Source organism: Nuphar pumila, chromosome 17 (assembly GCF_984573655.1).
Source record: "Nuphar pumila chromosome 17, dmNupPumi1.hap1.1, whole genome shotgun sequence".
NCBI lineage: Eukaryota > Viridiplantae > Streptophyta > Magnoliopsida > Nymphaeales > Nymphaeaceae > Nuphar > Nuphar pumila.
This window is the reverse complement of record NC_143265.1, coordinates 63,351,440-63,495,618: the sequence shown is the minus strand read 5'-3', so window position 1 is coordinate 63,495,618 and position 144,179 is coordinate 63,351,440. Positions and strand designations below refer to the sequence as shown.

Sequence of the window (144,179 nt, the reverse complement as noted above, 5' to 3'; positions counted from 1 at the left end):
TTTCCTTTTCTTTCTCCTTTCTCTCTTTCCTTCTTCTCTTCTTTCCTTCTTCCCTTCCTTCCCTTCCTTCCTCCCTTCCTTTTCCTAACCTTCCAGCCCATCCACGTCTGTTGAGGGATTCACGCACTTCTTTTTCCTAATTAAACTCCTTCCCTCTTAGAAAACATAGGTCTTGATGATTTCTACCTAGGTTATTAGACAAAAAAGCTAAAAAAAAAAAAGAAACCTACGGCTGAACACAGCTCCCATTCAACGCCTCTTCTCTACCCATTCTCACGTCTCTCCCTCTCTCTCTCCTTCCCTCCCCTTGGCTGCTGCAGCCACAACAGCCACAGCAGCTCTCCCCTTGGCTGCAACTTCCAGCCATTGAAACTCCACCAAGCATCTTCAGCCAGCACCTACCACCACAGCCCACCTTGCCATCTTCAGCCAACACCTACCATCACAGCCCACCTTGCTGCATCTTCAGCTAGCTTCCCCTTTGAAGCTCCATGCCCAGCAGCAAGACCTTCACAGCCATCTCCTTTGAAGCAGACCCTCTTCAGGTCACATCTTCAACAAGAACCTCCAAGGAAGCTCCCTCTTTCATCGGTGCAGCAGCCTCCCTCAAGCCATAGCTCCAGCCGGTGCCACCTCTTCCAAAGGCTCCCACAGCAGCCATTGCTGCCATCGCTCCAGCTCACCAACAGTGCCGCCCTATTGCCATTCTCACGCCCAGATCCCTCTTGCAGGCCCTTCAAGTCCAAGATTTCAAATCTTCATCAGCAAAAGTTTCAGCACCCGTTCCAACACTTGCAGACGCCAACCAGCGTTCCAGGTCTCCATAGCTGCAACTGCTCCCAAGGAATATTCAAGAAGAAGACTTAGCCATTTTATTTCTTTTATTTCAATTCAATGTAAAAAATCAATGTAATATTTGGAATAAGAGTTACATTTCTGCTTAGAATAGGGTTGCATTGCATATAGTTTAATTTCTGCAAAATTTTAATATGTGATGTATGATTCATGCACATTATTTCAAATTCACTATGGTTTACACGAATGGCACGTGCACAAGCTTTTATGGAGTTTATAAACTCGGTGGGATTCGTATTTATGGCCATAGTCAGAATACGAAGAAAACCAAGATTTATGATCTTTATATCAGCCACATCCAGCCTACACTCTTAGGCTAACTTCAAAAATGCACTGCATTTCTCAAAGTTTCAAAAGGATTTCCCAATTCCTCAATGAAATTCCCTTTTCAAATTCATATTCATTCATTCATATCATTCAAATTGCATTATTTTCAAACTCATTTTCCAATTTCAATTTCAGAAATTCAGTTTTCTCAAGAATTTCCAAGTCTTTCTCAGGATCTGATTTTCTCAAAATTCTAAGTTTTCAAATGACATTTAAAAGCATTTCCCAGGCTCAAATTAAGATTTTCCAATGTTTTAAAATTCTCAAATTTCAAAATCCCAAGTTTTTAAAAATCGATTTTCTCAGATTTCCTATTTTCTTGAGAACCCAGTTTCATGAGAATCCATTTTCCATTTCAACAATCCTTTTCCAATGAACTTCCCAATTTTCTCAGAATTTTCAAATCCATTTCCTCAGAAAAGCAATTCCAAATTTCAAAATCAATTTTCTAAAGTTCAAATTTTCTTGAGAAATCACTTTCCAATGCAAATTTCTGATTTCCAATGAACTTTAATGATTTTCCCAGGAATTCCATTTTCAAGCATTTTCCAGTCCTTTTCTAAATGCATTTCAATTTTCCAAAGCAAACATCATATTTTCTCAAACTTGCATTTTTCAAAATTCCATAGCACAAGCCTGATTCTTTGTGCATTCTAGGAAAAATAGAGCATAATTTAGCTATTTGAGTCAAATTAAAGCACGTAATTGATCCTTGGTTCAATTACCCCTGGTAAAGGCGCCAGGAACGGTTGAACCTCGTACTGACAGGCGGATCCCATTCCACGGAATTTTCTCGCAAATTTTAAAAACGGAGGCGAGTAAATTTTCAAAATCATTTTCAAAACTTTGGTCGAGTTTGACTCGCAAATTCGTTTCTCTCTCGCAAGGGAGGGGAAAAATTTTGCGATGATAACAGGTTTGGCGACCGTGATGGGATCTGTCTTCGTCTGATCAAGTATGTGCTTTAACTTAGCTCAATTATCAAAATTAGGCTCTATGGAATGTCAGCTTTTAATTTCTGATATCATGTGAACCTAGGAGCCTAGACTTGAACCCAGCTGACATGGATTGCATGTAGACTAGGCATGGTTTGGTAGGACCATATTGAGGAGAATTATGCATGCTCACTTAGACTTAGGTCTGAAATACAACACTCCTCAATCTAGGACTGATATGAAAACAATGCTTGCTTCTTCAAAAAATTTCAAAATTCTATCTCTTTAGGATTTAGAGCCCTCTGTTTGTCTGCATGTGATCATATTTCAGAAACCACCCCACCTATGTCTACCCGGTCTTCACGTTGCTGGGCTCTCTTCCAAAACCATAGTTCGGGACAGAGCCTCACAACTGGGCCACTTATTTGGGCTAACGCCCCCCTGCCACGTACCAAGGGCCATAGTCCAACGTATATCGGCAGGCGCTCAAGGATGTTGGGAAAACACAAGCATAGAACTGGAGATAAATTTTTATGCCACGTACATCGAGCCTCTGTTCGAGTATATCGGCATAGCATGGTTGGACACAGATGATCTGAGCCTAGAGTCAGGATTAGGGTCCTACAGATCTTTCAAAATTGATGCATTTAGAGTCAGCTTCTTAGGGAATGTTGTATGTGCATAATTGTTTGTGTAGGATGTGATTAAATGCATTCTTCTTTTGTTTCTCAATTCTCTTTTATTTTCCTTTTACAAATTTCATCTATTTTTCTTCAACAATTTTATCAAAAACCCTGGACGATTTTCAAAACCTCATATTTTTTCTCAAAAGTCCAGGCGATTTTCCTTTTCCTACCTTTCCTCTGGACTTCGAATTTCTAACCTTATTTTGATCCTGCCTGCAATTTTTCAAATGTTCAAATCTTGTCAAACTTCTCTTCTTTATATATGTCTTCCAAATTCTATTCAGAATTTTTGTCTCTTTCCAAGTCCTTAGACATCTCCTTCATCATCTCTATTTTTCCCAAAAATCCTTCAGTCTAAACTATTCCTTTATTCTGCAGAAAGTATTGGCATTTCACTATAGTTCAAACAAGGTCGGGAAAGAGAACAACATCAAGCAGTATCGAAGAGATGAGTTCTTCGAGGCCAGTCAAGAAGCAGGACAAGACAAGTGAAGATGAGATTGATCCAGTCATGTACAAAATGTTTCAAAAAAATGATGACAAAGATGCTATTAGAGCTACCCGAGTCAAGCACCAGAAAGGAACCAGCCAAGCGGAATGATCAACCTCTCCAGTCCAGTACCCAGCATAAAGGGAAGGAGAAAGAAAAACCAAAACACAAAGACTGGAGCGCTGATCGAAAGTTCACCCCTCTGGATCAGAAGCTCGAGACTATTTTAGAAAATTTGCTTGCAAAAGGCATGGTCCATTTACCAAAAGTCGTTGATCCTCCGTCAATCATGGGCAGATTCAAAGAGCAATTTTGCAAGTTTCACCGTGCAATAGGACACGATACAGAAAAGTGTTTTGTCTTCAAGAATATCGTTCAGGATCATGTTGATAAGAATATTTTACGAGAAAGCAAAATAGTAGACCAGCCGACTGTCCTAGCCAAACCCCTTCAATCCCGCTCCCAGCAGAAAGCAAGCAGTCAAAAGAAGCCAAAACATGACGGTTGGGGTTACGATCGCGAATTTACCCCTCTAGATCAGCCCCTCGAAGAGGTCCTTGAATACATGCTGAGCAAAGGAATGGTTAAACTTCCAAGAATTGCTAATCCTCCGGTCGCCCTAGGGAAATGGAAAGATCGCTTCTGCAAATTCCACCGAGCTACAGGGCATGATACTGAGCGATGTTTCGTCTTCAAAAATATCGTTCAAGACTGCGTTGACAAGAATTTCCCTATTAAAGAGGAAGACCAGTCGGCCGTTCTGACCGAGCCTTTCCTTGATCATTCATGAAGACGACAAATGCCAATGCTTTCTCATTTCCATCATTTCTGCTTTTTGCTTCTCTGAATAAATGTAGTCTCCAGTTGCTTTCTTTAAATTTGTCATCCTTCCTCCAAGACATCAATAAAATCATCAGTTTTCCTTATATTTGGAGGTCATTTTCTTCATAATGTTATTTTCTGAACTCTCCTGCAATATGCCCTTTGGGATGAATGCTTTTCCCTGAAAAAATTCTTCCTTCTCAGATAACCTCCCAAGTTCGTAGGGAAGCTCATTACCAATTATGCATTACTTTGTTATATTCCTTTAAAAATGTCTTTTTCTTCATGGTTGACGGCCTCGCCTAGGTAACAAGACATATCTCGGTTGTTTATTTCCTCTCATGGAATAACAATGCAATTGTCGCAATCCCAGCAATAATCCCATCCCTGGTAAAGGGATATCCTTCAAACTGTCCACCCAATTTCAGATCTTCATCCATTATTTTCATTCTATTCTCCAAGTCATTGCCTTCAAGAATTTTCTATCATTCTAATCATCCTATTTGTCTTACAGAGAGTTTCAGCATCGTGGAATGGTTCAGACCAAATCCAAGAAGAAAATAGTGTTGCTTCAGTACCCTAACAGTAGCAGCGAGCAAGAGATGGATTCTCCGCAATCTGCTAGGAACCAAAGTCAACAAGCCAATGATAATATCGATCCTCAGATGTATGCCATGTTTCGAAAGATGTTGAATAAGATAATGGCAGATCAAACAGGGGACAGTTCCGACAAGATTCCTACCAAGAAAAAGATCAAGGGCCGAACATTAGAGAAACAACTGAAGATATCCAAGAAGTGTATCCAACATGAGGATACATCTGATGAAGCAGAATCAGGAGGTGGCACCAATGAAGAGTGTGAGGCTCAGCAAGCTTTTCAGAAGATGACACAGGGGCAGGGGTCAGACAATAAGCTAAAAGATCATTCTGCTAATAACTCTGACCAGTCGTAACTCAGAGATGTGGTCAAAATGGTTAAGGATCTGCAAGCCCGCGACAAGGGCAAAAGGATTTTTACAAGCAAAGATTTCTATGATGGTTTAGATGGGGATGACAGCCTAGAAGATCTCCCCCGTAAATTTGTCAAATTTGATGGGACTGGCGATCCCAAGGCTCACCTGTCTATGTTCTTTGCCGAGTGCAATCGATTCAAGAGAGACAATCGTGCTTTGTTCAGATGTTTTCCTCACAGTCTGGAGGGCACCGCCGCCAAGTGGTACTCAGAGCATATCAATCCCATCGAATTGAAGGAATTTGATAAAGTGGTTAATCTGTTTATTGAACGATTCCTTTTAAACACCAAAGCGCCGCCAACGCTAAACCATCTCTATAATACAAAGCAAAGAGATAATGCGAAAGCCAGAAACTTCATCCGCAAATGGAGGGTGACTTGCAATAAAATGAGAAATCCCATCTTAGAGGAGCACGCACTCCAGATTATTCTAAACAATTTCTCACAACCTTTGAGAGGTCTTATCTCCACCTCACCCTCCAAATCTTTTATTGAGCTTACTGAACGGGCCGAGTGGCTCGAGATGGGAATAGAGAATGGGGTCTATGATGGCATCACCCTTGTCAAGAATAATCAAGATTCAAAGAAGAAGGAAAATTTTATCTTCTCTGCCAATGTCGGCCGCAGTGGCCACAAAAATAGCAAGAGCAATCATGCAGGTCAGAAAGAAAAGTCTTCAAAGAAGAATGAAAAATTGAGTCAGCAGAAAGAAAAGATAAAACGGGATGGTTGGGGTGACGATCGTCAGTTTACTCCTCTTGAGCAACCTCTCGATGAAATCCTTGAATATATGTTGACCAAAGAAATGGTAAAGCTTCCAAGAGCCACAGATCCTCCCATGATCATGGGAAGGTTCATGGACTAATTCTGCAAATTCCATCGGGCAGTAGGACACGATACTGACCATTGTTTTGTCTTCAAGAACATTATTCAAGATTGCATTGATAAGAATATCCTCGTTGAAGATAAAAAGAAGGACTAGCCAGCTTTCCTCGATTACTCAAAAAGCCGACGATGCTAGCATTTTCCCATTTCTCATTTTGCCTTCAAAGGATGATGTAATCCTGTCTATCTTTCCTTGATTTGTCATTTTCCTTCAATGCATCAATAAAATTATCAATTTCTCCTTCTTTGCACCATGTCCTTCTGCGAGAAGTGATATTTTTCAGAGTCTCTCCTGAATCAATCAAAAGTCAGAAAGTATTCTTCAAATATCAATTACTTATCCTTTCATCCAACTTCTCACTCCCCAGTTATACTGGGGCATTATTTTGAAAATTGTCTTCAAAACATCCTGTATGCAGGCAGGGTCAAATAAATCTCTCATTTTGCATGCATTTGCATTCATTTACATACATTTGCATTCATTTGCATTTTCATGCATTCATTCGCATTCATTTGCATCCATATGTACTATTTTCATTTTCCCCTTCAGGTTAAGGGATAAACCTGAACTTCCCCTTCAGGTTAAGGGATAAACCTGAACTTCCCCTTCAGGTTAAGGGATAAACCTGAGTTACCCCTTCAGGATAAGGGATAAACCTGAGTTTCCCCTTCAGGTTAAGGGATAAACCTGAACTACCCATTCAGGATAAGGGATAAATCCTGAGACCCCGACAGTTGTGTAAGTCATCGTGAGGATGAAGATTGAAAATCTCTCATCAGAATCAGTTGGGTAAATTTTAAAAAATCCAGTGTTCGTGCTGGTAAAATTTTCAAAAAACCAGTGTTTGTGCTGATAAAATTTTCTAAATCTAGTGTTCGTGCTGGTAAAATTTCAAAATCCAATGTTCGTGCTGGTAAGATTTTCAAAAACCAGTGTTCGTGCTGGTAAAATTTTCTAAATCCAGTGTTTGTGCTGGTAAATCTTCAAAATCCAGTGTTTGTGCTGGTAATTCTTCCAAAAACAGTATTCGTACTGATCCATTTTCAAAATCCAGTACTTATACTGGTTCATTTCCAAAATCCAGTATTCACGCTGGTACATCTTTCAAAATCCAATTGTTATTGGTCGGACTTTCAAAATCCAATTTTTATTGGTCAAACTTTCAAAATCTGGTTTACTGGTTAATGTTTTCAAACCTAATCCACGCTAGTCTAGTTTTCCTTCAGGATTCGAGTTCCGACTCGAATTTCCTTTCCTTCTAACCGGTCTAGTTTTCCTTTGGGATTCGAGTTCCGACTTGAATTTTCTTTCCTTCTAATTAGTCTAGTTTTCCTTTGGGATTCGAGTTCCGACTCGAATTTCCTTTTCTTCTGACCAGTCTAGTTTTCCTTCAGGATTCGAGTTCCGACTCAAATTTTCTTTCCTTCCGATGGATCTAGTTTTCCTTCGAAGATTCGAGTTCCGACCCAAGTTTTCTTTTCCTAAAATTGGTCTAGAAGATTAGAGTTCCGACTCGATTTTTCTTCCAAATTCCAATTACCAGTTTCGGCCCTTGGGCCATCCAATTTCCAATTTTGGCTTTCGGACCATTGAATTACCAATTTCGGCCCTTAGGCCACCCAATTTCGACCTTTAGATTAATCAATTTCCAAATTTTCAATCTTGATCTTCGGGTCAATCAATTTCCCAATTTCCAATTTTCAAATTCCAAATTTCTAATTTCGGCTTTTGAGTCAACCAATTTCAATTTCGGCTTTTGGGTCAATTAATTCCAATTTCGACCTTCGGGTCAATCAATTTTCAATTTCCAAATTTCTAATTTCAAATATCAAATTTCAAATTTCAAAATTTCAAATTTTCCAAATTCCAATTTTGACCTTTTGGTCATTCAATACCAATTTCAGTCATTTCCTCTTGCGAGAGACTCTTTTTATAGGGAGAGTTCAAGGGAGCTTGTTCTTTTCGCATGCTATCCTTTGTTCACCTAGCCCCTTTTCAGGGAGAGTTTGAAGGGACTCGTGTTTATGTGAACCGTTTGCAAAAAAAAAATTCCAATTTCATACAAGGAACCCTTAGTTCAGGGAGAGCTTCGATGGAAGTTCGCTTTCCTTGTGACCATAATTTCATACTAGGCCATTTCATCATGAAGGACCCTCTTTTTGGGGAGAGTGTGATGGACTCGTTCCTTCATGACCAATTCACCGACCTCACCATTACCGGCCCCCTTTCTATAAGAGAAGCCTAATGTTAGGAAGTTTTGACGAAAGCTTAATTTCTCTTCGAAAGTTCGTTTTGCAAACACCTCCTCTTTAGGGAAGAGAGGAGTAATTTCTATTCCCAAATTCTGAATCTTCTCCTTTAGGGAAAGGAGAAGAAAATTTCTGTCATGGATGCGTTGCGTTGTGCTTCAGATGCTCGCTCTCACCAAGGATTTCAAGAAAATTTTGCCGATTTGTCATTAAATATTTGCTGATTTCAAAATCTTTATTGCACAAAAACATTACCTCAGAATACCTTCAGTATTACTTCCAAAAGGACAAAGCTTTCGCAAAAAAGGATTTAAAATTCAGAATCTTTCTATTGGCCGACCAAAAGGATGAAGAATAAATCCTCGATATGGCCAGCAAAAGGAAATTCAATGTTGTTGCAAAGCCATAAGTGATCGGTATTGATCGCAGTCAATGACACATTTTTAAAGATCATTCTTGGAAAATAAAGCAGTCGAAATATCCTGGGTGATACAGAAAAATCCATTCAATCTCTATATCTCCTCAATCACCTAAAGCTGCAATTAAATATCTGCAAAAGGGATCTCTCAACTGTCGTCAAGATGAAGGCGAATTAGGCGAGTAGACCCCCGGGGCCAAAGAAGATTTGGATCATCTCCAAGATGAAGGAGTTTGTGACGTATCCTTCCAGGGAAAGTTCAGAGCACCGTCAAGATGAAGGCGACTGCGATGAGCCTCCCGACAAACCCTAAAGGATATTTAATTTCCGCTATCATCACGAGATTTCCAACCAATGAGCCAATAGCCGTCGATATAATCCCTCAGAGAAAAAGAAGGATCGAAACATCTCCAAGATGAAGGAGTTTGTGACGTACCCTTCCAAAAAAAAAAGAAGAGAGAAAAGTCAGGACATCTCCAAAATGAAGGATGATGTAATAAAATCCCCAAAAGCCCAAGAGAGCTCTAATTCTGCCAATAAAGAAAAAAAGTGGGCAGAAAGATCATCATGAGAAAAGAATCCCAGGATATCAGACTGTCAAATTTGCCAAAGAATCTTCTTTAATTTTGTGAAATTCTATTATCAATATTTTTTCACCAATTGCTCTTACAATATCAAGAATACTCTCTTTTCCGCTCATGTCAAGGAAATTGATAGCTTCCTTGAAAGAAAGCCAATTGCAAGCAATTTGAATTCGAATCTTGATTCTACGAAGTTAAGCCTAGTCGGAGGTAATACTTCAGGTAGAAAAGAGGAAAGATTTTCATACCAATATACATCAATTTCAAGCATTTTGAATCAACAAACAATTTTTAACATTTTGGCAATATTTTCTTACTATCTTGACATGAAGTGAAGAGCTTGATGTCTATCTTGACACATCCTGATATCACCTTTTACCTCCTTGAGAGAGTAACCTTTATCATCTTTCGCGTTGTTGAAAGAATTCATCTTTTGCGTTGTCAAAAGAATCGCCTTGCTCCTTTGGATCGCCTTATCATCTTTCGCGTTGTTGAAAGAATCGCCTTGTTCCTTTGGATCGCCTTTCCCATCTTTCGCGTTGTCGAAAGAATTCATCTTTTGCGTTGACAAAAGAATCGCCTTGCTCCTTTTGATCGCCTTGTCGTCTTTCGCGTTGTTGAAAGAATCGCCTTGTTCCTTTGGATCGCCTTGTTATCTTTCGCGTTGTCGAAAGAATTCATCTTTTGCGTTGTCAAAAGAATCGCCTTACTCCTTTGGATTGCCTTATCATCTTTCGCGTTGTTGAAAGAATCGCCTTGCTCCTTTGGATCACCTTTTTCCATCTTTCGCGTTGTCGAAAGAATTCATCTTTTGCGTTGTCAAAAGAATCGCCTTACTCCTTTGGATCGCCTTGTCATCTTTCGCGTTGTTGAAAGAATCGCCTTGTTCCTTTGGATCGCCTTTTTCCATCTTTCGCGTTGTCGAAAGAATTCATCTTTTGCGTTGTCAAAAGAATCGCCTTACTCCTTTGGATCGCCTTATCATCTTTCGCGTTGTTGAAAGAATCGCCTTGCTCCTTTGGATCGCCTTTTTCCATCTTTCGCGTTGTCGAAAGAATTCATCTTTTGCGTTGTCAAAAGAATCACCTTACTCCTTTGGATCGCCTTGTCATCTTTCGCGTTGTTGAAAGAATCGCCTTGATCCTCTGGATCGCCTTGTCATCTTTTGCGTTGTCGAAAGAATTCATCTTTTGCGTTGTTAAAAGGATCGCCTTACTCCTTTAGATCGCCTTATCATCTTTCGCGTTGTTGAAAGAATCGCCTTGTTCCTTTGGATCGCCTTTTTCCATCTTTCGCGTTGTCGAAAGAATTCATCTTTTGCGTTGTCAAAAGAATCGCCTTACTCCTTTGGATCACCTTGTCATCTTTTGCGTTGTTGAAAGAATCGCCTTGTTCCTTTGGATCGCCTTTTCCCATCTTTCACGTTGTCGAAAGAATTCATCTTTTGCGTTGTCAAAAGAATCGCCTTACTCCTTTGGATCGCCTTATCATCTTTCGCGTTGTTGAAAGAATCGCCTTGCTCCTTTGGATCGCCTTTTTCTATCTTTCGCGTTGTCGAAAGAATTCATCTTTTGCGTTGTCAAAAGAATCGCCTTACTCCTTTGGATCGCCTTGTCATCTTTCGCGTTGTTGAAAGAATCGCCTTGATCCTCTGGATCGCCTTGTCATCTTTCGCGTTGTTGAAAGAATTCATCTTTTGCGTTGTCAAAAGGATCGCCTTGCTCCTCTGGATCGCCTTGTCATCTTTCGCTTTGTTGAAAGAATCGCCTTGTTCCTTTGGATCGCCTTGTTATCTTTCGCGTTGTCGAAAGAATTCATCTTTCGTGTTGTTGAAAGAGTCACCTTATTCCTCTTCAAGGAAATTGTCTTATTCACCATCCAACTTACCATTTTCATTTTCTTCCCAATCAGGATAAGGGTACAAACCTGAGCCTCCTTTGATGAGGTATTTCATTTTCTTCCCAATCAGGATAAGGGTACAAACCTGAGCCTCCTTTGATGAGGTATTTCATTTTCTGCCCAATCAGGATAAGGGTATAAACCTGAGCCTCCTTTGATGAGGTATTTCATTTTCTGCCCAATCAGGATAAGGGTACAAACCTGAGCCTCCTTTGATGAGGTATTTCATTTTCTGCCCAATCAGGATAAGGGTACAAACCTGAGCCTCCTTTGATGAGGTATTTCATTTTCTGCCCAATCAGGATAAGGGTACAAACCTGAGCCTCCTTTGATGAGGTATTTCATTTTTCTTCCCAATCAGGATAAGGATACAAACCTGAGCCTCCTTTGATGAGGTATTTCATTTTCTTCCCAATCAGGATAAGGGTACAAACCTGAGCCTCATTTTGATGAGGTATTTCATTTCCCGGTCAGGTTAAGGGTTAAACCTGAGCTTCGTTTTTACACGAGGTATTTCCCGTCCCATCCAGGTTAAGGGCAAAAACCTGAATCTCACTTCTTTTAAAGTAAATTTTTCCTCTCTATTCTCCATTTCATATCTACCATTTTCATCAGGCTTAATATTTTCATATCCAGTCAGATCCTTCAAACTGGGGCATTTTTAAAGCCAAAATTTGGTGTGTTTTTCTTTGCCACTAAGCTCGTCCTCAAGACGGCTTAGTAGCAAAGAGGGGCATCTGTAAACACCCCAAATTTTCCACATCCATTCTCAAACAATCCTCCTCAGGCAGTGCCAACCCTGTTAGGTCAATGTAGGAGTCAAACCCCGAGTCAGTTTCAGAAAATCACCATTTTACCCATTTTCATTAGGAAAATTACCATTTTACCCCTAGGTCATCCCAGACCCCAGTCAGTCAGAGTCAACCAAGCTCATTGGTCAGTTCAGGACAGTTAAAATATCAGTCATCTCAAGCTCATCTGAGCTCACAATGAACAGACCATTTTCATTTCTGACCATTCATGCCAAAATGGGATCATTTCTTCAAAAATGAGCTCATTTCTCACTCGAATCCAAGCCAATTGTCTCCAAGTCAGTCATTCCCAGTCAGTCATGTTCCCCAGAGTCTAACTTGAGCTCACCAGGAGTTCAAGTGCTCCAGTTTCAGTTCAAAACCATTTCCAAGTGTCTAGGAGCCCATTTTAGTCCATTTTAGCTCTTTCAACTGAAATTGAGTTGAGTTCAGTCAATTGAGCTAGTATTCAAGCTTCAATTTTAGTTCATGTCAGTATTAGTAACCTTTGTTTCAGCTCAAACCCAGCTCAGATTCGTAATTCACTTCGCTTCAGTGACCATTCTGTACTATTTCTCTAAAAATGGTAGCTTTTCTTAAAAATTTAGCCGGAAAGGTCAGTGAGTCAATGTCTGGTTAGTTCACTTGAGTTCTGAAACTCTAAAACCCAGCTGAATCCAGCTCATTTCAGTTTAATTCAGCTCGAACCCCAAATTTCAGTGTCACTCTAACCCAGTAGAGTCTCGAAAACCATTTCTTGAGCTATTTTGCAAATTTTATCAATTTTAATGCTTTTTGAACTGATACAAGTGTCAATCAGGGTCTAACATCCAAAAATTTTCATTCAGGGTCTGCATTTCGCATGTCATTTCTCATCATTTCATATCATTTCTCAGCATTTCATAACATTTCATCACATTTCATTCCATTTTCGAAGTCCAGAACTCCAGTTTTATAAATTTCAATCCAGATCGAGTTTTAAAAGTTTTCAGGAAACAATTTCAAACCCCGGGTTTCCAAAATTGACATTTTTACCCCCGAGATTCTAAATTTGGAAATATTTTCTCGAGAAAAACAATCTGGATTCATTTCAAACTCAAATTTTCAAATTCTACACTGGATTTGCTTTGCAACGAGCTATTAAACTTCAAAATTCAAGCTCATTTCAAAAACTGCCAAAAATAGCTCATTTTGTTTGGAAATATTTTCTCGAGAAAAACAACCTGGATTTCTTTCAAAATCAAATTTTTAAATTCTACACTGGATTTGCTTCGCGATGGGGTATTGAACTTCAAAATCCGAGCTCGTTTTAAAAACTGCCAAAAATAGCTTGTTTCGCGTGGAAATTTTCTGAAAAGACTATTTTACCCCTCTAATCATCAAAATAAATTTCAAAAGTAGAATTTGGACCCGCTCTGAGATGGCCCACTCATTTACATTTCTGTTTTATTAAAAAATATATATATATATTCTTTGATTCCTTTCAATTTTCTTTTATTTGTTCATTTTTTTTTAATTTAATTTATTTATTTTGCATTTTAGAGAGGTGGGACCCACAAGGGGGTCACCCAAACCTCCAGCCCATTTCCTTTATTTCTTCCTCCATTTTCTTATTCTTTTTTTTATTATTATTTTTTTTATTTCTTTTTTTTTCTTTCCTTCTTTCTTTCTTCTTCCTTTTTCTTTTTTTCTTTCTTTCTTTCCTCCTTTCTTTCCTATCCCTCCACTCACGTATGGTAGTCCAGCCCCCCTTTTCCTTCCTCTTTTCCTCTCCTTTTTTTTCCCCTTTCTTTCCTTTTCTTTCTCCTTTCTCTCTTTCCTTCTTCTCTTCTTTCCTTCTTCCCTTCCTTCCCTTCCTTCCTCCCTTCCTTTTCCTAACCTTCCAGCCCATCCACGTCTGTTGAGGGATTCACGCACTTCTTTTTCCTAATTAAACTCCTTCCCTCTTAGAAAACATAGGTCTTGATGATTTCTACCTAGGTTATTAGACAAAAAAGCTAAAAAAAAAAAGAAACCTACGGCTGAACACAGCTCCCATTCAACGCCTCTTCTCTACCCATTCTCACGTCTCTCCCTCTCTCTCTCCTTCCCTCCCCTTGGCTGCTGCAGCCACAACAGCCACAGCAGCTCTCCCCTTGGCTGCAACTTCCAGCCATTGAAACTCCACCAAGCATCTTCAGCCAGCACCTACCACCACAGCCCACCTTGCCATCTTCAGCCAACACCTACCATCACAGCCCACCTTGCTGCATCTTCAGCTAGCTTCCCCTTTGAAGCTCCATGCCCAGCAGCAAGACCTTCACAGCCATCTCCTTTGAAGCAGACCCTCTTCAGGTCACATCTTCAACAAGAACCTCCAAGGAAGCTCCCTCTTTCATCGGTGCAGCAGCCTCCCTCAAGCCATAGCTCCAGCCGGTGCCACCTCTTCCAAAGGCTCCCACAGCAGCCATTGCTGCCATCGCTCCAGCTCACCAACAGTGCCGCCCTATTGCCATTCTCACGCCCAGATCCCTCTTGCAGGCCCTTCAAGTCCAAGATTTCAAATCTTCATCAGCAAAAGTTTCAGCACCCGTTCCAACACTTGCAGACGCCAACCAGCGTTCCAGGTCTCCATAGCTGCAACTGCTCCCAAGGAATATTCAAGAAGAAGACTTAGCCATTTTATTTCTTTTATTTCAATTCAATGTAAAAAATCAATGTAATATTTGGAATAAGAGTTACATTTCTGCTTAGAATAGGGTTGCATTGCATATAGTTTAATTTCTGCAAAATTTTAATATGTGATGTATGATTCATGCACATTATTTCAAATTCACTATGGTTTACACGAATGACACGTGCACAAGCTTTTATGGAGTTTATAAACTTGGTGGGATTCGTATTTATGGCCATAGTCAGAATACGAAGAAAACCAAGATTTATGATCTTTATATCAGCCACATTCAGCCTACACTCTTAGGCTTACTTCAAAAATGCACTGCATTTCTCAAAGTTTCAAAAGGATTTCCCAATTCCTCAATGAAATTCCCTTTTCAAATTCATATTCATTCATTCATATCATTCAAATTGCATTATTTTCAAACTCATTTTCCAATTTCAATTTCAGAAAATTCAGTTTTCTCAAGAATTTCCAAGTCTTTCTCAGGATCTGATTTTCTCAAAATTCTAAGTTTTCAAATGACATTTAAAAGCATTTCCCAGGCTCAAATTAAGATTTTCCAATGTTTTAAAATTCTCAAATTTCAAAATCCCAAGTTTTCAAAAATCGATTTTCTCAGATTTCCTATTTTCTTGAGAACCCAGTTTCATGAGAATCCATTTTCCATTTCAACAATCCTTTTCCAATGAACTTCCCAATTTTCTCAGAATTTTCAAATCCATTTCCTCAGAAAAGCAATTCCAAATTTCAAAATCAATTTTCTAAAGTTCAAATTTTCTTGAGAAATCACTTTCCAATGCAAATTTCTGATTTCCAATGAACTTTAATGATTTTCCCAGGAATTCCATTTTCAAGCATTTTCCAGTCCTTTTCTAAATGCATTTCAATTTTCCAAAGCAAACATCATATTTTCTCAAACTTGCATTTTTCAAAATTCCATAGCACAAGCCTGATTCTTTGTGCATTCTAGGAAAAATAGAGCATAATTTAGCTATTTGAGTCAAATTAAAGCACGTAATTGATCCTTGGTTCAATTACCTATGGTAAAGGCGCCAGGAACGGTTGAACCTCGTACTGACAGGCGGATCCCATTCCACGGAATTTTCTCGCAAATTTTAAAAACGGAGGCGAGTAAATTTTCAAAATCATTTTCAAAACTTTGGTCGAGTTTGACTCGCAAATTCGTTTCTCTCTCGCAAGGGAGGGGAAAAATTTTGCGATGATAACAGTGGGCCCCACTTGAATTTTCAAAAACGATTTTAAAGATTGAAATTGAGAGAATTTTCAAAAGATCTTCAAAAGTAAACTTGAAATTAAAAGTTTTGAAATGGCATAGAGTTCGAACTGAGTTAGAACTCCTCTGGATATGGCGCCAACTGAGTGAGCCCACATCAGGTTTTGAAAATTTTGAAATAAACACTGAAAATAGCTTTAAAAAGGGGTTAAAATCAATAGTTGAAATTCAAAGTTTTGAAAGTAGAGTCTCAAGCGAACTGGAACTCCGGGTTAGAGTCCTGAATTTTTAGGACTATGATTTTGGTTTTTAAAAGCCAAATGAAGGAGTTTTTGAAAAAATTTCATCAAAAATGGTGAAACAAGTCAGAAAATATAGTTAGGGTTAGACTCCTAACTCAATCAGAACTCTGAAATAGGGTCCTGAATTAACTAGTCTCTACAAAATTACCTAATTTTTGAAAAATGAATGAAAATAAATGAAAATAGAAGTAAAAACAGACTCTAGAACAGACTCCTGACTGGATTAGGACTCTGGGACAGAGTCTTGATCGGACTGAAACTCTAGATTTTTTTTGGTATTTTCTGAAAAACAGATGAAAGAACTTGTAAAAATAGTGAAAACAATAACAAATATTGGAATAAAATAGAGTTCTGATTCAACTAAGACTCTGGGGACAGAGTCCTAATTGAACTAGGACTCTCAGATTTTTGGATTTTCTGAGAAAACAAATAAGAGAATTTTGAAAAAACAATTGAAAATAGTATAAAATTAAAGTTTTGGTTCAGAGTCTTGATCTAATTAGGACTCTGAGAAAGAGTCCTGATTCAATCAGAACTCTAAGAATTTTGGTTTTTCTGGTAAGCAAATGATGAATTTTAAGCAAAGCTTTTGAAAACCAGTGAAAATGAAGTGAGAAAATGAACTTTGGATAGAGTCTTGATTCGATCAGGACTCTTAGAGTCCTGATTTGATCAGAACTCTGGGCTAAAAGCTCAAAATTTTGAAATTCTTTGATAAAAGTATAATAGTTTTGGTAGATGGAAAGATTTTTGAAAGATTCTTTCAAAATTGAAATCAGGATCAGAGTCCTGATCCAACTAGGACTCTCTGAACAGAGTCCTGTTTTGACTAAAACTCTGAGTTTTTGACTCATTTTGAAAGATTTGGTTAAAAATAGGTAAAAATAGTGACAAAAGACAGAGTCCTAGTCCGACTGGAGCTATGAAGAAGAGTCCTAATCCGATTGGGATTCTTGAAGAGGAGTCCTAATCTAACTAGGACTCTAGGATTTTGGCCAAAATGGTAGATTTTGAAAGATTTTCTCCAAAACATGTAGCAAAGGTAGTAAAAAGTAGAGTTCTGATCCGACTGGACTCTGGAAAAAGAATCCTGATCCAACTAGGACTCTGAAATTTTTGGAGATTTTTGACAAATAAAGGAATCCAGAAGCGACACCACCTAAATGGGTCTCATCTGAGAATTGAAATCGGTTGAAAATTGAGTTTAAAACAAATCCAGATTGTTTTCTGAGAAAACATTTTAAAATATAAGGTCCTGGGGGTTGGCAAATGACAGAATGCTGATTAAAAACCTAGGTTTTAAAATTGATTTTGAAAGAAAAGTTTTAAAACCCGAATCTGGATTAAATATTTTGAAAACAAGAGTGCTGGATCTAAAAAATGAGATGTAATGACATGCAATGCCATGCAATATAATGAAATGGTATGCCGAATGCATGCAATGATATGCAATGACACATGAAATATATAAACACTGGATAAGGGTGAAAATTTGGGGTGTTTACAGATGCCCCTCTTTGCTACTAAGTCGGTTGTAAGCCGAGCTTAGTGGCAAAGAAAATACACCAAATTTAGACTTTATATAAAAAAAATGCCCCAGTTAGGAGAATCTAACTGGGTGTGAAGGAATTAATTCAGACGATGATGGTAGATATGGAATGGAGAATAAAGAAGAAGATTCACCTCATCGAAATGAGGCTCAGGCTTAGCCCTTAACCTAGATGGGGCGAGAAATGAAATACCTCATAAGAATGAGGCTCAGGTTTAACCCCCTTGACCTGATCGGGGACGATACCTCATGGAAAAATGAGGCTCAGGCTTAACCCTTAACCTGAAAGAGGACAATACCTCGTGGAAAAACGAGGTTCAGGTTTAACCCTTAACCTGAAAGGGGACAATAAACAGAATCCTCAAATAAAGAAACCATGATGGGACCTTCAAATTTTGCACAATAAATCCGAGAGGAGTTTGCAAAAGGAAGAAAGGGAGTTCTCTAAAGCTCGAAAAGGGATTGATCTTGGGCGTCTCATCGTTGAGACTGAATGGCTTTTAAGATAGATGACCTTTTTGCAGAAAATTTCAGGTTTAACCCTTAACCTGAACGGGAATGAAAATAGTAAGTTGGATGACAAATAAGATGACTTTCTTGAAGAGGAATAAGGCAACTCTTTCGACAGCGCGAAAGATGAATAAGGCGATCCAAAAGAGCAAGGCAATTCTTTCGACAATGCGAAAGATGAATAAGGCGATGGAAGGTAATTCTTTTGACAATGCGAAAGATAAATAAGGCTATCCTTTTGGAGAAAAGGCTAATCTTTTAACAACGCGGAAGATGAATAAGGCGATCCAAAGGAACAAGGTGATTCTTTCGACAACGCGAAAGATGAATAAGGTGATCCAAAGGAACAAGGCGATTCTTTCGACAATGCAAAAGATGAATAAGGTGATCCAAAGGAACAAGGTGATTCTTTCGACAATGCAAAAGATGAATAAGGTGATCCAAAGGAACAAGGTGATTCTTTCGACAACGCGAAAGATGAATAAGGTGATCCATAGGAACAAGGTGATTCTTTCGACAACGCGAAAGATGAATAAGGTGATCCATAGGAACAAGGCGATTCTTTCAACAACGCGAAAGATGAATAAGGTGATTCATAGAAACAAGGCGATTCTTTCGACAACGCGAAAGATGAATAAGGTGATCCATAGGAACAAGGCGATTCTTTCGACAACGCGAAAGATGAATAAGGTGATTCATAGGAACAAGGTGATTCTTTCGACAACGTGAAAGATGAATAAGGTGATCCATAGAAACAAGGCGATTCTTTCGACAACGCGAAAGATGAATAAGGTGATTCATAGGAACAATCGGCAACGCAAAAGATGAATAAGGTGATCCATAGGAACAAGGCGATTCTTTCGACAACGCGAAAGATGAATAAGGTGATCCATAGGAACAAGGTGATTCTTTCGACAACGCAAAAGATGAATAAGGTGATCCAAAGGAACAAGGCAATTCTTTCGACAATGCGAAAGATGAATAAGGTTATCCTTTTGGAGAGAAGGCTAATCTTTCAACAACGCGAAAGACGACAAAGGCTATCCTTTTGGAGAGAAGGCTAATCTTTCAATAACGCGAAAGATGATAAAGGTTACTCTCAAGGAGGCAAAAGGTGATGCCAGAATGTGTCAAGATGGACATTGAGCTCTTCACTTCATGTCAAGATAGTAAGAAAATATTGCCAAAATGTTAAAAATTGTTTGTTGATTCAAAATACTAAACAATGATGTATATTGCTACGAAAATATTTTCTCTTTTCTACCTAAAGTATTACCTCCAATTGGGCTAACTCCGTAAAATCAAGATTCAAATTCAAATTTCTTACAATTGGCTTTCTTTCAAGAAAGCTATCAATTTCCTTGATAGGGACGAAAAAGAAAGTATTTTTTATATTGCGAGAGCTATTGGTGAAAGAATATTGATAAAAGAATTTCACAAAATTAAAGAAGATTCTTGATAGATTTGGCAGTCTGATATCCTGGGATTCTTTTCTCATGATGATCTTTTTGCACTCTCTTTTTGACAGAATTGGAGCTTTCTTGGGTATTCGGGGATTACATCATCCTTCATTCTGGAGATGTCCTGACTTTTCTCTCTTTCTTTTTTTTTTGGAAGGGTATGTCGCAAACTCCTTCATCTCAGAGATGTTTTGATCCTTCTTTTCTCTCAGGGATTATATTGACGATTATTGGCTTTTTGGTTGGAAATCTCTTGATGATAGCAGAAATTAAATATCTTTTAGGGTTTGTCGGGAGGCTCATCGCATCTGCCTTCATCTCGACAATGCTTTGGACTTTCTCTGGAAGGATCCGTCACAAACTCCGTCATCTTGGAGATGATTCAAATCTTCTTTGGCCCCGGGGGTCGACTCGCCTAATTCGCCTTCATCTTGACGACAATTGAGAGATCCCTTTTGCAGATATTTAATTGCATCTTAAGTGATTGAGGAGATTGAGTGGATCACCCAAGATATTTCGACTGCTTTATTTTCCAAGAATGATCTTTAAAAGTGTGCCATTGACTGCAATCAATATCAATCACTTATGACTTTGCAACAACATTGAATTTTCTTTGCTGACCATATCGCAGATTTATTCTTCATCATTTTGGTTGGCCAATAGAAAGATTTTGAATTTTGAATCCTTCTTTGCAAAAGCTTTGTCCTTTTGGAAGTAATACTGAAGGTAATTTTGAGGTAATTCTTTTATGCAATAAAGGTTTTGAAATCAACAAATATTTAATGATAAATTGGCAAAATATTCTTGAAATCTTTGGTGAAAGAAATTCATTGATATTCGAGTTGACACATTAGTGGGATTTTGGATGAAGGCCCAACACGAACCTAAAATCTAAAGGTAAATCCAATACGAAATTGAATTCTAAAAGTAAGTCTTAGCACAATGCTGAATTTTGAAGGTAAGTCCAATTCAGGAGTTGGTTTTGAAAGAACATCTGAATCAGTACTCGGGTTCTACAAGAAAAATAGGAAAATGCGAGTCGAAACTCAAGCCTTTGAAGGAAAGCTAGGAAGTTTGGTTTTTAAGGAGAGAAAATTCGGGTCGAAACCCAAATCTTCAAAGGAAAACTCGAGTTTAAAACTCAAAATTTTCAAAGGAAAACTGGAAGGTTCGAGTCGGAGCTCGAATCTCAAAGGAAAACTTGAAAGTTCAGATCTTTTTGAAGGAAAAGAAGACTCGAGTTAAAACTCAAATTTTCAAAGGAAGGCTGGAAAATTTGAGTCGAGGCTCGAATCTCAAAGGGAAACTTGAAAGTTCATTTATTTTTGAAGGAAAAGAAGGCTCGAGTTAAAACTCAAATCTTCAAAGGAAAGCTGAAAAGTTCGAGTCAGGGCTCGAATCTTAAAGGAAAATTGGAAAATTTGAGTCAAGACTCGCATCTCAAAGAAAATTTAGAGATTCGAGTAGAAATTCGAATCTCAAAGGAGAATTGGAAGTTCGAGTCGAGTTCGAATCTTAAAGGAAAATCTTTAATCAGAAGATTGAATTTTGAAAATCGACAGTGCGAGGACTGGGATTGAAAGTTTTGAGAATGGCTAGTTTGAGGACTAGATTATTGGACTTGCAATGAAAAAGACCATCATATTTAGATGTATGTGGTCTAATTTTCAGGATTAACCCCTTATCTTGAACGGGGATATGAATAGAAATTGGAGAATTTTGGAGAAATCATGGAAAATGATTCAGGTTTATCCCTTAATCTGAAGGGAAAGAAAATGGATGCAGAATTAGTGCAAAATAAAATGCAAATGAATGCAAAATTAATGCAAGTGGGTGCATATACATGCAAAAAGAGAGATTGGTTTATCCTGCCTGCATACAAAATGTTTTAAGGTAAAGATAGATTTTTCAAAAAAAAAATGCCCCAGTGTAACTAGGGAGGAAGATTTTGAATACAAAGAAGGATAATCGAGGAATAAGGTGACAGGCTTCTTGATTGAGAGACATCCTCAAGGTCATTCCTCACAAGAGACATATTGTGAAAAGGAAAGAGACACATATAAATTGGTGCCAAATTATTGGCAAATTTAATAATTTTATTGATGCTTAAAAATCGAGGAAAGGAAACAGAATTATATTATCCCTTTGAAATGATAAAAGCAAAATGAGAAGTGAGAAAGTGCTTGCGCATGGGATCTTTAAAGTAAAAGGAGAATGTTATTTTGAAAGTGAGAAATCATTTCGGGAAGAAAATCAACTGCAAGGTTGATTTTGAAAAATGATCAGTGTGAGAGCTGATCTTTGAAAGGGGAATCAACACGGGGGTTGATTTTGAAGAGAGATCATCATGAGGGTTGATTTTTAAAACGAATTGGTTTTAACAACAATTTTGGAAAAGAAAATCAACACAAGGGTTGATTTTTAAAGATAGTGGTTCGAAACCAGTTTAAGAAAAGAAGATTACCGCGATGGTTGATTTTTGAAAAAGATTGGACCGAAGTATTAAACTTTTGGGTGATCATAATGAAGATGTTCATAAATTTTTTTTAAAATTTCATGATTTTTTAAAAACCCTCATAGATAATTTCATTTCTCTCATGAATGATGTTGGGATTGCCCCTCATCTCGAAAAGAAAGGGAATTTAATGTGGCTTAATAGAAGCCGATGACAAAGAAGATTCTTTAAAACGAAAATGTTATATTTATTTATTTATTTATTTATTTATTTTTATTTTTGAAAAGGTGCCCTAATGGGACAAAAGAAAGAAGTATTGGATGAAGAAAATGGACATTTTATTGATAAGCAGAACTGATAACAAAAAGACTGCATATATATAAGTACTCGACCAAAAGGTTGAAAAAACAGGGCGGACTTGCCCCTACGAGGTGATTGGCAAAACGAAAGGAAGAAAGCAGGAAACTTTGACATCATCAATTTTCTTAATGATCTGGGAAAGGCTTGGTCAGGATGGCCAGCTCGTCTTCTTCTTCTTCAGCAAGGAGGCTCTTGTCAATGCAGTCCTGAACAATATTTTTGAAGACAAAACAATGATCGATGTCATGCCCTACTGCCCGATGGAACTTGCAGAACTGATTCATGAACCTTCCCATGATGGTGGGATGAGTTGTGGCCTTTGGGAGCTTCACTAATCCCTTGGTCATCATGAATTCAAGGGATTCTTTGAGTGTTTGTTTGAGAGGAGTGAACACACTATCATTACTCCAACCTTCTTGCTTTATCTTTTCCTTTTGCAGAAAGTTGGGCTGAGATAGCTTGCTATTCTGTTTTTCCTCTTGATCCGCATGGTTACCCTTACTACTTTTGTTATCATTGCGGCTGATGTTGGAAGAGAAGGTGAAATTGATTTTATTTTTCGATTCTTGTTGATTGCTATTCTTGGTGAAGATGAAACTCTCGTAAGATCTATTTTCCATGCTCAACTCGAGCCACTCAGCTCGTTCTGTCAATTCTATAAAGGTCTTGGATGGAGAGGTGGAAATCAGTCCCCTTAGGGGTTGCAAGAAGTTATTCAAGATCAAAGATAGTGCATGCCCCTCCGATATCGGATCACGCATCTTGTTACAAGCAGATCTCCACCTATGAATAAAATCCCTGGCTTTTTCGTTTTCCTTCTGCTTTAGACTGCAGAGATGATTGAGAGTCGGGGGTGCCTCAGCATTGAATAAAAAGCACTCAATGAATAGATTGACCACTTTGTCAAACTCTTTCAGCTCTATAGGGTTAATATATTTTGAATATCACTTTGCTGCAATACCCTCCAAACTGCGAGGGAAACAAAGAAATAAGGCTCGGTTGTTCTTCCTGAATTTGGAACACTCTGCAAAGAACAGGGCAAGATGTGCTTTCGGATCGCCTGAACCATCAAACTTGATGAATTTCTTGGAGAGATTGTCGAGATCATCATCCCCATCCAGTCCGTCATAAAAATCTTCACTTGTGAAGACCCTTTTGCCCTTGTTACGAGCTTGAAGATCTTTGACCATTTTAACCACATCTCGGAGTTGTGACTGAGTAGGATGGTCAACGGACTGATTCCTGGACTTATAAGCCAACCTCTGCCCTTGAGTCGACTTTCTGAATTCTTGTTGAGTCTCATATTCTTTATCAGTATCATCTGATGATTCTGCTTCATCAGATGTTTCTTCACGATGACTCTGCTTTTTAGTGATCTTTATATTCTTGGTTGTATGACCTTTAGCCTTCTGTTTGACCTGAGTCTGCTCTGTACTGGCTTCAGCTTGTTCTGCCAGCATCTTGCTCATAATTTTATTGAACATGGCATACATTTGAGGATCAATGTCGTCCTCAACCTGCTGCCCTTGATTTCCGTCGGAATGCGGGGAGTCCATCTCTTCTTCTGATGCTGCTGAGTGTGTCATGCCTTCGACTGGTGCAGTTTTCTTTCCGGACCTTGTCTGAACCATTGAGTGTCACAAAAGCTTTCTTGAATGTTACTAACACTCTCTGCAGAGCAGAATTGATGATTAGGCTTTTGAAAGAAATTTTGATTGGAGAAAAATATTTACTGAGAATTTTGGTAGACAATTGAAAGAGTATCCCATTACTAGGGATTGAGTCGTCGCTGAGATTACGACAATTGCGTTGTCATTCCTTTGCAAAAATAAACAACTAAAAAAATATGCCTTGTTACCTAGGCGAGGTCGTCAAACCAAGATAGGATGAAAATGAAAGGAATTTTGATTTTATTAATAATAAACTTGACAAAGGGGAGGGGGACGAACAATTTTCCACCACTCCTGATAATCAGAGGACACTCGAGGACCAGAAAAAATAGTGAGAGTAACAAAAGAATCTCAGCCATGTCTAGCAGAATGGTATGCTCTGGACCACTGATCTGATGTGAGATCGAATTCTGGCAAGATCCCTGATAGTAGACGAATTTCTATGCGCTTCTGTCTCTGAGAGAACTGCCTGACACACCGCTATGGATGATAGTATGCACAGAAGAATGAGCCAAGTAGCCTAAACCGCATGTCGTATGCGTAAGTATATCTGGGAGGTGACTCCTGACGATCAAAGTAGTCCCACATGACCTCTTCCTTTTGAAGGTTATCGATCAAGAACCTGTATCGAGCAACTGGAAGAAGCTTTTCACCATTGTATCTGAATGAACTGGCTCGGGCTGGCACATGCCAGAGGAACCAAGATTGCAATGCATAGGTGCACCCTTCAACTAGAATTGATTCTCTGAGTGCGAAATGGGTCAACCCTCGGTACAAAAAAGTGAGTGTGGCCATAGCTATAGAGAGGCGGGCTGGTCTGTCGACTTCCCCACCTTCGTAGAAGTTGAACTATCCTGATATCCATGTAGTTCTGTCCATCTGGAAAGAGAGCTAATCCCACAGTGCATAAGACCATCACATGCTGCATTCTTTCTCGAGTTGTTCGAGATAAGAAACTGACTTCCATAAATGTCCCATACTGTCTGTAAATTTCGAGCAGGTCCACATATTCGTTTCCATTCTCCTCGATCAATGGCCAAGACTTGTGTCCTGTCATGCAAGCTAAAGCATCTCGGGGATCCAGACCCTTGACATTGATCAAAAATTGCTTCTCCAATGGGTCTCCAGGCTGACCAACTGGTTCAGGTAATCCTATAATCTCTGAGAATTCGTTCATCAATAAAGTCATTTTCCCCCATGGGAACCAGAAGGTACTAGTACTTGGGTTCCACCGCTCTGCCAGTGCGTGGATCAAATTGTCGTTGATTGTCTGTTTTCCCACTGCAGATGCCAGTTCCAATCCAAAATTGTTCAAATGGTCCGGAAATATACGAGAGAGGTTCTTGAGTCATGAATAATACCACCGGGGAAAGAAGGATCCGATGCTGAGGACTCAATGTTCAGGAAGACCTTGTCGCACCTCGTAGGAGATGTGACCCTTAGGGAAGACTGAATCGAGTTGACTGGATGCCATCAGACTGGAAGACATGGAGAACTGGAATAAGACTTGAGAAACTATAGGAACTTTGAAAAGATGCAGGCAGGATAAAAATGAAGTTGGAAATTCAAGATCTAGAAGAACGAAAGGATGGAAAATCACCTAGAGTTTTGAAGAAAATAGAGGGGAATTTGTAAAATCTTCCAAGGTTTGAATAAAACAGGAATTTTAGATAGTATATGGAAACATGTGGAAAAATTGGATATTTTTTGGAAATCGTCCAGTATTTTAGAAAACTTATGGAAAAATGTAATAAAAAAAACTGACATTCAATCACATCCTGTACAAACAAGTATGCACATACAGTATTCCCTAAAAGCTGACTCTAGATGCACAAGTTTTGAAATAGCTGTAGGATCTTAATCCTAACTCTAAGGTTCAGATCATCTGTGTCCAATCATGCTATGCCTATATACTCGAGCCGAGGCTCGATGTACGTGGCATAAAATCAATTTTTCCGGTTCTAGGTTCAAGTTTTTCGACATCCTTGAGCGTCTGCCGATATACGTTGGACTATGGCCCTTGGTACGTGGCAGAGGGGCGTTAGCCCAAATAAGTGGCCCAGTTGTGAGGCTTTATCCCGAACTATGGTTTTGGAAGAAAGCCCAGCAACGTGAAGACCGGGTAAAGATAGGTGGGTGGTTTTTTAAAACATGAACACATGCAAAAAAATTAGAAGGCTCTAAAAGCTAAAGAGATAGAGATTTTAATATTTTTGAAGAAGCAAACATTGTTTTTATACAATTCCTAGATTGAGGAGTGTTGTATTAGACCTAAGTCTATGTGAGCATGAATAATTCTCCTCAATATAGTCCTACCAAACCATGTCTAGTCTACATACAATCCATGTCAGCTGGGTTCAAGTCTAGGCTCCTAGGTTCACATGATATCATGAAATAAAAGCTGACATTTCATGGAACACGATTTTGACAATTTGAACAAAGTTAAGCACACAATTGATCAGGCGAAGACAGGTCCCATCACGGTCGCCAAACCTGTTATCATCGCAAAATTTTTACTTTTGCGAGTCAAACTGACCTTTGAAAAAGTTTTTTGAAAATAACTCGCCTCTGTTTTAAAATGCGGGATAATTCCGAGAAATGGGACTCGCCTGTCGGTACGAGGTTCAACCGTTCCTAGTGCCTTTACCAGGGGTAATTGAACCAAGGATCAATTGTGTGCTTAGCTTTGCTCAACTTGTCTAAATCATATTTTATTTCCTAAATGCACAAAGAATTAGGCATGTGCTATGAATTTCTGAAAATGCATATTTGAAAACATGATGTTTGATTTGAATATTGGAAAATATTTGGAGATTCTTGAAAAAGATAACACTTGGAAAATCATGGGCTTAGTGAGAGAATATTTCTGAGGAAAGTGAAAATCGATTTTTTTAAGAAATCTTGAAGTTTTGTGAAAATCGATTCTGAGGAATTTCAAATAACTTTGAAAAACTTGATTTCTTTGAATTAGAACTTGGAAATTGAAGTTATAACTTGGAAAATCGAATTTTGAACTTTGAAAAATACTTGAAATATCATTTAAAAACTTAGAGTTTTGAGAAAATCGATTTTAGAATAAGACTTAGAAATTTTGAGAAAATTGATTTCTCTGAATTGAAATTGAAATTTGTAAATGAATGAATTGAATGAATATGGATTTGAAAGACTTGATTTTGAAGAATTGAGGAAATCCTTTTTATATTTTTGAGAAATGCAGTGCATTTTTGAAGTTAGCCTAAGAGTGTAGGCTGAATGTGGCTAATACGAAGATTACAAATCTAGGTATCATTCGTATTCTGACTATGGCCATAAATGCAAATTCCACCAAGTTTGTCAACTCCATAAGAGCTTGTTTACGTGTCATTCGTGTAGACCATGGTGAATTTGAAATATATGCACATGAATGACAAGCATAACAGTTATATATCAAAGTTCAAAACTATATGCAATGCAAATTCTAATCTAAGCATAAATTGAAATTCTTATTCCAAATTTAATTACAATTTACATCACTAATTGAATTTAAATGACTGAAAATTAAAGTCTTCAATGTCTCTGCAAAACTAGAAAACTGGTTAGTGAAGATATGTTGGCTTTTCTAGATTTATCCAGTAATATCTAGAAATTACTGGATTTTGCTAGATATAAGCTATTTTCCATATGATTCCCTTATATAAACTTAATAAAATATGAAATAAGATGGAATAAATATGAAAATAGAATTTGGAATTTCGAAATTGGGGTCAAAATGACCAAAATACCTCTGATAGCAAGACTATGGCCTTGAAATCAGGGTTTTTAGAAAGATATTTTGTAAAAATGCAAGTTTTAAAGTTCAAATGAGGATAAATTAAACCAAATATGATATGACATGATTAAAAACATGAAAATTAGGGTTTTGAATTTCAAAATTGAGGTCAAATGACCAGATTACCCCTGATAGCAAGACTATGGCCTTGAAATCAGAGTTTTTTGAAATAAATTTTGGTAAAAACTTTGGGTTTAGGGTTTAAATGATGTCAAATAAGTACAAAACTGAGCATGAAACATCCTAATATGATTTTAAATATGAACAAACCCTAAAACTATGAACTTTCAAATGAAAATCAAGAAATATCACCAATATCATGATTTTGGCATTGTTTTTGGATCTTTCAGTGACCCTATTTTGCAATTTGATCTATTCCAGCATCAAATGAATTCCAAATTTAATAAAAATCGACACATATACTTATTATCACCCTAAAATCAGGTTAGAGTCATAAAAATATATTTTTGACATTATTTTAATTCAAAAATTGCATAAAAACCCTAAAATAAGCTATTTTCACTCATGTTCACAGACCAGTTTCAGTGTTAGACCAGAATCAGGGGGCAATCACCATGCAAATTTTTGAAATTTTACAGAGGTAAACTAGATAAAAAATAGAGATTTTCCTTTTTACAGAACGGAAAAATCATCTCCGGAAAGGGAGAAACCCTTCTGGCAATCTGGAGCCACAAGCGGCGTTGGCTGAAGAGGCACCCTGTCTCGACAAGAGGATTCCGGCGATGAGGAGTTCGTCTGGCACTTCGAGAGATTTTCGGAAGAGAGAGGAGAGAGAGAGAGGGTTTCTTTTATGAAAAGGGGAAAAATATAAGGGCATAAAAAAAATGGTACATTAAAAAAAATGGGTGTTAAAAAACAAAAAAAAAAAATCCAAGGGGTATCGGGTCCCTTCAGTTGAAAATTTAAAAATCATCAGTCGTTATTTTATCTGTCGACTAATAAGGTGTGATTCCTTCAGTAAAAAAATTTTAAATCATCATTCGACTAGAAGTTTATCGGTCGACTAATAAGGTGCAATTTTAAAATTTTGTTCAAAAAAATAGCATTTTATAAATCTAAAAATGAGCAAATGCCTAGTTCTATCCTAATTTTCATAAAATCTTCATTTTTAAGTGGTTTAATGAAGATATTGGCATGTTGTTCATTAGTGGATATAAAATTTAACGAAATATCTCCTTTTAACACATGATCTCTTAAGAAATGCTGTCTAACTTCAATATGTTTAGTTCTTGAGTGCTGAACAGGATTTTTTGAAAGATTTATAGCACTAGTGTTATCACAATAAATAGTTGTTGTGAAGTAATTCAAACTAAAATCTTTTAAGGACTGTTTCATCCATAGTACTTGTGAACACGCTAAACTAGCCGCTATATATTCTGCTTCAGTTGTTGAGAGTGACACTGAATTTTGCTTTTTACTAAACCAAGAGACTGAGGAATTTCCTAAGAAATGACAAGTTCTGCTAGTACTCTTGCGATCAGATTTACTGCAAAATCTGCATCACTATATGAAACTAAATCAAAGGAAGATGATTTTGGGTAAAACAAACCAAAATCTGAAGTATCTTTCAAGTAACGAAGAATTTGTTTTACTGTAGTTAAATGAGATTCATTTGGATTAGCTTAAAATCTAGCACACATACAAACACTAAACATTATATCAGGTCGACTAGCAGTTAAGTATAATAGAGATCCGATCATACCTTTGTAGAGCTTAGTATCTACATTTTTACCATTTTCATCTTTATCAAGAGAAGTAGTTGTGCTTATAGGATTTCTTCTTGATTTTGATGACTCCATCCCAAATCTCTTGAGAAGTTCTTTTGTATACTTAGCCTGGTTGATGAAGATTTCTTCTTCAGTTTGCTTTATTTGAAGTCCAAGGAAGTAGTTTAATTCGCCCATCAAGCTCATTTCAAACTCTTTCTGCATAGCTTTAGCAAATTCTTTACAAAGAGAATCATTAGTAGAACCAAATATTATGTCATCAGCATAAATTTGCACAATAAGAATATCTGAATTAAGATCTTTAATAAATAAAGTGGAGTCTACCCGACCAATGAAAAAACCAGATTGTTCTAAAAAATTTTGTAGTCTTTCATACCATGCTCTTGGTGCTTGTTTAAGTCCATACAAAGCTCTTTTTAACTTGTAGACTTTTTCTGGATATTTCTCATTTTCAAAGCCTGGAGGTTGCTCTACATAAACTTCTTCATTGATGTGTCCATTTAAGAATGCACTCTTAACATCAATTTGATATGACTTAAAATTCATGTAACTAGCAAAAGCAAACATCATTTGAATTGACTCCAATCGAGCCATTGGTGCATAGGTTTCATCAAAATCTATGCCTTCTTCTTGATTATAGCCTTGTGCTACTAGTCTTGCTTTGTTTGGAATGACTTTGCCATTTTCATCCAGCTTATTTCGGAAGACCCATCTTGTTTCAATTACTGGATGATCCTTTGGTCTATCAACTAGATCTCATACATCATTCCTAGTAAATTGGTTAAGTTCTTCAGACATGGCCAAAAGCCAAAATTCATCATCACAAGCCTTATTGATATTCTTTAGTTCTATTTTAGATATGAAAGCAATATTTGCAATATATTGCAATTGCCTTCTAGTTTGGACACCACTCTTAATTTCTCCAATAACTTGTTCATGTGGATGATTGGGAACTTCTTTCCAAACCCGTTGAAGAGGAACATTTTCTTGAGAAGTACTATTTATCAAAGGTTCTTCTTGAAGTATGACTTCTTCTCCTTCACTTAGAGGTATAACCTGCTCATAATTCTCATCAAATGCAACATGTAAAGATTTTTCAATGCAAGATGTTCTTTTATTAAAAACACGGTAAGCTTTACTTCTAGAAGAATATCCAAGAAATATTGATTCATCTGATTTTGAGTCAAACTTATCAAGATTATCTTTGGTATTTAACAAGAAGCATTTACTATAAAAAAAATTGAAATATGCGATCTTTGGTATACGATTATAATACAATTCAAAACATGTTTTATGTAAGATTGGATGAATAAGAACACGGTTTAAAACATAACATGTTATATTTATTGCTTCAGCCCAAAAGTATTTTGGTAAATCTTTATCTTGAAGCATGGTTCTAGCACATTCTTGCAAAGTTCTATTTTTTCTTTCAACAACTCCATCTTGTGGAGCCACTCTAGGAAAAGCAAAGTTGTGAGATATACCATGTAAATCACAATACTTTAGAAAAAATTCATTTTCAAATTCACCACCATGATCACTACGAATTTTAATAATAGATATAGATTTTTCATTTGTAATTCTTCTACAAAGTTTGGAAAATTCAGAAAAAAACATCATTTTTGCTTTTTAGAAAAATCACCTATGTAAATCGAGAATAATCATCTACTATAACAAAATCATACTTGCTACCATTCAAACTTTGAATTCTAGATGGTCCAAATAGATCTAAATGTAAAAGTTCAAGTTGTCGTTTTGTTGAAACTATATCTTTTGCTTTAAAAGAACTCTTGATTTGTTTACCCATTTGGCAAGCATCACATAAGTGATCCTTCTTATATGGTATTCTAGGTCGGCCTCTAACAAGATCATTCTTGGATAACTTGAAAATAATTTTAAAGTTAACATGTCCAAGTCTCTTGTGCCATAACCATTGAATTTCATTTGAAACAATAAGACATTTTCATTAAAAGTGGGTAACTCATCTAGATATAGTTCATACACATTGTTCCTTCTTTTACCTTTAAAAATGATTTTTTTAGATTGAAAATCAGAAATTAAGCATAAATCATGATCAAAAGAAACAAGAAAACCTTTATCACATAATTGACTAATGGATAATAAATTATGCATTAAACCATCTACTAAAAAGACATTTTCTATCAAGGAAAATTTTGGATTACCAATGTTACCGATACCGATTACTTTTCCCTTGTTATTGTCACCAAAGGTGACAATTCCTCCATCCTTACTTTGAAGGGTGGAAAATAACTCCGGCCTTCCAGTCATATGTTTGGAACAACCGTTGTCCAATATCCATTTGCTCCTTTCTTTGTGTACTTACAACAAAATTAGAAGACAAAGCATTTGACCAATTTCTATTTTTGGGTCCATGAGAGTTAGTCTTAGGAACCCATATCCATTTGGATTTTGGTTTCCTTTGATAAAAATATTTAGCATTTCTAGAATAATCATGTCTAGGCTTATAAGCATTATAAGTTCCATGATTAAATGCATTTCTATTATAACTAGAAAATTTAGTTCTTTGAACAAATGGTTGAAAATATTGTCTTTGATTCTTCACCACATAGTTTGGTCTATTTTGAGTATCAAAGAAGCAATATCCCAATCCGGTTTTATTAACTGAGCATCTTTGAGAACCAAGAAGTCTTTCTAGATTCTCTTGTCCATTTGTGAATTTGGTCACTATAGAAAGAAGATCATTTGATTTTTCTTTTAGACTAGTTATTTCTTTTTGTAAGAGATTGGTTCTAATTCTAATTTCTTTTATCTTAAATGCTTGACAAAAGGTTTTCTTCTTGAGATCTTTTATCTCTTGAAGTAACACTTTGTTTTAAGAGTCAAGAGTTGAATTTTCAGTTTTTAACTCTTTGTTTTTAGAACTTAGACTCTTAAATTTAGCATATAAATTATTAAATGCTTCTAATAAATCATCATACTCAAATTGACTTACCGAGTCTTATTGAGCTACAAAACACATGTTGGTGACTTCTTCATTTGATTCTTCATCGGAAGAGGAGTCACTATCATCCCAACATGCTTGAAATGTCTTTTTCTTCTTGAATTGGTCCTTGAACTTGATTTTGAGAAGAGGACAATCTTTCTTGATGTGTTCTGCCTTTTTGTAGTTAAAGCACTTGACTTCATTAGGATTGGAAGAATCCACTTTCTTTACCTTTCTTTGAAATCTTTCCTTTTTGATGAATCTTTTGAATTGCCTTGTGATGAGGGCAATTGAGCCTTAAGACATAGGGTTCACAAGGATTGAGAATTTGATAGTATCCTTCCACATATTGTCGGAGAAGGAATTTGTTTCTTACTGCTGCATAATGTTTCATTGTGCACTTGTTTAGGTTGCAAATATGATAAGGTTTCTTGTCGACCGCTACAAGCCATTTACTGCAATCTTGGTGATTCCTTCAAAGGACCATCCATATGATCCCTCACACGATTCCATCCTTTCACGAGTGAGATATTTATTCTCTGTTGAATCAGTGGCATCAAGCTGGCGTTAAAATTTTTGCAAATGTGACTTTATTTTTTTGTACTTAAGGTGAGTTAAAAGTGCATTTTATTTTTTCTCTAAAAAGGACAATCATTTCTTCTTTTAAATGGTGTTGGTGAATATTCATACGCAGATCATGGTTTGCATAAAAATGGGATCCTTTCTGATACAATTAAATTGAAAAGTATCAAGAATGCAAAAAGAAATAGACGTAGAGAATGAAAAGTGAATAAGGCAAAGCCACACGTCTTTTGTATTACATACACTCCTTATATAACAATGTATTTTAGTGAAAACTAATAGCTTTCCTATACAGTTACAACAGAATATAGTAAACATATATGGTGTTGCTATAATCATGCTACTTGATATACAAATGGATCAAAATGCCAACCAAAATGCCAATCATGCATTCTTATCCATGTGTATCTTGACACTCCCCCTCAAGTTGGTGCTCCTATATCAATAAGTGCCAACTTGCTTCTGAGATGAGTGAACTGCTCTCGCCCAAGGGATTTAGTAAATATGTCAAGAATTTGATCTTTTGACCACACAAAACTGGTACTGATTTCCTTTGTCTGTATTTTTTTCTTAATGAGATGACAATCTATTTCAATATGTTTGGTTCTCTCATGGAAAAGTGGATTTGCTGCTATGTGCATTGCAGCTTGATTGTCACAACATAATGTCATGGGACTTTCATATTCAATACCCAAATCCTTAAATAAATATCAGATCCATATTAATTCGCAACATGTCAATGCCATTGCTCTATACTCAGCTTCAACTGATGATTTTGACATTGTTGTTTGCTTCTTTGTCTTCCATGAAATAGGGATTTTGTTGATCATGATGCAATATCTTGTGGTAGACTGTCAGGTTATTGGACAAGAAGCCCAATCAGAATCACAAAACTATGTTATATTGACCTTGCTTTGAGATGACATCAGGATTCCATGTGATGTGGTTTCCTTCAAATATCTGAGAAGTTTGTACATAGAATCTCGGTGAGGGATCCTAGGTTCATTCATGATTTGACTTAAGATATGCACTGAATAAACTATGTTTGGCCGTGTGATGGTCAAATAAATGAGTTTACAGACTATTTTCTGATATGACGTTGGGTCTTTAAGAGTCTCTACTTTTATGGTCAAGCTTCAAATTTTGTTCCATGGGAAACTTGCTTGGTTTTTCTCCTGTATATCCTGCATCATGGAGAATGTCAAGAGTGTATTTTCTTTGGAAAAGAAATATACCGCCCTTTGATCTGGTAACTTCAATTCCTAAGAAATATTTGAGTTTGCCCAAATTCTTCAAGCAAAATGATCATTGATCAATTTTTTCAGACAAGATATAACCTTTGAATCATTTTCTGCAATGATGATGTCATCAACATATATAACTAACAATATTTTGCCATTGACCATAGCTTTTGAAAATAAGGAATAGTTGGCTTTGGATTGGGAGAAGCCTAAACTGAAGAGAAAGTCTGAAAGCTTGGCGAACCAGTTTCGTGACGACTGCTTGAGCCCATATATGGATTTATTTAGGCGACATACAAGATTCTCCCTCTGTCGACTAAAATCGGGTGGTAAGGCCATGTAAACTTCTTCGTGAAGATCACCATGAAGGATGGCATTGTTGACATCAACCTGATAAAGGTTCCAGTTGAAGATGGCCGCAAGGGCAAGTATGCACCGGATGGTAGTAATCTTGGTGATTGAAGCAAAGGTTTCATTATAGTCGACGCCCTCAGTTTGAGTATATCCTTTGGCAACGAGTCGGGCCTTGTATAGTTCAACGAAACCATCAGAATTATATTTGATTTTGAATACTCACTTGCATCTAATATGAGTTTTGCCCAAAGGTAGTTGGGTGAGAGTCCAAGTGTCATTTTTCTCTAATGCATGAATCTCAACTTGCATGGCTTTTTGCCATCTATCATTTTGTACAACTTGGGAAAAGGTAGAGGGCTCAATATCGTGGAGTAGGTTGGTAAAAAAACATCGGTGGGCGAGAGAGTATCTGTGATCATCCAAATGTGAAATAATGGGATAACGAGTTCTTTTTTTGCTTGTCAGGAGCCACACTCATATGATCCGGATCAGAGTCGGGTAAAATGGCAAGACAGTGATAATCCTTGAGATGGGTAGGAGGGTGATGAGGTCGCATGGACCTACGAGCAGATTTAGATGCTGTTGAATGAAATTCAGGCTCTGGATTGGTAGTGTTAGGTGATGGTGCTGGAGGTGAGTTGGTTGGGGTAATATTGAAATTTTGACTATGGGAAAGATCGGAACTGAGTGGATCATCGAAAGGTAAGGGAAGGACAATACCACTCTCATCCTTTTGGGACCCATTATTTGCTTGAAAAAGAAACTCATTTTCACAAAAGTGAACATCTTGACTAGTAAAAACTATATGGTTTTCTAAATCATACAATTTGTATGCACTTTTCCCATATGGGTAACCTATAAAAATGCACCTTTTGCCCTACTATCAAATTTGTGACTTTTATGGATATTATAAGCATAACAAAGACATCCAAAAATACAAATATGTTCATACTTAGAGGTATGGTTATATAATACTTCATAAGGAACTTTGCTAGAAATGGCACTAGTTGGTAATCGGTTTAAAAGACAAGCTGCAGTCAAGATGATCTCTACCCAAAACTTTATGGGTAATCCACTTTGAAAGAATAGAGCACAGGCTGTATTCAAAAGATCATGGCGTTTGCGTTCCACTACGCCATTTTGTTGGGGTGTGGCAACACAACTATGCTGGCGTTCTATCCCTATTTCTCTTAAATATGATTGCATTTCATTGGAAAAAAATTTGGTCTCATTGTCACTTCATAATTTTTGTATTCTTTCACCAAATTGGTTTTCAATGAGAGTCACAAAACTCTTGATAATGGAAAAGCTTTCATCTTTGTACTTCATTAGATAAATCCAAATAACTCTAGAAAAATCAACAATAGTCAAGAAATAATGAGCACCATTAAGAGATGGAGTTTTATATCCTCCCCACACATCACAATAAATCAAATCAAAGGGTTTATGAGTAGAAATAGTACTACTAGGAAATGGAAGTCTAGAGTCTTTAGCTAGATGACATGCATGACAATTAACTATAGGTTTGCAATGTTCAATGAAATTGGTACCGATGAGGGAAACAAATCTAGAATTAGATGGGTGTCCGAGCCGACAATGCCATAATTTTGACTTGTCAATGATGGAGAAATTAATGACTTTGTCGGCTTTCTCAAGAATGTATAACCCGCCTTGCAATTTACCTGTTCTAATCATAGTCGTCAAGTGTCAGTCTTGCAAGGTACAAGAAACATCGTTAAATATCGCATTACATTTAGAATCAGCACATAGCTTAGGAATCAAAATAAGATTGAATTGAAACTCGGGTACACATAGGACATCTTTGAGTATGAGATTAGAAGAGAAGGTCACAGTCCCTGTGTGGGTGACCATGACATGAGTTCCATTAGAAATGTCGACTGATGGGTGTTGTGATTTCTTGGGTGAATCCAAACATATCAGATTATTGCATATATGGTCGGTGGCTCCGGTATTTAAAATCCATACTTTGTTTGAAACGAGACAGCAAGATAAGTTCAAGGTCGTACCTGATAGATTTGCAAGTGATTCGGTTTTACCTTGATTGGCTTTATTCACAAGTTCAATGATTTGTTTAACGAGTTCAGGGTTAACCTGATTGGTATCAGGTTCACCCATTGTGTGGGCTGATGTAGCGGCATTGGCCTTAAGTTTTGAATATGCATTAGATAAATTCAGTCTGCTTGGAAAGCCAACTAGAAAACAGCATTTTGCCTTGACATGCCCCAGTTTACCACAATGTTTACATTTGATTCAGGGCTTTCCTCATCTGCGTCCTTGATACTCTCTTGAATTGAAGTTGTTTGGCTGGACAATATTTGCAGCTATTGATTTGGCTATGGGCGCAACAACATTCAGTTTATTGCATCTCTCTTCTTGTATTAAGAGGGAATAAGCCTTGGCGGTAGTAGGCAATGGGTGCATGAGCAATATTTGACTATGGACTTGATTGTAGCTTTCATTAAGCTCTATTAGAAACTGGATCAGTTGATCACGTTGTTGTTCATAAACTTTTTTTATAGCGCCACACTCACAAGTGGGCAGCGACGTGTAGGACGTGAGCTCATCCCACAATGCTTTAATCTTGCTGTAATACACAACAATAGAAGGCTGCTCCTGTTTAGAGCTCATGATTTGATGTTGGATTTGGTACACTCTTGGTGCATCAGTTTGAGAAAAATGTTCACTCAACTCAGCCCATACTTTGGCTGCTGAACGTGCATAAATAACTGTGGCAGAAAGATCTTTGTGTATGGCGTTCAAAATCTAGGATTGAACAAGATTATTACATTGATTCCAAGCAGCAACAAGAGAAGGTGGAGAATTGGGTTTTGAGACTGAATCGTCCACAAAACCCATTTTGTTTTTGGCATTCAACGCCATGACCATGGCTATCCGCCATGTGGGATAATTATCTCCCATCAAGCAATGAGACACAAGCATAGTACCTGGGCTATCGGAGTGGTGAATGTAATAAGGACTATCCTCCTTGACTTCCTTGCGCTGATTGGCTTGTAGTTGCTGCCTTAATTCAGTATCGTTGCTCGCCATTTTCTTTCTTTGACCTCTACTCTGATACCATATCAAGAATGCAGAAAGAAATAGACGTAGAGAATGAAAAGTGAATAAGGCAAAGCCACACGTCTTTTGCATTACATACAGTCCTTATATAACAATATATTTTAGTGGAAACTAACAACTTTCCTATACAGTTACAACAGAATATAGTAAACATATATGGTGTTGCTATAATCATGCTACTTGATATACAAATGGATCAGAATGCCAACCAAAATGTCAATCATGCATTCTTATCCATGCTTATCTTGACAAATAGTTTTTGACAGTGCTCTCTCTCTCTCTCTCTTTCTCTCTCTCTCTCTCTCTATATATATATATATATTATATATTATATATATCTGAAAGATAAGATATTAGACGTGGTAACAGTGAGAGCTAGTCTGATCATCTCAGGTTGCCAGTTTTTATGTTTGCGCAAAAATAACCCGATTTGGTTCTGCTTGGCATTGTAGCATTTGTCAGTTGGTTTGTAGGTGAGGTCATGGTCGATCTTAATCTTCTGCAAAAAAGTTGGGCTTGGTTTTGGATCAAACCAAATCCATCGACAGCTTTACACCTATTATCTCATGGAGATGGACATCATCTAATGCCATGCTGATCAGTCACCTGATCATGGTCACAACTTTGTTTACCTTTTATGCAGTGAAAAACCCTCCCCATTGTCTTCCCCAGTGTTGGTAATATGGAACTGTCGGCTTCGAATATCATGTAGTGATCTACTAATTGGCGTCTTGCAGCCAAGAGAGAGAGAGAGAACTCATTACCACATATGCTATGGGGAGGGTGCTACTTATATTGCCCAACCTTAGGGCCTTTTTTCTACCAATCGAAGCCCTCCATTCACTACCTTTGACCTTAATGGATGGTTCATAGCTGCTACTCTTATAATTTATAATGCTTTCTTAGTCAACATCTAGATCTTATTGTTCTCACTTTGCCAAAACTTTTTTGGGTTCATCGCAACATTACCCACTTTTCCCAACTTGTTATTTATTTATTTATTACTTAAAGAAACCACATCTAAGGATCCAAGACCTGGTTATGTTGGTTCAGCTTGCTATGCCTATAGTTGTCATCCCAAAGGTATAAAACTCTGAGGCTAGAGCGGTCACTCTCAGGCTTATACTAGACATCAGTTTGCGCGAGGAGGAGATGCCTGCAGGAATCTAACCTTGACCGCCCGTGTGACAGTCAAGGCTCAACTGCCCTCGGAGTCAGAGTTGTCAGTTGGGAAAACCCAAGCGAAGAACGATTCAAAAAGTAGAAGTGAGACATTTTCAAAATTTTAAGAAGAGGAAGCACGAGAAGATTTAGAAGCAAACAAAGAATCGTCTCGAAAGCGAACTAAGAACTGAACCGAAAATGAACTGAAAGCATTCTAGGAAGCGAGAGGAAAGCAAAAAAATAAAATAAAAATAAAAATAAAAATAAAAAGAAATAAAAAGAAAAAGCAAAAGGGAGCTTCTCAAAATCTTTTTGGCGCTTTCCAGGACATTTCAGAAGTGCCATGTTTCACGCTCCGAAACATGCTTCGAGGAAGCGCATTTCCCCATGCCCTATGGCGTTTCCAGTAACTCTGCTCAGAGCCACTTTTTTTTGACAAATAATGCTAGGATTAGGCAGACCCCCTACCAGTTATACAACCATACATCGGGATTCGAACTTGGGATCAAAAGAAACTCTCATACCGCCAATCTTGATGTGGCACGACCCAAATGTGTTGGGTTGGGTTAGAGTCCTGATGCATATGGAAAGGCCACCTCGTTGCTAGAATATTCACAAGCCACTCTATTGTCATGTAAAGATAAGCAAACACTAGAGACTGTGCATGACTGATCTTAAATTCCTAATATACAACAAGAACTTGAAAACTTTTAGAGTTCATGAACTCGGTCACATTCCATGTGGGGTCTAAACTAAAAGTAGAGTTCACGAACTGGGCTTACTTTCCCAATTGAAAAGAGGTTTTAGATCCCAGCCTATGTCACGGATATCAGGTTAAAAACATGATATTTTCAAATTAAGGTGTTTTATAGTGTTAAATATCACGTTAAAAACATGATATTTTCAAATTAAGTAGCAAAATCTCTCTTTTTGGCAACGTATTGGCTTTTGAAAATACCATTCTACAATCACAGTATTTCCAAAATGTCGATGATATTTGTTACATAGCAGAAGGACTCCCCTTAGAATGGGCCTCGCCGGCAAGTAGCTCATTTGAATGAGTTTTGGATCTATACCAAATCGGTCAATATCATAACCCAACTATTTAGTATACGGCATTAGTTACCAAATTACCATGTATTTGCCTAATTCATCTTTAGTTTTCATATTATTAAAGCAATTAATTAGCTAGCTCAATCCAATAGTCTATGAGGTGCTCAAACCTAACCTTTTTACAAGTTGATTGTATTTCGGTCTAAAACCTTAACACAAACCCTGCCCACAATACCCAATTTTCTTTACAATGCACACGTCCTAATCCAAGAAAAGAAGTCAAAATCCTAATATAACTTGAATTCCTTGGTCAAGATCTATTTTAAATAGAACTCAAACACAAACCTGTGATCCTACCGTAGAAACCAAATCCTAAAGGTGGTAGCTGTCAATTCCATGCTTTAGTGTAAATAGAACGCCACTTCTCATCTCAACTCAAATGCATTAACTCCCATCCCAGCTATCAGATTCCAAACAGCCACCAGGTGGAAGTTCGACCAACTTTTTTGTCCAATGCATTAACTCCTGTCCCAGTTCCTAGATTCCAAACAGGCCTTAAACTTCAAATATGAACCCAGTCTTATACGGTAAAACACGTGTCCAAAAACCGAACCTATTTGGGAGCAGATAAAATCTGATCCGTTCGCTCTTATGTAGATCCTCTCTGAGAAAATTATACGTGTCTTTATATATATATATCGCGTCTTTTTGACGTGTCCATGTGACACACGAAGAAGGCCCCACCATATCAGGCGGTGAAAGTGTAGGCGAGGGAGAAGACATTAATTTTACTGCGCCAAATTCCCCAGAACCGAAGCACCGACCAGAAGGCCTTCAATCGCTTCAGCGTACGGCAACCTCTCCTCTCCTCTCTCTCTCTCTCTCTCCGCCATGACTCTGGCTTTGAAGCAAGAACTCCCAGAGCCTCTTTCCGCCATGACTCTGGCTTTGAAGCAAGAACTCCCGGAGCCTCTCGCCGCCATGACTCTGGCTTTGAAGCAAGAACTCCCGGTCTCCGACGACTTTTCGGCGTATCTCCGGCGCCCCGACGGCGTCTCCTTCATAGATCTTGATACCAGCAGCGACAGCGACGATGGCGACGGTTTCGCCGACGGCAAGCGATCTCTGTTTCCCGATGGCTCCGGTGCCCGGAAGAGGATGAAGCCCGACGTCGTCCTCCCCACAGGGTTCTTGGATCCTCTGCCGCAGGTGGGCGCGGGTTCGAGCCCTTCGGCCGCGGAGATGAGCGGCCCCGTGGTTGCGGCGGTGCCGATATCGCGGGTTCTTGCGGCGAAGCCGGCGCCCTTCCGGCAGTTCTGGAAGTCCGGCGATTATGAGGGGGGCTCGATGGTGCAGAGCGGTCCGTCTTCGGGTGAGTCGGTGACTGGCTTTTTGTGATCCCTCTTTTCTGTCTTTGTATTGGATGTTTGGATTGGTAATATCGTTTATCTTTTCCATGTTGTTATGATTTGGTTTCTGTTTGGGTTTCGAGGGTTTCTGTTGCTTTCAATCGTCTGCAATGGCGCTTGCTTTAAAATTGATGGCAAGAAGGAAAAAAAAGCTGTTTGATTTGGATAAACACAATGATAGTGATGGTAAGAAAGAAGGAAAACGATCTTATTGGTTTTCTTTTAAAAGTGATGGTAAGGAAAAAAAAAACAGCAGTTGGATTTGGATAATCGAAAGGACGGGGGATATCTTGTTGGTTGGTTTACTTGTATTATTCCAAAAGTAAGAACGGTGTTCAGAATTTACAGAGATTAAACCACTCTGAATATATGCACAAGGTAGGAGTGTGGCAATTGGCGAATTCGCGCATATATGCATCCCTTATGTTGTTTATTCTTCTTGCCTGCTTCATTGTTTATATTATTCACTGTGAAGCTCCATTATTAACTTAGTAAACAAGGAGAGATCCCTTAAATAAGATTCTGTCTCTGACCTTCAGGCTGCTGCTTCCAACCACCAATCACTACCTGTTTCTTTTTCTGCTATTCAAAGTCTTATTCATGTGTTGTTTACAATATTAGAAATTCGACTCTTTAAACATCTATGGTTATTTCCTATTTTTTCTCAAGTTTGTTGTTTCCTAATTATTTGGTTATTTGTTCATGCGACTTACCACATAGGAGACTCTATTGCCACACTTCGTCCTTTGCCGTACACGGTTTCCTGTGGACAAAACTGTAACTAATGTTAACCAAATTAATTTGCTTTTATCATATGTGTGCTACTGGTTAAACACACTTGTTCTTCCTGTGCATATAGAAATGAGATTCCTTGCATACTCTGTTGATCTTGTTTGTGTTAAGCCTCTGATATGGAGGGATTTTTTTTTAGCAAGCTTATCCATGTCTTATCTTAGTTTTTTATATTTTTTGTTGTAGTTGGCATGGATCATGTAAGGGTCCACCCAAAGTTTCTACATTCAAACGCCACTAGTCATAAATGGGCTTTGGGAGGTAAGTCTTGAGTATTTTGAAAGACTTAAGAAAGACTTGGGAAGGCGGGAAGAAGAGAGGAAAAGAGAAGGGAAAGTTTGATCAAGTCGTTGGAGGGGGAAGGGAGGGAAAGAGGAAGGAAAGTTTGAACAAGTCGTTGGAGAAGCGAATAAGAAAGTTTGACATCGGACATACTTTACGATTATCACTACTTAGTAGCTTTTATTATATTTTAGTATATTATATAAAATATAAGAACTAGTTTTTAATTAATTAAAAAAATAAAAAAAGATCCGTCCCCTCACGCCCTTGGTCCTATTTTTGAAAAAAACACGAACTCGTATCACGAGTCAGGTCGCACTCGTATATCTGTGACGTAGCATTTGACTAGAAGAAGCAGGCTAAAATTTAACGGTCGAATCCAGTTCCTTCAGAGTTTACGTCACACTGCCCGATGAGGGGTAGATGGGCTGGTTCATACATGAACCGGATCCAGATCCAATCCAAAATTGGAGGCATCACGATTCATGGTAGTCGAACCCTAAACCCAGAGACCCGCCCCAAGTCACTTCTCATTTGGCAAGAATGAAAAGTGGCAAAAATCGTAATATTTGAAAGGCAAGCTGGGGTTAGAAAGACCCTACCAGATATCTCTTAAGCCCCATGTGGCAGATGGGTTCGAACCAGGGCCTTCAGCTTGGCACAGGACCCCGCTTACCACATGGGATACCATCTCGGTGGTGTGATGCTTATTTATATTGTATTCGTGGTAGTGCGACAAATATGTGCGATATTTTGAAAAAATCGCAAAAAGGATGATATTTTAGGTAGCTGTTTTAAATGCCAAAATATCACAGCATTTTTTGTTAAAATATAAATATCATAGTATTACACAATCTTTACGTTTTTATGAGATATTCTCATGAAAATGGGTGAATTAATTTGTTATCTTTTTTATATTTTTTTCTTACAAAAATTATTTTCTGGTTTTTAAATTTTTTTGTTTTTACCAATATTTTCTTTATAAAAACATGAAAAAAAAATGAAAACTTATTTTGAACGTTTGCCACTTTGGTTGGTTGTTGGTAGAGGTGTCAACAGGTCGGGTTTGGTTCAGACCCAGGTGGAACCAGATTTTTGAGTATGGTATCGGGTTCAATCCGGATCTAATCGGGTTTACTATAAAAAAAACTTTCTTATTCGCTTCTCCAACGACTTGTTCAAACTTTCCTTCCTCTTTCCCTCCCTTCCCGCTCCAACGACTTGATCAAACTTTCCCTTCTCTTTTCCTCTCTTCTTCCCGCCTTCCCAAGTCTTTCTTTCGTCACAAGAAACAAGAAGCCCATCTCAGTTACAGAACATGGATCAAAAGAGGGAGACTTCTGATTCTCTCCAAGAATATACAAAAACTATGCATACCGAGAGAAACCCATTTGTTTTTTCAAAAGAATATGCAAGAATCATGCATCCTGGGAGAAATCCATTTGTTTTTTCAAAAGACTATGCAGAAATCATGGCTCCCTTGATGCACCATTCTAATTGTTCTTCATTATCTGAACTCTCTGAAGCTACATCCTATGGTTTTCCAAAAGAATATGGAGGAATCATGGCTCCATTGATGCACCATTCTGTTTGTTCTGCACTATCTGAAGCTACGTCTGATTGCATGGGGCACCCACTTGGTGGTTTGAACGAATCACATGAAAAGAAGGCTCGAGCGAGAAACCAGTCTAGAGTTTCGAGACGTCTGAGATCGAAGGCCGTGGATTTGGGTCTGTGTTACAGAAGAAGATCAGAGGGGCTGGTGAAGAAGACAAGGGAATTGTCTGTCCTTGTTGGTGTCCAAGCTTGCTTGATTTCGTTCCACTCAGGGAAGTTCAAAACGTGGCCGGAAGATGCAGAGTCCTGCATTGCTGTCATCGATCGATACAGAAACGTCACCGAGGAAGATCGATCGAAGCGGAGGATGGATTTGTTGAGTTTCTTGAAGGAGAAGGTGGAGGGCTTGAAATCGAAGCTCACGAAAATTCGAAGAGAGAACAAGGAAATTGAAATCCGCAATGCGGTATTCTCCCTTGCCAGTGGTATCGGCACAGAGGACTTGACTCTAGATGTAACAAGAGAGATCCTGATTCAAATTGATAAAAAGAAGAGCATGATCGAGGATAGAGTGAACGAATTGAGGATGAAAAACCATCTTATGACTCCTCCCCTTTATGACTGCTCGATTTCGATCAATGGTACTCCACAAACTAGCTACTGCAATTCTGTTTCTCTGAAAGAACTTCCCTTAGATTCGATAGGTTCTGCTTGGGATGTTCGTTTGAGTGAAAGTTCAATGCCAAGTTTGGGTAATCAAACTGAAGATGAAGTTGATTGTAGTTTCATCTTTGAGAATCCACAACTTCCATTCAACATAGAAAACACGTGCTACTATCAAGAGCTATCAATGCTGCTTGAACACCACCCTGACAGTGATATGTTGTGTAAACAAAGTGAGAATTTTCATCCGTATGAACATGGAGAGAAGATCTTTCTGGATCAGCAACATGAGAACTTTGCTTGTCAACAATTTATTGATGATGAGCATGCCCTGATTGATTGTGATCATGGAGATGGTGCTCTGACTGATGAATCCTTTATGTGGCAGGATTACTGGTGGTAAACGTTATCGGAAACTGCATTATCATGAGTATATGATTCAACTATTTAAATTTTGGTTTTCTACTCTGCTGTTTTTTTATTCTTTATTGTATTGATTTATCAAGAGCTTACTATTTTTGTTTTCACTCAAGCTCTCATTGGCAGGGGTGAATAATTTTGGTTGTGTAATTGTTATCAACATTTATGATTCATCGTGAAATAGAAATTTCAACAACGTTTGGCTTGTTTATATTTGTGTATTTATGTTTGCAATTCATGATTCACAGCAAATCAGCACGTTAGGTTCTGTTAGAGTTTATTAATGGTGAAGGCATGGTGCAACAGGTTCATAAGTTAAAAATTATTTTTAAACTGTAAGCAGCATAGTTTTCGTGAGATGAACAATTGCACGGAACCGTGTTCAGAACACTGTTCACATATGTTCCATAGACGGGAAACTGCTTCTTGAATTGAAAAACATATACTTCAAGTTTCTTGTTATTGGTATTATGTGCAAATTAAATTCAAATTTCAATTCAGATTTCCAGATACTGATATCTTAGGCTTAATAACTCCATAGATTCCTTTTTGGATAAGGGTTCATGCACATAAACATTATAATCTGGAGTCTGTGGCATTTTGTGCATCAATCAAAACATTTTTTTTCTTCTCCATGAATTGCAAGCCCAAGGTATGAAAACTCCAATCAGACACAAAACTATGGATTTGCCTTTTGTTTTCCAAGTTGAAAACAATTGGGAAGGTATCCTTAGGTGTCTAGTGCTACCAAAATAAGACACATAATTGAGTAAGAAATTAGAGTATCTGGTGTTTCATCAAAGGTGCTTAAGAATTCATATTCTATATGGGCATCCACACTTAACAGGCAGTAGTTTTGGACCTATTTGTGTGCTTTTAAATTTAACCTGCAAATGCTTGTAGGAAGGAATTCAGTTGACTTTAAATTACAACTCAATGATTGTATCATTTCTACATCATCCTCATCCAGATAGAAAATCAAATATGAATGTTTTGTTTTGTCAGTCCTTATGGTACTTAATTTGCTCTTAACTTCCACAAGAATCTCTGATGTGTCTTTCCCCTGTATGCCTACTTTAGCTGTTAAGATGCTGATCGTTCCACAAGCAGTCTGCTAAACCCTTTTTGCGTTTTATCAACCCAACTGGTCAGATTTATGTGGGCAATAATCCCATACTTATCTGGCATATACTGAAGAAAATGAAAATGAATGACAGAACTACAGAATATATTAAAACATATATATTCAGATTTAAGATTGAAAATTATTACAAGGCCCATTTTTTTGGTTGAAGAGTGGCATAAATAAATAAGATTTAGCCACCGAGTCATTGAACATCCGAGTCATTCTGCCGAAACACTGGTATGTCGAACAAGAGAAAGCATTATCTTAGTGGAAATTTCTTCATAAATCAAAGTGATAAAAATGATTGAGAAAATGACTGAATGACTGGTTTAGGAAATTAAATCTCCGTATATGATTCAGAGAGATGCAACAGGCTAAATGGAAAATTGACTAACTAAATGACACAATTAACTCTTTGCTTAATTGATTTGTACTTCCAGCAATCAATGATCCAACATGAACTTCAGCACTTTTTCTTGCTCAAATCGTTGGCTATGTAGTAGTGAGTGGTGGCTCTGGACATGGTTATCTGATACCTTTTCTCACCAGGTTTGAGTTTTGAAGCTTTTGATTCACTAGCCCTGTTTGGAAACTAGTAGCTGGGATGGGAAGTGGCATTTCAGGAAGTGGCAGCTGCCAAATCCTGGATTGGCAGCTACCTCCTCCTAGAGGTGGTAGCTGATAATTCCATGCCTTTGTGCAAATACAATGTCACTTCCCATCCCAGCTACCAGTTTCCAAACAGCCACCAGGTGGTAGTTTGACCAACTTTTTGCCAAATGCATTCTCCTACCAGTTCCTAGATTCCAGACAGGCCCTTAGTGAGCATTAATCCAAAACCGGGTTTTCTTTAATTGAGCAGAAATGGCTGAGATAATTTAACATTTATATGTCACGCTTTTGCATGAAACCGTGAAGGTGTGCATGCTTGGCGCTACTGTTTTCTTCTTAAAAAAATTGTTTAGCTGACAACCATTGTTTTCTTTCCCGATAACTTGGCTGACAGCCCAAACTTTAGTCCTAACCGATTCAAGCCGGTTTCTTGACTCGATTAGCTGCTGATACAAGGCAACTCGCTCGAGTCACGAGTTGACTCGATCGCCAGGTTTGCCAACTATGCTACAAACGTCCCAGACAAATAAAAGCAATTAGTTCAAGAGTTTCAAGAGATGCTTGAGATTTATCCGTCCTTTTCTCCTCGGCGTAGTTCGGGGATGCAGGTCGCGTGCTCTGGGGTGCCTTCGATTTATTCTCCTTTTTCTGTTCGACGAAGGTACTTTTTCTCTTCTTTCGCTCTTTTTGATGTGCGAGAAGTTGTTTTGGCTAGAGGTGAGGCAAGCAGACTCTCCCCGATTCTATTATCGAGATCTCGCCTCTCCTTGTCTTGGTGGTCGTGCTGGCCACTCGGTTTTCAAGCCGTTCGGAGATCGGTGGATAGCGTGGGTCCCTTTAGCGACGTGGCGAGGTCTTCTGGGGTGAGCAGGGTTTCTCTTTGTCCGCTGTCGTCATCTTGCTCTCCTTCGGGGGCGTTGGGGTTCGGGCTACCGCGGCTCCCTGGCGGTGTTTGTGTCGCTGTGTCGGCAGGGGGCGTTTTGCAGCCTCGGGGTGCGAGTCTGCTAGCATCATCATCATCATCATCTGTAGTATCTTCCTTTCTGGGCTCGTTGTTCGTAGCGAGGCGGGTTTTCAGGTGGAATGGCGGGTGTGACGAGGCATCTTGGCCTCGGTCAGGAAGATGTTGGCTGTCGTGGCTTCCCGGGTGGTCTGAGTCTTGGGCTATGTTGTTGCGGTACCTTTTGGTGGATCCTTTCTTCGAGCTTGATGGGGATCGGGGACCGTCAGGTGTTGCCTTGGCGTCTAAGGATTCTCTCTGCCTCTCGGCAGCTGCAACATCCTCTATTTCGTTTGCTTCGACCTATGGGGCATCTGAGTTTGGGCCTTTCTCGCGTAAGAGGTCTCATCTCTCGAAGGACTCTCTCCTTGCTCGGGCCCACAGGTCGCCTATTATCGGAGTCCCGATCCGACAGTGTTTCTTCTTCAAGCTGGTTGATGGCCTTTCAGTCTTGGTTTCGTCTTTCTCAACAAAGTGCATCGTCTGTCCGATTCGCCTGGTCTCCATCAGTTTGGTAAGTGCCCCTCTGTTAGCCGTGTTTTGCAGGGCTCCGTTGGCATTGAACTCCTCCTCTTTCATCCGGGAGGGCGACTTCGCAGGCCTGGAGGGCTCCCCAAACTTGGTCTATCCGTCAATTGCGGGTTCGTCATCTATGAGTGGTCAACTCTCATCCTTTTTGGGTCTATCTGTGGACGATGCAGCTCAGCGGCTCAAGCTTGTGCTTTCCCAAGCCCAGCTCCTCAACGTCAATTCTGTTATGCGTGAGTCCTTGGCCGCGATCGCAGATCGTTTACCGTCCTTGGTCGCGGATGCTGGGCGTTTCTCGTTCATCAACACCTCATCTCCTTCGGTCGAGGGGTTATCTCCTCCTGGGTGGGGTGGTCCCCCTATTAGGAGACGTCGTCGACCTTCGCTATCTCCATCCGACGAGTCTGGGGTCTCTCCTAGGCGGTCTGTGAGGATCCGCACTCCTCGGGTATTTCCAGACTTTCAGTTATGAAGATCTTGTGTTGGAATATTCGGGGACTGAATTGCCCCACCAAACGTCTTTTCCTGGCAAGTTGGATCTGTCAAGAAAAGCCCGATCTTATTGCTCTTTGTGAAACGAAGATGGCAGATATCTCGAGCTCCGTCGTCTCCGAAATCTGGCGTGGTGCAGATTCCTTCTTCAAGCCTGCGACTCAATATGCGGGAGGCATCCTCATCCTCGGGAAGCATTCTCTAGCCTTACAACAGGTGGACGAAGGTACGTTTTCCATATCCATCACTCTTCCCTTACCTACTCAGACTATTCCAGCTGTGGTCACTATGGTGTATGGTCCCCACCGTCAAAGCCGTCGGGAGGAGTTCTGGTTGGACTTAAATAGGGTAATTGCTTCATTCGGGGACCAGCATATTATCATGGGAGATTTCAACTGCCTTATGTCTCCTATTGATTCTAGCTTTCCAGTTAATTTCTCGGCTTCAATGAGGGGCTTCCAAAACTTTATTCAGATGAACCGGTTGTACCACGTTCCCCATGTTGGTGAAGCTTTCTCGTGGTCCAATCGACGATCTACACTATGCTTCCGTCTGCTAGACAGGGTGCTCGTTTCGTCAGAGTTGCTGAGTTCTATTAATGACATCTCTTGTTGTCTTCTGCCACCATCTGTCTCAGACCATAGTCAGATTGTTATCCGATGGGGTCAAGGCTTCACCGGCGATAGATCCTTTAGATTTGAGCAATGGTGGCTTAAGGAGGCGGGCTTCGAGTCGTTAGTCCATCAATCTTGGAGTAGACCTTGCTTTGCGGTCCGGGCGACTACAAGATGCATGGTTATGCTTTTTCGTCTATCCCGCGATATCAAATCTTGGCTTATCTCCAATAGAATAAGTAAATTCCAAAATCTGGGGGATTGGGAGCGAGAGCTGGCTTCTATCAATCAGTCTCTCTTGGATACGTCCTATATGAATGCATCAGATATTGAATGTCTCAATGCTAGATCGGCTGAGCTGACTCTTCTAGTGCAATCGTGGCGTCTAAAGGATGAAATTCGTTGGAAGCAGCGGTCAAGGGTGAATTGGCTTAAAGCAGGTGACGGGAATACAAGGTTCTTTCATTCTTTAGCATCTCACAGACATCGAAGACATGCGATTCACACTCTGTATATCAATGGTGTCTCCTTTTCGGGCGATCAGGTAATCAATGTTGTCTCCAACTATTTTTCTAACCTGTATTCCTGCAACTAAGCTGTAGGTGGCAATATGGGTTCAACTTTATTTTTGTCCATGGATCGAGCGCTAGCCAACTCGATCCAGGGGTTGTTCACCGAAGAAGAAATCATCTCGACGGTGCGGGAGTCGTCTGGGTGGAAAGCTTCAGGATTTGATGGGTATCCTGTGGATTTCTTTCGCATATTCTGACAATGCGTTAAGAGTGACATTCTTAGTGTTTTCGCCGAGTTTCATCGAAATGGCCGATTGCCGGTTCATTCTCACCTAGCAATTGTGTCGCTTATTTCTAAGGAGGAAGCCACATCGGATATCTCGCGGTTTAGACCTATATCAGTGTTAAGGAGTTTATATCGCATTATCGCCAAGGTCTTAGCTAACAGGATGCGGTCAATTGCTCCTAGGATTTTCTCAGAGGCTCAGTTCGCCTTCATTCCTAACAGAAGACTTCAACATTCCTTCATTTTGGCCACAGAAGTGTTGCACTCTCTCAAGATCAGCGGGGGGGCCTTTTTCGCTCTGAAGCTTGACTTTCATAAAGCCTACGACTCGGTTCATTGGCCGTTCCTCTTCAACATGTTGGAAAACTTGGGCTTCGGTAGGCGTTTCTCTAGCTGGGTGCATGAGCTGGTAACCAATGCCCAATCACAGTTTCAGATCAATGGGGTCAAGGGAAAACAGTTCAAACTTGGTCGTGGTCTTCGACAAGGATGTCCTCTGTCTCCGTTACTCTTTAACGTCGTCTCTGAAGGCCTGGTGGTCTTGGTTAAGAGGGCAGTGGAGGGTGATCTAATTGAATCTCTCGGTATTCAAGAGTGTCGTAGTCAGATCCTGACATACGCTGATGACATAATTATCTTCGAAAGGGCCTCCATCCAACAAATGTTAAGATTTAAGCTTGTCCTTCTTTTTTTCCAATCGATGTCAGGTCTATCCTTGAACTACGAGAAGTGTTGTCTTTCCATGGTCAACGCCACTGCTTCAATGTTGGACTTGGGCCAACGGATATTCGGATGCTCGGTTTCGGATAACTCTTTCTCTTATTTGGGTCTGCCGCTTCAAATCAGTCGGGTATCAACGGCAGCCTGGAGCACCACAATCCAAAGGGTTCAGAAAAAAATTTTGGGCTGGCAAGCGTCCTACCTTTCTATCGCGGGTAGACTAACTCTCATCAAGCACGTTCTTTCTGCTATGCCAGAATTTTTTATGTCTATGTTCCTGATGCCCATGGGGGTTAGTAAGAAGATAGCTCAGGTAGTGACGCACTTCCTGTGGTCTGGGCGTGGTCCCAAAAACAAGCGCCACCTAATAGGGTGGGACACTCTTCGCCTACCCCAAAATATGGAGGGTTTGGGTATCAAGGACCCCCGGCTGAGGAGTATGATTCTTGTCGTGAAGCAGAGCTGGCTTGCACACCAACTTGGGTCTCCGTGTGCAAGCGTGCTTCTAGCTAAATACGGTGGTGTGGAATCATTGGTGGGGGCCACAAGCGTGCGTCAGCGATCTATGTCAAAGCTTCGGCGATCATGGATCCAAGCATGGTCTGCAGTCCTGTCTCATAATGGCAATGTTGAATCGCAGTCTCAGTTCTTTGGTCGTAACCTTGCTCCGAACGGATCTTTCCGCTCTAAAGAAGGCTACCTCGCTCTCCTTCAGTCGGGGGTGGACCGGTTTCCGACGAACCTGATCTGGGGCAAGAGTCCCACTCTGAGATCATGTTTCCTGGCTTGGCTAATCTTACACAATCGGGTGCAAACTAACAACTTCCTCAAATCCATCGGATTTCATCTGCCGAGTAAATGTGTGTTGTGTGAGGCGGCTGAAGAATCTGCCTTTCACCTTTTTTGGGAGTGCTCTGTTTTTTCAAAACATCTTTAAGGTAACTTGGAATAAGTCGGGGGTCAGCGTGCGTCAGGAATCGTTCGCCAATGATTTGTTGTGGGGTCCTCAACCAGTTCGTCATTGCAACAAATGGCGTATTATTTGGCGAACTTGGCTTCTCTCGTCATGGTGGGTCGTATGGAGGACTCGCAACAACGCTATTTTTCGGCATATTCCGGCAGTGTTCAACAAAATGGTGAACCTTATTTTGGCAGACGTATACGCCATTCTCCGCATCCACATCCCTGATCTGCAACATCATCTGCCTCCAGGGACCATTCATGATCCTGGGTGATGCTCGTCGCCTAACTGTATTTGCTTCTTGTTTCTTTCTTCCTTTTCTCCTTGCATCTCTCCTTTTCTTTTTTTTCCTTTTTTGGGGCTCCTTGGCATGTCTTGGGCCCGTGTTTGGTTTCCCGGTAGGTTCAATGTTGGTTGAACCTATTTTTGTATCGTAATGTTGATGGTTATAGTTCGGCTCTCTCTCTCTCTCTCTCTCTCTCTCTCTCTCTCTCTCTCTCTCTCTCTCTCTCTCTCTCTCTCTCTCTCTCTCCATGCAGGAGTCACGAGCTGCTCTGTTCGTTTATCATCCCTACTAGTTCATTACCCAATATCCGTGATGATTTGCCAGTCAAGGTGGTCAGCTCAGCTCAGCTTGATAGTGCGCGTATAGATAAAATATATATTATGAATAATATATATTTTGTGTAATATATAGAAGAAAGAGTGCCTAAAGTATATACAAAAAAGAAGGATGAATGAAAAATATATACAAAAAATATAGACTATTAAATATAATTTATAAAAAGTTATATATGTTTTCAAGTATACTATATACAAATGTATTAATTATGTATAAATAACATGAAATGTTTTTACACAAGCCAGCTCGTGTTCGGTGAGTCATGAGCCTAATCCACTAATAAATGAGGCAAGTCCGAACATGCCCTGTTTGGTTCATTCAGCTCATTTACCAGCCCTATGAACTAGGCAAGGGCAGTGAAAATATCAGATATTTATCAACCGCTATAAACACTAAAAAATATCCGGATATTTTTCAACTTTTCTGATAATTTTCTTTTTTTGAAAATTTATGTGATTTGTTCTGATATTCAAATTTTATGTCATATATATAATGTGCGTGCAACTTTCATTCCTTTACTTTTAGATATTTATTTTATTGATAAAATATGGAAAATAGGAAAATTTCAATCTCTCACGAGAACAAAATGGTCGTGTAATTGCCATTTTAATTTGTTTGTCATTGTGCTTATGATCACTGGCATTGAAAGTGCATTGTACACCAAAAATGATGTGTTTTCTGAAATGTTTTATAATTTTTGAAATCTGCCAAAGTCCAAATTCACAAATTTCTAACTGTAAAAGGATCTTTACCTTCACATAATGATTTTTCTCTAAATATGCAAACTTCCTCCCAAATATCCAAATATGTGAATTCTCTCATAAATAAGTAAATTTTCTTACAATTATGTGGATTTTCTTTCAAATATAAGAATATGTGAATTTTTTCTTAAATATGTGATTTTTCTTTCAAATATGTGAATGTCGTACAATATTTGTGAATGTTCTCCTACCTATGTCATTTTTTGTTTTTCTACAAGGTTCACACATGTGTGTGGACATTCACAAAGGAGGTTTGCACATTTTGGCAACATTCTTTTTTTTTAGCATCGCTAAAGGCTTTAGCGGTGCTAAAAGCTGTATAGTGGCATTTTTTACAGTACGATGTTAGCAATCATGAGTTACAAATGCCCCCAAAATATGAAAAATCCTTTCATTAAAATGTGTGAGGACATTCACATGCCAAAATCAGGACAATGTAGGAGTATTTAGTTAAAAAAGTTGTGCACGTTTTGAAGACTTTCACGTTGTGAATGTCCCCAAAATGTGTGAGCTTCTTTTTAATACAATCACATAAGAAGCACATGCAAGAGGACATTCACAAATGTGTGGGAGAAAATTCACATATTTAGATATTTAAGAGAAAATTTACAGATATGAAGGAAATTCGCTTTGTGCGAAAGGTAAAAAGGTTCTTTTAGAACTAAAAATTTGTGAATTTGGTAATCAGGCGGGTTTTGAAAATAGTAGGGCATTTTAAGAAACACATCATTTTTATGTGCATTATGGTCATTTTTCATTTGATAAATGGATCACAATCACCCATCCCATCAAAATAAATAATTTTTTTTTAAACGAGAGACCCTTGTTGAGAACCGGGTCACTTAGTGGGTTGCAAGGTAAACCACATGTGGGGTCACTGAAACCCAAGCCCTTATATGGAGCCCATCACTTAAAAGGCATTCGCACACCTGGGGGAGTTGAACCTGCAACCAAGTAGTCAGCACCTTCTCCCCAAGCCTGCTGCCACTCGGGCAACCCATGCAAGTGTAATTAACATAATTTAAGTTGGCTTAATAATGTCTTCAAGATGTTAAAGTTGAAGGATGTCACAAGTTTGATACACGGGATATGTCACAAGGTCAAAGCAACTGCAGAAGAAAATTCACCGTGGACATTGAAATTTATGTTGGTATCACCCAATGTAGAATAATCAAATTTGAGATTATTCTTTTTAGCAAATACTAGAACATCTCCTTCTCTGGTTGCAAATTCTGCTTGTTTTATCCATTATTTATGCAGGGAAACTGTAAATACTGTTTCATCAATTATTCAAGAAACAAACACGCACTTCAGTTTGGGCAGGAGCTATTGTAGACAAGAATGTAGAGTTGATGGTTCTGAGTCAACGGAGTCCTATTTAAAAGTAAATAAAAGATATTTTTAAAATAAAAACACTTAGAAGATAAAATAACACTTACTTTAGAGGGTTAAAAAGTAAAATGAAGGGTCTTTAATATAACTTTAAAAGTCCTTTACTAAAAATAGGTTGTGTAGAGAAGGGTGGGTGCCTTGGATGGTCTTTCCCATCTATATGAGAGTTACAAGACTAACACAAAGGCACCAATACGTTGGGCGAGGTTGCTAGCTTTTCTAACTAGTAATAGATAACAAAAAGTATATATTTAACAAAAAAACTTAGATTAAAAAATAGCTTAACAAAAAGTACTTTTAACTAGGGAAAAATAAAAGAACTCACAACCCAAAATTATTATGGGATATTGACATGATCAAATATGTGGTTCTATGCCACATGGATACGACTGTGGATACGGGGATGTGGCCATTTTTGGAAAGTTTCTGATATGACCTGTATATAAGGGGATACAAAACATAAGTCAAATTGGAGTATCCGTGTGACATAGATGTAGTTTATGTTTAAGGAAATAATCAAGTATTCTCCTTATATTTAAGAAAAAAATAATATCTAAAACTCTTATGAGATGCTAAAATATTCAAGTACCTTGCTTTATATAGATATATATGTATGACATGTGGGTTTGTGAATAATATATATATATATATATATGTGTGTGTGTGTGTGTGTGTGTGTGTGTGTGTGCGCACACGTATAACTAACCCATATTTCAAAAGAATATACTCTTTGAAAAAAGATTTTGCATTTATAAAATATATGTTCATAACTAATTTGAAAAAAAATTAAATGAAAAACCATGCCTTGCCCGAGTCACAAAGTCAGGTTTGGTTGATCCCATATTGAGTTCTGAGAATGCCAACCATGGTTTGTAGGAGAGTTACCAGAAGGTAGTTGGGAAACGTGCTTCTCGAAAACTCGCTTCGAAACTACGATACTTCTCACTTCTGAAACTTCATGGGAACCTTGATTCTCACACGCTTCTTATATGCTTCTCACACACATAGTATATGTTTTCTATATGCTTTTCTCACATTTCTTTTCATGTTTTTAATGTATTTTTTCTCATGCTTTTACTCACTTCTCATGTACTTTCTCTAAATTGGAAACCATCATTGTTAGATTTTGACAAAAATTTAACTCTTTTATTGAAAAATCATGAAATATAAGAATAATCAATTTTATTTTAGGTTTTATTTGCTTCTTGTTCGATTCCTATTCAGTTATCATATTGCTTTATTTTTTATTTATATTTTGCTTTCAAATTGATACTTTGTTTCCTGCTTCATATAAATTTTAAAATGCATCTTTTCTCGCTTTTGCTTCCTATTTCTTATTTTATTCCACTTTCTAGTTTGGCAACTTTGGTTTGTAGTATATTAAAGCATTTGTGAGGACATTATCTGAGTCACAATATGCATATACCGATATTTTCATTCTAATTCAAATTTATCATCATCATGATCGGTTAGCTATATTTTGATCTTACAATCATCTAGCATGACAACAACATCATCTCAGCACAAAGAAGGATGCTCCTCTATTCGTCCTCCTCTCTTCGACAGAACAAACTATGGATACTAGAAAGTGAGAATGACAATATCCTTACAATCCATGAATCTCGAAATTTGGAGAGTCGTTTCAGAAAAATACCAAATGCCATCAACTGATTTCAGTAAATGGACCGATAAAGAAAAGATGACTGCTTCACTTAATGCCAAAGCTATGAATGCATTGTATTGTGTCGTTGATAAGGTAGAGTTCAATCGCATCTCTCAATGCTCGACAGCAAATGAAATCTGGCATACTCTTCTCGTGACTCACGAAGGTACGTCAAAGGTAAAGGAATCTAAAATCGCTTCTTTAGTTCATAAATTTGAATTGTTTAAAATGAAGCAAAATGAATCTATATTGGACATGGTTACAAGAATGACCGATATGACTAACACTTTAAAATCCCTTGAAAAAGAATATTCACAAGTGGATTTAGTCAGAAAAATCCTAAGGTGTTTAACTCTTAAATGGGAAAGAAAAACCACAGCTATAGAGGAAGCAAATTATTTAAACACTCTCACTCTTGAAGATTTGGTTGGTAACTTAATGGCATATGAAGTCCAACTTCAAGACAGACAAGAAGAAGAACCCAAGAAGAAATTTCTTGCTTTTAAGGCTACTTCTGACTCTGAAAATTCAGAAGAAGATGAAGATATTTCTCTTATTGCAAGGCAATTCAAAAGATTCATCAAAAAGGAAAGATTTCAAAGAAAGGTAAAGAAAGCGGATTCTTTCAATCCTAATAAAGTCAAGTGCTTTAACTGCAAAAAGGCAAGACATATCAAGAAAAATTGTCCTCTTCTCAAGACCAAGGACTAATTCAAGAAGAAAAAGGCATTTTAAGCATGTTGGGATGATAGTGACTCATCTTTCGTTGAAGAATCAAATGAAGAAGTCGCCAACATGTGTTTTGTAGCTCAAAAAAACTCGGTAAGTCAATTTGAGTATGATGATTTATTAGAATCATTTAATAATTTATATGCTAAATTTAAGAGTCTAAGTTCTAAAAACAAAGAGTTAAAAACTGAAAATTTAACTTTTGACTCTCAAAACAAAGTGTTACTTCAAGAGATAGAAGATCTCAAGAAGGAAAACTCTTGTCAAGCATTTGAGATAAAAGAAATTGGAATTAGAATCAATCTCTTACAAAAAGAAATAACTAGTCTAAAAGAAAAATCAAATGATCTTCTTTCTATAGTAACCAAATTCACAAATGGACAAGAGAATCTAGAAAGACTTCTTGGTTCTCAAAGATGCTCGGTTAATAAAACCGGATTGGGATATAGCTTCTTTGATACTCAAAATAGACCAAACTATGTGGTGAAGAATCAAAGACAATATTCTCAACCATTTGTTCAAAGAACTAATTTTTTTAGTTATAATAGAAATGCATCTAATCATGGAACTTATAATGCTTATAAGCCTAGACATGATTACTCTAGAAATGTTAAATCTTTTTATCAGAGGAAGCCAAAATCCAAATGCATATGGGTTCCTAAAACTAACTCTCATGGACCCAAAAATAGAAAGGGGTCAAATGCTTTGTCTTCTAATTTTGTTGTAGGTACACAAAATAAGGAGCAAATGGATATTAGACAGCGGTTGTTCCAAACATATGACTGGAAGGCCAGAGTTATTTTTCTCCCTCCAAAGCAAAGATGGAGGAACCATCACCTTTAGTGACAATAACAAGGAAAAAATAATCGGTATTGGTAACATTGGTAATCCAAAATTTTCCTTGATAGAAAATGTTCTTTTAATGGATGGTTTAATGCATAATTTATTATCCATTAGTCAATTATGTGATAAAGGTTTTCTTGTTTCTTTTAAACATGATTTATACTTAATTTCTGATTTTCAATCTAAAAAGATCATTTTTAAAGGTAAAAGAAGGAACAATGTGTATGAACTATATTTAGATGAGTTACCCACTTTTAATGAAAATGTCTTATTGTTTCAAATGAAATTCAATGGTTATGGCACAAGAGACTTGGACATGTTAACTTTAAAATTCTTTCCAAGTTATCCAAGAATGATCTTGTTAGAGGTCTACCTAGAATACCATATAAGAAAGATCACTTATGTGATACTTGCCAAATGGGTAAACAAATCAAGAGTTCTTTTAAAGCAAAAGATATAGTTTCAACAAAATGTCCTCTTGAACTTTTACATTTAGATCTATTTGAACCATCTAGAATTCAAAGTTTGAATGGTAGCAAGTATGCTTTTGTTATAGTAGATGATTATTCTCGATTTACATGGGTGATTTTTCTAAAAAGCAAAAATGATGTTTTTTTTTTAATTTTCCAAACTTTGTATAAGAATTACAAATGAAAAATCTACATCTATTATTAAAATTTGTAGTGATCATGGTGGTGAATTTGAAAATGAATCTTTTCTAAAGTATTGTGATTTACATGGTATATCTCACAACTTTGCTTTTCCTAGAGCGGCTAGTTTAGCATGTTCACAAGTTCTATGGATGAAACAGACCTTAAAAGATTTTGGTTTGAATTACTCCACAACAAGTATTTATTGTGATAACACTAGTGCTATAAATCTTTCGAAAAATCCTGTTCAGCACTCAAGAACTAAGCATATTGAAGTTAGACATCATTTCTTAAGAGATCATGTGTTAAAAGAAGATATTTTGTTAAATTTTATATCCGCTAATGAACAACATGTTGATATCTTCACTAAACCACTTAAAAATGAAAATTTTATGAGAATTAGGAGAGAACTAGGCATTTGCTCATTTTTAGATTTATAAAATGCTAATTTTTTGAACAAAATCTCAAAATTGCACCTTATTAGTTGACCGATAAACTTCTAGTCGACTGATGATTTAAAATTTTTTACTGAAGGAATCACACCTTATTAGTCGACCGATAAAATTCTAGTCGACTGATGATTTTTTAATTTTCAACTAAAGGGACCCGATACCCCTTGGATTTTTTTTTGTTTTTTAACACCCATTTTTTTAACGCATTGTTTCATTTTTTTTATGCCCGTATATTTTTCCCCTTTTCATAAAAGAAACCCTCTCTCTCTCCTCTCTCTCTTCCGAAAATTCCTCGGAGTGCCAGACAAACTCCTCCTCGCCGGAATCCTCTTGCCGTGACAGGGTGCCTCTTCAGCCAACGCCTCTTGTGGCAGCGTCATCTTCTGTTTCTGTAGCAGACGAACTCCTCCTCGCCTCTTCACTCTTGCCTAAAAATCCGTGGAAACTCGACATCCCTTTCGGTGGGTTGTTACTGCCGATTGTTTTGGCCACTGTCAATGACCTTGATCGTAGAAGGCACATTGTCTGCATCGCATAAAGTGATTTTGTTGCATTGGTTCTCCGCCACGACGCCGAACAATATCTTCCTCCCGCCGGACGTCATTTTTAAAGCATTTGGAAGCCAACATCAACAGCATCTCCACTTATTCCTCTCAACGACTGTGTTGATCAACCACTCTTTGCAACTGCGATTCTTCTTTGACAGGTGAATTCGTTTTGTTCCTTATCAACCATGCTTCGTCAAAAGACTATATCCGCACAAGGTTCTTCTCCAACTACACCACAAGCACGTCATAGATTTTCTCTCAGACTACTCTGAAATCATCTTTTATATGATACTTTTGGATCGATTTCTGCACTTCCTATTTTACCAGGCCAAAATGTCATGTTTCACATATTTTCTCGTTACAAAATCAGAGAATTATTCTCAGGCATTTCCCACCTTTTTTATGCCAGTGTAGACCCCCTTCATTATCCTTTACTGATCCACTTGTTTTACACAAATTTACAAATTGATCATGAAATTGGATTTCTTTCCTCTCTTGTTCGCGATGTTGAAATTGAGTTTGATTCTAAACTGCTTGGACAAATATTAGATATTTCACCTTCAGAAACTCTTTTCAATACTATTGAACTTAATGATGAAAGAATTTTTGAACAAATTCTTCTTTCCGGTGCACCTCATTATCCTCCTTTCAAAAATACCAATCTTCAAACTCGCGCACGCATTGCTAGATGAATTCTTGCCCACAATGTTCTACCTAAAACTGGATCTTTTGATTACTATTCCACAAATCTCTCTACGGCTCTTTATGTCTTGTTTGAAAATATTTTGGTAAATTGGGCTAACGTGTATTTTACTAATTTGTGGAAACAAAAACCTTTTCTTCCGTATGGATGTCTTCTTACTCGTATTTTCAGATATTTCAAAGTACCCTTAACCAATAAAAAATATATTAACAAAAGGAGTTCTTTGATCAAACTATTTTTAAACGTATGAAAATCAAATATCTGTCTCCTTTAAACTTTGATCAAACTGAACCATCACTCTTTGAACCCTCACCATCTTCCGTGTCACCTTCATCTCAAGCAAAACGAAAGAAATTCTCTATTAGTCAAGACAATGATGAAATTTTGCAGCGAATGGAAGCTTTGGAGCTGCATCAACACACTTTTCGTGAAGATGTGACTCAACAACTTTCTTTAATTCAGAAAGATATTGTTGAACTCAAGGAGATGATCAAGCAACACTTCTCTTGATCTTTGTTTACTGTCCTTACTGAACCTTGATACTTTATGGATTGTAATATTTTAAACTTGAATTTGCATTTTTGCTTATGCTATGTCTGCCCTTACTCTTTTTGCTTATGACAAAAGGGGGAGAAAAAGATAGAACTTGCATGAGACAAAGACACATGCATGAAAATTGAAGAAAAGAACAAACATGGAAATTGCATCATGTGAAAGCATTAAAAATTGCATTCATGAAAAAGTTTTAGAAATGCATGAAGTAATGATGGAAATGCATTAAAATCAATATGTGATATATGTGCTTTGATTGTACTAACTTCTAATGTTTTGCAGCATATTGATAGGGGGAGTAAAATCTCCATTTATGCATCTAAATGCTCCATCTTTGATTAGTTTGTCATCATAAAAAAGGGAGAGATTGTTACGACAATGAAGCCGTACACGATACTTCAAGTATAAGGTTTTGATGATGAACAAGTGAATCAACTGCATTTCAGCTAATGCAATGAAGAAAGATGACAAGAATTGAAGAATTCAATGAAGAATCTTTGAAGACTAGTGTGCAAATGTTAAATTCATTAAAAATCTTAGATTCTTGTCATCTTTCTTCATTGCCTTAGTTGAAATGCAGTTGATTCACTTGTTCATCATCAAAACCTTATACTTGAAGTATCGTGTACGGCTTCATTGTCGTAACAGGACCCACCTTGTGAGTCGAACTCACTTGTTTAAGAATGTCATACACCCCTGAATGATGATTGACTGATGTCGCCTTCACTGGCAAAGTGCTCTACTTAATTTTGTTGTGCTGGAGCACGTGAATGTACGAGTGTGACCTCATCATGATTGTTCATGTTGCCCTGCGGGGAACACAAGGTCAAATGGGCTTAAGTACCTTGGAAGGAGGGAATGTTGTTAGTTAAGCCTAATAAAGATAAATAATCTGGTTGCACATTCACATAAATTGAAATAACAGACACCGACGATGATTCTCACAGAATGTGAAGTTCCTTCGCATACTCGAAGGGGTAATCAGGATGGAGCAATTAAATTAACGTACTAACTGTTGACTCATGAACGGGATGTTTCTATCATAGTAATTGCTCAATGACTTATTTGCTCAATTGCTTAATTATTTAATTGTTCAATTGCTTAACTGTTCAATTGCTTAATTGCGGAATTACATTGGTTATGAATCTAGATGCATGCTTGTTACATGAAGTTGTCACTCACTGCCTTGTGATAACTCTGTGATTAAAGTCATATTTCTCTGCTCATAGTTATGATTGTTAAACTATTCAATGTTGTATTTGAATGTTAACTATAATCACAGGAGCATGCTAGTCACTTGATATTGTTCTTAATGCTTATCTCTGATCATATTGCTAAAGATGTTTTTTTTTTTCTGCTTATTGTCTCTGGCTTATAGTTGCACTTGTTAATTTCTATAAATGTTTCTAACTGTTCCATCATGCCTAAGTTACTTACGTATAGTCGTTGTTGATATTTGCACATCATGTTATTACTGTTTAGGCTTTTCATAAAATGGTATGTTGTGGATATTATCTCACCAACTCGCAAGAGTATTGACCCCATTTTATGGGGATGCAGGTGATAACTGATAGTGGTGCGATGGTGATCGATGTGCGACGGAGAATTGAACTCACACTCTAGAACTTAGCGATCTTGGTAGTTGGTTATGAGAAATCTCATGTCTGGGAGACTTTTGTAATGGGAAATGATGTATAACTTCTTCCATCTTATTTTATAAATCAATCGTAATAAAATATTTCTTTTTGTTGTTCATCCTGTAACCTGCTCAGAATTTTCAATTGTTTTCCCTTATGAGTTTTTTGCTTGCACAATATTTCAAAAAAAATTACTCTAAAAATCTAAGGATTTTTCAAGTTAGGATTTTGGGGCATTACAGAAGCGAAGCGCGAGTTGCTGCATGGCTAAAGGCTCCACTCTTACCTAGTACGATTCTTGTTGAGATCAAGCAATAGTTTGAGATAGTTAAAAACTTGTGTAAATTTTACTTTTTGTCTGAATTCTTACATTTAAAGAAGTGTAATATTTTGGAATGAGAATATTTTTAAATTATGTTATTTCATTTTTGTTATGTTCTTGCATATGGTCTAGAAATTTAATTCTTTATGTAATTCTTCAATTATCTTAAATCTTGATACATTTTGTCTTTCATATTTTTTTTTACATGTGAGAAGCTTTTAGAGTAATAGTCTCAATCAAGTTGTGTCTATGGATGATTTCGTACTAGATCTGATACTGAGAGGCTAATATATACTTGTGTTTACGCTTAGGTGTATCGTCTAGTATTTAGAACGGTTGAAATATGGTCATAGATGAACTTGTTGATATATTACTTTTGGGAACCATGTGAATTGTTTATATAAATAAAAAGTTTAAAATTTTTCTAAAAGTTTGGGGTTTGAGAAAGTTTTTTAAAGGTTGATTTTTTTAGAACATTACAGTCTTTTCGGGGATGTTAATAGTTCAGATATGGTTGGATGTCCAGTCAAATATGAATATGTTTCAAGAAACGATTGGATTCAGATTCAGACTAAAGTTTTAGGTCCAAATCCAAGCCTAATCAGAATAGGATGGATATCCTAATACCTCAACATGTAAACCATATATCTCATAGCTATTTGACCTACTCAAATCACCATTTGTCATTACCTTTCCCTCCAAATCCGATTCTGATTTCCATTAAAAATCCAATTAAGCAGTATCTGATTAAGCTGGACTTAGTGCTGCCTAAATCTTAACCCAATTTGACCCTTTCACATCATTAATGTTTTTTTCTTCTTCAATGATACACTTTGTGGTGAGTGTAACATCCAACATCACTTTTATGAACTTGACTAAGATTTACCTTTCCACATGGTTTGAACGTTGAAAACATTGTCAAACAAGAAAAGGCAGTGTCTTAGGATGAGAAAGATGGTGGAAGGGTCACCAAATTTTCACCAAAAACCAATAGAAAAAGAGGGGTCCCTTTCCACAATGTACAGAATTGGCATCTTCCGTGTAATATTCAAACTAGTGCGCCAATGATTCCACACAAAAAGTGGACAAAACAAGCATAGTCAAACGGGGTTTTCTAGTCTCCAAATCCCCACACATATTTCATGGGGTCAATCAAAGCTTAGATTATTTACCAAACCAACCTCAACAACTAGTAGGCCTACCACCTTTCACCTAGGGCAGACAGAACCCAAATGTGTGCCTTTTAGACTTTTTTTCTTTTTTCTTTTTATATAGACAAGTTGGGGTTAGGCAGACCCCTACCAGTTTCATTAAAAAATTTGACTAACTACACTTGTAACTCTGTGGTCCAACCCAAGGGGAGGTCCTTCCAGGACTTGTGAATACTACCTTTGGCTAATCGGGCCAAAAAAAAAATGTACTATTTGAATTGAGTCTAGCTTTAGAGATGAATAAGGGAATGGCGGGCTCTTTCACTGCTAACCCCGTTTTGGAATGCTGATCACTTCTTTGACCGTGTTCCTTTTTCTACTCGGAAGCAGATCAGGTCATGTTGAACATGAGAGTTTTTGCTCATGCCGATATCGTGGCCATCCGATTCGCATTTTAAAAAGCTAAAATGTCAACAAAACCACGTGGCATTCATCCAAAATGCAAACTGAGCAAAAAACTGTCATGTTCAGCATCCGAGCCGAACCTGTACAGAGGCCAATGAGGCGTAGGCCTCCGGGCCCTTGGGCCCAAAAAAAAATTTAGGGGGCCATTTTTAAGGCCCGAGCTCCCCATTTGTTTAGAAAAGGTTCGGGTAGAGTATTGTTTAGGTAGTTTATATAAAATATTTTATATATTTTTATTTAATATAATATAAATATTTAGAATATTATATTTGTTTAATGTGAATGCAAATTTTGTTGTTATTTTGATTCTTTAAAAAAAAATGGGAGGCCTTTCCCCGAACTCCTACTATTAATAGGGGGGCCATTTTTTCCCTCCGCCTCAGGCCCCATAAAACACAGGTACGGCTCTGTTCAGCATGATCTGATCTGCTTCCCTTTTTTTTTAGTGTGGTACAATTGGATGAATCTGTCAAAGTCAACGTACTTAGCAGCAGGTGCATCACCTATATCTAGCTCGAGTACGAAAACGAACACGCCTACTACCTATTGGACTTTCGACCAGGCATTCTATCCTTGTGGAATCGGAACCAACCACCACAGAGCTCGAACAGTTGAGCGGCCTAAGCCAGCTACTTCCATGCACAGATATAGATTCATTCTTCATACCTGATCCAACCTCAAAACCTTTACCAAGTTGGTAAGAAGTCCGTATTGGTTGGTAAGACCGGAAAGTCTTGGACAAAGAAAAGAGAAATCTATTAAATCTATACAAAATGTCTCTCAACTGCATGGGGGAACGTACCTGAGATCAGTCGACCTTCAAGTAATTTAGAGACATTAGAGACTGTCAGCTCTGCTTGACAACATGCTGATGTTGGAAGTGGATTCGAGGCGATATAGAACTGAAGTCCACCCACACCATTCCTTGAGTGGCCTTTGGTGAAAAACATTCTGCCAAAAATAATCTGTCCCGAGTGGTCTCTGACAGTAAGGCCAAAAAATAAGATTGGTTATGAAACGTATCGTAGAAGTTGACTTGTAGCCAGCCTTGTTTAGGCGGAAGCTACGTAGGAAGTCTAAGCCAGCGTGCTGCAATGGGACTTGAGGAGTTATGAAGAACTTGAAGAACGTTTTCCCTGACCATAATAAGGCCTTCCATTTGCAGTGGGGGCTTGATGGTATGCTTGTCACTGAAAATCCTCTGATTGCAGCAGTTCCACAGGAACCAAAAATCTTAACTGGAAAAATCCTCTCCAAGCACCATTTATCTCGTTTGTCAGCAAACTTGATTTGATGCCATGATTTTATATTTGCTTTGACATTTAATTTCCTGCTGGGGACCATTTGATCCTGTCAGTGAAGCTGCTCCACAGTTCTCTGCTGAATTCGCACTTGAAAAACAGATGATCAACATCTTCTACATCCGCAGCACAAAGAGGGCATCTACTCGGAAATTGGTGACCGAGTTTGCGCCATCAGACGGTATTCAACAGCCCATCACAGCGTCAGAGAGGCTCGCGAATGATACTGCCTGGTCCGGATCAGTTTCATTACCGTCTCCTTCTGCTGACAACAGCACACGGCACCACATCCCACACTGATTTAACAGAGAACCTGTTGTTTGGCAAACAGTTGAGGTGCCTGGGTCCCAAACCTGTTCTGGTCGGTCGTGATCCAAATGTGTGGTTTTAGACTCGGCCCAAAGCCGTCGGCATAGACTTTGTTGACCAAGTCTCAGATCCAGCACCTAACCCCATTTGCAAACTGGAAAAGACATCGATCGTAGGGATAGACAGATGAAACAAAACGTCACCTGTATGATAAAAATATTTTAAAATAAAAAATATGGTCTACTTTGTAAATAATACGTTTTTAACATGATATTCATATCAATGCAATAAAACCATCTTTTTTTACTGTTTTTATATAAGATTTTAATACGGGCTGATGTTTTCTAGGGATAAAATCAGATTTTTCTAATCTATATATTATGAGGTTTTCTTCGCCGAGAATTCTCCTTGCGTCATTATTTGGAAGGGAGAGGGGGCATAAATGAAATTTCAGACATTTTGACAGGGGCAAGACCGACCAATCACTTCTCTGATCAAGATGAGGAAAGATAAGGTATTATAGGCTTTGCTGGTCAGCACCGGCAGCCCCACCAATAAACGTGCGCACCTTCCTCGCTACGCGTCGACCACCGCGGAGGGCTTAACGTATACGATTTCACGTTCGACCACACACCCCCTAACTAAAAAAAAAAAAGTTACCTCACCGGGCTGCCCTTGGCCTCCCTGAGAGATTGGCCTTGGATAACGCCCAAATTAACAGAATTGTCATCCTCCAATGCTAAAGTTCTCTGCAGTACCTGTCCGTGGGCTTCTCAAACACCAGACTCCTACAGGAGTACACGAGTAACACACATCTTTGCTCGAGAACCATCTATGGCCAACTTTCAACGGTGGCAACGCAACCATGCACTGTTTACTTTCCTGTTTGATCTTACAAGAGCTTAATCTCGGGTTTCAAAACTTATAGGGGGTGGTTTGTGTTGGGATAAGCCACGATGTGTGGCAATTACCCACCTTTTTTGCAATTTTTCCTTTTGGTGTTCCTTTCGATAAACATTTAGGGAGGGAATGATTACGCTAATTGTTCCTCTGCTGCAGGTATAAAGAGGGTATCCATTAGCGACCCTGTATAAGCGAGCATCAAGAGAAAAATTGAGAGAAAAAAAAATTTACCTATTTCTGAGCTTTTCGACTAAAGAGGGAAAGAAGGGTCCTGCTCACCGACTGCTTAAGAAGCCTGCACTCATTGGAGGGTTGCAGTCCGGCTCAGGAGCGAGGCTCATCCCATTCCAGCCACCAGCGCCGACCACCAGCCATCATTCGGTTCTCCGATGGCCACCTCAGGTACGTTTTTCCTCTGTTTTGTTGTGTGTTTCAGGAGCCCCCCCCCCTTACATTGGGTTATGGGCCCACACCGTGCATTTTCACTTTGTGTGTGGCTGCAAGGGATTTTTGTCGGCGTCAGAGCCGGCCATCATCGGATAACCTCCAAGTGTGCGAGGATCGACGTCGTTGGACTCATCTCGATTGGTCGCCAGAAAGGGGTTTAAAAGCCCCTTTTCTTTCTTGTGTTTCCTCTGCCACCGGATAGGTTATTCTTTCGCTGGTCGCTGGCAGGCGACGTGGGTCGCCGGCAAGCGATGAGGGTCATCGGTGGGACGACGCAGGTCGCCGTCATTGGCCGGTAGCTCCCATGATAGACAAAAAAAATCTATAAGCCTTACCTGTCGCCGGGGGGATGCATCGTCGAAGGCACCGATGACAGTCGTCGACTAGGCTACGGATGCAGGTCTTCATCGCAGGCATTTTTTGACCGAAAGTAGCATAGGTGACGTGTGTTGCCATCAGATCATGCTGCTGCCATCTTCGTCAGGATCTGCGTGAGGATTTGCTAGAGTCGGGATCTTGGAGGAGAAGCACCGTCGGCTGGGCTCCGTGAGGGTCGTCGGCAGGTGACGTCGGTCGTCGACAGGCGACGTCGGTTGCTGCCAGGCGACGTCGGTCGCTTGCAAGCCGAGTGGGTGAAACCCCCTTCCGGTTTCACCAATTTTGTCAACATAAACCCTCGGGTTTCTGTTTTTTTATTTTTATCAGTGGAACTGGATCGGGTCTAAGTATGGATCAAATTTGGTTCATACTAGGTCAAACCCAGATCTGATTCATACTAGGTTGGACCCGGATCTGATTCATACTAGGTTGGACCCGGATCCGGTTCATACTGGTTGGATCCAGATCCAGTTAATACCGGGTCAGACCTAGATCTGGTTCATACCGGGTCAGACCCAGATCCAGTTTATACCGGGTCAGACCCAGATCTGATTCATGTTGGGTCAGACCCAGATCCAGTTAGTACTGGGTCAGACCTGAATCCAGTAACGGTCTAGGCACTATTTGACCTAAACCGAATCAGAGACTGATTCGGCCCTTTTCTAGGACCGGTTCGGAGCTATTTTTGACCGGTTCTTTTCAATTTTTCACCGGTTCTGAGATGCTAAGACCATGTTTATATAAATGTAAGAAGATACAGGGATTTTAGCATATGGTTATAGTGTTTTTATGAACTTTTGTTCATACTTGACACCAGTTCATAAGATTCAAAACCGGTTTGGACCATTGGGTGACCGGTTCGGGATATTTCAGACCGGTTCAAAGTATTTTCAAACCGGTTCCTGCTTATGGACCTTGGGTTTTACCCATTTAAGCTTGACTTTTGTTATTGTTCATTAATTTAATTTATAATTATGCATGCATAATTGAATGTATAATATTGGCATCAAGGATAGCTAGATGACTTAGTGAATTCATGTCACCAAATTGATTGAATACACGTATGTTGTCAAATTTTTATTTTATCATATAGTTTTAGCCAATATTACTATTGTACTTAGATTCATGAAACGATAAACGACCAAAAGGTAGTTTTTTCGTGTTTTAAATTTAGATATGGTAAAATGAGGCAAATGTGTTGAAATACATTGCGCATGTATATCTAAAGGTACCATGTGTTGATGGTCTAGCTTCACATGAGCCTCCGTTTTATTAATTATGGTCGGTAGGCATAGTGATTACGCGTGTCAGAGCTCCTATGAAAGTAGGACTCCGATGACCCCGTACACTCACCCAGAAATAAGCATATTCAGGGCCTTTTATTTATTGCCTTTTGCATCAAGTTTGTCTCGTATATGCTTTCTTTTGATACATGTATTTTGTCATGCAGTTTCTAGTTCTGTGATTTTAGATGGCTCAAGTTCTATACATTTTATTGACGAATCTAATTTTAGTGATTGGAAAGAAACTGTTCTTTTTACATTAGGGTATATGGATTTAGATCTGACCCTAAGGATGGATGAACTCGCTGCCCTGACTGATCAAAGCACCACTGAACAAAAAATTACTTTTGAGAAGTGGGAGCGCTTGAATAGGCTTAGCCTATTGCTTTTGCAATCTAAAGTGGCCAAAAATATTCGCAATGTTATCCCATAATGCAAGACAGTGAAGGAATTCTTGAGTGCCATTGAGGCACGGTTTGTCAGTTCCAATAAGGACAAGGTCAGTACCCTAATGTCAAAGCTTATAACTATGAAATATTCTGGAGGGGATAATATTCGCTAGTGTATTTTAGAAATAAGAAACATAACGTCTCAGCTGAATGACATGAAGCTGACCATTTCTGACTCATTCTTAATGCATTTGATTATGGCATCCTTACCTTTGGAGTGTGGACCTTTCAAAATGTCTTACAACACATATAATGATGAATGAGCATTCAATAAACTTATGTCCAAGTGTGTTGAAGAGAAAGAGAGATTGAAATGAGAGAAGGTGCAAAGTGCACATATGACTTCTCATGGCTCCAAAGTAGGACCAAAAAATAATGCATTCAAGAAAAATACTATGAAGAAGCCAGTAGGGAATAAGGCATCCCAAGGCAAGTAATCTGACTCTGCTCCCATAAAGTACTTCTTTTGCAAGAAGAATGGACATAGGAAGGCAAATTGCATATAGTATAAAAAGTAGTTGGAAAATAAAGGTAATCTGTCATTTATTTCTCATGAATGTAATTCATTATAAATTCTTGAAAATAGCTGGTAGGTTGACTCTTGTGCTATTGTTTATATTTTCAACTGTCTACAGTCGTTTCTAAAAAGAAGGGAACCAACAATGCATGAGAAGAGCATCTATTCGGGGAACAAGATGCGTTCACATGCAAAGGGTGTTGGGACCTGCAGAATCACTTTAGATACAGGCATAAATTTGGATCTTCATAATATCTTTTATGTTTCATCACATAGTAGAAACTTAATTTCAATTTCAAGATTGGATAAATTTGGATATTGTTTTAAATTTGAAAATTCCAAGTTATTCATTTACAAAAATTCTATTAAATTGGTTCTACATTAGTTTATGATGATTTATACAAATTAAACGTGAAGATCCAAACTCAACAGTCTTTGACTTCTGAATACGCATTGATTGGGAATAAACGTAGTATGATTAATGATAAATCCTACATGATTTTGGCATAGAAGGTTAGGTCATATCTCTAAAAAGAGAATAAAGAGACTTGTAAATGAAGGAATCTTGAAATCTCTAGATTTTACCGATAATGACCCGTGTGTTGATTGCATAAGGCCAAGCAAATAAACACATATAAAGAGGGTGTCAAACGTAATACTGAGATATTGGAATAGTCCATACGGATGTATGTGGACCTTTTACCCTATGTTACACAGGCGAAAAATATTTTATCACCTTTATTTATGACTATTCTTGGTATATATATCTCTACTTGATTTATGAAAAATCTGATGTTTTTCGGATGTTTAAAGAATTTAAGAAAGAAGTAGAGAAACAAACTGATAAAGTTATTAAGATAGTCAGGTTTGATAGAGGTGGCGAATATTATGGTAGGTTTATTGAGATGGGGCAAAGGAAAGGACCATTAGCGTGATTTCTCAAAGAGGAAGGCATTGTGCCTCAATGTACCATGTCTGGTAGTGCCTACCAGAATGATGTAGCTGAAAAGAGAAATCATACGCTTAAAGAAATGGTTAGGGCCATATTGAATTATTCAACACTTCTCATGAAGTTGTGGGGTAAAGACTTAAGGACTGTTGTGTATATTTTGAATAAGGTTCCTACAAAATCTATGCCTAAAACTTCCTACGAGTTATGGACAAGTAGAAAACCATTATTGTCTTATATGCATATATGGGGATGTCCAGTAGAGGCTAAGTTGTATAACCCTCACATTAAAGTCTTTGATCAAAGAACAACTAGTGGATATTTCATTGGTTATCTAGAGAGATCAAAAGAATATAGGTTTTATTGCCCATCTCATTCACCATAGATTGTTGAAACGGATAAGGCAAAAAATTTTAAAAATGGTTCAGTTGGACTAAGTGCACTTCAAAACCTTGGTTTTAAGAAAATATAGTATTCAGTCTCACCACCTGTTTATGAAAACACCGAGAGATACTATATTGTTATTCTTAATAATGATGTGGTTGATCACCCGGTTGTTGATGCACAAATCCAAAGTGAACCTATTGTGGATAATACAGAAGAGCACGAACATGATGAACAGGTTCAACCTGAGCCTAAAGAACGACTTGTTTGGAGATCCACAAGAATTAGAAAATATGTCATACATCTTGATTATGTGGTGTACCTTCAGAAACCTGATATTTTCACAGATATAGATAATGACCAGTTGACTTTTATGAAAGTTGTTGAAAGCAATCTTTGTACTGGATAAAAGCCATGAAAGAAGAGTTAGACTTTATGGCTAAGAATCAAGTGTGAGATCTTGTTGAGTTACCTAAAGGAGTAAAACTCATAGGATGTAAATGACTCTTTAAGACCAAAAGGGACTCTAAAGGTGACATAGAGAAACATAAGGTAAGATTGGTTGCTAAAGAATTCACCCAGATGGAGGGCATTGACTATAATGAGACATTTTCTCCTGTCTCAACTAAATAGTCAATGAGGATAATTTTGACCCTCGTAGCTCATTATGACTTAGAGCTACATCAGATAGATGTGAAAACAGTGTTCTTCAATAGGGATCTGAATGAAGAGGTATACATAAAACAACCTCTTGGTTTCTTTGAAGATGGTCGTTTGATTTGCAAGCTTAACAAATCAATATATGGACTTAAACAGGCCTCCCAACAGTGATATATTAAATTTTTCTAAGTCATTGTGACTTTTGGGTTTACAGAAAATATTATTAATCAATATATATACCTTAAGAAAAGTGAGAGTAAGTTCATTATATTGATATTGTATCTGGATGACATTTTGCTGGCAACCAATGATATAAAGTTACTTACAGAGATAAAACAGTTTCTTGCATCACATTTTGATATGAAAGATATGGGTGAGGCTGTTTATGTACTTGACATAAAGATCTGCCGAGACAGAGCAAAAGGCTTTCTAGGCCTCTCTCAAAGATCCTACATAAATAAGGTATTAAAGCGATATGGGGTGGATAATTGTTCTCCTAGTACAACACCCATATCAAAAGGTGACAAATTGAGCCTAAAAGATTGTCCACATAACGAAATTGAAAAAGCATAGATGAATGTTTATCCATATGCATCAGTTGTTGGCAGCTTGCAATACACGCAGACTTATTTTCGTCCAGATATTTCCTTCGCAGTAGGGATGCTTGGTAGATTCTAGTCTAACCCAAGCATATCCCATTAGAAGACTACTAAGAAAGTCTTGTGGTATTTGCAAGGGACAAAAGACTATATGTTGATGTATCATAAAATTGATCACCTCGACGTCACTGGCTACTCAGATGCGAACTTAGGAGGATGCCTTGATAGTAGAAAGTTTACTACTAGGTATGTATTCTTACTTGTTGGGGGCACGATCTCTTGAAAGAGTGGGAAGCAAACGACCACTGTTGCTCACACCATGAAGGCATAATTCATAGCATTGTACGAGACTACTTCGCAGGTCATATGGTTGAAGAACTTCATATCACAGTTAAAGGTGATCGATTTAATCGAGAAGTCACTGAAAGTCTACTGTGATAATAAAGTTGTGGTGTCCTTTTTTAATAACAATAAAAGTACTACGTCATGTAAGCATATGGAATTAAAGTATTTTGTTGTTAAAAAAATGACAGAAAATCATCTAATGCATAATGTTAATATTGATACAAAAGAGATGATTATTGATCCTCTTACTAAAGGGCTAGCACCGGGATTATATTCCGAACATGTATTGAGGATGGACTTGTTAAACTCTTTTTGACATATACATATGAATAAAGTTATCACATTCAGCTTATTGGTTCTCATTATAATTGTTGTTAATCTTATAAAGATTAGAGATTTAACTAAGGATCTGTAAAATAGATTTTAAAGGCAAATTTATTCATCAAGTAATTCTCATAAAGTTTATTGGTTTATCGTCGGAACAAGGGGGAGAATGTTGAGATAAGGCATGATGTGTGACAGTTACCCACCTTTTTGGTAACTTCTCCTTTTGGTGTTCCTTTCGATAAACATACAAAGAAGAAACGGTTACGCTAATTGTTCCCCTGTTGCAGCTATAAAGAGGGTATCCATGAGCAACCATGTATAAGCGAGCATCAAGAGAAAAACAGAGAGAAAAGAAATTTACCTATTTCTGAGATTTTTGACTAAAGAGGAAAAGAGGGATCATGCTCACCGACTGCTGAAGGAGTTTGTACTTATTGGAGGGTTGCAATCCGACTGAGGAGTGAAGCTCATCCCGTTCCAACCACCAACACTGACTACCAGTCATCATCCGGTTCTTCGATGGCCGCCTCAGGTACTCTTCTTTCCCTCTGTTTTGTTGTGTGTTTCAGGACCCCCCCCCCCCCCCCCTTAAAGTTTGAGCATACAAATCTGTTCTAGCCAATCCATTCAAACAAACCATAGAGTTTATAATCATGACTCTAAAAGATAATAAGCATTTCTGGACTAAGTTAGAGGGAGTGCTTCAACGTATTCGTCTTCCGATTTGCATTTTAAAAGGCTCAAAAGTCAACAAAACCACGTGGCATTCATCCAAAATGCAAACAGACGGCCACGATGTCCACATGAGCAAAAACGCTCATTTTCAGCATGACCTGATCTGCTTCCATTGAGCACAAGCATTTTGGAGACTTTTCTCAATGCATTTATTGCATCTAAAAAAGACAACACGCTTAATAATACCTTGTGAACTTGGGTTCTCAATACACATGCCAATTAGTGATGGCAGTGGGGCGGGGCGGGGGACAAGGTCTCCACCCCCGCCCCGCCTCCCTGGCGGGGATGGATTTTATCCTCCACCCCCGCCTTCATCCCCGTTTCGTGTCCTCCATCCCCGGTTCAAACGGGGATAAGGCGGGGCGGGGTGGGGATATTGCGGGGAAAAGTGGTCGGGGTGGGGATGAGGCGGGGACGGGGCGGGGCGGGGCGGGGAAAAGTGCACGTCCATCCCCGCCTCCACCCCCGGACGGGGATGGATTTTAACCTTCGTCCCCGCCTCCATCCCCGTTTCATACCCTTCATCCCCGATCCAAATGGGGAGAGGCGGGGCGGGGCCCCGCTTTCCCCCGGTCCACTGCCATCCCTAATGCCAATAACGCACTAATAAATAACCGTTAGGATTCTTATACACAACCGAATCCGTGTCTGGAACCGACCTGATTACCAACTCAGATGTCGAGCAGCTTACCAAACCCGAGAAAAAGGACTCAGATGATCGGTCGGATATCCGATTCAAATCCCAACCGTTGACATCCCTACCACGGTGGGCTCCAGCTAAATAACAATTTTCTGGCGATTTTAACCTCACAAATTCAGGCGGAGTGGCACTAGTGAAATAACCCCAATCTCCAATGGTAATCTGTGAAACATCGGTTTTTTATCTCCAACAACCCAACGGCTCCTAATCGTCGGCTTTGCGGGGAAGAGGCGTTTCCTCACGCACCTTCCTTGAGCTTGCCGCTAACGTGATCATCACAACAAACTCGTGCCCATCCCCTCTCTCTCTCTCTCTCATCTTCGAATCTGGAGCGTATATAAGAGGAGGCCAGAACCATATTTGGATGGCGGTGACGCTTCTGTTTTCGAATTGTACAAAGAAGAAGATATAGACAGAGAGAGAGAGAATGGAGCAGAGAGAGAATGGAGAAGAACGGATTAAGCTGGAGCGTCCTGCAGTCCATAGCCAAGTGAGGAGGATCAAGCTAGAGGATGAGAAGATGGCCGACGACAGAAGAGCGTCGCGTCCAACGCCGGACATCAGGCACGGACAACCGGTTTGGAGGCAGCCGCGGATCTCGCAGTCGCCATTAGGAAGAACTGGGCTAGCCATCCCTGTTGGTGATTCATAGCAACACTTTCTTGGTCTGCGTTTGTGTCATCTTCAAGTCAGGTTTTCAATATAACCAGCTTTGTAGGTGCAGACAAGAGTCTGGTGATGAGAATCTCATGTATTGGTCATTAGTTAGTTTAGGCCATCTCTTGTGGTTTTTCTGTGGAGGTGGGAGGGAATCAGATGATAAGAGGTCAGAGTCCTTGTACATAGAGATGATGTTGAAATGCTTATGGTAATACGAATCAGAGCTTTGCATCTACCTTATGGGTAGTCTTGGATTTTCACTCACTTTTATTATCATGTCCTTTTTTTAATCTTTTTTTTTTTATAGATGGTGCATCATATCTCTTTATCTCTCAAGGGAACAAAAGGAAAGTATTCATTTCATGCACTTGGTTCATAAGCAAAGAAAATAAGAAAACAGAAATTCTCAGGAACTCACAGCTTAACCCTGACGCCCAGAGGCGCATTAACCAATGGATGAGAGATTAAAAATAAAGTAGTTATATCGGTTTACTGTGTATAAGACCCGTAACAGTGGGCGGGCTTCTCGTCCAACAACCGTCGGACGCGCCTGGTTCATCCGATTTTGTGAAATCTGGAGCATGCAGCGGCTGATCTGCACGGGATCAGCGGGGAGAGGTGTCCGCTAAGTGCGTCCACTGTTATGGGCTCCCCCTTGATTAGACATTAATATTTTGTGACAATTTACGAGAAAATCGCTAATGAGGACCACGTCCCTTAATGGGCCCACCTCTCTGCGAGGCAAAGCCCTGGATGACGACACCACCAACCTCCCTTATATGCCCCATCCAACAGTTACAGACCAACCTACATATGGACATTAAATAATTAACTAAGGTTGCAACAATTCTTCTTGAAAAAATGATCCTGTGAACAAATCACGCTCATGCCAAGGCCATGTTTAGAAGTGGGAAAAAATGAGAAAATCCAGTACAATAAGATAAAACAATTAGAATTTTCTCTTGTACAATAAATAGATAGTGAGATAGAATCTTCTCATGCTATTCCAAACAAGAGATAATTTTTACATGATTTTACCAGCCGAGTATATGAAAATACTTCTCTACCTCATGTAGATACATAGTGGTGAAATTTTTCATAGCCATACTTCACATGATTTTCATATGACATAAATATTCAAATTTTCTAAGAAAAGTTTTACCACTTCCAAACGTGGCAAGTATGGAGGTGCCGCAGCACCTTTCACAACACCTCAGCCATTTCTCTTGGTTCCCATGATGCCACCTGACTGAATGTGTTTTCCCTGTAAACTTAGCAGCTTGATTTTAGACTGCTCTATTTTCTTAGGAACTGGCACTGGAACCCCAAGCATGCGAACATTTTTCAGTGTTGTATTAAACCTTAGGGCAGAGAATAATCTATGATGGCAGTACTGCAGTAGCATCAACTGTGTACAAAGAATTCGACAGTGCACCGCATCTTTGACTGCAGCACCTATCAATCCTAGCATAAATCAACACAAAGCCAACAAAGATAAGAGAATCCTTGTAATGAGTGAAATCAACAAGATGCCTATATATAGTGCAGATAAATAAGATATACCATGAATTGATTTACTAATATTACAATAGCGAGAAATTTCATAATTCACCAACTATACGTTTTTAACTGGAGTTGACACCATTTCATTCGAGAGCATATCTACTCTTCTTGTTAGATCTCTCATCACATCTGTGATCAATGTTTTCTTTCTCAATCGGAACTGAATTGCCAGTTTCATTGAACTAGAAATGGTTCCTTTCAACAAGGATTCATCCTCCATGATCTTCGTTGGGAAGTGGCCCAATGCTATCACACAGATTGCAATAAGAGTCCGAAGGGTGAAGATTTCAATAGGTATTCCCAGTGGAGCTTTTGTTGTTAGCAATTGCAGACTGCTCAAGTTGTGCTGCTCAACAATTTTAACATCGTTTAAGAGGAGTATTCTTATGGCAGCTAATAAACGGCCATCAACCACATCTGGACCACCTAGGCTTACCTACAAAAACAAAATCACATTGAGGGTTGGCTCACCAAGTCATAGAAAACAGGGTTATGTTTAGTAGTTGAAGCATCAAGAAGGAAAACCTTGAGATCAGCCCCATTTCCTTCCAAATTTAGTTGTATTAGCAAATCATGTTGCCATGGTGTGGGTGAAAAAAAGTTAGCAGACTGCACTCCTGCTGCCATGCTTGCGGCATCAAGTAGTACTCCATCATACTTGAGCTCAATAGTGTCATATGGATTTTCAGGAATTACAAATCCATAATCTAAGAGTAGAAGATCATTGCCTAAATTACCATAATTCAACACCACTGAAGCACCTGGTTGTATCTGTTCTTTGGCAACCACCTGTATATGCACAAAGGAAAATGCATAAAATCTAAATATAAGAAATAAACTCAAGATTTGGCCAAAAATCCTTAAATACTTGGATCCATTACAAGCTCTAGAACACAAATGCAACAATCCACCAAAGCAACTAGTTCTCAAGATTGAATACAGTACAAGGGCAGAGAAATGAAATGCTGGCAGCATAAAAGGAAAACGGAATCCTACATAGCAATAGACAGCTCATAATATTATCAAAGAAAAAATAGACATTAGGCATTGGAGCACTTCATTTGGTTCAAGTGTTTATCACAGAAATCCAGTGGTTCCAAGAGATTCCTGAAACAACGTATACTGAAAATGGAACCTAAATATTATAGGAAAACAAAATATTAGCATGTTGTAAGTTAGTACCCACCACGCTCCCTGGGATAGGTCCCATAGCCAATTTTATTAGATGGCAAGCAATAAAAAAACAGCCAGTTCTGCGCTGAAAATCTCATTAATATTCTATATCATTTCAATGATAAACTATTTTTGAACAAACATCATAACTAATATCTGCCATTTTACCAACTTCATGTCCAGCTTTGTCAAATGCTGACTTTCTTAAGCATTCAGATAACAATTTAGATTTCTTCCATTACAACTTTATTGCCATCAAGATAACAGAGCCCCCATCCAAGAGTCTGGAAGACTGCCTGTTCCTCTGCAACGTAATAACCATTAATAGATCCAGGTGATCAACAAAGAGTAGTGATCATTGAATGTATAAGAGAGCAGGTAGTAATGATCGGCAATTGAAAATCTTATTCCCTCATCTTTGTTGGAAATATGAACAATATTTACTTTTTGAAGAGGTTATTGGACTTGAAAGACAGTTTTGTTTCACTAAACAGTTCAGTTGAGACCCAGAAGAATTACAACCTAATCAATAAACTTGCAAGTTGCAACAATCCAAATGTGACCAAGGCATCGTTTTCTTTCCATAAATTCACCTATCCAATCATCAGCTTTGACCAATAATGCATATAGTATGAGAGAGGGTATCTGTCGGGGGAAAAAGAAAAAACAGGAGCCTGTCACAATGATATGAGTGTGACTCAATATGTGATTCAAGTTTGACACGCAAATTCAAAACCTTTTTGAAAAATAGGATATGACAATATGGTCTTTTTAATTTTTAATCAAAAAAATTTATTTTTCTGATATTTTAATATATAAAACATTTCTATTAAAAATTTATTTAAAACTATTAAAATAATTTAAAAATATTAAGATAATGTTAGTATGTATTAGGGTCATATCACCATTGTCATGAAGTATGCGGAATTACAATAACAAAGTGCAAAAGCACATGTAAGTATAAGAGTGGACAATTACAAAGGCATAATACAAGCACAAAAGTGCATAAGCCAAAGTCCACTCTAGGAAAATACAAAGAGCCACAAAGGGCAACACCAACAAGTAAAAGAATAGGATATTATTAATAATATGCTTAAAAGGCATTGGAGAATATAGGGGGAACACCTCCCCTATTTATATAGGACAACAATGAGGGAGGCCATTGGGAGCTCCCTTCATAGAGACGTTGGGGGAGCTCCCGACGGTCATATTTATGACCGTTGGGGCCCCAACAACTCTATGGAATGGCCCCCCCAATGGTATGGGAAAAACAAAAAAGGAAAAAAAGACAAGAAAATAAAGAAAAGGAAAATATAGTTGTTTTTAATAAATAGCTATAATTACAAGTAAAAAGACTAAAATGCCCCTATCAGGCAAACTATTACAATATATATACATGACACACACCCCCTCAAACTTACGGGGAAATGACCGAAAGTTCACTAAAGAGAAAAATAAATCGAGGAACAGGAAGAGCTTTGGTGAAGTAATCCGTCAGCCGATACTCCACTGTGACATACAGCAATGAGATAGTTCCTCTCAGATACTCATCACGCACATAGTGATAATCCATCTCAATATGTTTGGTTCACTCATGGAAGGTGTGGTTGCTCGCAATATAGATTGCACTCTTATTGTTGCAGCACATCTTCGAAGGTGTTGAGATGATTATTCGCATATCACTGAGAAGACTTTTAAGCCACACAAGCTCCATTATTGTCATAGTTATTGCACGATATTCAGCTTAAGTTGAGAATAAAGATATTTTTTACTGTTTCTTGCATCTCCATGAAATCAATCACCTAAAAATATACAAAAATCGGTAGTTCAGACTCTATCATTGAGATTTCCACACCAATCAGCATCCGTATAAGCATGTAATCTAATAAAGAAAATGATGATAGCAAAACCCCTTTTGTTATAGTATTATTGATGTATCTAACAATTCTCAAGACGACACTCATGTGCATAGAGGTGGGAGCATGCTGAAACTGTTTGATTGAGTGAACTCCATGAGCTATGTCTGGCCAAGTGATAGATAAGTGAGCAACCCAACTAGTTGGCAGTAAAGTATAGGATCTTCAAGCATATTCTCATCTTCTAGCCTCAATTTAACATCTCATTTTAACATTAATCATTTCTGGGGTTTCTATCTCTTATTATCTGTAATGTCAGACTTAGTACAAATATCAACAAGTTTTATTTAAGAAACAATGTACCCTCTGGGAGAATACGCAACTGAAATACTTAGAAACTATCTTAAAAGGCCTAAATCAGACATATCAAAATTTCCTTTTAAAATATTTTTAATATCATTAATTCCTTGTTTGTCACTTCTGGTGATAATCATATTATCTAGATAAAGTAGAATAATAACAACCATAGAACTTGTATTTTTAACAAAATGAGCAGTGCCAGTATAGCAAGAATGAAAACTCAAATGAGTCATTACATTACTAAATTTATCATGTCAAGTTTTGGGAGCTTATTTTAGACCATATAAAGATTTTTTAAGTTTAAGGATTTTACCTTTTTTAATACAAAACCCTGGCAGAGGATCCATGTATACCTCTTCATTTAATTCACCATTTAGAAAAGTATTTTTCACATTTAGTTGGCATATGGGTCATTTTTTAATAGATGCAACGGCTAAGTCGCAAGCTACCCCTAGATCACATGTCGCAGTACACCACAACAAGCGCACTCCTTGCATAGGTGGCTCACAGCACTACCCTGCGCAAAGGGCGTGTTACAAGGCTATCAGCTCTGTAGTGCACGCAGAAACCGAGCTTCACATCAGTGCCACAATCGGCTTTGAGATGCACGTAGGCATTGGCGGCTCGTGTAGAGGCTTGCGCACAGGCGCAACAACTAAGGCGCTCACAAGCACAGCAGGAGGATCGCACGCACAGGCGCTTAGGCAAGTGTGCATGTAGGCACAAAGGAGAATGTGCACACAGGCGCAAAGTCCAGATCATGCACGTAGGTGCGGTGGCTATGGCGCACGCAAGAGCAAGAAATGGAGTGCAGGCATCGGCAGCAACGCACGCAGGCTTGTGCACTACCTTGTGCGCGGGCGGTAGAGGCACACAAGCTCGCTCAGGCAGCTGATGTGCGCAGGTGCAATGCTCCTTGTGCGCGGTGTCAGGCGCGCACATAGAAGTGTTGCAGGCGCTCAGCAGGAGGTTGCGGTGCATCCAACGCACATTCTGAAAGATCTTGTCACAATACACACACTCATAGTAATTGAATACATTCTATGAAAGTTCGAATAAAGCGAGGTGTGAATGCACTCAGTTGTAGATCATGTGACGACGGAGTGAGCTTGAGGAAGCTCAGCACATATCGAAGACTTCGGTATTATACGCAAGGTGTAGTTACGAAAGTGATGTTGTGCAGGAGTAGATGATCGGCACAGGTGCACATGATCGATCTGCACAGGTTGATCAGTCAGTTGCATGGTGTGCTATGGCCGGCGGATCCACGTGTCTGGCATAGGTGATTGTTGTGGCAGGTCGCCGGATGCATCGGTTAGCTCCCGACAATGATCTGGTAGCTTATCACTGATCTTCAACAAAATTGTTGAAGTGCGTGATCGAAGCTATGCTGGACACACGCCTGGAATTGAATTCTCGTTCGAAAGGAGGATCTTCTCGGATGAGAGTCGGTGGAAGAGAAAGGAGATGGAAGAGAGTGAATCTCTTCTTAGAGTGTGGAAATCTCTAAGGAAGAGCCGATTTCCTGAAATGAGGCCTATCTCCAAATCTGGAGCCCAAAGAAAGATTCAAAATTCTGATATTCACCTATATGCAATTTTACAAAGTCTTGCTATATTTATGGAGCTTTACATGTAGTTGGTGCCAAGGCTTGGACGGCCCATGATTCAAATCCCAATGTTGACGTGACTATGCGCTTACCTGAGATTGCACCATCATGAAGTCGTTACACTCTTCTTGCACACATGTGGTGTGCACGCATGTGTCGCACCCTCTATTGTGCTACGGTGCTTGGCACGTGCTGCCGCGCTCTCCTACGGTTGTGTGGTGGAGAGTGTGCGTGCGTGTGCTCGTTGCTGGCTGCATCTGAACTCGAAACCACATCATTCCCTCCCCCTTGAAATGTTCCTAGTCCTCTAGGAAGAAAACCTGGAAATCTATTGCGTACGTTTAAGTCCCATTCCCAAGTAGCAGTGGCTTCTCCCTCATTGTCGAACTCAATCAAATGCTTCTTTACTAGACTGTTGTTGGATCGTCGTACCTTGCGAGTCTTTATCACTCTAGTAGGTTGTTGTGGGGGTATCTGGGAAGGATTCCTCAGGAGCTGGGCCATGATAGGCTTTTAATCGAGACATGAAAAAATGGATGAGCACATACTCCATGTGATAATTTCAGCTTGTAGGCGGTCAGGCCAATGAGCTCAATTATTTGATATGGTCCAAAATACTTTAAAGTAAGCTTTGTGATGGGTGCTTTACTTAAGAAAAATTGACCATGTGGAATACGCTTAAGCCATACCCATTCACCAATCTTGAACTCCCTGTCCTTCCGATGATGATCGTAGATTTGCCTCATTCGGTTTTGAGCCTTCTCAATGTTTTGTTTTAAGATCTTCATAACCTCATTTTGCTATCTTAGTTGTCTATCAACCGTGGTGCACTTGGTGGATCCATCTTCATAGAAAAGTGGCCTAGGCGGCGGTTGACCATATAGAGCCTCGTAAGGAGTCATCCTCATGGAAGAATGGAAAGAAATGTTATAACACCATTCGACCCATGGCAAGAAGTCGACCCAAGTATCTTGGGGCTCACTTGTGAAACACCTCAAATAAGTCTCGAGCGATCTATTAACCACTTTAGTTTGGCCATCCGTTTGAGGATGACTAGCCGTGATATAGCACATTTTACTACCCATTAACATGAAATATTCTTTCCAAAACCGACTAAGGAAAACCAGATTCTTATCATAAATGATTGTCTTCGGCATACCATACAACCTTGACACATTTTAAAGGAAAACCTGAGTCACTAACTGAACTGAATATGAACTTGGTAATGCTATAAAGTGGGCAAACTTTGTAAGTCTATCTACTACCACAAAAATAACCTTTTCCCTTTAAGAAGAAGAAAGCTTCTCAATGAAATCCATACTTATATCAGCCCATGCTTGAGATGGAATTTGTAGTGGTTGAAGTAATTCGGAAGGTCGAATACCTTCATACTTGTTAGCTTGCCATATTTGGCATTTCCTAATGTATTTCTTAACATCTCTCCTTATTTTTGGCCAATAAAACTTAGACTTAATTTATGCCAAGTTGTGTGAATTCCTTCATGTCCTCATGAATTATGAAAGTGTTTAAAATTTTCCTTGAGAATAAGAGAGTCTTCGGGCAACACAAATTTATCTTCGTAGTAGAATTTGTCACCTTTCACTGAGTAATATGGATGGCTAGTAGGGTCTTTGAGTAATTCTTTTATTATTTGTTGTATATCCTCATCCTCTAGTTGTGCTTGACTCATTTGCTCTCCGAATTGGCATGTGACTTTTGAAATGGCTAAGAGAGAATCATTCTCATTGGCCGCTATAGTTTCCATTCCTTGCTTGTATTTAGAATCATAGCCTATATCCATAAGGAATTTCCCTTCCAAGGTAGGCTCTTATTTTGATTTATTCGGTTAAGCAACACATAAGAAAGCCTTATGAGTAGCTTTATACATCTTGATAGCTTCTTGACTATCAATGATCTCACCATCTTGTGTTGGATTAGCTCACAATACCATGGGTTTGCCTGCTTTAGCAAAAGTCATTTTCATGTTTGTGAAGTTCCACGTGACACTTCCCAATGATCATAGCCAACACATCCCCAACACAATATATGTCCCATGCATTGGTAGAACAAACAAATCAAGCATGAAGTGCAAATCTTGAAGGTTGATCTCAACATCGGTGCAAAGCTGACCACATTTGAGATGGCTTCCATCCCCCACCATTACATCAAACCATGGGTGTTCATGTGGCTTGAATTTGAACCTTGACACTAAGTCCTCTCACACAACGTTATGGGTAGACCCCGTGTCAATAAGCACTTCCACTTTTTTTTTGCTTAAGGTGCCCGATACTCTCATGGAGTTCGGTGCGGATTTGCCTCCTAAGACATAACATTGACCCATTGGTTCTTTGAGTTCTTCACTATCCTCATGGTCGTCTTTGAAAAGAAGTGTTTTCTCGGTTCCGGGTCATGGATCTGAAGATCCAGGACCCGTGACATCCACTTCTTCATTAATGGCATTATGTAATATTGTTTATTGTAATGAGGGGTATTTTAGTACCCTAAAATATTGTAATCACTTGTTAATATGAAGGAATACACAGCAGCCGACCCTATTGCTGAAGGGGTATCGGCTTCTCCCATATTCTCTCTCCCTTTCTCTCTCTCTCTCTCTCTGTTTTTCAGATCTCACGCGTGGAAGGACCTGGAGATTCAAAATCTAACATGGTATCAGAGCCACGCTTCAGTTGAAACTGGAATCGATCTCAAAGGTACATCCGATAGATCTGTCCTTCTCGATTTCTTCTTCTAAGTCAAGAACATATCCATCCATTCCCTATTTTCATTTTTTTTTTGGGTTCACGAACGACCCATTTTTGCCTCCCCACATTCATTTCTTCTATATCAGATCTGATATCAATCAGATCTGAAGATAATCAGATCTGATTCAGATCTGACTCCTTCTTCCCACAGTCCTCTTTTCGCCTCTTTCTATTTTTCTTTTACTTCGGTGGTGGCTGAACCTCGGTTTCCCCACAATCTTCTTTCTATCCCCTGAATAACTCAATCCACAGCCTTCTACCTATCCAGCCTTCTACCAATCCCTTTCCTTTTCTCTTGTTTCAGTTTATTGATCTCTTTATTTCTTTCATATCAGCGTGATCTAATCACGCAGGGTCCTATTTCTCATTCTGTCATTCGCATACCTAGTTTATTGTTGTTGGTAGCAGCGTGATCTAATCACGCAGGGTCCTATTTTGATTCAGCTGCATCCTTGATCAAGCCGATACATTCATTTTCTGTTTCATTTATATCAAATATTCCATTTCATATACAAATTAAAAATCTGATTGACATTCAATTTCTGTTTCATATCAGCAATCTGAATTAGTTTTTGCAGTCTGATAGCATCGATCTGAGTTAGTTCCTGCAAAAAAAAAAAAAAAAAAAACTGCAGGTGTAATCAGATTGTGCTGAATACATTCTTAATTCTGTGAAACATGAATTCACTTCCTAGTCAATCAGTTCTTTCTTCCAGTTTCCTCAGTCATCTCGTGTCTGAAAAATTAAATAATGGTAATTTCTTGACTTGGAAGAGGCAAATCATACCTTTCATTAGGAGTCAGGATCTTTCTGGACACCTGGATGGATCTATTCCAGTTCCTCCTGAGTTCCTATCACAAGAAGAAAGGGACAGCAAAGGGGAAGCTACTACCGTATATGTTAGAAATCCTGAATTTGTGGCTTGGATGAAAAGAGACCAAGCGCTTGTTGCTTATATTACATCAACACTGTCACAAGAGGTGCTTGTAGCTATTCCAGATGACTGCACTGCCATGCAACTTTGGAACAGACTAGTTCAGACATACTCCCAGGTTTCTCAGGCCAGGATTATGTTTCTTAAAAGAGAATTTCAAATGTTAAGAAAGGATTTCATGTCCATCATGGAATATTTGAACAAAATGAAGGTTATCACAGATCAGTTAGCAGTTGTTGGAAGTACAGTTTCTGATAAAGATTTGGTAGAGCAAACCCTCAGTGGATTGGGACACGACTATCATATGATTGTCACTTCTCTATTATGTTTACCTGAGCTGCCCAACTTTGAAGATCTGCGCGCAAAATTGTTACAATATGAGATGAATCTAAAGGGATTTTCTGAAGAATCATCTATTCAAACTGGGGCACAAGAAGTTCTTGCTACAAGGGTTACTTATGCACGAGGACGAGGAAGCTATGATATCAAGGGAAAAGGAGCACAAGGGAGAAGTAGCCATGGCGGTCGTGGATTATTGCCTACACCCAACTCACAAAGACAGAGGCCAATCCCTACTTGCTTTCTGTGTAATAAAAGGGGGCACATCAAAGCCAACTGCTGGTTCAATCCCTTAAATAAAGGAAAATCAACACAAACTGAAACAAAAAGAGGCACAGATAGTACAAGGACCAATGAAGAAGTAAAAGAGTTGTTGTTGTCAGCCTTAGCAGAATTGAATCTGAAACAGAATGAGCAAGGTACTTGGTATGTGGACTCTGGCGCAGCAACTCATGTTACTGGTGATGCAGGTAAGCTCCTAAAACTTGTTCCTTACATTGGTAGAAGTAGTATAGTTACTGGAGATGGATCACACCACTCTGTCTCGCATATTGGAAACTCCATCATACCCTTGCCCGAATCTTCCATCAATCTTTCAAATGTTCTTTATGCTCCTAATATCAAGAAAAACATTGTTTCAGTTTCTAAACTTGTTGATGATGTCAAAGCCTCAGTTGAATTTACTCCTTCTGTTCTTGTTAAGGATCTCTACACGAAGGAGACGTTCGCTAGAGGAAAACGACAAGGCAACATGTATATTTTTCAAGAAGATCCTTCAGCACATGTTAGCTCTGCAGATCCAAACTTGAAGCTCCAATCATCGTTGTCTTCTGAAAATCCTACCTGTGTTTTTAGTGTCTCTGAAATCAATAAGCCAAATCTTTGGCATGGTCGTCTAGGTCACTGCAGTAGTAGTTTCATTGAAAAGCTTGTTTCGAATAATCTTATTCCCAAGTCAAGTCTAGGAATAAATGTCAATGACAATAAATGTTCTAGTTGTCTCTTATGTAAGAGTCATGTTTTACCATTTCATTTTATCAATAAAAGAGCTTCAAGACCTTTTGAGACTATCTGTTCTGATGTTTGGGGGCCTGCTCCAGTTGCTTCCATGTCTGGAACTAGATATTATCTTTTATTTGTTGACAGTTATTCTCGATATTCCTGGATATTTTTCATGAAACATAAATCCGAGACTTTCAAGTTGTTCCGTAACTTCCGTTCCTTTGTAAAAAACCAATTTTCTGAAAACATCCTAAGTTTCCAATGTGACGGAGGAGGTGAATTTTCTTCCATTGACTTTACTAACTTTCTTCAAAGTAATGGGATAAGAAAAAAGGTGTTTTGCACACACACACCTCAGCAGAATGGGATTGCTGAAAGGAAGCATCGCCATATTGTTGAGAGTGCGATGAGCATGATGCATGACAGTAATCTTCCGATCACTTTATGGACAGAGGCTTTTCATTCTGCAGTTCATGTGATAAATCGATTGCCCATGACTATTTTGGAAAACAAGTCTCCTTACTTGTCTCTTTTTGGTATACACCCCAACTACTATGATTTGCATGTCTTTGGATGTTTATGCTATGTTCATGTTGACAGTTCAAGGAGACATAAGTTTCAGGACAAGGCTTTAAAGTGTAGGTTTGTGGGTTATGCTGATGACTATAAAGGGTACAGGTGCTATGATCCGGTGAGCAAGCGCATCAAAATATCAAGAAATGTCATCTTCGATGAATTGAATTTTGATTGTCAATGTACTAGTTCTTCAGAATCAAAACATACAGTTGAGGCTTATTATCCTTGGTTGAATTATGAACTTCTCTCAGGAGCTAGTGATGCTTGCTCAAATTGCATTCAAAAGGATAAGAAACTTATGTCTACTGATGGAATGATTGATCATGAAAATACAGACTCAACTTTGAATCCAGGAAGGTATAAAGGTCTTGTCTACACTCGACGAGAAAGAGAGTCACCCACCATAGTTGATTCCGATATGGACGCTTCCTCAACATCCAACATTGTTGATACTAGAAGATCCACACGTTCTCGCCATCCAATTGAAAGGTGGGTCAGTTATGAAAATTTTTCATTAGATTTTCAACTCTTTCTAACAGCCTTGAATAAAGAAGATGAACCCACAACGTTCTCTCAAGCATCAAATTCCAGAAGATGGATTGAAGCAATGAATGAGGAGATGGAAGCTCTACATGAATGTGGTACGTGGGTTGTCGTATCAAGACCACCTGACAGAAACGTTGTTGGTTCGAAATGGGTGTACAAAATAAAGTATAAACCGGATGGGACTATAGAGCGATACAAGGCGAGACTTGTAGCCAAAGGTTTTACACAGGAGCAAGGACAGGATTATGATGAAACCTTTAGTCCAGTTGTGAGGATGGGGACAATCCGAGTCATACTTTCTTTAGCCATTGAACACCAATGGACCATTAGCCAACTTGATGTGAAGAATGCTTTTCTTCATGGAGATTTGAGAGAAGAAGTTTACATGGAACAACCCACTGGTTACGCAGAAGGTAATCCTACAAAATATGTCTGCAGACTAAAAAGGGCGATATATGGATTGAAGCAGGCATCTCGATCTTGGTTTGACAGCTTTTCTCTTGAAATACAAAAGTATGGTTTTAAGAAATCTCTTCTTGACCACTCCCTATTTATATTTAAGAACCAAGACACAATTACTCTGTTGTTGATATATGTGGATGATATTATCATCACTAGCAGTTCCAATGAGCACATTGAAGAAGTCAAACATCTCTTGAATCAGAGGTTCAAAATGAAGGACCTTGGCAAACTACGGTACTTTCTTGGAATTGAAGTTGACAGTTCCTCTGAAAAAATGACTCACTCAACATAAGTATACCATTGATGTTCTCAATAAATCGGGTATGAAAGACTGCAAGCCCTTGAGTACTCCTAGCGTTCTTCATCAAAGGCTTAGCTCTCAAGACGGAGATCCTTTTGATAATCCCACACAGTACCGTAGCATAGTGGGTATGTTACAATAGCTCACTTTTACTCGCCCTGATATAGTCTACTCGGTGAATCAAGTTTCTCAGTTTATGCATGCCCCATGTGAAGGGCATATGGAAGCAGTTAAACGGATACTACGATATCTGAAGGGAACGGTTGGGGATGGTCTCACATATAAGCGAAAGACAAATGGGCAAAGTGCACATGAGATCACTATTTATTCTGACGCGGACTGGGCGGGAGATCCAAATGAACGCAGATCAGTATCAGGCTATTGTGTATTTGTTGGGATGAATTTGGTTTCTTGGAGTAGTAAGAAACAAAAGGCTGTTGCCAGATCCAGTACAGAGGCTGAATACAGGTCAATGGCAGCCGCCACTGCTGAGGCTACTTGGGTTAGACATCTACTGACAGAAGTCGCAGAATCGATATCTCGATCACTTCTTTTGTGTGACAACCAGAGCGCCATTAGTATGTCTTTTAATCCAATCCATCACAGTCGTGCCAAACATATTGAAATAGACCAGCATTTTGTGAGACAAAAGGTAGAAGAGAAAGAGATTGAGCCTGAATTTGTTCGAACTACAGATCAAGTGGCAGATATATTTACAAAAGGATTGACAAAAGACAGATTTTGGATGTTAAAAGGCAAGTTGTTCATGATTCAAGATCATGCACAACTTGAGGGAGGGTGAAAAGAAGTGTTTTCTCGGTTCCGGGTCATGGATCTGAAGATCCAGGACCCGTGACATCCACTTCTTTATTAATGGCATTATGTAATATTGTTTATTGTAATGAGGGGTATTTTAGTACCCTAAAATATTGTAATCACTTGTTAATATGAAGGAATACACAGCAGCCGACCCTATTGCTGAAGGGGTATCGGCTTCTCCCATATTCTCTCTCCCTTTCTCTCTCTCTCTCTCTCTCTCTCTCTCTCTCTCTCTCTCTCTCTGTTTTTCAGATCTCACGCGTGGAAGGACCTGGAGATTCAAAATCTAACAGTCTTCTATATATTCTTCTTCTTCTGACTCTTCATTTTCTTGGTCGATTACAATTAGACACTTAAGGGAATTGCACTTGTGCCCCGGTTTCCAATTGCTCTTGCAATTAAACAGTCTTTTTTTTCGTAGCTCATCCATCTCATCCCTTGAGATGCGTTCTGTTTTAGGGTGAGATTCACCCCAGAATTTAACTCATTTATTTAGTATTGGCCTTTGTATAAACTTTGCACTGTGAGGAGTGTTTGAAAACCCTTTTCGCATGAGCATTCTCTTGTGTTTTTCCTCTATCACTCAAGCTTGTAAATAACATTCTTCCAAAGTGTGAGGATCTTGTGCTAGGAGTTCATTGTGAATCTCTTCTCTTAAACCTCCTAAGAATGCACTTAGCAATGCATCATCATTCCACGCATTGCATAACGAGTAAAGATATTCAAATTAGGCTTTGTACTCTTGCACCGTTCCCATTTGATGAAGTTGCTTCATCTCTACTCCATAATTAGTGTACTCTTGACTAAAACCGTTTGAGTATCCTTCGCTCAAGCACTTCCCAAGTTAGATGACCATGTCTTTGGTCATACCATTGAAACCAACGTAGTGCCTCACCTTCAAAATTTATGATTGCACATCTCACTTTGTACTCTTGACCAATATTGTGGCTAATAAAGAAATGTCGTGCCTTGTAGACCCAATCTAACTGTTATTTGCCGAAAAATATAGGAAATGGTATTTTGACGAATCTAGGCAACATGAGAGTGTCTTCATTTTGCCCCCTGTGGTCGGCACATATGCAACATCGGATGTGTGGACTGCATCAATAGGTGTGTGCACTCGGCTAGTGCTCACACCTAAGTCCTCATATGGATCAGACTCATATAACAATTGGTCAAATCCCCTGTCAACTAAGCTCAAATTTGGACGGCTGGTACTTGCAGCAACACCAGCAGGCACACCATATGCATGCGCTGCTTGCGTGTCCACAGGCTGAGCATTTGTGTTAGAATTTCATCTGCACCTGCATTAAGAGAGAAAACAGAGAAAGAGAGGGAGAGAGAGAGACGAGAAGAGAAAACTAAAAGTGACCTCTGCGGCTGTCACGATTTTTGTACTTCAGAAATCGTGACCTAATGCATTGTATAAAGCACTTAAGTGTACATGGGTCGGGTCGGGTCTAATATAATATCCGAACCCAACCCAAAAGAAAAGAAATACATTTAAGTTTTACAATGAACTCGGGTCTGGTATAGGATCCAGACCCGAACCCAAAACAATATACACTTTTTCACCCCCCCTCAAGTTGAGCATGGTTGTGAACCATGCACAACTTGCCTTTCAGCGTCCAAAAACGATCCTTTGTTAATCCTTTCGTAAATAGGTCCGCAACTTGTTGTTCAGTATGGACGAACTCAGGCTCAATCTCTTTTTCTTCAACTTTCTGTCTCACAAAGTGTTGGTCAATCTCAATGTGTTTAGCACGACTGTGATGTACTGGATTGAATGACATGTTAATAGCACTTTGGTTGTCACATAGCAAGGTAGTGTGGGAGATCTTTTCTCCTACTTCAGTCAGTAGATGTCTGATCCATGTGACTTCGGCAGTGGCAGCAGCCATAGATCTGTATTCAGCCACAGTACTTGATCTAGCGATAGCTTTTTGTTTTCTACTGCTCCAAGAGACTAAATTTCTTCCAATGAAGACACAATATCCTGATGTGGATCTTCGTTCATCAGGATCCCCAGCCCAGTCTGCATCACAATATACAGTGAGTCCATGCTCATCTTTTCCATATGACTGTGGTGAGTATGTCAATCCATCCCCAATAGTCCCTTTCAGATATCTAAGGATCCTCTTGACAGCTTCCATATGTCCAGTACGTGGCGCATGCATAAATTGAGATACTTGATTAACTGAATAAACAATATCTGGTCTAGTGAAGGTCAGATATTATAACATTCCTATTATGCTTCGATACCTGGTGGGATCATCACATAAATCTCCATCATGAGCACTAAGTTTTTGATGCAGCACACTCGGAGTTCCCAGAGGTTTGCAGTCTTTCATACCTGCCTTGCGGAGAACATCTACGGTGTACTTGTGTTGTGTGAGTGTCAAGCCATGAGTTTGATTATCAACTTCGACACCAAAAAATAGCGTAGAGTTCCAAGATCTTTCATTTTGAACCTCTGACCTAGTAAGTTTTTCACTTCTTGGATGTGAACCACAGAGTTTCCTGTGATAACAATATCATCAACATAAATTAATAACAGAGTGGTCACAGTCTGGCTTCTAAAAAAGAACAATGAGTGGTCCAGCATGGAACGCGAAAATCCATGTTTCTGAATCTCTAGTGAGAAGCTATCAAACCAAGAGCGAGATGCTTGTTTCAAACCATAGATAGCTCTCTTTAACCTGCACACATGGGTTTTACAATTTTGTTCTTGATATCCAGGGGGTTGCTCCATATACACTTCCTCCTTCAAGTCCCCATGTAAGAAGGCATTCTTTACATCAAGCTGGCTCAACTTCCACCCATGTTCAACAGCCAGAGAGATAATAATCTGAATTGTTCTCATTCTTACAACCGGACTAAAAGTCTCATCATAGTCTTGCCCTGCTTCTTGAGTGAATCCTTTTGCTACGAGCCTTGCCTTGTATCGCTCAATAGTTCCATCTGGCTTATACTTTATCTTGTAGACCCATTTACATCCAACAACATTTTTGTCAGGCGGTCTGGGAACAACTTCCCAAGTTCCACATTCATGCAAAGCTTGCATTTCATCATTCATAGCTTCTACCCACTTGATAGAGGTGGTTGCCTGGTAGTACATAGTGGGTTCATCTTCTTTATTGAGAGCAGTTAAAAACAGCTGAAGATCCAAGGAGAAGTTGTTATAGCTGACCCACCTGACAATGGGATGTCGTATGCGGCTTGATTTTCTGATCTCAGGAGTGTGAGAAGGGGTCAGATTGTTGACTGAAGCATGATCTGAATGGCCTGATGTCATCGGTCTCTGTCTGGAATAAACAATGCCTTTATATCTACCAGGTATTTTTTCTAAATTTTGTGACCCCGACGTCTTAGTGTTTTCAGACATCTCTTCTTCTTGTTGCACGCAATCTGGTGAACATGCTTCGCTGGCGCTAGCAAAAAGTTCTGAACTCAACCAAGGATAGTAAACTTCAGTTGGTATATTGGTTGCATTAGCTTTGTCATCGAAATTTTGCTCATCGAAGACAACATTTCTTGAGATTCTGATGCGTTTGTTGGTGGGATCATAGCACCTATATCCTTTGTAGTCATCTGCGTATCCCACAAACCTACACTTTGGGCCTTGTCTTGAAACTTGTTTCTCAGGGACCGATCAACATGCACATAGCAAACACATCCAAAAACACGCAGATCATGATAACTAGGATGAGTTCCAAAGAGACAGTGATAAGGAGACTTATTTTCTAGAATGACCATTGGCAATCTATTTATCACATGCACGGCAGAATGAAAAGCTTTTGTCCATAGGTTGGTGGGAAGATTGCTGTCATGAAGCATACTCATGGCACTTTCAACGATATGTCTATGTTTTCGTTCAGCAATACCATTTTGTTGAGGAGTGTGAGGGCAGGACACCCTTCTTCCTATTCAGTTATCTCGAAGAAAAGAAATAAAATCATGGGATGAAAATTCCCCACCTCCATCACATTGGAAAAACTGAATGGACTCAGAAAATTGGTTTTTGACCAAGGAAAAGAAGTTTTGAAACAAAGAAAAGACTTCTGACTTATTTTTTATGAAATATATCCAAGTGTATCGAGAATAGCTATCAACAAAGATTAGATAATATCTGCTTCCAGACCCAGAGACAATTGGGGCGGGTCCCCACACATCAGAACAAATTATCTCAAAAGGTTTTGAAGCTCTCTTATTAATTGAATTGAAAGGCAAAACATGACTCTTGCACAAAAGGCAACTGGAACATTTATGACTACTCTCATCCCCTTTAAGACTTTCTTTTGGAATGAGATTATTAGAAACAAGTTTCTTAATAAAATGACTCCCACAATGTCCTAACCTACTATGCCATAAGGATGGCTTATTGCATTCAGAGATACTAAAAACACTAGCAGAAGAGGAGGAACATGACTCTGATGAAGACTTCGAAACCAGGTGGGAAGGGCGAACATCACGACATGGAGCTTCTTTAAAGACATACATGTTGCCTCATCTCTTTCCTTCAGCGAATGTTTCCCTCGTGTGTAGGTCCTTGACCTGCACAGAGAAGGGAGTGAATTCAACTGAAGCATTATTATCATCAATAAGGTTAGAGACGGAGACAATATTTTTCTTAATGTCAGGAGCATGAAGAACGTCAGAAAGAGTAAGAGTGGAATGTGACATGGGAATAACAGTCTTTCCAACATGGGAAACAGGATGGTGGGATCCATCTCCAGTGACAATCTTACTTTTTCCAAAATAAGGAATAGGATTAGAAATTTTACCTGCATCGCCTGTCACATGAGTCGCTGCCCCGGAATCGACAAACCAAGTGCCTTTATCATTCTGCTTCAATTTTAACTCTGACAAGGCAGATATCAACAAATCTTTAATCTCTCCACTGTCTCTGGTATTTGTGAACCTTCTCTTGATTTCTATTTGTGGACTCTTTCCTTTATTCTCTGGATTATGCCAACAGTTCGCCTTGATATGTCCCTTTTTGTTACACAGGAAGCAAGTAGGGATGGATCTTGTTCCCTGCGCATGAGTAAACGTGTTTGGAGTGGAAAGCAAACCACGCCCTCCGTGTCCACTTCGCCCTTGTCCTCTATCATAGGTCACTCCTATAGCAAAAACTTCTTGAGAATTTGAATGATCATGAGTTTCTTCAGAGAATCCCTTCAGAGTCATTTCATATTGGATCAATTTGGCTCGTAGCTCATCAAAGGTAGGAAGAACAGGGAGACACAATAGTGAAGTGACTATCATGTTGTAGTCAGATCCCAATCCACTCAGGGTTTGTTGCACCATGTCACTGTCACTAACGGCACATCCTATAACTGCAAGTTAATCTGTAATGGTCTTCATCTTGTTCAAATATTCCATGATGGTCATGGAATCTTTCCTTAACAACTGAAATTCTATTTTTAAAAAAACTACTCTTGCTTGAGAAACCTGTGAATACGTTTGAACCAGTCATTCCCAGAGTTGTAGAGCTGTACAATTGTCAGGAATGGCAAGTAGGATCTCTTGAGACAGGGTGGATGTGATGTATGCAACAACTGACTGGTCTTTTCTTTCCCAATTGAGGAATTCAGCATTTTTGACATACACGATTGAACTCACCCCTTTGTCATCTTTTTCTTCTCTCGGGCTAAATTCTGGTGGAACTGAAGTGGTTCCATCTAGGTGACTTAAGAGGCCTTGACTCCTTATGAAAGGAATAATCTGCCTCTTCCAGATCAAGAAATTTGAGGTATTCAACTTCTCAGAAACAAGTTGGTTGAGAAAACTTGAAGAAAGATTTGTTTGAGGATGGTAGGGATCCATAGAGAATAAGAATCAACAGACAAAAATCAACCTTCTCCCAACACCTTTTTTTTTTTTTAGAGATCACGTCAAATCTGGTGGCGTCAAGTCTAGTTGTAATGTCTCCCCCCTTTTTTTTGTAACCAGATCAGATTCAACCCCCCTTTTTTTTGCCAAATGTTCAAGAAAGGAAGTCTGAAACAAAAAAGGGCGATTCAGAAGAAGAAATTTCAGAAGGTAATGTCAGAAAAATAGCGTCAGATCTGATCTCAGTTGCAGATCTGATCAGAAACAATACAATAAATTTTGAATATGATTTTTTGGCTGAAAAATGGATTAGGTAACGACAGGAGCATAGGGAACGATAGAAGTAGATGTTGAAATCGATTGGAGACTGATCTCAGATCTGATTAGAGATCGGTCGACAGAACAGTCGTCAGTAGCAGACCCTTATCCTGACGATCTGATAAAGACCAAAGGAGTGGAGTGAAATGGAGAGGGGCAGATCCGTTGCCCAAATTTAGGGCACAACAGAGTCTGATCAGATCTGCCCTAAGGTGAAAAGAGACTTCAAGATAGAAGAAAGAAGAAGAGGGATGAGGAGGAGAGGAGATTACCCAACAAGAGAAGATCTCACAAGACACACCTTTTGGAATCGATTCGTTGCGCAGAAACCATGATCAGATTTTCGCCCGCTCTGATACCATGTTAGAATTTCATCTGCACCTGCATTAAGAGAGAAAACAGAGAAAGAGAGGGAGAGAGAGAGAGAGACGAGAAGAGAAAACTAAAAGGGACCTCTGCGACTGTCACGATTTCTGTACTTCAGAAATTGTGACCTAATGCATTGTATAAAGCACTTAAGTGTACATGGGTCGGGTCGGGTCTAATATAATATCCGAACACCAGGCGTGCGCACAGTCTGCGCATATGCGTCATGCGCTTGTGCAGTTTGCGCATGTGTGCTAGGCGCGTGCACAAGCCACTTCTCTTTGGCTTGGAAATGAGCATGCATTTCATTCATCAATTGTACCATATGTTGATATAGTACGGTAAGCTAGGATTCAATCCCGGTCATACGTCCATCCACCATAGAAATTTTACCATCTATGGCGTCGACACATGGGGCCGTGTCACCGAGCTTCTCCTCCATTTGTTGTTGCAGCTGCTCCAACTGCAGGTCGTTCATTGGTGTGGCTTTTGGCAGCATGTGGCTCTGATACTAACTGTAGCGGATCTAAAGTCGCAACCTGCCCCAGGATCACACGTCGCGGGACACCACAACAAGCGCACTCCTTGCGCAGGTGGCTCATAACACTCGGCCCTATGCAAAGGACTTGTTACAGGGCTACCAACTCTGTAGTGCACGCAGTCACCGAGCTTCACAGCAATGCCACAACTGGCTTTGAGATGCACGCAGGCACTGGCACGGCCACAGGCGGCTCATGCAGAGGCTTGCGCACAGGTGCGTAGGCAAGTGCGCGCGCAAGCACAGAGGAGAATGTGCACGCAAGCACAGAGTCCGGATCGTGCACGCAGGCACGATGGTTATGGCCACGCAAGCACGAGAAATGGAGCGCGAGAAATGGAGCATTGGCAGTGACGCATGCAGGCTCGTGCACTACCTTGTGCGCAGGCAGCAGAGGCACACAAGCTCGCTCGGGAGGCTGATGTGCACAGGTGCGATGCTCCTCGTGTGCGGCGTCAGGTGCTCACACAGAAGTGTTGCAGGCACTCAGCAAGAGGTTGTGTTGTGTCCAGCACACTATTCGGAAGATCCTGTCACAATGCACACACTTATAGCAATTGAATATATTCTATGAAAGTCCAGATAAAGCGAGGTATGAATGCACTCAGCTTTAGATCATGTGACGACGGAGTGAGCTTGAGGAAGCTCACAAGCATTGGAGACTTCGATATTATGGGCAAGGTGTGGTTGCAGAAGTGATGTTGTGCAGGAACGGATGATTGGCACAGGCACACACGATTGGTCTGCACAGGTTGATCGGTTAGCTGCACGGTGTGCTGCGACTAGCAGATCCATGCGTCTGACGTAGGCGATTGCTGCGGCAGGTCGTTGGATACGTCGGTTAGCCCCCGGCAGTGATCCGGTAGTTGATCACCAATCTTCAACAGAATTGTTAAAGTACGTGATCGAAGCTATGCTGGGCACACTCCTAGAATTGAATTCTCGTCCAAAAGGAGGATCTTCTCGGATGAGAGTGTAAGGAAATGAAGTCCACAATTGGATCTTAAAATGATGCTCACAACCAATCTCACAAAAGAACCACGAAGGTTCACAAATAGCATACACTCACAAGAACCACTAGGGTTTATACACCAAACTCAAAAAGAGTATGCAAAGCAAAAGGGAATAAGAAAGACTTTCATTCAAGTGGGAGAAACCCACACTCAAGAATACAAAATAAGAGGGGAGAATCCCCGGTTTATAATACAAGAGAATGAGAGGGGAAGAGGGAGTTGTTGGTCTCCCAACGGCTCTATTGAGAGTTGTTGGGAGTCCAACGGCTCACTCTCCTTTGTGCTTTTTGACTTTGGTCAAAAAAGACAAAGGTTAAAAAAGTCTAAAAAGAAACTAAAAAAAAGATAATTATCCTAACCCTAACTAGACTATGTAACTAAACTAAAAAAAAGATTACATATGAGGGATGTATTACATATAAGATAAGCTATGAGATTACAAATTATAGTTTTCTTTTAACACTCCCCCTCGGTTGAATAACCAAAAGTTTGTCCAAGAGAAAGTAAAATCAAGGAGCAACGAGAGGTTTGGTAAAGAAATTTGCCAGTTGATATTCTGAGGAGACATGGAAGATCAATGGTGTCGCGTAAAAATTTCTCTCATACATAGTGACAATCTATCTCGATATGCTTAGTCCGTTCATGGAATGTTCGGTTGTTGGCAATATAAATAGAACTTTTGTTGTCGCAGCACAGTCGTGATGCTCCCGTACACATAACTCTCATGTCTTGAAGCAATTGCCTTAGCCAAACTACTTCTATGGTGATTGTAGTCATAGCTCTGTACTCGGCTTCTATTGATGAAAGAGGGACATTTTGTTGCTTCTTGCACCTCCATGAAATCAAAGATTCACCTAGAAATACACAAAAACCAGTAGTTGAGTATCGATCATTAGGATCACCTCCCTAATCAGCACCAGTATAAGTAGTTAATTCTAATAATGAAGAAACAGATAAAAAAAATCCTTTAAAGATGAAAGTTTTAATGTATCTAATAATGCGTAAAATAGCTCCCATATAAACAGTAGTAGGCGTATGCTGGAATTGACTTGCGGTGTGGACAGCATGTACAATGTCGGGTCTGGTAATAGAGAGATAAGACAGTGCCCCAATAAGTTGTTTGTAAGGTGTAGGATTTTCCAGTGGCTCTCCCTCATCAATCTTCATTTTGATGTTCACCACTTCAGGAGTGTCAACCTGTTTTTCATCAGAAATACCAGACCTGACAATAATATCTAGGACAAATTTAGACTGAGTTAACAAATAACCTCTAGAGGAATAAGCAACTTCTATACCAAGGAAAATTTTTAAGAATCCCAAATCACTCATTTCGAAATGTGCTTTGAGAAATTTTTTTATATTGTTAACTCTCTGTTTATCACTTTCTGTGATGATCATGTCGTCCACATAGAAGAGAATAATAATAATACCTACATCAGAATTCTTAACAAACAAAGTTGTGTCAGTAAGACAAGATTGAAAACCAAAATCAAGCATAACTTGACAGAATTTGTCATACCACGCCTTTGGGGCTTGCTTAAGGCTATATAAGGCTTTACGTAAACGAAAAGCTTTCCCTTGAGGGATCTTAATGCCAGAAGGTGATTCCATATATATTTTCTCAGCTAGGCTTCCATTGAGAAAAGCATTTTTGACATTCATCTGGTATATATGCCATTTCTTTACAGAGACAAGAGCAATTAAGATCCTAACTATGATCATTATGGCGACTGGTGCAAAGGTTTCTTCATAGTCTATTCCATATTCTTGAGAATAGTCTTTGGCAACAAGTCGGGCTTTAAACCTCTCAAGAGTACCATCACTCTTGGTCTTAACTTTGTATACCCATTGGTATCCTATGAGCTTTTTACCTAGCGGAATATCTTGAATAAACCATGTATTTGCCTTTTCTAAGGCATTTAACTCTGTTGTCATAGCTTCGACCCATTCAGGGTGTTCTTTTGTTGTATCATAATTAGAAGGTTTTGTGTAAGAGTCTATTAAAGCGATGTAAGCTTGATGTTTTGGTGAGAAAGACTCATAGGATACAAATTTTCTGAGAGCCTTTGACACCCTAAATGATCTCCTCGTTACTATTTGATCTTGTGCTTTAGTATATTTTTCCAGAGCACAAGGTTGTTCAGAATCGCCCTTTCTAGAGTATTGATTAGAGCCTTGATTATCATGAGATGATTCAGTACTTACTATGTCTGTAAAACCCGGAAATTTTATAAAATTTTGCAAATTGGGCCTGGATCCAAATTACAGATCCAGGACCCATAAAGGGGTTTTTCGCATACATTTACCTCGTAAATTTGATATGTACGTATAAGTACAATAATTTTAATTAATTAAATAATTTGGAGAATAATCATTCAATAGGGGTGCGTAGATGGGTATGAGATCCATATACCGGATCCATATATATATATATATATATATATATATATATATATATATATATATATATATATATATATATATATATATATATATATATATATATTTATATATATCTAAATATATATATATATATGTGTGTATAATCATAAATAAATAATATTAATTGGTAATACTATAGAAATATAATATACATATATATTAAGTGGACTCGAGGATCCAAAGTTGGACCCACATGGATCCGACTTGCGGATCCATATTGATGGGGGTTAAAAAAAAATTTATGTATAATGTTAAATTCGGAATTTTATAAATAATTAATATTAATTATAAGAAAATTTTGGAACAAGGGGGTCGGACCCACAGTTGGATCCACCCGGATCCAGCTAAGGATCCATTACTATTGACGAACCGGGTCCATTTTGATAATGGACCCAGCGTCGCGGGTACAGGCTGGGACCCGGACCCGACCCTCTTGATTTTAAAAGGGGGAAGGTAGGTTTTATTAAGGCAACCCGATAAGGGTTGCCCGATACCTTCAGCCAACGTTAGGGTTCTGGGAGAACCCTAACCCCGATCGCAGAAACAGCAGGGGGGTTACGCAGGGCGTAACCGACCCCGCGCCCCTCGGCAAAGGGAGAGGGCTTGGGGCCGATAAAGGGGGGAGTGGAGAGGGGGTCTTGCCCCTCTTCACTCAGCCTTTTCTCTCGGGCTCTCTCTCGTTTCCCCCGTCTCTCTCTCTCTGTCAGTGTGCATCGAAGAGGAGGAGGTCGCCGACGAGCAACCAACAGCCATCAACGACTGCAGCGAGCTCCCCGATCACGGCAGCAGCAAGAAGCGACGTCAGTCGGTCCTGTTTCACGTCCCCAGCCTACAATCACCGGAAGGATCGCCGGATAAGGTACGGTGCTCCTTGGAATCGGGGTGAGGAATCGAACATAGATTCGATTCCATGTGGGGGTTTGAGTGTAGGATTTGGGATTATGTCAACCCAAAACCAAAAACCCCAAATCTATGATTTGGGGGTTTCGGATTTTTTCCTGATGAGGGGTTCGAATACGTGTGTGTGTGGAGGGGTTACCGTCAGTAACAAAACAAAAAAATTGTTTTTGGGGGTTTTATCTTTGTTATTTCGGCTGAATGGTTGCTGGAAATCCACCGTGAGGGGAGGATCTGGGGTTTAGGTGCTTGGGGAGCCCCAAACCGTGAACCTTTGGTAGTAAGGTGGTTGTGCTTTTACATACATATCTATTTCAAGTATGCCTTGTGTGGTTCGAAATTTCTTTTGGGATTTTCGATTATAATGTAGGATCTGTTGGGATTTCTATGTAACTTTTATTTCCAGCCTGTTGTTATGCAAAAATCTATATCTCTTTAATGATTAATTCTCGATGTTTAGCATTGTTTTTGTGAGTTTATTACTTTTCTGTATTTCAATATACTGTATGTCATAGTGTGGGAAGGGCTAAAGATATTTATGCTTTTTTTTGGGTTTTTGTATCAGATCCTTTGTTTTTAGTATAAAACTTATCCTTCATTTTGTGCATACAGATTTGATGCATTCTTGTTTAACATATCAAATTTAAAAAGAAAATATTTGAATCTGTGTAATGTTCATCATTCAAAGATGATTGTTGTGATATTCTCTTTTGTTGGAATGATGTAAATGACTGTTGGATGTGGGAGATATTTTTCTGGAGGTTGATATTTTATGTAGGTAAGGGCGGGCTAAAAGATGAGATTAAATTTTAGAGTACAATGTAACATTGAGTCATAGACTTTGAAATTGGCAGCAGGTTTGTTGAAGCGTGTAATGTTGGAAGTCTTGATGGGTTAGGGGAACCCAGAACTCTTTTTAAGTGTTAATAGAAATAAGTCCGGTCCAGGTGTCGTGTGTGTGAATAAAGCAACAACTTGTTCTATATGTTGGCTATCTTGTGGAATCGTCAGTCGTATGGTGTAATAGGTATACTGATATATATACACGAGGATAAATGTAAATGATAACATATGAAGACTGAGATCTGGATTGACATCTTCAGGATTTGGAAACCAAATTTAGTTACTAGGAAACCTCTTTAACTTGGATGCAGCAAGGATGTTGGTTGCCGACTTATGCATTTACAATATCATTAATTAGGGTTATTATAAGATGAGAATTCATTGGTAAATTTGAAGTTAAATCATGCTACAATGAGCAATTGTATTTGATGTTTGGTCTTATTGGACATGCACAGGAATGTTCCAATTCTAGGTATGAGGTATTTATGTGGCTGGTCCTATTTGGGAACTAGCAATGCTGTAATATTCCTTAAGTCGAGGAAATGGATCATACACTATAGAGGTAAGGCTACAACTACAAGGTTGCGACAGTGCTAGCAGCTGGGTTGTGATCAAAACATCTATTAACAGGAGGTGTCTATGGCATATTTGTGGTGAGCCCAGAACTAAAGGACAATCACATGAATTAACCGCAACATTGAAGAGTGACTTTGGAGGGCTAGCATCCTTTTATCTGAAATTGGTGATGAATAAGCACATTACTTATGTGATGCAAATTGGTACATCTAAATGGCAATGTCACTGTTGTGAAGAAGAATACCAATCAAATCCATAGTGTTGCTGTGTATATTTTTGTAAAGAAACTATAAGTCACTTTATGTACAGAAATTCTTTTATAAGTGTTCATTTGACTACAGTAGTCTTAATCAATGGCTTTATACTCAGTGTCAATATTAAAGAAAAAAACTATTATGCTTGCATTGCATTTTTGGCTGCTTGCAGTACTGTTTCCAACCATGCATCTCTTTCATAACAAATTAAGTAGTTGTAAAATACTCTCTTGGAACTTACTTGGAAGCATACCTCTTAGCACACTAAAGTCAAAGTTTTCAGAAATACTAGTTAATCGTGTTAGACCTGGCTCCTTGCATACAAGTGAATGAAAATGCTAATATGCTTAGACTTGATTTGTTATGCTCGATTTGGATATCGTTGTCTAGTTGTTTTCATGGGCATGAGCAATCATGAAACTAATGCTTTATTGCTTGAATCTACATGCATGGGTGTTCACATGATATAATCAAATTTAATCAAGGGATGACAACATATATTTTGGTATAAATATGTGAATCCTTGCACATGAATCTTTGAAACCATGCTTGTAAGTGTTGTTGTTTCATGTCCATGGTTATATTGGCATATATGGATGTGCATTGGGATACACTTGTCGTGGAGATTTATGTTTTCACTTGACTGTTATGACTATGGTACGCATGAGTGTGAGCATGATTCAATTATTAGTAAGTCTTCTTGAACCTGTACACTTGATTTATATGTGAAATGGTACATGTACACTCACACCCTTAAAGAAACCATGGATTGGTTAAGATCCATATGTGATGTAGGTAACATACACATATTGTAATTGCATATGAATGAATTATGACATGCATATGTTTGGGTTTATATTTGCATGAATATATATGCTTTTGGCATTTTGGCCAAGTGTTGTAAATGAGACACTACTTGGTTTTATTATGTGATGCACCGATGGCCTGGGACCATCACCGGCCTGGAGAGCCGTGGGTTGGGTTTTCTTTTATATATGTTTTTAGATGCATCACTTAAACCACATAAGATGGTTTGCACTTTACTACACTGTTCTATGTGTTTACACGGGCTGGAGTCCCGAATGGGTCCCTGCAAGGGAGGATGCGGGGTTTTCACTTTACTTTTGCATATTGTGTTGCAAACTTAAAGAATGGAATTAAATAAAAATATAATGAATAAGAACAGTGTAATATACCTTCTGGGATATCTCATCTGGAGTATGAGAATCTTAGTTATCCGGTCTTGGGGAGACTGTGAGGATACAAAAACTCCGTGTGCATTGTTGCCCCTGAACCCGATATTGAGGTTCTTCTCTTGGCCATGGTTTTAGGGAGAACCCGCCACTTTACCCGGGAGTGGTGTGTTAGTCACAGCTGTGAGTTTATGGTACCAAGGAAGTGGCACTTGTGGCCGTGGGGTGTCCCTTGTGTCCCCGACATTAGATGTGGAGGTCTAATGTTCCGATGGATGGTGTTGTTTCCTGATATCGGTCGAGGGCTAAGTTGGAACCCAGTAATAAAATATAAATTGTATGTTAAGCTACCCTGGGAACCTACTTGACCTCGGGGTTTGTACCCGTTTGGTGTATCCACGGGCCACGGTAATTAAAAAGAGGAACTTAAGGATGTGTGCATCTAATAAGGCATGCATATGGAAAGATGGAACTTAAATGGAAGATAACAGAAGAAATCATGCATTGCACATAATCATGCATTTTTCTGTTATGCATTAAATCATGCATGTTTGAATCATTCTTGATATCATGACATCATCTGGTGGTAGCATACGCTTTACTTTGTGAAATCATGCTGAAAGGTTGGTTATTTAGTTGTTGATATATGACACTGTTTACTGTTATTGATTGGTGAGTAAATGAAATCATTGGTAGTTATGGAAATTTAGATGTTGAAAATTTTATATCTGCACTCACTCAAATCACTGCATGAAATCTTATCCATGTTCTTTCTCTCATCTGGTTTCTTTAGAAGTAGCTGTGCTCAGAATTTCGGTTCTGACACCCTACTTTGTTGGTTTTTCACAGGAAATGGTGAACAGTGAAGTTGGACATGCATCTGGGGATGGATGAGTTATACTTGGACTTGTCAGCTTCAGTAGAGGATATTGTGGCTCTTTCTTTTGTCTTTCAGTTCTTTTAAATTCTGCAATTGTTACTTTACTTTCAGTTGAAGAAAACTTTGTCTTTGAAATTTTATTACTCATTAATAAAAGAGTTTTAGTTGGTTGATATGGATGATAATTGCAACTTCGTTTGTGGTGTGTGGTTATCCAACTGAAATTGGAACTGTAGGGACCTCAGGTCTCTGGGAAGTTTTCCGCAACAAAATTCAAAAAAAAAAAAATCTGCATTTTTCAAAGGTAGGAGTTGGGGTCGTTACAATGTCATTTTGATCTTCTAGATCAATATCGCCTTCAGTGATCTTTGGAGCTAAGTCCAATAGGAAAGAGAAATTGTCTATTTCTCTAGAGTTCTTGACTTCAAAAAAAAAACTTTCTTTTTCAAGAAAAGATACATTCCTTGACACATATAACTTTCTAGTTTTGAGATCAAAACATCTAAAACTTTTTTGATAGTTTTCGTAGCCAAGAAACGTATATAAATAGCACGATGAGAGAGTTTGTCATTTTTATTAGAGAAAACAAAGCATTTACACCCAAATACCTTTAATCTCGAATAATCTAGGATTTGTTTGAAAAGTTTTTCAATAGGAGATATATTGGTTGGTGAAGATGATGGCATTCTATTAATGAGATAGACTGCAGTTAGAATAGCTTTGGTCCAAAAATGTTTTGGTACGTTGTGAGTAATGAGTAGAGTTCTTGTTGTTTCTATAATATGTCTGCTTTTTTTTGCTAAACCATTTTGTTGTGGAGTACAGGGACATGACCTTTGATGTGTAATTCCATATAAATTCAAAGTCTTTAAATTCTTTTGATAAGTACTCTCTTCTTGAATCAGTGCGAAAAATGAAAATATCATTTTTAAAATAATTTTTAACTAAGTTGTGAAATATTTGAAGTGTAAGAAAACCTCAAACTTATGTTTGAGAAAATAAATTCAAGTATGCCTTGTAAAGTCATCTACGAAGATGAAATAATATGTAAAACCTCCTTCAGATATGACAGGTGCAGGGCCCTATACATCTGAATGAACTAACTCAAGTGGTCGAGAAGAGATAAAGTTTCTTTCTTAAAAGGGTAATTTCTTCACATTTAAAGGGCTCAAAATTACAAAAATGTTCCATCTTTGGAAAAAACTGAATCTTGGATATACTAGGATGGTCAAGTCTCTTGTGCCATATATCCAAGTTCATTTTTTGAACATTCAAAAAAAATAATATAATATAGGCCTCCTTCTTTATGGTCTTTCCCAATTAGCTTCCCTGACTGGTGTTCCTGCACTCGACAACAACGAGAGGAAAAGGAAACGTAATATCCATGGTCAGATAATTGAGAAACAGATAAGAGATTGAGGTTTAACTTAGGGATATATCTAATTTTTGGAATATAAAAACATTTTGGGTCTTTGAAATTATTTTCAGAATTGCCTATTCCTTTGATTTCAAGTGATATCCTATCAGCGGTAAAAACATTTGACTCATTTAAGTTATGGGATTCAGATAACATGTTTATATTTGGTATCATGTGAAAGAAGGCACCCGAATCAAGAAGCCAAGGAGATTTACCTGGATCAGAAGTGCTAACAGAAGAGAATGTGGCTCCAGCTGATAAAGATGCTCCCTTGAGTAGTGGTTGAAGTGCTTCCACCAATTGAGCTAAAGACATACTTCCAATGGAAGATTCATTTGATTCTTATGGAGGTCCGACAGAGACAACATTTTTCTCATAAGGTATCTTCAATTTTGAACTAAGTTTTCACATGTTCTGGTTCACAACAATAATAATAAATAAATTTTCTTTTCTCAAATTCATTTCCTTGCCTTTCATCATTTGTCCTTCCGTAGTTTGGGGGTTTGTATGTTCGAACATGATTTCTTAGTCTGGATACGGCAAAAACCGAATCATCATCACACTTGGTGATTCTACTTCTGAGCTTATTTTCTTCCATACTTTAGCTCTTTTATGGTGTCTTCTATCGAAGGCACCTTCCCTCGATGAAGAATGAACTTGGTAGATTCGAACTCCGGTCTTAATCCGTTAATAAATTAAAAAAAGTGCTCCGTATTTATTTGGTTTTGGCGGAGTTCTATATCTTGTGGATAATGCCACTTTGGTTCAAGAAGTGACAACTCTTCTCATAACTTTGATAAGCCATTATAATATTCTCTAATACTTTTGTCTCCTTGAACCATATTTCTAACTTTAATTTGTAAGTTGCACACATGTACAATATCTTTAAGAGAATACACATTCTCTTAAGATAATCCCAAGCATCATTGGCATGCTCAAATTTTGCAAGGCTTGAGCATTTCTTGATGTCCACGCTAGATATGAGTCAAGACATAATCTTGGCATGTCCCATTCTCCATTCTTTTCATTTTTTTTCGTAAGTCGCAATAGTTTTAATTTTTTCCACTTCCATGAGAGGAATTTCTCTCTCTCCTTCTATCTTTGTGGGGATTAATATAGGTTCCAAATTGGTCTCATCCACTAATCCCCACAAGCCCTTTCCCTATATAAGATGCTTTATGATAGAAGCTCATATAACATAGTTTGAGTCGTTTAGTTTGATGGGCTTAATGGTGACATTATCGTTGTCATCCATTTTACAAGTATTAAGAAAAGAAATGACTACAAAAAGAGTAAAGAAGAAAATGGGAAAGGAGAGGACCAAAGGCAATGTTACTCCACCACGGATGATGTGCACAAGAATTCCTCCAATCTCCCAAGCTTTCACACGATCACCACTTGTAAAGAACTTCACCTCTTTCTTTCAAAAAAAGAAATTTTGAACGACACGCTTCTCAATGCACCGAGAAACCTTAGCTTGATCACTTCAATGGCTTTGATACCATGTAAGGAAATGAAGTCCACAATTGGATCTTCAAATGATGCTCACAAGCAATCTCACAAAAGAACCATGAAGGTTCACAAATAGCATACACTCATAAGAACCACTAGGGTTCATACACCAAACTCAAAAAGAGTATTCAAAGCAAAAGGGAATAAGAAAGACTTTCATTCAAGTGGGAGAAACCCACACTCAAGAATACAAAATTAGAGGGGAGAATCCCCTATTTATAATACAAGAGAATGAGAGGGAAGAGGGAGTCGTTGGGCTCCCAACGGCTCTATTGAGAGTTGTTGGGAGTCCAACGGCTCACTCTTCTTTGTGCTTTTTGACTTTGGTCAAAAAACACTTTATACTTTTTGACTTTGGTCAAAAAGCACAAAGGCTAAAAAAGTCTAAAAAGAAACTAAAAAAAAGATAATTATCCTAACCCTAACTAGACTATGTAACTAAACTAAAAAAAGATTACATATGAGGGATGTATTACATATAAGATAAGCTATGAGATTACAAATGATAGCTTTCTTTTAACAAGTAGGTGAAAGAGAAAGGAGACGGAAGAGAGTGAATCTCTTCTTAGAGTGTGGAAATCTCTAAGGAAGAGACGATTTCTTTAAATGAGGCCTATCTCCAAATCTAGAGCCCAAAGAAATATTCAAAATTATGATATTCATCTATATGTAATTTTCCAAAGTCTTGCTCTATTTATAGAGCTTTACATGTAATTGGCACCAAGGCTTGGGCGGCCCTTGATTCAAATCTCAATGCTTACGTGACTATGCGCTTAGCCAAAACTACACCGTCCTAAAGTTGTTACACTCTTCTTGCACACGTGGTGCGCACGCATGTGCTGCGCTACGGTGCTTGGCACGTGGGCGTGCTGATGCGCGCTCCTGCGGCTTTGTGGTGGCACATGCGCCTGCTCGTTGCATCTAAACTCAAAACCGCATCACTAGTCATGTTAGCTACTCAGGCAAATGTTTCTTCAGTCAATTTCATATTCTTGAGAGTACCCTTTGACCACTAACGTAGCTTTATATCGTTCCAAAGTCCCATCACTCTTGGTTTTAACTTTAAAAACTCATCTACATCCTATAGATTTCTTCTCTGTGGGTAATAAAGTTATTTCCCATGTTTTAGCATTTTCAAGGGCTTTAAGTTCTATATTCATTGCTTCAACCCATTGTAGAAGATTTTTTGCTTCATTATAATGTGACGGTTTATAATAGGAATGTAAAGCTATTAGGCATAACCTATATTTTGGTGTCAATGTGTCATAAGATACAAACCTACTTGGTGGGTTGGAGACATGATAGGATCTTCTAAGAGAGGTTTTTTCTAACAACGAATTTTGTGAATATTTTTCTAAAGCATTTATAGGATTTCTTTGCTCAAGCCGGGTATATATTTGTATGGGTTTATCAACAATATCATTATTTCTTTAGATGATTGCGCATTCTCATCAATTGAATGCATATCATCATCACCATTTTCATTATCATTCAAAGTATTATTGTAACGAAATATGCGGAAATAAAAACAATGCCCATCAATGGACATTCACATATAGAAAGCAAAGAACAAGTCCAAAAAGGACATACACAAAAGCCAACAATCACTTACAAACATAAATTCTTATAAATGCAAGAAAAGGGCTTCAAGAAGCCATACATTACAAAGGGGGAGACCCCACTTATTTATAGGCAAGGAGTGAGAGAGGGAGAAAAGTAAGAGAGAGAGAGACCACATTGGGAGGCCCAACAAGGTGTCGTTGGGCTCCCAACAGTCACAATTGTGACCGTTGGGGGCCCAACGACTCTTAGTTGGGACCCCCAATGTGAATGCATTAAATGCATTTTAGGAAAAAGAAAACAAAAAATAAAAGAAAGAAAAAGAAAAATAAGAAAAACAAAAACAAAAATAAAAAAAAGACTGCAATGCCCCTATTGGGCAAAATTACAAGAATACCCTTATTAGGTATGATTGAATATATATATATATATATATATATATATATATATATATATATATATATATATATATATATATATATATATATATATATTGATTACATGTATTTTAACACCCTCCCTCAAGCTTTACGGGGATATAACCGAAAGCTTGTTGAGAAGGAACATAAAACAAGGAGTAGCAAGGGCTTTAGTGAAGAAGTCTGCTAACTGGTATTCGGATGTAACGTAAGGCAGTGCTATGGTTCCTCTTAGGTATTCATCACGAACGTAGTGGCAGCCCATCTCAATGTGTTTAGTACGCTCATGGAAGGTGTGATTGCTTGTGATATAGATTGCATTTTTGTTGTCACAACACATCTTCGAAGGAGTAGAGATGACTATGCCCATATCACTGAGAAGACTTCTAAGCCACACAAGCTCCATGGTTGTAGTGGTCATTGTACAATACTCTGCTTCTGTTGAGGACAATGATACTTTGTGTTGCTTCTTGCATCTCCAAGAAATCATGGAGTCACCTAAGAAAACACAAAAACCAATAGTTGAGACTCTATCATTGGGATTTCCTCCCTAATCAGCATCAGTATAAGCAATTAAATCAAGTGATGCCGAAGTGGAAAGAAAAACTCCCTTAGTTATGGTGTTTTTGATGTTTCTATGTTTGGCCGAGTGATGGATAAGTAGGTCAAAGACCCAACAAGTTGGCGGTAGGGAGTAGGATCCTCGAGGAGTGTTCAATCTTCCAACCTTAACTTTGCATTGATAACTTTAGGGGTTTCTGTCTTCTTATCATCGGAGATACTAGACTTGGAACAAATGTCAGCAGCAAGTTTCATCTGAGAGAGAATGTACCCTCGAGGAGAGTATGCTACTTCAATTAATAAAAAATATCTTAAGAAACCAAGGTCAGACATGTCAAAATTCTCTTTTAAAACTTTCTTAATATCATTGATTCCTTGTTCATCACTTTCAGTGATGATCATATCATCAACATAAAGTAGTAGAATAACTACTGAAGACCCTACACTTTTCACAAACAAAGCAATGTCAGTATAGCGTAAGCGAAAATTTAAACTTGTCATTACATTGCTAAATCTATCATGCCAAGCCTTTGGAGCTTGCTTTAAACCATATAATGTCTTTTTAAGTTTGAGAGTTTTATTTTCACCAATACATACTCCTGGTGGAGGATCCATATAAACATCTTCATTTAATTCACCATTTAGGAACGCATTCTTAACATCTAATTGATAAATAGGCCATTTTTTAACTGACGCAACCGCAATAAGAGTCCTAACACTACTCATCCTAGCTACGAGAGCGAAGGTTTCTTCATAGTCTATATTGTATTCTTGAGCGTATCCTTTTGCTACCAACCAGGCTTTATAGCGTTCTAATGACCCATCACTTTTAGTTTTAATTTTGAAGACCCATCTACATCCAATAGATTTCTTTCCAGTGGGTAATGAGGTTATTTCCCAAGTTTTTGCCTTTTCAAGGGCACTAAGTTCTAAGTTCATGGCTTCAACCCACTGGAGAATGTTTTTGGCTTCATTATAATGTGAAGGTTCATGAAAAGAGTAACGCAATTAGACACGCTCTATACTTTGGTGTTAGAGACTCATAGGAAACAAACCTATTAGGAGGATTGGAGATTCGGTCGGATCTCCTTAAAGAGGTTTCTGAAAGTTTTTCACCTATAGAGAAAAGAGTTAGGAAGAAAGAGAGAGACGAAGAAGAAACACAAGCTTTTTGCTGTTACGCTTTCTGTTTTTCTCATCACTTAAAATTGTGACCTAAAAGATGTTTTATAATGTTACAACACAGTGATATGGATCCGGGTCTGGTGTATCCAGACCCGATAGTCTAAGTGAGTTATAACACATAACTATGGATATGTTACATGGTTGTACACAATCCATGGATCGATGTGGATCGGGTCGGATCCTTTCCACCTTTTTCACCCCCCCTCAGGTTGATCATGGTTTTGGACCTTGAACAACTTGCCTTTAAGCATCCAAAAACAGTCCTTTGTTAACCCTTTGGTAAATAGATCTGCAACTTGTCTCTCAGTATTGACGAACTCAGGCTTAATCTTTTTTTCTCCAACCTTCTGTCTCACAAAGTGTTGGTCGATCTCAATGTGCTTGGCACGACTATGATATATTGGATTGAATGACATGTTGATAGTACTTTGGTTGTCACATAGCAAAGTAGTGTGGGAAATCTTTTCTCCTACTTCGGTTAGTAGGTGCCTGATCCATGTGACTTCGGCAGTAGCAGCAGTCATAGATCTATACTCAGCCTCAGTGCTTGATCTAGCGATGGCCTTTTGTTTTCTACTGCCCCAAGAGACTAAATTTTTTTCGATGAAGACGCAATATCCTGATGTAGATCTTCGTTCATCAGGATCTCCTGCCCAGTCTGCATCACAATATACAGTGAGTCCGTCATCATCTTTGCCATATGACTGTGGTGAATATATCAATTCATCCCCAATAGTCTCTTTCAGATATCTAAGGATCCTCTTGACCGCTTCCATATGTCCAGTATGTGGCGCATGCATAAATTGAGACACTTGATTGACTGAATAAACAATATCAGGTCTGGTGAATGTGAGGTACTGTAACATTCCTATTATGCTTCGATACCTGGTGGGGTCATCACACAGATCTCCATCCTGAGAGCTAAGTTTTTGATGAAGCACACTCGGAGTTCCCAAAGGTTTGCAGTCTTGCATGCCTGCCTTGCTGAGAACATCTACGGTGTACTTGTGCTGAGTGAGTGTCAAGCCATGAGCCTGGTTATCAACTTCTACGCCAAGAAAATAACGTAGAACTCCAAGATCCTTCATTTTGAACCTCTGACCTAGTAAGTCTTTTACTTCTTGGATGTGGGTCGTAGAGTTTCCTGTGATGACAATATCATCGACATAAATTAATAATAGAGTGCTCACAGTCTGACTTCTAAAGATAAATAATGAGTGGTTCATGGAACGTGAAAATCCATGTTTCTGAATCTCTAGCGAGAAGCTATCAAACCATGAGCGAGATGCTTGCTTCAGACCATAGATAGCTCTTTTTAACCTGCACACATGAGTTTTACAATTTTGTTCTTGATACCCAGGGGGTTGCTCCATGTATACTTCCTCATTTAAGTCCCCATGTAAGAATGCATTTTTTACATCAAGCTGACTCAACTTTCATCCATGTTCAACAGCCAGGGAAATAATAATTCGGATTGTTCCCATTCTTACAACCGGACTAAAGGTCTCATCATAGTCTTGTCTTGCTTCTTGAGTGAATCCTTTTGCCACAAGCCTTGCCTTGTACCGTTCAATAGTTCCATCTGGCTTGTGCTTTATTTTGTAGACCCATTTACATCCAACAACATTTTTGTCAGGTGGTTTGGGAACAACTTCCCAGGTTCCACATTCATGCAAGGCTTGCATTTCATCATTCATGCCCACTTGATAGAAGTGGTTGCCTGGTAGTACATAGTGGGCTCTTCTTCCTTATTGAGAGCAGTTAAGAAGAGTTGAAAATCCAATGAGAAGTTGTTATAGCTGACCCACCTGTCAATGGGATGTCGTATGCGGTTTGATTTTCTGACCTCAAGAGTACGAGAATGAGTCGGATTGTCGTCTGAGACATGATCTGAATGGCTTGATGTTGTCGGTCTCTGTCTAGAATAGACAATACCTTTGTATCTGTCTGGTACTTCTTCTGTATTCTGTGATCCCGACGTCCCAGTGTCTTCAAAACTCTCTTCTTCTTGCTGCACACAATCTGAGGAGCATGCTTCATTGGAGTCAACAAAAAGTTCTGAACTCAACCACGGATAGTAAACTTCAGTTGGCATATTCGTTGCATTAGCTCCGTCATCAAAATTTTGTTCATCAAAGACAATATTTCTTGAGATTCTGATACATTTGTTGATGGGATCATAACACCTATATCCTTTGTAGTCATCTGCATATCCCACAAACCTACATTTCTAGGCTGTCCTGAAACTTGTTTCTCAGAGACTGATCAATATGCACATAGCAAACACAACCAAAGACACGCAAATCATGATAACTAGGATGAGCTCCAAAAAGACAGTGATAAGGAGACTTATTTTCCAGAACAACCATGGGCAGCCTATTTATCACATACACGGCAGAATGAAAGGCTTTTGTCCATAGGTTGATAGGGAGATGACTGTCATAAAGCATACTCATGGCACTTTCAACAATATGTTTATGTTTTCATTCAGCAATCCCATTTTGTTGAGGGGTGTGGGGCAGGACACCCTTCTTCCTATTCCATTATTTCGAAGAAATAAAATCACGGGATGAGAATTCTCCACCTCCATCACATTGGAAAAAATGAATGGACTCAGAAAATTGATTTTTGACCAAGGAAAGAAAATTTTGAAACAAAGAGAAGACTTCCGTCTTATTCTTTATGAAATATATCCAAGTGTATCGAGAATAACTATTAACAAAGATTAGATAGTATCTGCTCCCAGATCCAGAGACAATTGGGGGGAGGGGGGATCCCATACATCAGAACAAATAATCTCAAAAGGTTTTGAAGCTCTCTTATTGATGGAATGGAAAGGCAATACATGACTCTTACATGAAAGACAACTGGAACACTTATGACTGCTCTCATTCCCATTAAGACTTTCTTTTGGAATGAGATTATTAGAAACAAGTTTCTTAATGAAATGACTCCCACAATGTCCTAACCGACTATGCCATAAGAACGGCTTATTACATTCAGAAATACTAAAAACATTGGCAGAAGAAGATGAACACGACTCTAACGAAGGCTTCGAATTCAGATGGACAGGGCGGACAGCATGACATGGAGCTTCTTCAAAGACATACATATTGCCTCGTCTTTTTCCTTCAGCGAATGTTTCCCTCGTGCGTAGGTCCTTGACCTGCACAGAGAAGGGAGTAAATATCAACTGAAGCATTATTATCATCAATAAGCTTGGAGACAGAGACAATGTTTTTCTTAATGTCAGGAGCATGAAGAACATCAGAAAGAGTAAGAGTGGAATATGACATGGGAATGACAGTTTTTCCAACATGAGTAACAGGATGGTGGAATCCATCTCCAGTAACAATCTTACTTTTTCCAAAATAAGGAATAGGATTAGAAATCTTACTTGCATCACCTGTTGCATGAGTCGCTGCTCCTGAGTCAACAAACCAAGTGCCTTCATCACTCTGTTTCAATTTCAACTCTGACAAGGCAGATATTAGTAGATCTTTTATCTCTCCACTATCTCTGGTATTTGTGAGCTTTCTTTTCGTTTCTGTCTGTGGGCCCTTTCCTTTATTCTCTGGATTGTGCCAACAATTCGCCTTGATATGCCCCTTTTTGTTACAAAAGAAGCAAGTGGGGACGTTTCTTGATCCCTGCGCATGGGCAAACATATTTGAAGTGGGAAGCAGACCACGCCCTCCGTATCCATTTCGCCCTTGTCCTCCTCGTCCTCGTCCTCTACCATAAGTCACTCCTGTGGCAAAAACTTCTTGAGAATTTATGTGGATGTGAGTTTCTTCAGAGAATCCCTTCAGAGTCATTTCATACTGAATCAATTTCGCCCGTAACGCATCGAAGGAAGGAAGAGCAGGAAGGCACAATAGTGAAGTGACTATCATATTGTAGTCAGATCCCAATCCACTCAGAGTTTGTTGCACCATGTCGTTGTCGCTTACGGCACATCCTATAACTGCAAGCTGATCTGTGATGGTATTTATTTTGTTCAAATATTCCATGATGGTCATGGATTCTTTTCTTAACAACTGAAATTCCCTTTTAAGGAAAACCATCCTTGCTTGAGAAACCTGCGAATACGTCTGAACCAATCACTCCCAGAGTTGTAGCGTTGTACAATTGTCGGGAATGGCAACTAGAACTTCTTGAGACAGGGTTGAGGTGATGTATGCAACAACTAATTGATCTTTCCTTTCCCAATTGAGAAATTCTACATTTTTGACATACACAATCGAACTCACCCCTTGATCATCTTTCTCTTCTCTCGGGACAAATTCTGGTGGAACAAGAGTGGTTTCGTCCAGGTGACCTAAGAGACCTTGACTCCTTATAAAATGAATAATTTGTCTCTTCCAAATCAAGAAATTTGAGGTATTCAACTTTTCAGAGACGAGTTGGTTGAGGAAGCTTGAAGAAAGATTTGATTGAGAGTGATAAGGGTCCATTTGAAAAGAAACAACGAGAATGTCGACCAGAGTGTTCACAAAAAGTTCAGCCTTTTTTTTTTTTGGAATATAGAATCGTAGGTTGTCGGATGCAAGGAACTCAGTTTCTGAACCTTTTCTATGCAGTCCAGAAACTGAGATTGATGAGATGAAGGATGCCTTCACATGTTAAAAGAACCCCCTTTTTTTTTATAAGAATAGAAATAGATAATCAAATGATAAGTTTCACAGTATAGCAGTAAAGAATCATAAAAAAAAAATCGAATGTGCAACGACAGACTTAGAGGAGATTAGGTAAGGCAGATCAAGAAAAGAAATTAAGGAGAGATTCGGTGTTTCACGTGAATCAGTTACCCACAGTCTGTGTTCACGTAAACGTGAATCGCGGATTCACCAAAAAATGAAACCCACGTGAATAGAGGTCACATGGATCACGGTTTCACCAAGGGAAGAAACCCACGTGAGGTGTGGGTACACAGTAGATTTCAGAAAGAGGGGAGGAAATGGGGAAGAACAAAAGAAAAACCCACGTGAGGTGTGGGTACACAGTAGATTTCAGAAAGAGGGGAAACGGGGAAGAACAAAAGAAAAAGGGGAAAGAGGGAATAGAGAAAAAAAAGGGAGAAGGGGAAAGAAGAACCTCGATTTTCCGAACTTCGCTCTTGCCGGAATCCTTCTCAGCCTCAGTCGGATCTACGCTCTAATACCATGAAAGTTTTTCACCTGTAGAGAAAAGAGAGAGAGGAAGAGAGAGAGAGACGAAGAAAAAACGCAAGTTTTTTGCTGTTACGCTTTCTGTTTTTCTCGTCACTTAAAATCGTGACCTAAAAGATGTTTTATAATGTTACAACACAGTGATATGGATCCGGGTCTAGTGTATCCAGACCCGATAGTCTAAGTGAGTTATAATACATAACTATGGATATGTTACATGGTTGTACACAATCCATGGATCGACGTGGATCTTCTATGTTGGAACCTTGAGAGTATTTTTCTAAGGCACTCATGGGAACTTGTTGACCACGCCTAACATAGGTTTGGATGGGTCTATCACTTTCATTTTCAACATTGTTAAGAGGAATATCCTCTAGATCATTCAACAAATCATTAGAGATTTCCTCTTCTTGAGGAGTCACATCTTCTTGAGAGAGAAGATCAAATAAGAAAGCATATTCGCTTTCGTCAATATCTTTAATTTTCTCAAAACGATTTTCATTTTCTAAAAAGGTTACATCTTTAGATACATATAGTTTGTTATTTTTAAGGTCGAAGCATCTAAAACCCTTTTGATTTTCTCCATATCCTAAGAAAGTACATTCAATAGCTTTAGGAGATAATTTATCTCTTTTATGTGTAAGGACAAAACATTTACACCCAAAAATTCTTAATCTATTGAAATCGGGTGTTCTTTCAAATAATTTTTCATATGAAGATGTATTTTGTAAGGATGAAGATATCATTCTATTTATCAAGTAAGTTGAAGTTAAAGCGGCTTCAGCCCAATAACTTTTTGGAATTTCTTTGGAAATAAAAAGTGTCCTAGTGGTTTCCAAAATGTGTCTATGCTTTCTTTCGGCTAGACCATTTTGTTGAGGAGTCCTATGACATGATCTTTGATGACAAATTTCATTTGTTTCCAAACAATTTTGAAATTCATTTGATAGATACTCTCCACCCGAATCGGATCTAAGAATAGAGATATTACTTGAAAATTGATTTTTGACTATTATATGAAATTTCTTTAAGAAGTCAAAGACTTCAGATTTTAAATTGAGAAAATAGATTCACACATATCTAGTGTAGTGATCAATAAAAGTAACATGATAGGAGTATCCTCCTTTCGATATGACCGGAGAAGGGCCCAAAACATCCGAATGGACTAACTCAAAAGGTCTTTTGGACACAAGTTCTATTTAGAAAAGGAGTGGATTTCATTTTTTCCAAAATACAATTCTTGCAAACAAAATGTTTCTCATTACAAAATTTCTTTCCAAAAGGAAAGGAGTACATTTTTGAGAAACTTTGATGTCCAAGTCTTTGGTGCCAAGTTTCAATGTTTTTATCTTGGACATGATTACAAAAAGAGTTAGTGAAAAGTTTCAAGTTGCTCATGTAATAGAGATCTCCCCTCCTCCTATGGCCTTGCCCAATCTGCTTTCCAGACCAAAGATCCTGTATAGAGCAGTCCTTAGTTGAGAAGGAGATTTCACATCCATGATCACATATTTGAGAAACAGAAATGAGATTTAAATTGAGGAAACACTCTTACGTTTGGCATAAAGAAATCTTTGAAAAAATTTAAAGTTCCAAAACTTTTTACTTGTAAAGATGTACCATCGGCAGTTGAAACATAAGAGTTTTTAGAGTTATTACATAAATCGGAAAGCCCATTTTTAAGAGGGGTCATATGAAAGAAAGCTCCTGAATCAAGAATCCAAGAAAACATACCTGGAGGAGAAGAAAAAGCTATGGCGGCACCCGAAGTTGATTGCGATTTGAGTAGAATTTGAAGTGCTTCCGATAGTTGAGCAAGAGAGAAGGACTCCTTCCCTTTGATAGTCTCCTCCTTTTAAGTAATTTCTTCAACGGAAGTAACCTTACTTTTTGGTGCTTCATTTAGCTTAGGGCAATTAGGTCTTATATTACCCGGTTCTTGGCAATGATGGCAAATGACTTTTCTATAGTTGCCATTATAGTTATTTTGCCGCCCAAAGTGTGGAGGCTTATAGGCTTTCACATGATTGTCGGGTTTAGACACGGCCAAAACTTCATCTCCTCTCTTAATCGTGCCAAGACGAGTTTCTTCTTGGCATATTTCGGCTATGGCATCTTCCAAAGGAAGATGCTTAGATCTATGAAGTAAGGAAGATCTAACTTGTTCACATTCGGGCCTAAGCCCATGTAGAAATTGGAAAAAGTGTTCTTTTTTCATTTGTTCTTTTCTTAGTTCCACATATTCACTAGAAACCCACTTTGGTTCTAGTAGATATAACTCATCCCATAAGGGTCCAAGGGTGCTAAAGTAATCTCTTACACTCATTTCTCCTTGCTTAATAGTCCAAATTTTTTCTTGGAGAAAGAATTGACGAGCAAGGTCTTTTTGAGTATACATACATTTCATAAAGAACCATGCTTCATTTGTCATCCGAAATTTAGCAATGTTGGCGTAAATTTTAAGCTCCACATTGTTCATAAACCAAGCAAGAATTTTTGCATGCTTGCTTTCCCGATCTTCCACTTTAGATTGGTGATCTTCAATGGCCTTCATGCGAGCATTTCCTTTAAGAGCTTTTTCTTGATCACCATCCATCTTGGTGAGTTGGAGTTGCGGTTCCAGAATAGTGCCCATGACGTATCCCCAAAGCTTTTTACCCTTGAGGTTATTCTCTATGGCGGTGGCCCATATCATGTAGTTTGAACCATTAAGTTTGAAGGAGAGATCAATCTTTTGTTCTCCTTCCATTTTAAACTCAAGAAGACAAACCAAGAAAGAGAAATACAATATGAAAAATATAACTAGTCAACTAGCTATATCACGAATCAAGAGCATACACTTAGGCTCTAATACCATGTAATGAAATATGCGGAAATAAAAACAATGTCCATCAATGGACATTCACATATAGAAAGCAAAGAACAAGTCCAAAAAAGACATGCACAAAAGCCAACAATGGCTTGCAAACATAAATTCTTATAAATGCAAGAAAAGGGCTTCAAGAAGCCATACATTACAAAGGGGGAGACCCAACTTATTTATAAGCAAGGAGGAATGAGGGAGAGGGAGAAAAGTAAGAGAGAGAGAGACCATATTGGGAGGCCCAACAAGGTGTCGTTGTGACCGTTGAGAGCCCAATGACTCTTAGTTGGGACCCCCAATGTGAATGCATTAAATGCATTTTAGAAAAAAGAAAACAAAAAATAAAAGAAAGAAAAAGGAAAATAAGAAAAACAAAAACAAAAATAAAAAAGACTATAATGCCCCTATTGGGCAGAATTACAAGAATACCCTTATCGGGTATGATTGAATATATATATATATATATATATATATATATATATATTGATTCCATGTATTTTAACAATTATTACTGATATCATTTAAGGAATCATCACAAATAAACTCTTCTTGTGGCAAGAGACTCACGCCGGGTATATATTTGTATGGGCTTATCAATAATATCATTATTTCTTATAGATGATTCCACATTCTCATCAATTAAATGCACATCATCATCACCATTTTCATTATCATTCAAGGTATTATCACCGATATCATTTAAGGAATCATCAGAAGAAGTAAACTCTTCTTATGGCAAGAGACCAAATAGAAAAGTATAATCTACTTCATTGTTTTTCATGGTTTTCTCAAAACCATTTTCATTTTCCAAAAAAGTTACATCTTTATAAACATATAGTTTGTTACTTTAGAGTCAAAATATTTATATCCTTTTTTGTTTTCTCCATAACCCATGAATACACATTCAATGGCTTTTGGAGATAATTTATCTCTTTTATGTAAGATTACAAAACACTTACAACCAAAAATTCGCAACCGCTTGAAATCGGGTGCTCTTTCAAATAATTTTTCATAAGGAGATGCATTTTACAAGAATGGTAAAACCATTCTATTTATCAAATATGTTGATGTTAGAGCGGCCTCGGCCCAAAAACCTTTTGGAATATCTTTAAAAATAAGTAGTATCTTAGTGGTTTCTATAATATGTTTTCTTTCGACTAATCCATTTTGTTGAGGAGTTCTAGGACATGACTTTCGATGACAAATCTAGTTTTGTTCTACATAATTTTGAAACTCATTTAATAAGTATTCACCACCCAAATCAGATCTAAGAATAGAAATGTTGCTTTGAAATTGATTTTTGACAATCATATGGAATTTCTTAAAGAAAGAGAACACATTGGATTTGAAATTAAGTAGATTCATACATATCTAGTGAAATCATTAATAAAGGTAATATAATATAAATATTCTCCTTTTGATACGACTGAAGAAGGTCCCCAAACATCCGAATACACTAATTCAAAAGGACTCTTAGAGACAAAAGTTCTATTAGAAAAATGAATGGATTTTATCTTTCAAAAGATATAATCTTTGCAAACTAAATCTTTTTCATTACAAAATGTTTCTCCAAAAGGCAAAAGATACATCTTTAAGTAGCTTCGGTGTCCAAGTCTTTTATGCAAAGTTTCAATATCCTTATCTTGGACATAATTACAAAAAGAATTTGGAGGAAGATTTAAATAATTCATGAAGTAGAGATCTCTCCTCATTTGACCTTTCTCAATCTACTTCCTGGACTGGAGATCCTGCACTGAGCAAACACTTAAATGAGAAGGAGATTTCACATCCATGATCGAAAATTTGTGAAACGGAAAGGCGGTTTAAATTTAATTGAGGAACCCTAACTTTTGGCACAAAAAAACTTTGAACAGGATTTCAGGTTTCAATACTTTTAATTTGCAAAGATGTTTCATCGACAGTTGAAACATAAGAAGTTTTTGAGTTAATGCATAAATCGGATAAACCATTCTCATAAGGTGTCATATGAAAGGAGGCCCCCCGAATCAAGGATCCAAGAAGACATACCTGGATAAGAAGATGAGGCTATCGCGGCACCCGATGTAGATGAAGATTTGATAACAATTAAAGTGCCTCTGATAATTGAGTAAGTGAAAACGAATCTCTTACTTTAATTGGTTATTCTTTCCTTGGTGTGGTTTCTTCAACGAACGCCACTTTGTTCTTGAGGGTCGTATATGACCCGGTTTATGACAATGATGACAAATAGCCTTCTTGTAGCCACCATTATAGCTATTTTGCCTCCCAAAATATGGAGGCTTATAAGTTTTCACATGATTGTCGGGTTTGGACACGGCTAACACTTCATCTCATCCTTTTATCATACCAAGACGAGTCTCTTCTTGGCATATTTCGGCAATGGTGTTTTCCAAGGAAAGAGGCTTAGATCTATGAAAAAGATAATATCTAACTTGTTTATATTTGAACCTAAGCTCATGTAAGAATTGAAAAAAATGTTTTCTTTCTATTTGTTCCCATCTTAGTTCAACATCTTCACTGACGACCCACTTGAGTTCAAAAAAAATAATTCATCTCATAAGGGACTAAGTATTAAAGTAATCACGGACACTCATGTCCCCTTATTTGATAGTACATATTTTTTCTTGTAGAAAGAATTGTCTTGCAAGGTCCTTTTATGTACACATACCTTTCATAAACAACCATGTCTCATTAGCATGGCAAAACTTAGCAATGTTGGCATATATTTTGAATTCACCATTTTTCATAAACCATGCAAGAATTTTTGCATCTTTACTTTCCCAATCTTCTATCTTGGATTGATGGTCTTCAATAGCTTTTATGTGAGCATTTCCTTAAGATGCTTTTTCTTGACCTCCTTCCAACTTAGTGAGTTTGAGCTGAAGTTCTGGAATAGAGCCCATCACATATCTCCAAAGCTTCTTGCCTTTAAGGTTAATTTTCATGACGGATACCCATATCATGTAGTTGGTACCATTCAACTTGAAAGAGAGATCAATCTTTTGCTCATTCTCCATTTTGGCTTAGTAGAAAGGAAAAGAACGATTATGGAAGAACACGGAAGAGCCCCTTCACTTGAGTTACCGCAAGTACCACGATCTTTCAATGGTCACTTTTCAAGAAACTAAGAGCACTATGGCTTTGATACCATGTAATGAAGTATGCGAAATTACGATAACAAAGTGCAAAAGCACATATAAGTCCAAGAGTGGATAATTACAAAGGCACAATACAAGGACAAAAGTGCATAAGCAAAAGTCTACTATGGGGCAATACAAAGAGCCAACAAAGGATAACACCAACAAGTAAAAGAATAAGATATTATTAATAATATGCTTAAAAAGCATTGAATAATATAGGAGGAACACCTTCCCTATTTACATACAACAATAACGAAGGAGGCCATTGGGAGCACCCTTCATAGAGACGTTGGGGCCCCAACGACTCTATGGAGTGGGGCCCCCAATGGTAAGGAAAAAACAAAAAACAAAAGAAAAAGGAAAAAAAGATCAGAAAATAAAGAAAAGGAAAATACAGTTGTTTCTAATAAACAGCTATAATTACATGTGAAAAGACAAATGCCTCTGCCAGAATGATTTTCTTTTTTGGTTCATATCGCCGACCCCAATTGTTTTGGGATGAAGGCGTAGTTGTTGTATATATATATATATATATATATATATATATATATATATATATATATATATATATATATATATATATATATATATATATATATATATATTTTAACAACCATGTCCAACTCGTGCCATCCATAACATGCCCTCTAAATGGTGTCTCATTTTGACATAACCAGGGGCAGAGTTTGCACTGGTATTTCCATCCCAATAAGAAATATGCAGCACGATCCACATAAATGTTACTATTGAACCTTGGTCAAATATCCAGTAATTGTTCCGATGTCTTGAGCACAAATGGTACTTCAGATTCAACCAATTTGGGCCTGTGCAACAAATTTCAAAAACAAAGCTGTGATATTTTGAGGGATGTACGAAACCCCAATAAAATCACAATGTACTGAAGATGTCACAGTTTTACTATTATATATGAGCACAAAGAAAATTTATCACGATATATTTGAGTTAATCAGCAATATTTGTTCTTTATTTATTTAATTTGTCTACATTTGGTGAGATTTTTTTCAATAAAGAAAACAACAAATTTGAAAATCTTCCAAGAATATTTATTTAAGAGAAACGGATTATGAACTTGATTTAGATTGAGTCATGTAAGACTAGGTCAACTATTTCATAGCCAAATTCATGTTAGGTGGTTATAGATTAGAAGATTTTCTCATTAAGTTTTTTGATACGAATGAGCTGAGAACTATGTAGTCAAAAGTGCTAGGTGATGCCTACTCGGTGGACCCCTAAAAAGCCTAGTTAGAGACTAGGCGGGACTAGGCAGATTAGTTGGTACCTTAATTAAAAAAATATAAACATATAAAAAATATGCAAATGAAATGCTAAAATTAGTAACAAACATGTATGCAACATAAAATCAATCAACAATAAGCAATTGACTAAAAAAAAACATGTCGAACATTACAAAACCTGCCCAAGTATTAAAAACAATTGAATAAGCAAACAACTATCAACAATTGCGAGATAATTTAAAAATAATCTAAATTCTTAAAACAAAGTGCTAAAACTAACAGCAAACATGTATCCTACATAAAATTAATCAACAACAAATGCATGAAGCATAACATATTGCTATCGTCACGTATAGTAAACATGTTATATTACAAAACTTGCCCAAATATTATTAAGACTAACAACAAAGATGTATCCAACATAAAATTAATCAATAAATGCACAAAGTACAAAATATCACTACCGTGAAGCATAGCTGCATAGTAAACCTATTATATTACAAAACCTGACAAAAAATTAAGACACATCTACATACATAAACAAACACACAACAATTCAATGTCACATCTACATAAACAAACACACAACAAATTAATTTAAAAAAAAAAACAAAAAATGCACATAAAAAGTTGCAGGGTACCAATTTTCCCGACTAGGTGCCTAGATTTTCCTTCGACTCGCCCGACTAGGCGCCTAGTCGGCGCCTTTGACTACATAGGCTGAGAATTTCTCATTAAGCTTGTGGTTTTAAATTTGTCAGGTTAGATCTTCCTCTCAATGAATTTTTCCAAGCATAACTTGATTCATGGTAGTAATTGGCTGATCATGCCCGTTTAAAGTAGCTGGAAAAAAAATTAAGGTTTTAAGTTCAAATTGGCTCCCAAGCAACATTGCAATGTCTTGATTCAAGTTTAATTTGATCCATAATGAAATCAAATAACATCTGGATCAAGTTAAATAGGTTTTGACAAGGTCTTCATTTTGGCTGACTCGCAATACGATAAGTCTCTATTTGGGAGCCAGAGATGGGAGGGGAGATGGTATTTAATGAGGGTTTAATTAATACCATCTACAAGTGTTGGGGAACCCTGTTTTAGGAGAAAAGAATGGTGTTAAGAGTAGAGAAAGGGGTGGAGATAGGTCATTTTCAACATCCTCATAAGGATGTAGTTGACAACTCCAGCCTCTATCTCCCATTTTCTTCTCCACTCCCATCACCTCTCTCATCCCTCTCCAACACTGGCTCAGACAGCTCCAGTTCTTAAATTGTATGGATCTGAGCCTATTCTCTTTGGACAGAGCTATGTCACATGGGTACAGGTGCGGGTACGGAGGATACTACACGGCAGTTTCAAAAAATGCAGGTACGGGGATACGGATATATATATATAGTTTGGATTTGGATCAGGTGTGGATTGATATTAAGGTCCATATCAAAGATTTATAATAAAAAATCCTGAATACAAAGGTTTTTATGTTAAATGATTACGGGGTTGATTTGAAATTTTTGGAATGGGGGAGAGGGGGATTAAGTTTTTTTGTTTAAGTGAGTTGGGGGTGGTGGACACGTAAGGGAGAGAGGACAAAAAGGGGTCTCTCTCTCTCTCTCTCTCTCTCTCTCTCTCTCTCTCTCTCTCTCTCTCTCTCTCTCTCTCTCTCTCTCATTCGAGAAGGTGATGCAGAGAAGATGAAGAAGAAGAAGGGTACTTTCTCTCTCCTTATTCTTCGTCCTCTTTCTCTTCGTCTTTCTTCTTCCTTGTCTCGCTTTTTTTCTTCTTTTTCTCCTTTTCCTTTCTTCTTCTTCTTCTTCTTCTTCTTCTTCTTCTTTCTTTCTTTTCTTCTTTCCCCTTGCACTTTGACCGACTATCAAATAAATAAAAAGTTTGATATTTGGGTGGGGTCCTGATGGACCCGACCTGATCCAGTACGTACCCATGCCACACCTGGTACACGTACTCGTGTCCAGGCATGTCGACACGGGTTCATGGGCCTTCCAGTCATGTCCTTGTAACATAGGGATAGAGTTATTTCATAGTCCACCATATAAAATTTCTAGCATCATTCCTTGCAAATAGTTACATCTCCTTGTGTCCATGCTATACTCTCCATATGTATCAGTACTTCCACAGTTTTGCTTGCACTTAGGATACAAATTTCAAAGAAAAGTTTTTTTTCATTGATTTCATCTGTTTGTTACCTTGCTTTAAATTTGTTTGGTTAGACTCCGTGGAGTAAATTTGATCCTTTTATGCAAAATTCACCTGTGAATTGAAAAGATTCACAGCTTCAGGAGTCGCTAATGGTGATAAATAGGGTGTAGGAAATGTTAGAAAGTGACTTTGAATACTTTAGGTTCGATAATGAACCCATACACATGCACATTAAGTGCGAATATACCCACTCAAGGGAACAACACAAGCACATCATGTGCTAATACATAACCCCATAAAAGGGGTAAATATGACATAAAGTCATAAGTTGAATATTATTGAAGAAATAAGAAGAAGAGGGTAAAAAACCCTACACAATGGAGCATAAGCTCCTCCAAAGAGTAAGGAAATACAAGGGGGAGACCTCTATTTATAACACAAGAGAGGAGCCACAAAGGGGGCTCCCAAAGGAGTCGTTGGGAGCCTCCCTAGGTGGCGCAAACCCAAAAAAAGGAGAAAAATAAAAAAAGAAAATATAAAATTAAATTACAAACATATTCCAAATGGAATATGCGTAAAACTGTGAAATGTCTAAACTACCCCTATGCCTATAAATAGAGAAATATATATTTTATATATATAATTAGGATAATACATATGCATATATACAGTATATGAATATGTACTATCCTTTATATATATAAAATATATATAATATTACAAAGGTTAAATGATACATTTTAACACCCCCCTCAAACTTTGCGTGGGGGAACGAAAAGATTGAAGAAAGCAAGAGGAAGAATCTCAAGGCTTCAAGAGCCTTCAGTCTGAATGCCATTGAAAATGCAAATGTCTTCCTCCAACGTCTTTAACGATGAGCACCTTCCATGATCTATCCAAGGTACTTCATTTTTCACTTATCTTCAAGATCCTGTGAAACAACAACAAAGAACAAGTAAAAAATATCTTTGCACTTTACTCAAATTGAACATTCCTAACAAGGTGCAAAATTATATTTATGCAAGATCACATGATAAAATAATTACTTTAGCATAAGGAAAATTTAGAAAAATCAAGATTTCAAAATTATATATCATGTTAAATGGTGAGCAGAAGCAAATTATGCGGAAATGAATTGCAAGAATGCATAATGCATTCATAAGGTCCAACATTTGACAAACATAACCCCATAATAGGGAATAACACAATGGTCCTCTAAGGGACACCACAGTAAGCCTACGAAGATGCATAAGTTACATATGTTTTATTGAATGAGATCCTAAAAGACCATAAAGAGCATATGCATATATTATCATGAAATGAATTAATACTTAAAGGAATCATTAATGAACATGCTTCAAACATGTAATGAAGTGCCAAACAAGAGAAACGAAGTCTCCAAGCATACTTTAGACAAAATAAACACAAGAGTTCACAAGGTTTTAAATCCATTTACGAGGCAAAACGAAGAGTGTTATTTGAGTAGAGAATCTTACCCATTTAGGAAAGTCTCACTCAATTGACAAAAACACATTTTGCATACAAAAGTGGCCAAAGAACCATAAGCACTTAATATATAGATTAAATGCCAAAAAATCAACTTGATTTTAAAATATGCATATCAAAAATATGATTCACTTGAATATCTTAAAACAAAGTCATGAATGAAATTTTGCAAATTTCAACAATAGTTCATCCATTACAAACCACTACCTCATTAGTCCTCCAAAACTCATAAATCAAGTGTATAAGCTACTAGATCAAGAATATAAATATAATGCCATTAAAGGCCAAAGACACACACAAAGGTGTGCAAAAGAACCTCTTGTCTACATATAATAATACTTGAAATGAGTGCATCTACGACAAGAACAAGAGAATACACGCCAACATGGACCAAAAGCATCTCTTGTCTACGTAAAAATACACTCAAAACCAAGTATGTTCAGCTACTAGAACAAGAGTAACAAGCCAACCATGGGCTAAAACACAATACATCTCTTGTCTACATAAGATGGCACTTGAAATGAGTGAAATAAGACAACCATGGGCATACATCTCAGCGACTAGAACAAGGACACAAACGTCAACATGGACTAAAATCACACACCATGGTGTGAATCAACGTGCCTTGTCTACATAAAATAACACTCAAGACAAGTGTGTTCAGCTACTAGACCAAGAGAGCAAAAACCAACAAAGGGCTACCAACACACGAAGGTGTAATAAAATTCTTGTCTACATATGATGACACTTAGATAAGGGGCATAAAAGGAGAAGACTTTTGAGGCAATAAAACTTGTAATGACAAATATATAAATAAAACCTTGAAACAATATTCTTCAAAAAAAGAATACCCATAACAAAATCATTTTGAAATAAAATGTGTGAATATACACACACCAAGAACACTTGTGCACAAAAGCACAAAACATAAATGTGCAAATGCACTCATATGATTCATAAACAATAAAAGGTTGGGTAATAACCCCAAAACCTTGATTTTAATATACCTTAAAACATTTAAGGTTTTAAACATCATATATCCATCACATTTATATATAAATAAGAGCATCCATAAGATCAATGGCCAACATTAAACTAGTAGCACACTCATATACCAAATCATTCTAAAGTCCCAAGGTGCCCATAACTCACCTCAACCACCATCTATAATATGGTAAGTGGACAAACTAAAATGACATAACAATGAGTGACACACTCATAATTAGAGATCATATACCAAATCATTCTAGAGTCCTAAGGTGCTCATAACTCACCTCAATCACCATCTATAATATAGCAAGTGGACAATCTAGAATGATATAACACGAGGTGCCCATAACTCACCTCAACAAACATCTCTAATAAAACAATAATAAGGCCAAACAAGTGATGCATTAAATAACATGTGATGGGCAAATATAAATGCCACAAAAAGGCAATAAACACTTTAAGAATCATTTTTCAAAGAAAAGAGGACCGATTAAAAATTGAATCAAAGGTCCAATATAATCAATCACAATAATATGCTTTACAACAAAAATTTTGCATAAATCTGAATTATGCTTAATCTTCAAAAGAAGTCATTTATACAAAAAAGACTTATTATGCAACTAACACAATTTATGAAATATTAAGCAACATCATGCGTAAAAACTGATTTGGAAAAAGTCAAAAACAAGCCTCAACTATGATAGATATAAAGTGCAATCAATTGCACACCAAATGATAATAGATACACTTTTATGCAATGCAAGATTTTTAAATGACAATAATCTTGAATGAGCAAATAACAAACTTAGGCCAATATAGGCATTCATAAAGATGGTGAAGTTTGAAAATCTTATGAAATCCACTATTGTAACTTAAAAAATGATGCTCACAACCAATCTTCTCACAACAACCATGAAATCTTCATAAAAGAGTATATACTCACAAGAAGATTATAAGGACCGAAAGGTTCCTTAAAGAGAGCTCAAAAAACACACAAAATTCCCAAAGAAGGGGAAAACTCCACTAAAGTGGGAGAAATCCCAACAAAGAAGAATAATAGATTTATTAAAAAACCTTATGATAAAGTAAGATTGTACTATGGCATAAATCTATAAAATTAAACATTTATCGAGGAAAAATTCAAAACTCTTAAGTTTTATCAAAAAACATGACTTAATAGATTATTACCAACTCCTAATGCAATAAGTACGCAACAAACATTAGTGAAGACCATAAATTTTATAATGAGACAAGCTCTTTAAATCAAATTGAAAAATCTTTTAAGAGTATAAAGATGCAAAGAAAATCGCCATATTCCATTAAGACTATTTTAAAACTTAATTCAACCGGAAAAAAAAAACCTTCTTAATTAAATGTTGCTCATATAAAAAGGACACATTAGGAAAGTGAATCAAAACTTATTAAGAAATTTTTCATATATGTCAAGCATTTTTCAAAAAAAACTACACCTCACAAACATTTTAATCTTAACATACCTTTCTTTAAAGACTTACCATTCATATAAAAGGTATTCTTATAAACAAAGTTAGGTTTAAAATATAAATTCAAAGCTCCAATGGTCATAAATTTTTACCGACTCATTAAATCAAGTTTTGAGCAATCATATATCTAATTTTTCGCCAAACAAGTTATCATTTAAAAATTTTCAAAGAAAAACATACGAAAAAAGTATGTATACGAAAAAGATTCAATAGAGTATCAAGTAACTCAAATTTTTATAAAAAGACATAATGACAAAGAGTACACATAAAAAAACATATTAAATTCTTCATACAATACTTAAAAAAATAGAATGCATACCGAATAACTTTAAGAAAGAAAAGAGAGAGAAATGAATACTTCACCATTTTTCTTTAAAAATTTCTTGAATACTACGTTTCCCGATGCACCAAAGAGCAACTCGATCTCAACCGAGCTCTGATACCATGTTAGAAAGTGACTTTGAATACTTTAGGTTTGATAATGAACCCATACACATGCACATTAAGTGCGAATATACCCACTCAAGGGAACAACACAAGCACATCATGTGCTAATACATAAACCCATAAAAGGGGTAAATATGACATAAAGTCATAAGTTGAATATTATTGAAGAAATAAGAAGAAGAGGGTAAAAAACCCTATACAATGGAGCATAAGTTCCTCCAAGGAGTAAGGAAATACAAGGAGACCTCTATTTATAACACAAGAGAGGAGCCACAAAGGGGGCTCCCAAAGGAGTCGTTGGGAGCCCCCAACGGTCACATTTGTGACCGTTGGGGGCTCCCCAGTGACTCTTTGGGGAGCCTCCCTAGGTGGCGCAAACCCAAAAAAAGGAGAAAAATAAAAAAAGAAAATATAAAATTAAATTACAAACATATTCCGAATGGAATATGCGTAAAACTGTGAAATGTCTAAACTACCTCTATGCCTATAAATAGTAAAATATATATTTTATATATATAATTAGGATAATACATATGCATATATACAGTATATGAATATGTATTATCCTTTATATATATAAAATATATATAATATTACAAAGGTTGAATGATACATTTTAACAGGAAAGCCATCTTTCAGAGGATTCATCAAGAAAACTTTGTAGTTTATACGGCTTAAATCTAGATTCATATTGAACAAATTTCATAGGCAAAATGAAACTCCCAAACTAAAACTAATTAAATCACATTTTTACCTAATCCTAAGTGCACACTGATTTGAAGCAATGTGTAGAATGCCCAAAATACCCTAAAAATAATGGTTTTCTCGCCATTTCTCCTTGAGATGCCCTTTGATGTCTTAAATACCACAATCTTAAGCAACAAGAGATAACCATCTTATATCCCAAATGGTTCTTCAAAATTGAGCTGTGCCACACAGTTTCTCAAACATAGTGTTGTGTTCCCAGATAAAATGAAACTCAAATTTTAGTCGCATAATTTTCTACTAAGTTCTCTTCTCCTTGCACAAGCATGAAATAAACAGTGAATTTCATATCTAAGGCTTTCACCATACCCGAGGATTCATTGATTTTGTTAATGTTAATCATGCATGGCTGTTTAAAAGTGGTTTCATCAGGATTAATTTAACAAAATAAATGTAGCATATGGGACAGGGTTTCGAAGACAGAAACTTGCACTTGTGTCCATGAAAACAAGTCTATGCAGAATATTACATGTGAAACTGTAGATTATAATTCTCAACAAAGTGATACTCCAACTCAGTGGACAAAAATCCTAGTGATGGTTGAAAGCTCATCCCAAAGTTATCAAGAAATAGTGGGAAAATAAATAAACACAGAGAAGGAACTCTTCAAATATAGTACTCCAATATAGAAATAGCTCATGGAAAATTGAGGTGAATCCATTATCAATTTATCCATAACATTCAAGCATCTAAAAGATGCATCTCAAAGCTAGAGATGCAAGCTGAAGATACGGATAGATTCAGAAAAGGAAAATTCAAAAAATCACTTTTTATATATATTAGGTCATAGAATAAAATCTTTTGTTTTGGAGAAGAGTATAAGGTAGGCTAAAATAGCCATAAACACTAGTATGAGGAAAAACCAACTTAAACTTTTTTCTCAAAGAGCAAAAAAAGGAAAAAAGATTAAAGATAAAAAATGATTTAGCAGGTCTATGAGTATGATCATAAAGTATATGATTTAATGATATCGTGAACCACGGAACAAAAACCAAACAGCAAAAAAGTGAAGGATTAAAGATGAAGCACACCTTAACTATTACTTCTGGACTTTTTACATCTTGCTCCTGAATAATTTCAGCATTAGGTTGAAAGCTATGGTTGCACATATCAATAAGAGGAAGAAGCATTGGCATGTCGCTTTTTGTGCCACTTGCCAGAGTTTTACCATGTAACCGAAATGCCCTAGTTGAAACAGCAGACATCGCCCAGCCAAGAGAAGATGAATCAACATCTTGACCTCTGAAAGGATGGTTCTTGGATGCCACATTTTCAAGTGTATGCTTGACTTCCAGGTCAAAATCAAGTAGAAAGCGACATCTTTTGTTGACCTAAGTCAGATACCATGTAAGTTAGAAGAAAATAAAGGAACTTGCCTTTCTATGTGCAATTCACATACATTAACAACTGGTCCACAAATATTTTGGCAGAAAATTCCTTGAATTCTGAATTTTATACAAAATAAATAAGGGAAATAATCATTTCTCTAAACTGCAATGAGTTGTGAAATACCATAATTATCCTTGAAGAATTACAGAAATGTGGCCAACAAGGAACTATAATCCAGCATATCATGAACAAATTCAATTGTATTTGCATAAGTGAGGCCACGATAACATATTCCATATACCTGGTGAATAATGGGAGCATAATGCAGGTTCTTTATATCATCCCCTAAGAGGAAAATAGGTGTGCTAAATGCTTCTGGCAAATTACTAATGTACGGCCACCAGAATGATCCCACAGTTGCTCTTTCTTGAAGAAGTCTTAATCCCAATTTCATTGCCCAGAGTTCCTCTGACAGACGCTCCAAACATCATCAAAAATTCAATCCAACGTAACTTGCAAAATATAGCCATTATCAAAGCTAGATATCAAGAATTCAGCATGCTACTAATAAGAAATGGGAGAAAATGGAACATTACAGTCAAGAGCAAAGCAGTGCCCAACTAATGTCTTTCATGTTGGATTCATGATGATCTTGCACTACAGGATCACACCATTTTTCAAGCTTAATTAGCTGTTTTTGTATTGAATTCACAATCACGTTATGTTTTGACATTTTGCTTAAGTGAAAAAACAAGTGTTTGTTAACCAGTCTTCTATGAGCCTTCTTGAACTAGAAGGTAGCAAGCATCTATCTATCCATGTGTATTAGATCCAATAAATAATATACAATTAAGTATGATCTACTTTTTAATTTTTAGGCAACCATCTTAGTTGTTCTCAGTCTAAAAATTGGCAAGGGATGAGGCATTTTTAGAACAGATCATTCAAACACAAAAGTATAGGATTCATTAGAGAGAAACATTAATGTTTCCGCCAATAACATTTACATTGACAACCACTTATGTACCTGTAATTAGTGATATAAAATATGCAAAAAACAATAAAGTTCAAAAGATTCCACACTCAAAATATATCAACATTATGCCAAAGGAATAAGGAATGTAGTGTATCTTAAATTGAATTATGAATGTAATTTTGAAATTATAAATATCAATAAATGAAGCTGCTTTTATGTAATTCAGAAACAGAAAGCAGGACTGTAGCACTGGCTGAATAACAAGACAATCTCAAAAGGCGAAGAATAAATAACAAGTCAGACCATAAACAAGAATGGAATCCAAGTGTTTTTATGCAATACTCAGAGAGTTAAAGAACATAAACTTATTCCCTTCCATTTAAAAGTGTTTGAAAGGGAAAAGAAAAGGACAACATCAACAACAAAGTGAAAGTTACTCGACAAATATATAAATAGTGAGAAATAATCAACTAATAGAAATTCAAAAGACCATTATGACAAGAAGAAGCAATTATAGGAGAATAAGAACATATCTCATAAAATTTGATAATTTACAATTATGTCAGCAACAAGTTATTATCTAGATTGTTTAGTTGCATGTTACCCACCAAGCCATTCAAATCATGTCCATGGTCTTGCTTCAAATCCCAAACGGTCATAGTGTTTTGTATATATCATGTGATGATCTAATAAAGAAAAGAATCTTTACATCACAAGGAGCAATTACAAAAGCATGGGAATATAACATGGGGCATCAGTAGATGCAAATACACACTAAAGGCATCAAGCTATGTTCTAAGGCATGTTAAAACCATAGATAACCTTTTCCAGACAAACAATTTCTATTTGAGGATTGCCCTGCAAGAACCACAATGGTTGTTCAATGTATACTACTTCAAATAGATCACCACATAAGAAGGTAACCAATTAATTACCTAAATTTAATTAGGAGTGAAACAATAATGCCTCTCATTATTTTGATTTGACTCTTTTGCTTCAAAAAGTATGTATGTGTTCTGGCCACCTAAAAAGCAATAATCTCCCCTTATATCAGCCAAAGGACAGAAATTGGCTAGTTAACTTTCAAAGAGGTGGAAATCAAGCAGGCAATTTCCCTAATGCCAAAAGATAAGGCCCTCGATTCCCAACTGTTTTCTTTTAGAAATATTTGGATTTACGTAAGGCCAACCTTTTCATGATGTTTAAAGAATTCTTTAAGAGTTTGGCTTAGGTGCTGAAAAAATCCACATTAGTCCTTATCCCTGAAGACACTATGGCTTCATCTTGTACACGTATTAGAACCCAACAAAATTTTTAATCGGTGGTCTAGCGATAAGCTCTCCAATGTCGCATTCAAAGTGCATGCATGTATTTGTTTATAACCTCTACCTATCGAGGATGAAATCCTATTGGATTGATATTCCACATATTCTTTTCTTCATGAGGTGCAGCAGAAAATGTCATAAAGCTTGCCGACTTTTTAAGAGGATGTCATGCCCTGGAAGGCCTGACAATGGTTTCAACATTCACACGGCCAGGTTCTAAAATTTCTGCCTTTACAGCACTTGATGCAGTCAAAGAGCAACATTAGATTCATGAATGCCTTCATTATATGATTGGACAAATGCTGAAATTTTTTACTGCATAACCATATTTGAATCTTCACCAGCGCAACCAGTTGTGATTGGTGTATAGCAGGTTCAACTATGTCCAAGTTGCTGTCTTTCTCATGTAAGTGCAAGAATAAAAACTAACACTTTGCTGCTTCTAGAGAACTACCAATGAGCTTCCACTTATTAGCAGAAATGCGTACCTTTTACTGAACACTTGTTACTCGTTAAGAAGAAGATGCATATTTTTTCACAAATAAAGAAGCATCCGATGAAGAGCTTACCAGGTACTTTTGAAGCAAGTTGGATGAGAAGAGAGTGTGACCCATCATGGAGGAACTCGAGAGGGTCGAAGGAGAGAGGAAGATGGCTGGGGAGACGAATGAGATCACACCCACTTGGGATTTCCTCAGAAGCAACCAAATTCAAGCCAGCAGAAGAATCACCACCACCAATCCTCAGACTCTGGTGCACGAAACCCCCTTCCCTTCTGACCCAACTCATCAGATCAAGTGGGCAGGGAACGAGACGAGAAGAGAGTGATGCAGAGATGGTGGTGAGCTTGCGAGATCCAAAATGTGGGGCAATGGTGCCCACTACCACCACCATCTTTGTAGCGCCTAAAATAACCACCATCTCCTGTTGTCATTCATCGAAGAGAAGACGGTTGCTTTATCCGTTCTTATAAGAGAGAGAGAGAGAGAGAGAGAGAGAGAGGACAACAGCAGACGAAGACTCGACTGGGTCTTTGACTAGACCTCGAGTGGGCAGCACGGTTCGGAAATGAACCAGAACGACTATAGTTCAACCCCCGTCAGGGGGAGGGTGTCGTGTGTTCTCCCCCCCAAGACGCACTGTTTGCTACAGTGCATGTTCGGAGTCCCAATGAGCACCACATATATTAGCACGTGGGGCTCATATCCCCGTGTATATCGGCATTACTTAGCATCAGAGTCACACTATTGTTGCAAAGACTTAAGTACCCTTTCTCGCCATTCTCACCATGAAACGACGGTTTGAGAAAAAAATAAAAAAGTCCTCCATCCAGGAAAGGGAGGATGATCTTAGCTCTTCAAAAAGTACAAATGTTTCGTTTTTACCCTAAGCAGTAAACTCCTATGCTGCCAGTGAATCACCCTTTGACGATGCACCATCTGCTGTAACAGGAACTCATTTTGACGACACACTATTTACCGCCGTTTGCTGTCATCGGAGCAGCCTTTGACGTCGTCTCGAGTCCAGGTTCCCGCCTTCGTTTTTAGATTGTGTTACAACACATTGTTGCCTTCTCGTTCCTGCCTTGTCTTACAAAACATTCTCGGGTTTGTTCCTACTTCGTGGAGATAACTATAAATCGATCAACTGGTTCGATCATTGGTAGGCGTCATAGGGGGATTTGTCGGCCATCTCTTTTTATAGGCTTCTCTTCTTTTTCGTTTTTGTTAGGCAGCATGAAAAAAGCAATGACGCACAAACATTCCAACAAGTGTCATTAAGGCATAGTGAGTACATTTTCATGTCATCATGATATTGTTAAAGAACGTATGTCATTGTGAGTGTCATTAAGGCGTTGTTTTGTTATTGCAGGTGGATCTTTTTTTTTCAATGGTTGGAAAATTAAAGATATTTGTAAGACGCTAGGACATATTGACAACAATGCTTGTTTACAGATGCGAGGAAGGGCATCTACTCCAGCTGGTATCGTCCATTCACTCAGTATATGCAATGTATCATAAATTACGATTTTAGTAACATACTACCGATTTGTGAGATATTATTTTCTTTGTTAATATCGATTTGTAAGCTATTATGCTAAATTTTTGTATCGATTTGTATTATATTTTGCGATATGTATATCGATTTGTAAGATATTATGTGTTTTGTATTGTCGATTTGTAAGCTATTATGCTAAATTGTCATATCGATTTGTAATATATTATGCGATATGTATATCGATTTGTAATATATTATGCGATATGTATATCGATTTGTAAGATATTATGTGTTTTCTAGTATCGATTTGTAAGATATTTGTAGAAAGAATTTTAAAACATGTGTATGCAAAAATACATTGTTGCGCGCTTGCGGTAGCGATTTTTGTATTCAAATTGCTGCTCATTTAGCGATTTCTATTAAAATCGCTTCGCAGCATCGTAGATATAATTAAGTTGTCACTTGAATCGCTATCATCAACACACATATACGACAAATCATTTCTTTTATTGGCATGGTAAATAACAACCCGATGCATAGTATAAGCAAATAACAAATCATTGTTGCTTTTATATTGTGATTCATTCAATCATTTCTTTGACTTGCTTAACCTTATCGGTATATGTTGTTATATGCATCTTGAATAAATCATAGTAAATGTATGCGCTGGCTAACGCAGATTGATATCTTGCTTATGACAGTGGTGAGCTTATCATCTGATTGCAGTAAAGATGATTTATCTCAATCATTGGAAAGTTATGGAGAAGTGAACATTTGTACTAATGACACACCTGAAAAAGTGAACATGTGCACTAATGATGCACATGATAAGAAGGGTGCAGGCATTGGATTCACTCTTGACTTGAATGTTCCAGCAGAAGAATTGCAATTCGATAATGAGGAAGACGATTATAACAGTACACTTGATAAAGGTGCAGGCACTAGGAATGTATAGCATGATATCGATTTATGTTTTATACAAAAATAATATTTTAGTAACTACGACAACTATATAGCTTTGTTTGTCTCTATGAACGATATCGATATCTAATGTCGCGATTTACTCATATCGGTTTGCAACTGTTACTTAAATCGATTTGTAAATCGTTATAGAACATATCGTTGACATAGACAAAGTCCGTAAAAGCAAATCGCGATAGGACAAATCGCTTCCGCTTTATGTCCATGGTTGTACATGTCGTGATCGGACACTTTCTCTATGAAAAATAATTCATGATATATTATAAAAAGAATTATATAATCATAGAATGTTACGTTACATAATGAATTATAATTTATTGCAAGTCAATCGGTGTCAAGCAATTCGTGATAGCATGTAGCCTTCATACATATAAATCGTAATTTACATTGTAAATCATTGTGTAAATCACGATAGGAATACCATAAAAGCAAATCATAATTTCCACTGTACACAACGTAATCGCTTTTACGATTTTCATTAATGAAGGTTGAATATTTCAACAATCTCTTTATAAAAGAGTCGATATATGATAAAATAAGGGGTAAAGACGCGTATAGTATTTATTGTTGCGTTGCTTTGAATATACATGACGAAATCGTATATAGTCTGTTTGAAACAAATATGCACGTGTTAACTTACATACTCGTGGCATAAGTAAATATACAACTGATAGTGGTTTCATACGTACAAAATTACTGATAGTATTTTCTTCTGCAAATTCATCTTGCAGCCGGTTGATGTTATCTTTGAGCTCTTTGTAGAGTTTTTGGGCACCTTTTTTTGTGGATGTTTCACTGACATTAGCAGAATATTCAATAAATGATATTGCAATTTCATTCTACAGTACACAACATAAATCGAATATATGTCATAAAAGAGACAAATTTTGAAGAAACTCATCATGAGGTTTAGTCAAAGCCCGTAAAAGCAAATTGTGATTGGACAAATCTTTTCTGCTTTATGCATGTGGCTATACACATCGTGATTGGATACTTCATCTATGAAAAACAATTCTCGATCTGTTATAGAAAGAATTATATAATCAAAGGATGTTACGTTACATAATGAATTATAATTGGTTGCAAGTCAATCAGTATCAAATAAATCGTGATAGCACGTAGCCTTCATATATACAAATCGTTTCAACCTTTTATCAATCATTATGTAAATCACAATAGTAAGACCATAAAAGCAAATTATGATTTTTATTATACATAATACTAATCGCTTTTATGATTTTCATTTATAAAGGCCAAACTTTACAACGATTTGTTTAGTGGCATTAGTATTTTACGCTTGTTAAAAAAAAGAATACATTGTCCAGGCCTAAAACCCGTTGTCCAGGTTGTCCATCATCACCGACCCGACCCGTTTTTCAGGTCTAAAACCCTAATATATTTAACCTCTCTTCTTTTCTTTGATATACTTCATGAAAAATATGCTACAGTCGTGCGGGCTCCATCTGCTCTGCCCCTTTCGTCAGCTCTATTGCGAAGCTTTATGCACTAGCCTGCAGGCATGAATGCATGTGAAGCCTTATATGTGCTCAACCTAAATGCTTGCAAGGAGACCACGACTGTGGCGTATTTATCATAAAGTATATTGAAGTTTACGCATGATACAACAATGACAAATATGTTATAATTGTGTGGTCCCATCTTCTCTGTCTGTAGAAACATATCGATGGTGATGGGATCCCATACATTCTGCAGCTTTATCAGTTCTGCCTCGAAGCTTTCTGTACTATCAGTGTTTTCTTCTGCAAATTCATCTTGCAGCCGCTTGATGTTATCTTGGAGCTCTTTGCTGAGTTTTCGGGCACCTTTTTTTGTGGATGTTTCACTGACATTAGCAGAATATTCAATAAACGATCTATCGCATTATATTGCAATTCCTTTCTACAGTATACAAAACAAATCGAATATACAACATAAAATAGACAAATTTTGAAGAAACTCGTAACGCGGTTTAGAAAATATATGCTTGATTCACTGTCAGTAGCCGTGTAGTTATCGAAGTCTCCTTCCTCACCATCGATACCCCCATTGCAATGAAGCAGGTTATATGTTAAGCTCACGAACACATCGTTTATGAAGGAAACATCAGTTTGTTTGTTTCTTACTCTCGAAGCAAAGTAAAGCAACAACCTCCTGAACTTGTGTGATGTGTCATTCATTTATAAAAGAAACATCATTTTACATACTGTTTCTTTTCAAAAATCGTGTGGAAAGTATATAATTGTATAAACAAATAAATTATATTGCACATTGATTAAAAAACATATATTGCAAATATTGCTTTCATATCTAAATTAGAACCAAAGAATATCAATGAGGCATGTGATGATGAATTTTGGATTTTGGCCATGTCTGAAGAACTTAACCAATTTACTAGGAATGATGTTTGGGATCTAGTTGATAGACCAAAGGATCATCCAGTAATTGGAACAAGATGGGTCTTCCGAAATAAGCTGGATGAAAATAGTGAAGTCATTCGTAATAAAGCAAGGCTAGTGGCACAAGGCTATAATCAAGAAGAAGGCATAGATTTTGATGAAACCTATGCACCAGTGGCTCGATTAGAGTCAATTCGAATGATGCTTGCTTTTGCTAGTTACATGAACTTCAAGTTATATCAAATTGATGTTAAGAGTGCATTCTTAAATGGACACATCAATGAAGAAGTTTATGTAGAGCAACCTCTAGGCTTTGAAAATGAGAAATATCCAGAAAAGTCTACAAATTGAAAAGAGCTTTGTATGGACTCAAACAAGCACCAAGAGCGTGGTATGAAAGACTACGAAATTTTCTAGAACAATCTGGTTTTTCCATTGGTCGGGTAGACTCCACTTTATTTATTAAAAATCCTAATTCAGATATTCTTACTGTACAAATTTATGTTGATGACATAATATTTGGTTCTACTAATGATTCTCTTTGTAAAGAATTTGCTAAGGTTATGCAGGAAGAGTTTGAAATGAGCTTGATGGGTGAATTAAACTACTTCCTTGGACTTCAAATAAAGCAAACTAAAGAAGGAATCTTCATCAATCAGGCTAAGTATACAAAAGAACTTCTCAAGAGATTTGGGATGGACTCATCGAAATCAAGAAGGAATCCTATGAGTACAACTACTTCTCTTTATAAAGATGAAAATGGTAAAAGTGTAGATACTAAGCTCTACAGAGGTATGATCGGATCTCTATTATACTTAACTGCTAGTCGACCTGATATTATGTTTAGTGTTTGTATGTGTGCAAGATTTCAAGCTAATCCAAAGGAATCTCATTTAACTGCAGTAAAACAAATTCTTCGTTATTTGAAAGATACTTCAGATTTCGGTTTGTTTTACCCAAAATCATCTTTCTTTGATTTAGTTTCATATAGTGATGCAGATTTTGCAGGAAGTAAATCTGATCGCAAGAGTACTAGTGAAACTTGTCATTTCTTAGGAAATTCCTTAGTCTCTTGGTTTAGTAAAAAGCAAAATTCAGTATCACTTTCAACAACTGAAGCAGAATATATAGCGGCTAGTTTAGCATGTTCACAAGTACTTTGGATGAAATAGACCTTAAAAGATTTTGGTTTGAATTACTCTACAACAACTATTTATTGTGATAACACTAGTGCTATAAATCTTTCGAAAAATCCTATTCAGCACTCAAGAACTAAGCATATTGAAGTTAGACATCATTTTTTAAGAGATCATGTGTTAAAAAGAGATATTTCGTTAAATTTTATTTCCACTAAAGAACAACATGCCGATATTTTCACTAAACCTCTTAAAAATGAAGATTTTATGAGAATTAGGAGAAAACTAGGTATTTGCTCATTTTTGGATTTATAAAAATGTTAATTTTTGAACAAAATCTCAAAATCACACTATATTAGTCGACCGATATAATTCCAGTCGACTGGTGTTTTAAATTTTGGAATGTATCGCACCATATTAGTCGACCGATATATTTTTAGTCGACTGATGTTTTTAGAATGAGTCGCACATTTTTTAGTCGACCGATAAAGTTTTAGTCGACTAAAAATTTTTAAAATTTTTTAATGAAGGGACCCGATACCCCTTGGATTATTTTTTGTTTTTTTTTTAAATAGGCATCGTTTCACTTTGTTTTCGTAACTTTTTGTTTTTCTTAAAAACGAAACCCTTAAAAACGAAAACCCTCTTTCTCTTTTGTCTCTCTTTCTTCCGAAAAACCCTCGGAGTGCCGTTCGATCCCATTTTCGCTGAGATTTTCTTACCGTAACAAGGAGACGCCGGAGTCTTCTGGTCATGATCTTGAAACGCCGGAATCCTCCTGCAGTAACTGACACATCTTCAAAACACGCCAGAACCCTCTTGTGTGACAGTGCATTGCCGGAATCCCCTTGTGGCCGACTTCTCACTCGCCGTCAGCCATTGTATCCTCCTCTGTTTCTGTTTCACATCGCCGGACAGCGTTCTACTTCTGCCGGAAATCATTTGGAAGCCATCATTGTTTTGGTAACTCTATTTTTTTAACCATGCCTCGTACGAAGTCTGCATCTGCAAAAGGTTTAGGTTCTCCTCCTCCTACACCTTCTTCAAGACATGGTTTTTCACTAAGATTACTTCGCAATCCTCTTCTCTATGATACTTTTGGATCAATTTCTGCACTACCTATTTTACCAGGCCGAAATGTTCTATTTCACTTGTTTTCTCGTTACAATATAAGAGAATTATTTCCTGGAATTTCACATCTTTTTGATGCTTGTGCAGATACTCTTCATTATCCGTTTCTTATTCACTTGTTTTACACGAATTTATAAATGGATCATGAAACTGGAGTTTTGTCCTCTCTTGTTCGTGATGTTGAAATCGAGTTTGATTCGAAATTACTTGGAGAAATTCTTGAAATTCCACCTTCAGACACTCTTTTCAATACTATTAAATTAAATGATGAAAGAGTTTTTGAACAAATTCTTCTTCTAGGAGCACCTCAATGCCTTCCTTTCAAAAATACTAATCTTCAAACTCGTGCACGCATTGCTGGATGAATCCTTGCCCACAATGTTCTACCCAAAACTGGTTCTTTTGATTATTATTCCACAGATCTATCTACGGCTCTTTATGTTTTATTTGGAAATATTTCTGTCAACTAGGCCAATGTGTATTTTACAAACTTGTGAAAACAAAAACCATTTCTTCCTTATGGTTGTCTTTTAACCCGTATTTTTAGACATTTCAAAGTTCCTTTAACAAATGAAAAATACATTAAGCAAAAAGAGTTCTTTGATCAAACAATTTGTAAAAGAATGAAAATTAAATATCTGCCTCCTTTAAATGTTGATAAAACTGAACCATCTGATCCTAATGAACCATCAATTTTTGAACCTTCACCTTCTGCGACACCTTCATCTCATGCAAAAAGAAAGAAATTTTCGACAAGTCAAGACCATGATGAAGTTATGCAGGGACTGGAAGCTTTAGAGTTGCATCAACATACTTTTCGTGAAGATGTGACTCAACAACTATCTTCGATTCAGAAAGAGATTACTTCAATCAAGGATTTGCTTAACTCACTTTTCTAATCTTTGTTGTCTGAACTTTCATACTTTATGGGTTGTAATTTTTTAAACTTGTATCTCTATTTTGCTTATGCTATTTCTGCCCTTACTCTTTTTGATTCTGACAAAGGGAGAGAAAAAGATGATAGCAATTACATTGCAGGAGATCTTGCATGAGAAATGCAAAATTAAGAGAAAAAGAAAGCTTTGAATGAATGTATTTCTAAATGCATGAAGAAATGATAAATGGAAATGCAAACTAATCAATATGTGTTATATGTGCTTTAAATGTGCTAACTTTTAATGTTTTGCAGCATATTGATAGGGGGAGTAAAATCTCCATCTATGCATCTAAATGCTTCATCTTTGATTAAGTTTGCCATCATAAAAAAGGGGGAGATTGTTACGACAATGAAGCCATACATGATACTTCAAGTACAAGGTTTTGATAATGAGCAAGTGGAATCAACTGCATTTCAGCCAAGGCTATGAAGAAATTGAAAAATTCGATGAAGAATCTTTGAAGACTAGTGTGCAAATGTTTAATTCATTAAA

The 144,179-nt window shown here is 37.9% G+C and overlaps 2 protein-coding genes across 4 annotated transcripts; one reads left to right on the top strand and one right to left on the bottom strand.

Annotated features, from left to right (window-relative positions):
- Positions 1 to 40,983: 40,983 nt before the first annotated feature.
- LOC149812044 (uncharacterized) lies at positions 40,984 to 62,637 on the top strand. Of its 2 annotated transcripts, XM_089993170.1 has the most exons (3): positions 40,984 to 41,536; positions 44,174 to 44,845; positions 62,614 to 62,637. In XM_089993170.1, the coding sequence occupies exons 1-3, from the start codon at positions 41,056 to 41,058 to the stop codon at positions 62,622 to 62,624; spliced, it is 1,164 nt and encodes a 387-aa protein (XP_089849296.1). In that variant the 5' UTR covers positions 40,984 to 41,055; the 3' UTR covers positions 62,625 to 62,637. The 2 variants fall into 2 exon arrangements, with proteins under 2 accessions (XP_089849296.1, XP_089849295.1); XM_089993169.1 differs by lacking the exon at positions 62,614 to 62,637 and having other exon boundaries at positions 44,174 to 45,498.
- Positions 62,638 to 76,492: 13,855 nt separating this feature from the next.
- Positions 76,493 to 136,047, bottom strand: LOC149812043 (Rubisco methyltransferase family protein). 2 transcript variants are annotated; one of them, XM_089993936.1, is made up of 6 exons: positions 135,677 to 136,047; positions 133,108 to 133,274; positions 132,509 to 132,808; positions 77,663 to 77,926; positions 77,196 to 77,573; positions 76,493 to 77,038 (listed from the first exon to the last, which is right to left on the bottom strand). In XM_089993936.1, the coding sequence occupies exons 1-6, from the start codon at positions 136,026 to 136,028 to the stop codon at positions 77,033 to 77,035; spliced, it is 1,467 nt and encodes a 488-aa protein (XP_089850062.1). In that variant the 5' UTR covers positions 136,029 to 136,047; the 3' UTR covers positions 76,493 to 77,032. The 2 variants fall into 2 exon arrangements, with proteins under 2 accessions (XP_089850062.1, XP_089850063.1); XM_089993937.1 differs by lacking the exon at positions 77,196 to 77,573 and having other exon boundaries at positions 77,875 to 77,926.
- Positions 136,048 to 144,179: the final 8,132 nt, after the last annotated feature.

What these genes read in the sequence shown, in the direction of transcription:
- LOC149812044 (XM_089993169.1), top strand. Translation starts at nt 41,056, where the DNA reads ATGACTCTGGCTTTGAAGCAAGAACTCCCAGAGCCTCTTTCCGCCATG. An exon ending in GCAGAGCGGTCCGTCTTCGG is followed by an intron (nt 41,537 to 44,173) that starts GTGAGTCGGTGA and finishes AACTCTCTGAAG; the next exon opens with CTACATCCTATGGTTTTCCA.
- LOC149812043 (XM_089993936.1), bottom strand. Translation starts at nt 136,028, where the DNA reads ATGGTGGTTATTTTAGGCGCTACAAAGATGGTGGTGGTAGTGGGCACC. An exon ending in ACTTGCTTCAAAAGTACCTG is followed by an intron (nt 133,275 to 135,676) that starts GTAAGCTCTTCA and finishes AGCGTCTGTCAG; the next exon opens with AGGAACTCTGGGCAATGAAA. An exon ending in GAAATGGGGCTGATCTCAAG is followed by an intron (nt 77,574 to 77,662) that starts GTTTTCCTTCTT and finishes TTGTTTTTGTAG; the next exon opens with GTAAGCCTAGGTGGTCCAGA.